The sequence below is a fragment of the Choloepus didactylus genome, chromosome 7 (genome assembly GCF_015220235.1).
Source record: "Choloepus didactylus isolate mChoDid1 chromosome 7, mChoDid1.pri, whole genome shotgun sequence".
Lineage (NCBI taxonomy): Eukaryota > Metazoa > Chordata > Mammalia > Pilosa > Megalonychidae > Choloepus > Choloepus didactylus.
In genome coordinates this window covers 117678099-117820081 of record NC_051313.1, presented here as the reverse complement: position 1 = coordinate 117820081, position 141983 = coordinate 117678099, and the positions used below count along the sequence as shown (strand labels likewise).

Genomic DNA, 141983 nt, shown 5'->3' with positions numbered 1-141983 from the left:
AACACTGTTTCAAGCTGGAACTGCACTCCCTTTTCACAGATGGGAACAGGAAGCTCGGGAGGTTAAATGACTTTGCTGCCGGAAGTTGCCAAGCTCAGAGAGCTCCTCCCACAGGGCAGGCTTTCCTCCTGAGCAGAGCTCAGGGGCAGGGAGCTCTGGGGTCCCGGGGTCCCTCTTCCCACCCTGGACCTCTCTGCCTGTTCCTCTCCCTCCCTCGGGCCTGTTCACTAGGTGCCCCCTGAAAGGTTGCAGCCAGACAGCAAACTCCCTTCCAGGGATGAAAGTGAATTCCCACGAAGTGCCAGAATGAAATGGGGTTTAGAAGAGAAGCAAGGATGCCAGGAGAAATTAAAGAGGACATCCATAAATGGAGAGAGGTCTCATGCTCCTGAACTGGAAGATTCCATATTGCTAAGATGTCAATTCTCCCCAAAATGATCTGTAGAGTCAACATAATCTCAATCAAAATCTCAGCAGGTTTTTGTGAAAATTGACAGAACTATTCTAAAATTTAGATGAAAATGTAAAGGCCCTAAAATAGCCAAGACAATCATGATGAGCAGTGTTGGACAACTTAAACGTCCTAGTTTCTATAAAGTGACAGTAATTAGGACTCTGATATTGGTGTAAAGAAAGACAAATATGTCAAAATAAAAGAATAGAGAGAATCCAATTATAGCCTCACACGTATATGGTCAATTGATTTACAACAAAGACACCACTGCAAGTTAGTAGGGAAAGGATTATCTTTTCAACAAATGGCACTGGATCAGTTGGATCAATTGGATCATATGCGGGGGGTGTTTAAGCTTGACCCCTACCTTACGCTATAAACAGAAATTAATTCTGAATGGATGATAGATCTCAACGTGAAAAGTAAAACAATAAACAATAAACCTTCTAGACAAAAATATGATAGACTATTTTCATGACCTTGAGGTAGGCAAAGATTTCTTAAACAGAACACACAAAAAGAAGTACCTGAAGAAGAAAAAAATAGATAAATTGGATGTCATTAAAATTTAAAGCTTCTGTTTATCAAAAGACACCATAAAGAGAGTGAAAGGCAAGCCCCAGAGTAAAAGATATTTGCCATTCATATATTAGACAAAGAATTCGTAAGCAGAATATAGAAAGAATTCCTACAAATCAAAAAGAAAAAGAAAACCCAATTAAAAATGAGCAAAAGACTTTAATAGGTGCTTCACAAAAGTCATCCAAATAAGTCAGTAAGCTATGAATAAATGCTCAATGTCATTAATCAGGAAAATGCCAATTAAAACCAAAATGAAATACCACAATACACTCACTTGAAGGGCAAAAAATGAAAAAGACTGGCAGTGCCCCTTGTTGGTGAGGATGCGGGCACCTGGGGCTCTCTCTCATACACTGCTAGTGGGAGTGTAAATGGGTCCAACCACTGTGGGAAACTATTTGGCTCTATCTACTAAACCTAAATGTATGTCAAACCTATGACCCAGTAATTCTACTCCTAGACATTTACTAAAGAGAAGTCAAAATATATGTTTACAAAAAGACATATGCAAGAATGTTCATAGCCGCTTTATTCAGAAAAATTCAAAATTGGAAAGAACTTAAATGTGCATCACAGGGAGAAAGAATAAACAAATTGTGTTGTGTATAATCATACAATGAAACACTACTCAGCAATAGAAGGGAACAACCTACCAACATATGCAACACGGATGAATCGCAGGGACATTATGTTGAATGATATAATCCAAACACAAAAGAGTACATACTGTATGATTACGTTTATTTGAAGATCAAGAACAGGCAAGCTAGATTCTGGTGACAGAAGTTAGAATAGTGGTTACGTCTTCGGGGGATTGGTTGATCACTGGGAGGGGGCATGTGGGAACCCTCTGGGGTGCTGGAAAAGCTCTGTACCTTGATTTGAATAATTGTTACATATGTGTATGTACACATATAGGTTATACATATGTAAAAATTCATCAAATGTAGACATAATATTTATGCACTTTACGCTAAGTATGTTATATTTTGATTGTTAAAAATTAATAATTAGGTGTGCTGTAGTCAATTGTGACAGGTGTTCCGCACCAGTGCAAGATGTTGGTGGGTGGGGAGATGGGGGACTGGGAGTCCTGTATTTTATGCATGATTGTTCTGGTAATCCACAGCTTCTCTAATAAAAAAAGGAAAAAACAAAAATTTTAAAAGAAAGAAAATAGAGAAGCTCTGGACGCTAAGACTGCCAGGAACTTGAGCTCTCTCCCCATAAAACCCCAAAGCCCAGGGAGGCTGGGCCAGGCAAACCTGAAGATGCAAACCTGTGCCTTTGATGAGACTTTAGCCCCTGCTCTTTAGTTCCTGCCCCAGTCCACCTCTCATCTCCCATCCATGAAAAATCATGGCAGGCTTTGAGATGGCAGAAAGACTACTGGGAGTCCTGGCTGGTGCACCCCTCTGGGGTGGGTTATCTGATTCTACAGGGGCCTCTTTTTTGCATCCCCCCCTGAGCTATTTTACAACTCTGTAAGTTGTACAAAACTGATGGGAAAGCAAATGACTCTTCTCCATGGAAATGCAGATGAATTTTGTCTGGTAGAGGCACAATTGATTATTGCCCCTAGGAAAGGGGCCAGTTTTGCTTCTATCTGTGAATTCACTTCAACCTTCATGGCAGCCTATCCCTGCAGCTGCTCTTTGGAGTCTCCTTTGAACTTGCTGTAACATTTTACTGGTTCCCTCAGTAAACAATTTAAATAAAGTCTTTAGTATGTATTTAGTTTACCTTTACATGAAAGTCATGATTTCTTTAACATCCTTTCCCCAGTTCCCTCCCTACCACCCTTTCCTCTTGGTAAAATGTCTTGATATCTCTCTATCTCCTACATAAGCTCGGGCCTGGGCTCTCTGGAGCTTCTGGGTCTTCAAATCCACCCACATTTATTGAGCACCTTGGTGTTTGCTGGACCTTGCAGGTGCAGGAGGGAGGGAGACCCAGCTCTGCCCTCTCAGTCCAGGAGGGAAGATCTAACCTGTTTAGAAGAGTTTTCAGGACACAACCTCCTGTGACCGTCACAACCCTTCAAGACAGCAGTCACTCTGATTCTTGCTCTTCCCATCCCCACTTTACTGGTAAGAAAACTGAGGCTCAGAGGAATGAACTAGCTTGCCCAAGAGGGGAACCAGGACTCAAAGCCATTAGAACCACCGGATGGTTAAATGTTCATTTCACACAGGGTCAGCAACTACCCAGCCCCCCACTGGAGACCACTGAGAGGGCCCGAGGCCCCTCTGCACATCCCAACATCTTTGCCCCTCCAAACAGCCACATCTCTTGGGTGGGGGAGCACAGAGGGGAGAAGGGGGAGGCCTGAGACAGAGGCAAAGGGGAAGGGGCACTTTTGCAGCTTTTGAGGGGCTGTGTGTGTGTGTGTGTGTGTGTGTGTGTGCAAGGGCCTGACCCTTCTGTTGAGGCATTGCTTGATCTAGGGGCCTGGAGGAGCTCTGGCCCGCTAGGAGAGCTCCTGAGACTTGAGCACTCCCCCAGCCTTGGAAGGTGTGTGTTTTTTCTGGGAGGGGCCCTGTGAGGGTTGCCTTGCCAGGCTGGGCCATATCAAATCAATGATGCTCCCTGAGGAGGAGGCCACTGCCGCCAGAGGTACTTGGTCTGGCGCCAGGTCCCGCCTGCTTGGTGCCTGCTTCTTCCAAACCCCAGGCCAGGCCCATCCCCAGCCTGCCCATGCCTACCTCCCCCCAGCCCCACCTGCCCTGCTAAGGGTCTCTCTGGAGACCAGAGCAAAAGCAAGAGGCTTCAGGGGCAGCAAGAGGGCTTGAGGGCAGAGCTGGGGGAGCATGGGGGGGGGGGGCTGAGAGGATGACTGGTGGGGAGGCCAGAGAGGGGCTGTGGATGGGCAAGGGGAAGCCACCCTGCCCCACGGGCGTCCTGTTCCCCAGCGCCTGGAACACATTAGGAACCTGTGGTGGGGTTCCCAGCGCTGCCTGCCGCTTTTCCCCGGAACCCACAAATGCAGCCCGTGCTTAGGACCAGGTGTGTCCGCCTTGGGGGATAGAACACAATCCCTCAGTAGATGGCGGCACTGCCGGTACATGCTCTGCCCTGTTGCCCCGAGTACATATAAACCTTCATGCACTGAGAGTCTGCGCTGGTGAGTGTGTTTTAGGACAGGAGCTCACAGCCCCGTGGTTCAGAAGGGTGTATGAGCTCTTTGGAAGGGACTGCATGGTGGACGCGGGGGGCCAACAAGCACGGATGTGGACAAGGGCAGCGCGGGCTGGGGGCGGGGGGCCGTGCTCCCCGGAAGGCTATCGGGGAGTGGAGCCGGAGCGGAGGGGCGTCCGTAGTGCCGACCCCGCCGAGTTCAGCGGCGGCGTCCGCAGTCTCCACGGCGACGTGAGGAGGCTTGGGGTGGGGGGCGTCGAGGGAGGGCGGAGGCGGGGAGAGGGAGGGGAGGCGCGGCCTCGCCTCTGCATTGATCCGGCTCCAGTCAGATTCAATCTCGAGCGAAAATGGATTTTTTAATGCGTCTATTAGCTGCTTTGAAAAAACGCAAATTGAGTTCAGGAGAGAAGGAGGCCGCCATCAGGAAACAACTTGGCGTCTGAGGCCCTGGGGTGAACCACGCCTCTCCCTTCCCCTCTCCCAAGTCCCCAGGGCACTGAATTTAGCCTGAGAAGCGGGCCGTCTATTCTGCAGGAAGGAGCAACCTGAGGCGGCCGCGGGAAGCCAGTTCCTGGGAGAAGGCACAATCCTTAGGGGACTTTGAAGACGCAAACCCAACAAATCCGGGCTCAGGTCAAAAATAACGCCCAGCCAGCTTTTGCCGAAAAGGCTCCCCTACTCCTCCCAGCTTAATCCTCTAGGACGTCAAGGGGCAGGTGTGATGGTGGATGCATTTTACAGCTGCCAGGCTCACAGAAGGGAGGATCATGGCCAAGGTCACTTGGGCAGGTCCTAGGCAGGAATTCCCCAAATCTGCTTCATGAGACCCGTGTCTCTGGGAGGGGAAGGTGGAGCTGCAGGAGTCATTCTGGGCTCCCAGTTTGGGGATCTGGGGTGGCTAGGATGAAGAGCGGGTCTGGTTTCTTAATCACCTCCCAAGTGAGACTGGGTGGGGCTGGGGGAGTGCTGGAGAAGGTACGAGCTGGAAGGGAGAGAGGGAGGGTGGGGATCAGGTACAAGATCACTCCCCTCTATTGTATTCTCTCTGCCTGGAGTCTTCTTTGCATATGCAAATGAGTTCATGCTCCTGCAATTACACAGTAATCAGGAGCAAATTACCTTCTTGCTGTTTACTTTCAGAGTCCTTAATTAATCTGGTTATTAGATGATTAATGAAGCTTGTTTGGTGAAAAATTCATAGCAAGAATGGTGAAGGGGGCTATGTATGTGCGAGGGGTGTGTATGCTTCTGTATAAGGGTGTTTGGCTCCCTGATTTGTGCATCACGTGTGTGCATCACATGTGTGTTTGTGTATGGTGGGGGTAGGGGGATGCTGTCCTTGTCCAGAAACTGAGGCAGTCCCTGGGTTTCCCCTCAGCCTCTTCCTTTCTCAGCCCCTTCCCTTCTCAGCCTCTCTCCTGCCCTCCAAAGTATCCTGCATATATCCCAGCACCTCCCTCCTTCCTTTCCTCCATGCCATCATTCTCAGCTTCCTCTTGCAGTCCATCACCTCCTCCAGCAAGCCTTTGCGGACGGGGAAGTTATCCTCTAGTCTCCTTCAGAGTCCTGTAAGGACAAAGGCCCCAAGCAGGACTGGAGGCTGGGGAGTCAGTCCTCAGGCCTTCTCCATCTCCCCCAGGGCCCATGCTAAGTGCCCCAACTCTTCCACTCCCCCATGTTCATTGCCATTCCAGATTGTGCCACCCTCTCCCCTCTGCAAAAGTAACTTCTGACAGCCCATGGTCCAGGCCCCTGTCCAGCGGTTACCTGGTGTGCCCTCCACTTCCATGCACTGGGCTTTGAAACTACAAGGCCCAGCTGCAGGGAACACTGAGTTCGTATTTCTTCTAATATCTCAGCAGTACCAGTCTGAGCCTCCACCTGCTCATGCTGACAGTTGTCTACCATTTTTCGTGAGGTACCCTTCCCAAGGTAATTTCTGGGGGTCCCAAGTATGTTGTTCATGTCTCATAGATCCATGCTAGGGCCACTTTTCAGCAGATATTTTCTATCCAGCTGCTTTTAAGATCTTCTCTTTGGGTTTCTGCAGTTTTACTACATTGTTTCTAGGTGTGAGTTTCTTATTATTTGCCCTGCTGAGAATTCTTTATGCTTCCTTCCAAGGATTTGTCTTTTTAATCATTTCTGGAAAATTCCTAATCAACATATTATTAAATATTGAATATTGCCTCCCCCCTTTCTTTTAGTTATCTTCTCTGGAATTCCCAGATGGCATGTTCTCATTCTGTATCCTGTGTCTGTGCCTTTTTTCCTCTCTTCCTTATTTTTCTCTCTGGGCTGCATTATGGCTAATGATTTCTTCAAATCTATTTTCCACTTCACTAACTGTTTCTTCAACTATATCTAATCTGCCAATTGACTCTTCTATTGGGTTTTAAATTTCTACATTATTGTTTTCATTTTTGAGTCTATTTGTTCATTTTCATGTTTGTCTGGTTTGTCTAATAGCATCTTTATTTCTTTAAACACTTTTAATGTGCTTTTTCAATATTCTGGATCTGATCATTTCAATATCTGAAGTCTTGAAGGCCTAATTCTGCCATGTGTTGTTTCTACTGATTTACTCAAGATCAGTTGTTTCTTTGTAATTTTGTATTGTAAACTCAAGCTTGGCTGGGCTTTATCTGTGGGACTCCAGTGTGGCCTGAGCTCAGGGTGTGTCCCTTCCAAGAGAAATTGCTTTTGTTTCTGGTAGGTAGCCCAGGTGCCACCAACATAAGGCCACCAAAGATAATTTCACCACCTGGAGTTTCTTAGAACACACGAATAGTACATTTGTTTACCCTAAACTCCTATGGCTCATGGTTACAAATTCAAAGGTGGCTTTTCTTTCTACTTAGAACACAGGCTGAAATAGACAATTTTTCTAGTCATTCCCCTTTGCCACTGGATGATTTTTTTCTCTGCTCCTTCACTTTAAGTATAGCCTTTTGAGAGGCTCAGTTACAGCTCCTGCTTCAGCCTGTCTCTTTCCTTGCAGGCCCTTAAACCCAGGCCTCTAGGCCAATGGTTCTCAACCTGGACAATTCTGCCCCCACCCCTACCCCCCCCACCACCACCCCGGGACATTTGGCAGTTTCTGGAGACATTTTTGATTGTCACAACTCAAGGGGGTGCTGCTACTGGCATTTGCTGGGTAGAGGTGAGGGATGCTGCTAAACATTTTACCCCCCACCACCAGAGAATTATCGGACCAAAATAGTGCTGCTATTTGAGAAACTCTGCCCTGGTTCATGGGGACATGCAAATCACCTGAGGTCTCTCTGCTGTTTCAGAGCCCCCACTCAGAGTTCTTGCACCCTCTTTATTTTTGACACCCTATAGATTTTCCTTGTATTTATTCATGCATTTTTACAAACACAGCCACACATTTAAAAGAATAGCTGTTGTATTTTGTGGACCATTTCTAGGTGTTCTGTGGTGAGAGATTTTTCAGAATATCCACTTGTCACTCTTGCCTGCATCTGCCTCTCTAACATTTGCTGCTCCAGCTCACCTCTCTCTGGGAGGTCTGGTAACCTTTCACCCCCTTTCTCTGCACCAATGTGGGTCCCAAAGCCCAGAGAAAGCTTGGGAGGCAATGGAAAAACAGTTCTGCGAGTGTGTGGTGTGCTCCCCAGCAGGAGTTACTCTTGGGGCTCACAAACCCCAAAATTCCACTCTTCTTGGGGCCCCTGATTGATTTCCATGAGGCCAAGGCCAGCTACAACCCACTGCCCACCTCGGAATCTCCGCATCGCCTCACCTCCGTGTTCTGCAGCCTCAGAGAGCAACAAGTGTCCTCTCCTTCCCCGGCCCAGGGCCCAAGAAGTTCTTGCCACAGTAATACTCACTCCCTCCTCTCGGGGTCCCTTTTGAGGCCTGGCTCCCCAGCTCAGGCAAAGCAGTCACAATAACCAATTGTACATTTCCCAGATTCTGGCTGAGTTAACTTCAAAGTGACACCATGTTGGGACTGCAACAGTTCAACCTAAATGCACATTTAAGGCAGCCAGCTCTCTAATGCTTCAAGGGCACCGCTGGGCTAGAGATGCACTCAATTTGCATGACTAAACAGTGCGCTTAACATTGCGAACTGCAGCATGTGCACTCCAATTTGTGGTGACTTTACAGTTTCCTCCAGAGCAAATGAGTGTGTGTTCTCGCTGACTTGTGTAAGCCTGGGATGATAAAAACGCAAACAGAACCCCATTCCAAAGCTGGAGCCTGCTCCAAAGCAGTTAGTTCTCCACCTCTAGAAACCCCAACTGCCAACAACCCCCAACTGGCCTTTCCCTCACTAAAACAAAGCGAGGTCTCTCTCCTCCCAACAGTTCCTGAATTCCAAGGTCCTTCCTTCCTCCATCTAATAAATATGCACACACCTCTTCTCTGCCACTGTTAGGCATTGGAAGTTCTGCGGAAAACAGAGCAAAGCCCCTGCCCGCCCAGTGCTTATGTTCTCCTTATACAGAAAGACACAAACAGATGTATCATATGATGACACAGAGAGATGAGGTCTAGGAAGAAAAACGAAGCAAGTCAGGGGCTGGGGGGATGGGTGGGGGCTGTTTTGGGGGGAGTGTCAGGAAAGCCCCTCGGTAACGACTTCGTTCAGTGAAGCACACCAAACTTAGGGAGGAGGAATGTTCCACATTGAAGGAACAACCACTAAAGTGTTGGAGAAGAGTGGGGAGGTCCACGTGGCTGGAGGGAGACAGGGAAGAAAGAGGGAAATGGGCCTGGAGAAGCACCGAGGGCCAGGCCCCGTGGAGCCTGAGGGCTTTGGCCAGAGGTTTGAGGTTGACTTTAAGTGGGTTTCAAGCAGGATGTGCACGAATCTGATTTAAACCTTCGCAGAATCCCCCTGGCCCCTGTGTGGGAAACTGAATGAGGCAGGCAGGAGTGAAAGCAGGGGAATGACTCCGAGGGTGCTTTAACAGGCCGGGCTGAGGATGGTGAGAAGCAGCTGGGGTCTAGAGACATCCTAACGGCCTGCCAACAGGATCTGCTGGCAGATTGGGTAGGGGTGTGAGAGAGAGGAGTCCAGGTTGACAACAAACGTCTGTGTTTGCCAGAGCTGCTGTAACCAACACCACAGGCTTCAACAACAGGAAGTTGTTGTCTCACAGTTTTGGAGGCCATAAGTCCAAAAGCACGGCTTTCTCCAGAGTCTGTAGCATTCTGATGGTGGCTTGCAGGCAGTCAATCTCTGCCTCTGTCACATGGTGCAGCCTGTCTTTTTCTGTCTCCTCCTGTGGCTTCTACTGACTGCTGTGTCCAACTTCCTCTGTATAAAGGTCTCCAGTCATTTGGGATGAAGGCCCTCCCTGATTCTATTTGGCCTTAATATCTTCAAAAATCCTATTTATAAGGAAATGAGATATGGTAGGTCTGTATAGGTTAGAGTGAAATAGCAACAGATCCCAAAGTAATTTGGGCGGAGAATAAAAATATATATTCAGGGCCCCCCTGAGGAGCTGGGGGAGAATGCAGAGGTGTTGGCTTTCCTTACCTGGATTGTTGCGGATGTTCTCACAAACATTGGGGACTGATGGCTTGATGTGCTGAGCCCTCTGTCTTGGGGCTTGCCCCTATGAAGCTTTTTACTGCAAAGGAGAGGCTAAGCCTGCTTATAATTGTGCTTAAGAGTCTCCCCGTGAGTACCTCTTTGTTGCTCAGCTGTGGCCCTCTCTCTCTCTCTAGCTAAGCCACCTTGGCAGGTGATCTTGCTGCCCTCCCCCCCAACATGGGATCTGAATCCCAGGGGTGTGAATCTCCCTGGCAGCACAGAATGTGATTCCCAGGGATGAATCTGGACCCAGCATCATGGGATTGAGAACATCTTCTTGACCAAGACGGGGATGCGAAATGAAATGAAGCTTCAGTGGCTGGGAGATTTCAGGTGGAGTCGAGGGGTCACTCTGGTGGACATTCTTATGCACTATACAGATAACACCTTTTAGGTTTTAATGTATTGAAATAGCTAGAAGTAAATACCTGAAACTATCAAACTCCAACCCAGTTGGAGTGGCCTTGACTCTTGAAGATGATTGTCTAACAGTGTAGATTACAGGGGTGACCATGTAATTGTGAAAACCTTGTGGCTCACACTCCCTTTATCCAGTGTATGGATGGATGAGCAGAAAAATGGAGACAAAAACTAAATGAAAAATAGGGTGGGATGGGGGGGTGATTTGGGTGTTCTTTTTTATTTTTATTTTTTATTCTGATTCTGATTCTTTCTGGTATAAGAAAAATGTTCAAAAATAGATTGGGGTGATGAATCCACAACTATATGATGGCACTGTGAACAGTTGATCGTACACCATGGATGATTGTCTGGTATGTGAATATATCTCAATAAAACTGAATTTTAAAAAAATCCTATTTACAATGAGTTCACACCCGCAGGACCAGGGGTTAGGCTTGAACATGTCTTGTGGGGGACACGGCTCAGTCTGCCACACCAAGGTTTCTGAGCCACCAGGAGAATGGAGGGGTCTTTAACCGAGAGGGGGAGAGGAGGAAGAGTAGGTTGAGGCTGAGAGTCTGGATTTATGCATGTTTAGGTGGAGGTGCCCGGTAGAGCTGGGGAACAGGCAGTGGGCCACATGGGTCGAGGTCCAGTGAGAGGCAGGCCTGGAGATGCCCATTTGAGTCAAAGCCACAGAACCTGATGAGACCCCCCCCAGGGAGTGAGCATGATTGGGGAAGACAGTCTGTGGCCTGAGTCGTCAGACCCTTCAGGGCCATTAAAGGCTCATTTCATGCCCTATCCTGCTTAAAGCTTTGCAGTGGCCTCAGGCTACACACTACACTTCCATCAGGTCCTGGGTGATTTCTCCTGCTGATCTCCATACCCTTGATATCCCCGTGCTCTCCTCCAATCCCTCCACTCCAGCCCCACAAACAGCCTTCAGTTTTTTGGACTTGCCAGGCCCCTTCCCACCTCAGGGACTTTGCACACGCTGTTCCCTTTGCCTAAAGTGTTCTCCCTCCTACTCCCACACTTCTCCTGGCGTCTTCCTTTCCCTTCTGGTGGAAATTCAAAGGCTGCCTCCTCAGACAGGACTTTCTTGACTCCCCCCACACACACACACACGCACACATACACACACACACTTATTCTTTCATGAGACCCTGTTCCTTTCTTTTAGAGCACTTAATACAAACTGTAATTACCTGTATGAGTGTGTTGATCTAAGAAATGTCTATCTGTCCCGTCTCCCACCTCTTGACAATAAGCTCCATGCAACAAGGAACATTGACTCTCTTTTCACCATTGCATACAGTGGCTGAATGATGAATGGCTGGGAAATAGAAACAAACATTGGTTGAACATGTACTACACTCTCAATTCTGTGCCAGACCTTTCACATACTCTACTATGGTAGATATCATCACCGCTGGCTAATGTTTCCAGTTCTCCTTGCCTTCTGGGCAAACAGAATTGCACACCCTCACCCCTTGAGGTTAGGTGTGGTCATAGAACTTGCTTTAGCCAATGAAATATGAGCAGAAAGGATGTGTCATTCTTACGTGCAAGCATCTAAGAGCTGGTGTGTTATTCTCCATACTCTCTTCTCTTGCCAAGAAAGCCTTATGTGGAGGAGCTTCCATCATCTGCAGTCCCTGAGTAACTATAATGAGCAGAGCCCCCTCCTCCAACCCATGATAAATAGTTAGTGTGAACAAGGGAAAAAAACCTGTGGTTTTTTGCCATTGAGAATTTGTGACCGTTTGTTACATAGCATAACCTAGCCCACCTGACTAATACAGTGAGCTCATTTAATTTTCCTAACAACCCCAATGGCACCCTCTCTGTGCCCACTTCTCAGAATCATTCAACCAACATATACTAATTGAATATTACCTGTAAGCATGCACGGCCACAAAAAAAAATCAGACATGGTCCAGCCCCTGAGAAGATTGTGGTCTTGGATGTAGAAATAGCCAAGAAAGCACAATAAAGTGTAGTGTGGTGGAGGCACAGTAGAAGAACTAATCCTAGAGGAAGAAATGCTAAAGTAGAATCTTGACCTGATGGTGCCCATTGTCCAAGCAGGTGGGGGTGGAGGTGAGTGCCAGAAGGGATGTCATCCCAGGCATATCCCTAGGTAAAGGCCAAGATGGGAAACAGCATGGTGGGGAATCAAGTGGAACACAGGAGCATTAGTTAGAGGAAGCTGCTGTTCCAGAGATTCCAAAATATATTGGCTTAAACAAGGTGGAAGTTGAGTTTCTCACTCACAACAGTCTAGAGCTAGGTGCTCCTAGGCTGTAAGGTGGCTCTGCCATCCCTTACTCTGGGCTTCATTTCTGAGCTCAAAGTGGCTACTCCAGCTCCTGCCATCACATCTGCAACCCAGTTAGAAGGAAGGGGAAAGCATTAAATGGAATGTTAGGAGTAGCACAAGTCTTTATTCTCCCCTTCTGCCACCTCCTGGATTCTCTAGCTCTGTGTGTGTATGTTGGGGGACAATTTGAGGTGGGGGAGACACCACAATCCACTATCTAATCATCCAAGTCAGAGTTATCCCCAACTTCTCCTCAGTTACCCTCTATATCCAATCAATTATGGAGACCACCTTTGTGGTTTACCTACCTGGCCCCTCCTCTCCATGTCCTCACCTCTCATCAGGACCATGGCAATAGCCTCCTAACAAGTCTCCCACCTCCTCGCCAGGTCCTTCCAATCCATCATCGACAGGCCCTCCTGACTTCAACCTTGCCCACTCTCCAGTTTTATCTTTCACCCCTGGAATGCTTATTTTCATCTTACCAATATCCTACTTGACCCCTCTTTCAAAATATCATGTTGTTTATCTCCTCTGTCCCTTTGATCCTGCCTGGAATACATTTTCCTGTCTCTACCACATAGACCACTTTTCCTTTAGGGATTAGCTCAGGTTACTCCTCCAGGAAGTGGAATTCTCTGAGCTCCCAGGGCATGTCCCTCATGATGGTTTGAAGCTGTTATGTACCCCAGGAAATCATGTTCTTAAAGCTAACCCATTCCTGTGGGTGTGAACCTATTGTAAGTAGGACCCTTTAATTAGGTCACTTCAGTTAAGGTGTGGCCCAGTGGGGTCTTAATACGCTTACTGGAGTCATTTATAAACAGGATGAATATAGAGAGGAAAAAAAGTCACAGAAACAAGAAGCCGAAAGCAACGAAACCCAGAAGAGCAGAGAGAGACCAGCAGATGCCACCATGTGCCTTGCCATGTGACGGAGGAGTCCAGGATCACCGGCAGCCGATCTTTGGGAAGAAAGCATCGCCCTGATGATGCCTTGATTTGGACATTTTTCTCGGTTTCAAAACTGTAAGCTTATAAGTTAATAAATTCCCACTGTAGAAGCCAACCCATTTCATGGTATCGCTTGAACAACTTAGCAGACGAGAATATCCTTGCTCTCTTCTTCCCTATTATTTTATAATTATTTCTTCATGCTATTTGTTCTGTGTCTCTAGCAATTAGCAGTAGATCTGGACACACAATAGTGCTTAAAAAACAATTGAACAGAGAAATGAATGGGGGAAGCAGAAGTCAATCAGAGTGTCTTAGAGCAACAGTGTGGAGTGGTGGCTAAGGGGGAGGACTGGAGCCGGATGCCTGGGAAGCCCCAGCTCTACCACTTGTTGACTGTGTGCATTTGAGCAAGTTATTTAACCTCTCTGAGCTTCACTGTGTCTATCTCTAAAATGGGAACAATAACAGTACTTCTCTCATTCAGTTGTTATGAAGATTAAACTATTCAACACATGTAAAATGCTTAGAACAGTGCCTGGCATAGAGTTAGCCTTTTATAAGCTCTTGTTATTATGCCAAGGGCAGTGAGGGACTTCTGATAAATTTGAGGAGAGGAATGACCTAATCAGAGCTGCATCTTAGAAAGACAGGAGGACAGGAGAATATTTCTACTTCCAGTCAAAATGAAGTAACAGGGACCAGATGTACCTTACCACCTTTCCAACTGAAAAAAAAAAAAGATAAAACACATGAAACCACAGTTCTCTAAACACTGGATATTAAGCAACAAATGACAGTGATGCCTGAGAGACGGGAAACAAATGAGGTGAACCCTACAATAGATGTCACTTACTGCCCAGTGAGAGCTTCCAGGCTGTGGCTCAGAGAGAGGGAATCCAGGCAGAGACCAGGGTTTGCCTTAGTTGAGGAGATAGAGCTGGATTCCAGGGATGCCAGAGGGAAGAGATGCACAGAGAATCCTGGATTTCTGCAGAGAGTGCCTCGAGTAGTCAGCTGAATATTGATCAGAGCCTCAGGCACCTGGAAGGAAACTATCTGAGGCTGGGAAAGAGCCACCCAGATGAATAGAGAAAACAGCACAGGAGATCAAACAGTGTCTTCTCCCACCAGCCAGAGTGGGAAACCTCATAAATCATAGAGTACTTATAAGGGTTTTGCCTCAGTAGTGAGACAAAATAGCCCTGTACTAAATATTGCTCTGATCCCACCTAACAAAGCTTAAAAGCAAGACCTGAAAGGGTAAAACTGTTTCCAAGAAAAAGTTCAAGAATATTCACAGGTGTACAAAAATATCTAGCACCCAAAGAGGTAAATCTAAAATGTATGACCCCTAATAAAAAATTGCCAGGCATACAATGAAGCAGGAATTAATCAATTGAAACCAACCCAGAAATGACACAGATAATAGAATTAGTAGACAGGGTCATTCAAGCAATTATAACTGTATTCCATACATTCAAGAAGCGAGAGGAAAAAGTAAACATGTTAACTAGATACATAGAAGGTATAAAAAAGACCCAAACAAACTGTCTTGGTTTTCCAGGGCTACTATGACAAATACCACTGAATGGGTTGGCGTAAACAACAGGAATTTATTGTCCCATAGTTTTAGAGGCTAGGAGCCAAAATCAAAGTATTGGCAGGCCATGCTCTCCCAGAGTCTGTGGCATTCTAGTACGGGCTTCCCAGAAATCCTTGGGGATCCTTGGCTGGTAGCTGAATCTCTGCCTCCATCACATGGCGATCTTTCTCCTTCTCTCACTTCTACTTTCATGTCCAATTCCTTTGCATATAAGGCCTTCAGCCATATTGGATTAAAGCCCAACCTCATTCAGTTTGGCCACACCTTACTAATAACTTACCAATGGACTCACATCTACACCCTGACTCTCCTTAACTAATAACATATTCCAAGATCCTACTTGCCAATGTGTTCACACCCGTGGGACTGGGGGTTAGGACTTGAAAATGTCTTTTGTGGAGAACACGATCTAATCAATCCCCAACACAAACTTTTAGAGATGAAAGCTACAATTTTTAATCTACAGATTAAAAGTGCACTGGATGCGTTTAACAGCACATTGGACATTCAAGAAGAAAAGGTAAATGAATTTGAACACATAGCAGTAGGAACCATCTAAAATGAAACACAGAAAGTAGGAGGAAAAGACTGAAACAGAAAATAAGACTATCAGTGAATTGTGAGACAACTACAAGAAGTTGCAACAGAAGTTCCCAAAAGAGAGAAGACACAGGGGAGGACAGAAAAAAATTTTAAATACGATGCAAATTATAAATCCATAGATCCAAGAAGCCCAGCAAAACCCAAGTACAAGAAACACGAAGACAATTGTAGCAAGGTACATCATAGTCAAAATGCTTAAAACCAGCGATAAAGAGAAAGCCTTAAAATCTTAAAAGCAGCCAGAGATAAAGAAGGCAAATTATATACAAAGATAAGGAGGATGGTAGATTTCTCCTCAGGAACATCATAAACTAACGAGAAGACCATGGAGCAATGTCACTGATGTACTGAAATTGAGACTGGCAGCTGGTTGAGTTGTTGGGAGGCTGTGATGGTGGTCCAAGGAATGGGAGGGTGAGGGCATGACCAGGAGGTGGAAGTGTGGATGGAGGAGAGGGAGAGAGAATGGGTGGGACTCAGCGACTGAGGAGAAGGGGAGTCCAGGAGAAGGTGCCAGTATCTGGCTTGGGCAGCTGCTGATCACCAAGATGGGGAGCATGGGATTCTGGAAGAGGATAGGAGTTAAGAGAAGACTCTTGGAGGCTGGGAGAGATGTATAAATTTGACACTCATCTGAGGACATAATGGTCGGGATAGGGAAAACTATAATATAGTAATAAAAAGCCTGAAACTTCAGTAATTCGGTATAATAGAAGTTTATTTCTTGTTCACACGCAGTTTAACACCATTGGCCAGGGCTCCCCTCAGCGACCCAGGTGCTCTCCATCTCATGTGGCACCATTTCAACATGTGGCTTCCAAGGTCGCCATGGCAGAAAAGGGGCGTGGAGGAGTCACGCCAGCTCCTCAGCCCAGAGGGACATGTGGTATTTCCACCCACAGCCCACGGGCCAGAACCAGCCACATGCCCCCAACCCAAATGCCAGAGAGACTGGGAAATATGGAGGGAGCACCTGGAATAGTTGGAAAGCACCACCATTATGGGTTTAATGAGACTGGCCATGGGATTTTTGAAGTGGAAGAAGAAAAGAGTTAAAGAACACAGGACTGGAGCTCCAGAGGGTGCCCTATCATTTGAGGGGTCCAAAGCAGGAGAACAAACTGTCCTGGAAGATTAAGGCAGCCAGGACTCAAAGGTAGGGCTCATGTCTCCTCCTGATCTCCTAGGTTCTTACGATGATTTTGATGCAGAAACTGAGATTGAGAGAGCTAAGTGACTCAGGCGCCCAAGTCAGAGATGATGGCAGAGCCATGACCAAAGCCAGGGTCTCTAACCCCAGACCCCTCATCTCCCCCCATCCCATCCTGCCTGTGCCCAGAGAGATGCCAGGCATAGCCATCCATCGCCAGGTTGGATGGACAAGGCAGAACCCTCCCTCGAAGCTCCCCTCCCTGCTTTCCCGAATATCCAACAAGCTTGGAAGGAAGAGTGTTTACAAGGACCTGAAAATTGTGCGCTCCCCTAACTTTTCTGGGTTGAGGGAGGGCAGCTGATCAGGATGGTGGTAGGAAGGATCTTTCCAAGCCTCTAAAGCCTTGATAAGCCTCTTGACCTCCCTGGGACTCAGCTTCCTCATCCATAGTGTGTGTGAGTGTGTGCGAATGCACCTGGCAGCAGACAATCCTTAAGGCCAGTCCAACTTAGTGTTAGCCCCCCATTTTCTTCACCAGCAAGTCCATCCATTGCCCTGTGGTGGAGTGCAGGGCTGGCAGGCCCCCCTTCAACTGGCCCTGCCCCTCACCACCATTTCTCCATCCTCTTTTGCTTTACAACATTAACAAAGCCTCTTCTAATCCCAAGCAGAAAACCAGGACTGGGGAAGCCAAAGGAAGGTCCTGGTTTGCATATTCAATCCCCTCCCCGCCCCTTATTGTGTACACAGTTGCCATAGCAACGGACCCCCAAAGTGTCTTCTTTGCAGTTGTCTCCCCTTTTGGTACTGCTGGAATGCTGACTGCTTACCCAGGCTCTGAGAGCTCAGAATGCAATCTCTCATTGCAGGGATAAAGAAACTGAGGCCCAGAGAGGGAAAGCAATTTGCCCAAGGCACACAGCAAGTTTCTGGCAGAGCCTTACCTAGAATCCAGGTCTTCTGATTTCCACTCCAGGGTGCCCGTCATCCTGGGAGGGAGGGGTAAGTTCCCTACACAATGACCAGCATGCTACATGTGTGCTCTGGTGAGGCCTCTGGGGAAAAGTTTGGCAAGCTGACAGTGGAGACATGACCCATTGGACATTGGGCAGAGACTCAGAGATAGAGCTGAATGCTGGGGATTAGGGGCACAGCTAAATAAGTCCCTCTGTATTGGGGAGTCAAGCCCACTCCCCAATTCATTCATTCAGCAAATATTTATTATATGCCCACTGTATGCCAGGTGCTGTTTTTAGGCACTGGGGATTCAGCTGTGATCAAACAAAAAAATCCTTGCCCTGGTGGAGTTGACATCTGGTCTGAGGACAAAGATAAGGAACAAACTGACATGAATGTAATATGATGTAAGGGACTGAGAAGTGGTGTTCAGAGAGTGATGGTGGGGGAAGCTGCTATCTGAGTTAGGGAAATCAGGGAAGTTATTTCAAAACCAGATCTTCCCTGTCCCCTGTCCCACACCTTTGGGGCAGCTGATATCTTGATGCCTGACTCCAATGTGGTTGCCCACCAGTTGATGTGTTTTGGCCCAGAGGCCTGAGGCTTTAATGGCAAATGTCATGCACTGAAGCAGAGGCTGAGAAGATGTTTTGTGGCAGTGGGGCTCCCTCAGACCCTGTGAGCAGCTGCCCTGCCTGTTCCCAGCACGGCCCAGAGGCTTAGAGGGTCTGGTTTCAGGTGCCCAGCAAGGACCTCCCTCCCCCCACTCACCAGCACCAAAATAATGACTGAAATGCATATCCTGGTGCAGGAGGACAGCCCTTTACCTCGTAGTTAGAGAAAATGACCAGCAAGTCACAAGGGCCTTGAACAACAGATACCAGATGCCGGCCAATGTCAACAGACCTCTCCTGGGAGCAGATTTTTTTTTTAACTTTTTGTTATGGAAAATTTCAAATCTATGCAAAGGAGAATAGTATAAAAACTCCTATGTGCCCGTATGCAGCTCAAGAATCAGCAATTCATGTTTCCTCGGTTTTCAGCTCTACTCCCTGCCCAATGGCTTATTTTGAAGCAAACTGGGACTGGTTTTATGAGGAAAAGTAGACCAGGAGGGCCCCTTCCAAACCAGGAAGAGGAGGATTCCAGAAGTTAGGCAAGGGAAGCCAACAAGGAGGGGGTCTTGGGAAGAAAATACCTAGGGCAGACCCTGGAAATTAAGCAGGACTCAGGAGGTGGCTGCACCCAGAATAGTGGGGAGGGAGATCCTCCTGTACAGCTGATGGGGTAGGCGGAACCTGGCCCAGCCAGCCAAGCCCCATTTCCTGCCCCAACCCCACCTCTCTTTGTTTTTTTCCCCCTTCTTTTTCCCCCCTCACTCGCAATACAAACATAATTATGGGGCTTTATATTAAAAAAAAGGCAAATTATGGTGACATGCTTTAATTATCTGCCAAGCAATGGCGGGCTGAATTACACAGGCAGGGCCTTGGAGGTTACCTAAAAATAAAGCAAGAAGCCTCATTAGATGCTAATTGCCGCTTTTGCCAACTGAAGTGAGATTTTGGTGCCGTGTCCCATTTGGTGTCAGGTTGTCTATGGGGAGGCCCAATCGCAGGCCCTGCGAGGCTCAGAGTGCCAGGGCCACACCCTGCGGGGCGGCACAGGCCAGGCAAGAGGCAGAGAGGAGCCCCTGGTGCCAGGGAGAGTGCCTCAGTCTCCCCTCGATGCTCAGTGGGCAGATGGAAACCCCAGGCTAGGAGGTCAGAGCAACAGGCCCCAGTGAGCGCATCCGGAATAGGCCTACAGCCCATTCTCTGGCTGCAGAGAGGGGCCCCATAGTCTCCAGGAAACTCAGCATCTTGTGGGCTCCCTAGGATCCCTTGCTGGGCCAGGAGGATGAGAAGGTGCCAGAGGCACCTGGCATGGTGTCAGGGGGGCACTCTCAGGACCTGGCTCTATGACCCTCTGCCTGGAAGAACAGAACAGGGGGCACCAGAACTCAGAACCAGCCCATCTGAGCTGGAAGGGACCTGAGACTCCAGCCCGGCCACTGGTTCTGACACTGGGTTCCCTGGAGTCCTAGGAGTTCTGCAAAGGGCTCCTGTGTGTCCAGCCAGCCTGGTAGCTCAGTGGGTTCCTGCTAGGAGCTGGTAGCAGCCTGACTAGCCCTGGACCATCAGTAGTTCTGGGCTCTGTCTTGGGCTTGTGCCCCTGAAAAGCTCTTGAATGGGCATTTATGCTCTCTCTTGGCTTCCTAAACTCCAAGGTCTGGTATCACATCTGTCTTGTTCACCACCGCATACCTGGAGTCTGGCCTGCAGCAGGTACTTAATACCTAAAAAATGAAGAGTAAGGAAAGGGGTCTGATAGAGTGACAATTCATCTCGATTTGTCTGGGACTCTCGTGGTTTTAGCAGAGTGTCCTGCATTCCAGAAACCCCCTTAGTCCCAGGCACGCCTGGGTCTGAACCCCACCTCCATGCACATATCAATCCCACATATTGGCCTTTCAACAGGCAGCTAGTTCTAGCCGTGGTTCTCAAACTTGCGTGGTGCTGCAATGATCTGGAGGGGTGTACACTGACCACTGGGCCCCACCCCCAGAGGTTCCTGGTCAGTTGGTCTGCAGTGGAGCCCGCAGTGTTCATTTCTACCCAGTTCTCAGGGATGTTGGTGATGCCGGTCTGGGGACCACACTTGGAAAAACCGCTGGCTTAAATAAAGGGTTCTGCAGCTGAAAAGGCTCCAAAACCATGGAGTCACCTGGCCTGGGTTTCTCGACCTCCGCTGCACATATGCCCAGCCCTTGCCACAGAGATGCAGAGCCAAGTGGTCTGGGGAGGGGCCCGGGCATCTGAATGGCTTAAAAGTTCTGGTTTGGGTTTGAAAGTGCTTCGTGGAGTAGAACCTCACTAGTCCAAGCTCTTGTTCCTCCTGGAGGTGCTCACCCTGGGCCTTGCTCAAGATGGAGGCCTGGGTGGAGGGAGATGTCTTCCCTCTCCCAGTGTAGGGAAGGAGACTCGGGATGAGCACAGAGCCTTTGGGGCCCCCACAGACCCTCTTGCAGAGCAAAGGGGGAGCCACTAGGGACCGTGCAAAACCCTGATCTTGTTGAAACATAAAATATCTGAAGATACTGAGCATCTCTTCATTTCCCTCGGTGTCCCACAGGGTGTCAATAACTTAGGATGGAGAGAAAAGGCCCAGGAAGGGTCTCAGGCCTTCCCCACTGAGGGCATTGGAGCTGGTCCCAAGTGACCCAGGCCAGAGGGCTTCGGTGGCCTATGCCTTCTGGATGCTGGGCCTAGGACCCCCGAGGCACCCCGCACCCCCTCCCCACACACACATTGCTGGAGCAGAGCTGACTTCCCTAAGTGCTGCTGAGGGCTGACCCTCCTGCGCTCCTCAGGTCCCCAAGGAGCCCACATACCCCTCCTCTGCACCCCAGGCTCAGCTGCTCAGAAGTCATACCCCACCCCATTCCAATAACTATTTTACTTTGGGACCATCAGCATATCTGGGCTCAACTTGATTCCCCAAGGGCTGTGTCTCCCCCAACAGACTGGAAGCTCCCCAAGATAGGGCTGTGTTTCCCTCCTCAAACGGGGCAGTCTATGAAGGTGGGACTATGTCCCCTCCACTGGACTGGTGGCCCCCCAAGGGCATGGCCTGGGTTCCCCACCCCCTACCTTCTCAGAGCCCCAGGCACAGACCAGGCCAAGCCTCAGGGATGCCTGACAGACCTAAGCCCCACCCTGGGCCTGACCTGACTCCAAGGGGCTCCCTCAGCCACCACCTCCCCACCACAGGCCAGGAAGGCTGACCCTCCTTCCCACCCTGGGCAGGGGACACCCTCCCCATAGCCCTCCCCTGAGAACCGAGGGGAGTAGAGGGGACAGCACCTCCCTTGGAGAGGTGAATCTTCCCCTAGAACCTAAGGAGCCCCCAACCTAGAGCATTCACCCTCCCAGGTGGGGGCCCCCTGCAAACAAACGTCAAACCTCCAGGTTCCAGGCCAGAACCTCTAGCCTTGGGCCTCAGGGCCCCAACCACGACAAGAGGGGGATGGGCCAGAGAGGGGCAAGGTGCCCAGTTGGGGTAGGTGAGTGCTGTTGGGGAACCACCCAGCTGTAGAGCTGGCTGTGTTCCCCCTCCACATTGAACCCCCTCCCCTCCAACACACACACACACCCTGCCCGCAAAGCTTCTTGCACATACTCTTGGTCCAACTTACTAGTTTGGCCTGGCTGGGGCTAGGGTGCCTGGGGGGAATGGATTCTGGGTGGCAGTCTCCCACAGCAAGACAAGTGAGAGACGCTCCTTTTCCTCCCTCCTTCCGTTCACAAACATTTATTGAGCACATACGAGGCACCCAGGGCTGCACCCACACGCGCACACAGCCTCAAACAGACTTTCCAGGGAAGAACGGATTTCTTGAGCACAGATGTGCGTGAGCCCACCCTCCCCCAGGAGTCAGGGTGGGCTTCTCAAGGGGGCACTGACACCTGGCACTAGTGCCCCCAGCCTCACCTTTGCACCCAGGCCCCAGCCAGCTGCCTGGCTCCCGTCCAGGGTCTCTCAGCCCCTCGGTGCCCCACACCCTTGTCAGCCAGCAAGGAGGCAGGAGGGGGTGCCGGCCTGGGGGCGGGACAGGGGTGGGGCAGGAGGGGGCGGCTCCAGCAGCTTGGGCTCCAGCTGCTGCCTGCGGCCTCACTGTGTCACGGGCTCTGTCATTTCCCCCAGGCAGAGCCCAGCCCCTAACCGCTTCCTGCTCCCCACCTCCCCACCTGCCAAGGAAGCCAGCTGCAGCCGAACACACATTTGCACACTTGCCAGCCTGGGAGAGAGACCCTCACGACGTGGGCGTGATGTGGACACACACTCGCTTCTGCCTAAACAGCCCGGCACACAGACGATGACATGAGACCAGCAAACACGCACACTGAGGTGCCGAGAGCACACACACACGAATAGCCCAGAGAGACACACACACACACCTGCGCCATGCTTGGGGACCCGGGTACAGTCAAGGACACACAGGAACACACACTCTACAACCTCCAGGACAGACACACGTCATCTCAGCACCTGTGACCTGGAGATAAAGCAAGCAGGACAGGTGGGCTGTGGGTGCTGGCAGGCCAGGAAGCCAATTTCTCAAGAGGAGCACTTCCTGGCTGGAAGGAGAAGAAAGGCTGGGAGTGGGGGTGGGTGTAGGGCCCCAGATGTAAGGGACATGGGACAGAGGAGGGGCAGGGGACAGAGAGTACCCCTCCCTAGGGGCTGCAGGGCAGGGGGCAGAGCATCTTCCTTACTTAAGGACCACCAACGGCTGGTTTTTTGAATCTTTTACAATGTGCCAGCCCCTTACTTGGAAACCTGGCCTCCCCCTGCCCAAGGCCCTGCCACATCTCCCTGGACGTCCAGCCCGGGTAGCAGCCTTCTGCCGACCTCCAGGTCCTCTTCCCTCTAATGCCAGCCCGTCCTGCTGTCGGATGAGCCTGTGGTTCCAAGCCAGACCCTCAGTGGATGTGGAGCCGAGGTGCAAAACCATGTGTTTATTTTTATTAGAAATGTTCCTGGTATAAAAACAATCATGCGCTACACATTGTCATCAATAACCATCACCAAACACCCAGGCACTGAGCTCCGTGTCGTTGGCAGGAGGGGCAGGCAGGCAGAACACGCGGCAGACGGGAGGGGGCAGGCGGGCAGGCTGAGGGCCACAGGGACACACACAGAGGCCACCAGGAGGACTCAGCACTTCGCAACATACTCGAGATTTCTTTTTGTTTTGGCTTTTTTGTGTTTTGATTTTTTTTTTCCTTTTTTTTCCTCTTTTGCAACATGTAAGATTTGATGAATTGGGAAAGGGTGGCAAGGGCAGGGGAGCAAAGGCTGGACATAAATGAAGCAAGGAGGGGAATCAAAAGAGGATAGAAAAGAAAAATGCAAGAGAGGGGAGACATTGATGGAGCACAAGAGAAAAACAAGAGACTGGGGATGGAGTGTGGACAAGGGAGAGGAAGCAGAGGCAAGAGTCAGAAAGAAGATACAGAAAAAGCAAGAGTGCAGACAGACGGAGACAGGGTGAGATAAATAGTGGAGATGCTAAGAGATAAGAGAAAATAAAGACAGGCACGGAGACAGATTAAGTCACCAATTGGACAGAAGGAGGAGGGAGGGAGAGAGAAAACCAGTGCTGGGGCCCACACAACCTAAGCCCCTGTTATTTGGGGCCAGGAGGGGGCAATGGTCCAAGCCCCAGGCCCTTGGGGTGGCCTGAAGCTGCCCCAGCCCCTCATCCTCCTCCTGCCGTCCACCCAGCTGGCCCAGGCTGCCCATCAGTGACCACCGGGGGCTCTGCCATCCTCAGCACCAAGCCTTGTCCATGGGCACCCACGGACAGGCAGGACATCCGCTGGGACCTTGGGAGAGACCCTGGCCCGATGCACCATCCACAAGGGTCTCAGGTCGTCCCTCCTCCACCTCCTGATTGGCTCCAGTGGCCGAGCTAGATTGCATGGTTGGTGTAGGTGACGTAGGTCTGTTTGGTGGCCAGCGCTGGAAAGAAAGAGACCAGGGGTGCCCAGAAGTCAGGGGCTAGCGTTTTCAAACCCTCTCCCCACCAGACTCCAGAACTGAGCTGTCAACATCCCGCCCAACCAAGAGCCAACCTCACGCCACCCCTAGATCACTCCCGCCACTGCTCCTGGCACTCCTCCGGGCTCAGCCCAGCATCCTCACACACAGCAAACCCAGCTCCAGGCCTTTGCTGGGGCTGCCCTGCTGGCCGGGAACATCCATCCCTCTTCTCTGTGTCTCTCTAGAAATGACACGCACACCCCAATGCCACTCCTTGTTGAGAACCTCCCCACCCCTCCTCATTCCACCACACTTTAAAAGAACCGTTTATACTTATGATATAATCAGATCAACTTACATAGAGTACTATCAGAGGGTAGTTTTTTTGGAAGTTTGACATGTTTTAGAACAACACACACAAAGAATATACATTAAACAGATTAGAATGGTGGTCCCAGGGATGGGAAGAGAGTGGAGAATGGGGGCTGAGGAAATAAAAAATTAAAACCAGAGGGGAGGCCTTGCAAGGACCTGTGATGATCCTGGCTATAAACTGAGGCAAATGATTGACTCAACCCTTTACCCCCAATGCTTGAGGAAAATGTAAGTCCTCTTGGACCCCCAGGACCCTCTGAGCATACAGACTTTGTTTTTGGAATCCTGATCTCGCCTCAGCCTTGGGTCTCCCCGACCTGTACCCGTCACTCTGGGCCTTGCTCACCCCACATGGGGTCTGGGGTTGCATGTCCAGGTAGCTCTCATTTCCTGGCCGCAGCCCCCTTGGGACCCTTCCCCTACTGGGCCCAGCACAGTGCCAGCTCCAGGGCCAGAAGGTGACTTCCGCCCCCTGTGGGCAGTGTCAGTGGCCACGCCTCCCCTGCCCCGCCCCGGCTCAGCCATCACAACAGCCTAATGAGGAGGCTGAGTGTCACCCTGATTGGACAGTTGAGAAACTGAGGCCAGAGGGGTGAGGAGCCTGACCAGGTCCTAGGTTCTGTTCTGTCCTGCCTAGGCTTAGGGCCTCTCTTGAGGAGGTGGAGGAGCCTCTCTCTGGGGCTGTGGGCAGCTGAAAGGAGAATCATCAAAGGCAGTAATGCCACCGGGACACGGGTCAGCCTGCTGGTGTGGAGAGAGGAGGCTGGGTGGGAGTGAGTCCTCAAGCTGCTAGACTCCACTGCCAGGGCCCTCAGCCCAGAGGGAGGCTCCACCAGGGGTGTCTGATAGAGAAGAGGGAACTGGGGGGACAACAGCATGGTGAACAGCAAGTCGTCCCCCAGACCTCTCCCCACATTAGTCTTTGCTGGGCACATGACTGTCAAATTAAGGACTACATTTCCCAGCTTCCCTTGCATGCCCCCCCCATGACTACATTCTCATGAACTGTGAGTGTAAGGGCCATGTGCAGTTTCCATGTCACTTGATCAAAATAGGAGATTGTTTCCCCTGAGCTTCATCTCTTTTCCCTTCCACGGGCAGAACAGACATTGAGGTCAACCACCTTCCACCACATGGACAAGGACGACCCTCCAGGAGCGGCTGAAACAATAAGATGGGAGGAAACTGATCGCTGGCTCCTGCACACACTGTGTGCTATTAGGTCAGAGAGAAATAAACATATCTGATTTTAGCTCCTCTATTCTGGGGCCACTTGTCTTAGCAGCGCAGCTTGCTATGTATTGCTATATCCAACCATCGGAAGGTCTGTCCTGCATGGGAAGAAGCAAACTTGTTGTGGGTAGGGTGCACGGAGGGACACGCCATGGAACCAAATGGGAGACCCGAAGGAAGCACTTCCTCCTGGCCAGAGCTCAGTGTGGAACAGCCGCGTTATGTGGTAGTAAGCTCCCTGTCAGCAAGAACATTCAGGCAGGGGCTTAAGAATCACTTGGCTGGGCAATGGCAGGGAAGTTGCAAGTTTTAAGTGCCGCTTGGACAAATGCTGATGGAAAAAAAAGGCACGGTATCCACAAGAATAAGAACACAGAGCAGCACCTCACAGTTACAAAAAATTCCCATGTTCATTTCTAAACTGATGAGTCTCCCTCCAGGGTGCTGGACAACTGAGAGGGAAGGAACGTGGGACAGGCCAGTTTTGATGGGGAAGTACCCTGAAGGTGGCCTGGGCTGGGGCACCCAGGGATGGCAGAAGGCGCTGAAAGGGAGGTGGGAGACATGTGCATATCAGGTGCTTGGGAAATGGGAGCCCTGGATTCCAGCTGCAGGGAGGCCTCAAATTCCCCCTGCGACCTCAGAAAGGTCCTTCCCTTCTCTGATAGGCCTCAGTTTCCCCACCTAGAATACAACACGGGTGGTCCTTTTGGTCTAGACTTCTTTTACTGAGGGGCTCCCCAGCCCCCAACATCTCTATCCCACCCTCTCCCCCACTGACAGAAAAAAAAGATCCTGCAGCAACTCAGCAAATCACTTGCTTGCAGATGAGGTTTTTGAGAATCAATTCCCCAGGGCTCTATCACCCCCTGGATGAAATGATAAAATTGAGTTTCCAAACCTGTAAAACCCGTCAGCAGGTCCTGGCTAAGAGGTGAAGGAAAATGGGTGGTAGCAGTAGCAGCAGCAGCAGCAGCAAAATTGCCGCCGACTGCAGGCAAATGAGAGCTGGAGGCATGGCTGTGGGGGCACCAGGGAGCACTTGGGTGGGCAAGAGAGAGTGGCGGGGAGATAAAGGACTGCTGGGCACCTTTCTTCCCTGAAGACCAGAGCTGTCTCCTCTAGAAAACCCAATTTACGGGTTCCAGAACCTGTGGTGGGGAGGGAGGGGATACTTAGCCCCCATCCCCCAGCCAGGGGCCCCAGAGCCCTTCAGCAGAGCCTCGGTCCCACACAAGGGCACTGAATCTGCTGGGGTCCTCCAGAAGCCAACTGTGAGGCTCACAAGGCCAGGAGGCAGGAGACCTGGGGTCCAGCCCTGCCTTCTCCTCTCTAGGGGGCTTCAGCACCTGCCACGTGGCCCTCCCACCTCACCGATCCTCTCTAAGCCTTAACTCCCTCAGGTGTAAAATCACAGTGACAGTAAGCCCTTGGCTGGCAAAATGCTGGGCAGAGGGGCAGGGCTGAAATACCTACCGCCAGGCCAGGATGGCGGCAGCAACAGTCCAGGGGCAGCCTCAGTGTGGCGAGTGGTGGGGAGAGGACCCCTGACCTCACCTGCTGAGGGCGACGCCCACCCTACTCTCCCACCCACTGCTGAGGTCAGGCCCTGGCTGCTGGTTTTCAGTCACCACCGCCTGGGATAACAATTAGCCAGGCAGCGGCAGGCATGAGCAGACAGCCCCCATTTGTCGCCCCTTATGTCTCTACGTACAATCTGCCTACAATCGAGGTCCTGAATTATTTATTCTGTTGTTTGTTTTAAGATATGTGGCCTGCCAATGACAGAGTGAAAAATGTTCCTGCTCCACTGGAGTGACACCTCCCCACTCCCCCTGCTCACACCCCCTTGGTCCCGCTGTCCCCAGAATTAATTACCCAGCTCCCACCCAGCAGCTCCATGGCTCCTGCTGTTAGGACACCGAGAGGCAGTGGGGGCAAGGAGCGCTGGCCTCTGGCCTTTGGCCTTTGTGGCCTGTGGGGGTGGGGTGAGGAAGCCTCCTCTATCTTTTGCAGAAAGCAAGGGACTGGGAACGCTGGGTCTCTCCTTTCCTCCCTGCCTCCACACCTCTCCCGCTCTGGCAAGGGTGGGTAATTGTCCCTATCCCCAAGAGACCAGCCAGAGCTGAGGCCGAGTGATAAATGTCAATGTGGGGCCATCAGAGCTCTCTACCCTACCCTCACATTCTCCTGCGGCTTTCCCAGCACCATCAGCGGCATGCTTTGGGACAGGACGTTAGCCCCACTTAGCTGCCCACGCTCTCTGGGTGGGGGTCTCAGGAGCACTGGAGCCAAGGTTGACGGTCAGCCTGGCCTGCACCTGGCAGGGGATGGGACCCCAAAGGGGCACAGGAAGGGAACATCTCCATGCAAAGAGAGAAAGTGCAAGTCAGGAGTGTTGGGCAGAGCAGCGGGAGGCGGTTCACTGCCCAGGACAGAGAGGCCTCATGGGAACCTCGAATGAGGTTTCTGGACATCTGGGTGGGCACAAAGGCCTGAGATGGGGGTCCTGTGAGCACACTCTGCCTCTTCTCAGTTCTGAGGGAGCCTGGGGCTGTAGATGGAGAAGCTGGTTGGGGTTCTGGGAGGAGGTCATGCCGCGAGGCCATGGGGCAAGGGGGTGGGGGTGTATACAATCATCAGGGGGTGATTCATCAAAGGGGTGCTGAATGAGAAGCCAGGTATACTGGCATAGAGGATGGGACCCCAGAGATAGGGAGACCATATGATGTCAGGGCCAAGGGACAGACATTGCAGTAGGGTGCACAGAGGCCAGCCACTGTCTTGCTGTGTGACTTCAGGAGAGTCACTCACCCTCTCTGGGTCTCAGCTAGGGATCAAACCCCAGCCTTACCAGGGCCTACATGACTGCTGTGAAGATCACCCAAGAGGGGAGAGGTCTCTGGGAAGTGCAAAGTCCTGCTTGCATATGGGAAGTGACTTCCCTGCTTTTCACAGTTCATATTTTCTCCAAGGGAACAGTGTTGAGAGTAGAAGGGAAAATGCATCCCCCAGAGGCCCAAGGTAGGGATTCCATAAGAGGTGGCCTGCTCACCCTGTTCCTTGTCCCCAGCCCAAACACACTGAGGAGAGAAAGGTTCCAGTTTCTCCTTAAATGGGGGATGACAGCAGGGCCTCCTCCCTGGAGCTTCTGCTCTGGGACTTTCTGTAGTCATCCCTCCTGCTGCCATCAAAAATGTACTGGAGGGGAGATAACAGTGCTGACTCCCAGGCCCCAACAAGATCTGAAAATCTTGGGGGTGGGGGGTAGGTGGGAGGAGGGCTCTTTTCCTTCCTTCCCCTCCAATGGAGGCCCCCAAGATATTTAGACAGAAGAGGAGGCAGGAGGAGCTCCCATTTAAACCATGTGGGCTGCTCATAGGTTGAGGAAGGAGCCAAGGCCAGCACTGGGATGGGGTGACCACCCTGTAGCAGCTGGAAGTGAGGCCCATGGAGGCCGCCCCAGAGGCTGGTGTCCCTGTGGCCTCACCCCAGGCAGAGGCTTCCGTGTGCCTAGGGAGGTGGAGGCGTCAGGGACACCAGAGCTGAGGTCAGGTCCTGGCCCTGCCACCTGCTTGCTGTGTGACTTCGGTGAGACCCCACCTCTCTCACTTTTGTTTTCTCACCAACATTAGGCAAATGATAAAAATATCTGCCTTTCAAAGATGCTGTGAGCATTAAAAAAAACAGCACTCAGTAGGGCTGGCACACAGAAAGGGTTCAAAAAATGGTAACCCCTAGGACTCATCCCTTTGGAGTCTCCAGGGACCAGGGGCCCTCCTGAAACAACCCTTTCTCTCCAGAGGGGTTTAAAGGGCATAAGCGGAAATGTGGGTCCCAGGGCAGAGAACTTCCGGAGTCTCCTGGTCCCCTGCCTGAACCGGGGCCCCCCATAACCCCACCCCAGGTCAGGTATAGATTCCTGGAAGGGAGACACCGGAAGGAGAGGGGCTTGGAGTTCCTCCAAAGCTACAGGAAAGGGCGGGGCAGACCAGGCGCTCACCTGGTGCTTCAAGGTGTTCCCGGAGCTCCCGCCTCCGCGCGGCGCGGGCCACGCACCTGAGGCCTCCGGGTTCTCCCAGTGCCCACCCCAGAGGGCGGGGCCAGGGATGGGGCGTGGTCGGGGGCGGGGCGGGGCTGGTCCGGCGCCCCCTAGATCTTTTCCGCGAGGGGGAGGGGCAGGGGCGGGGCAGGGGCGGGCACCGAGGGCGAGGGGCGGGGCTGGCGCTCACCTGGGACCTCGAGGTTCTCGCAGAGCTCGGACTTGGCCTCGCCGTTGGGCCGGAAGCTGCTTTTCTGCGTGAACTTGTTGGACATGGTGGCGGCGGTGACGACGGCTTTGAGGCTGCGCTTGCGCTTGGGCACGTTCTGCTCCGGGTGGAAGAGGATGATGTAGACCTTGGGCATGTAGAGCATCCCCAGGGACACCGAGGCGCTCAGACTCACCGAGACCGTCAGCGTCGTCGTCTGGATGTACAGCTGGGGGCGGGCGGGGCGGTGTCAGAGCGGCTCGGCCCGGGCCTCGCGGCCCCGACACCATCCATTGCGTACCCCCGGGACAGATACAGCAGAGACAGAGCCTGGGGACGCCGCCCTGCCCCCCTGGCTTTGGGCCGAAGGGAGTGTGGGGTCACAGATACAAGCCGAGACTTTAGACCGGAATTCCCAGATTCAAATCCTGGCTCCACTTCTAAATGTGTGATCTTGGACAAGTCACATCCTTGTGCCTCAGTTTCCTCATATGGGCAAGACGATTATAGTCCTTACTTCATAAGACTTTTGTGAGTATTCAATGACTTAATAACTGTTAAAAGTGTGTCAAACATTGCCTGGAACCTGGTCAGCCCCATATAAATGTTTGAGATATGCCAAGGGGGGAGGGACAGGGATCCCACAGGGGACCACAGCTGACCCTTCTTAGGAACAGTCCCCTGCACGGGGCTGCAAGTGAGATGAACACCTGTTGAATTGCCTTGAAGATTCTCCCAACGGCTGTGCCCCAGACCCTGGGACCAGTCCCACCCCAGCCCCCTCACCTCACGGAGCCAAGCAGGTTGTTGACAAGGGAGCCACACTGCCCAGCCCAATATGGCAGTGGCAGCATGGTCGAAGCTTATTTCACGCTCGCTTGCCAGCACTAACAGTGACAGATGTTTAGCAAGATGAAAGCCCATTAATCTGGGTGTTGGATAATCCACTCCTCAATAGTGGGGCCTTCCAGGCAGGGCCCAGCAATTCCCCTAGCCTCTGTCGGGGATCCCCCTGCAGCCTCCTCCCTGCCTTCCTGTCCTCCCAGGCTTCAGCTGCCCCTCTGTGGCCCCTGGGTCAGGGTGGTAGGGGAGGTAGGGGTGAGGGCATCCAGGCTGTGCCCCCCAAGTGTGGGTATCAGGGGAAGTGCTCTGTACCCTCAACCCCTGTCTGCTGTTCTGGGCCTGAGGCCCCTCCCCTGGGATCTGGCTAATATGCCACCTCTTCCAGGAAGCCTCGCTTGATCCCTGGCTCTCTCTGACCCCCCATGGCACCCTTCAATCCTTGCAGCCAGCCCAGCAGTGGAGGGCATGAGTCTGGATTTGCTCCCTGAGGTTATGGGGCCCTGGCTTATCTGGCAGTCCCCTGAAGGCAGGGGCCAAGTATTCCCATTGCCATATTCCTCTGCATCCCCTGCCCCTCTCTCCATAAAGGTCTTCACTTCCAGCCACCCCTCCCCAGGCCTTTGGGAGAGGGTCTGGAGAAGCTCTAGGTTCTGGGAGGAGATAGGTGGAGGCAGAGCAGAAGCTGTGTGACTTGAGGAGTGTGCTCCCTCTCTGGGCCTGTTTCCTCATCAGTACAATAGGATGATAGCACCTACCTCACCCAAAACACAAGGCTACCACAAGTCCAGGTGAATCCAGACAGAACATGCCCCACTTCCAGGTTGAGGTGGCCCACGTCAAGCAGGGCTCCATGGGGAGGAGGCTGGGAGCATGGAGAAGCTGTTTTATTTGTTACCATTCGGGAAAATGTCATTGGCCCAGAGGAAACGGCAGCCTATTCCCAGTGAGTACACAGCCCTCTGGGCACAGACCGATATACCCTGTCTTCACACCCAACTCACACTCTTGCCCCCAACACAGAGCTGTCCCCAGCACACAGGCAGCAGGTCATGGCAAGCCAGTGGGAGGGTGCTGGCCCTTTCTCCCACCCCCTGAGATGGGGCCAGAGGTCAGGGTGAGGAAGGGGGTCAGGTTCCAGAGCACCAAAACAGACCCTTGGAGGAAATGAGAGAGACCTGGGGTAATCAAGAGCTGGCTTGTACCTGGCCTTCATCATCAGACTGGGAGTTCCATGGGGACAGAGAATGTGTCTTGTTACATTGGGGGTTCCCAGGGCTACAGGCCTGGGTTCCAGACTCCACTCTGCCTTGGCCTGCTATGGGGTGCTGGGGGAGCCCCCTCCCCACCTCTGGGCCCCAGGGGTCCCAGCCATCGACAGGCAGGGTCAGCTCACAGGGATGCCACCTGTGCAGTCACACAGGGCCCTGGGCTTGGAAGGGCCCTGCACTTCGCTTCATGTTTTGCTGCCACCATTTCAAAACACTAAATGAATTTTGAAGAAGGGGCCCCACATTTTCATTTTGCAATGGGCCCTGCAAATTAGGTATTCACAGTCACTGGTATTCCCTTCATATTTTTGCCCCCCAGCTGAGGATCCCTTTCTGCAGACCAAAATCTAACAAGGGGTGTAAATATCAAATCTGAGGAAAGCTTCTCTGGGAACTCCTGTTTGCTGGGGCCTCTCCCTCCCACGCAGCCCTGGGGCTCCTCCAGCCATCCCAGAGTGCTCGGGCAGCATAGCTTCTGAAGATCTGGAATCTTTTCTGTGGAAGGCAAAGGAAAAGCCAAGAAATCCTGGCTGGTGTGTGATGCCCATGTGTTCTTTGGGCCGTGTGTGCCAACTATGTGGAGGCAAAGGCCTCTGGGAGATGGCTGGCTCTGTGCACAGAAGTGGGGCTGCCCACCGCCAATTCCTCTCCTCCAGCATCCGGAATTCCCACCGTGTCACTGGAGCTTCTGGCTAGGGCATCGTTTCCTGGAGCCTGTGTGAAGGTGTACATCGTCACCAGGAGTTGGTGACCTCTTAACCTTTGTGAGGGAAGCAGTGGTCCTGTAGAACCCAGGAGGCACCCCTGAAAGGAGGCGACCCAGGCACGGATGAGGGATGAGGTCTTAAAGGCAGTCAGAGTGAGAGGCGGCCTTCAGGATGTGATTTCACCTTCTCTGCCATTCCACCTGCCTCCCAGCCTGGTGATTCTGGTTCCACCACTCCTGCTTCCCTCTTTGGTCAAGCCCTTGTTACACTCCATCCTCTGCAAAGAGTCCTGTGTTCAGCCTCACTAGTCACCTGTTCCCCAGGGTGAAGGAGGGTATCAGAGCTGGGGTTGATGGTTGAGGACAGAGATCATGTTGGGGTGGGGCAAAGGGCACAGAAAGGAGCAGCCATAGATGATGGACAATGAATTTCCTGTTTTGGAACTAGCTGGTGGGTACAGAGTGTGAGGGGCCCTTAAAGGGGCTGGTAGTGGGGACACTGAGGAGCCTCCACCCAGGCCAACCCTGATAGGTTTTGAGATTCTCCGAGTTGGTACAAACACTGTGGCCGGCCTCCTGGCCACATCCTGCTCAAGCATGGCTGAGCAGTAACCCCACACGGTAGAGAAAGCCCATTCTGGACTCAGAGTAATGCCAAGTGGCAGCGGTGTTAAGCCCTCGAAATCTGGGCTAATGCTGGGAAATCCGTCCACCTGCTCACTAGAGCGGCACAGACAGCTTCACTCTGAGCCAGCACCTGCACCCTGGGGGGACAGGCTCAGCTGAGCACGTGCAAATGCGTACACACATACACCTGTGCACACACACACCTGCACACATATGTGGGTGCACACACATGCCTACTCACACGGACCCCTAAATACACATGCATATCTGCATTCACACACACACACACACACATGAACTTACAGCTGCACTCTCACACCACCTGGCTCAGACACACCTGGGCTCACACACACAACACACCTTCATGCACCTGGGTGCACACACATGCATACACACATATGCATGCATACACATCTGTACACATACCTCAGCACACACACACACTCATGCATACTAACATCTGCGTGCATGTATTTACACACACACCTGTGCACACACTCCTGGGAATATGCACTCAATCTGCACACCGATGCACATACCAGCAGCCACAACCCCCTGAGCACACACACCAGCCCTCCCCTACTCTATCTGCAGGTGTGCACTCATACACACACACTGTCCACCCACTGCTGAACATGCACATGCACAAACAGGCACTTACACATTTGTACATACACACTCCTGTGCTCATTCCAAAATCCTCACAACAGCCCCACATTGTGATCAATCTGCGCAGCACATGTGTGCACATGCACACTCACACACATGCACACCCAGCAGCCAGGCCTGCAGCTTTCATTGGGGCATTTTCTAGCTCTGGCTGGGTAAGGCACAGATACAGGCCCCAGAATAGCCCCAGGGCTGCCCGAGGTCTGACCCAGCAGGGACTTCAGAGCTCATCTCCCCCACCGCCCTCTACATTCAGAGGCAGAGACCTGGTCCAGAGAGGAAGAGGGGCTGTGTCCCCGGCCATATGGTCAGTCAGAAGCAGAGCTGGGTCTTAGAATCACATGCTGGTGTGAGGCTGGCCTGCTGTGTGACCCGGGGCAAGTCCCTCAGCCTCTCTGGGCCTCAAAAGAGATCATCTCAGAGGTTCAGTTTCACAATCAGTGCTGAGGGATCCTTCTAAAAAGGGAGCAATCAGAGGTGGGTAGGGTTGCTTGGAGAGATTGGGGTGGGGGTGGGGCAGAGTGGGGGGTGAGCCTCGGCATCTGGAGGTGGGAGGGTCTAAACCACAGGGGGAGCAGGGTGCTGGCAGGCAGCCAGAGGGAATGATGAGAAGGCGAGTAAGGGAGGCTTAACCACCATGCTGTCCGCCTCCCAGCCGCATGCCTTTACTCCCTGAGGAGGCCAGGGAAGGGCCTCCTGCTATTGTTGAGAGTAATTTCTCCTGCTGCTAGCTTCCTGGGGGGTGGGGCGGCCTTGCCCACTGGCTCTGTGGGCCCCGTGGTGCTGAGGGCTGGAGGATTCCTGCTGTAGCTGTCCTAAGCAGGTTGGCCTTCTGCAGGTGTTGGGGGGAAAAGTGGTGGGAGACATGGCTCCCTGGCGGCTCCTCTGGCCCAAGCATGTGGGGTGGCCATACTCTCCTGGAGCCAGGCCTGGTCTGGGAGTGCAGGCCAGTCACTGCCAACCCCAAAGTCTGCCTCCTGGAGTCCCCAGCCCACAGGGCCCCCATTGGCAGATGTACCACGGCCTCCCTGGGCCAGGCCCAAGGGATTTGGAGTGAAGGACACAGAAGGCGGGCATCTTCCAAGGAAGTCCCAGGGTGGGTGAGAGGGTCCCAGAGCAGCAGGGCGACAGTGGGGACTATGGAGTGGGGGTGGGGTAGAGGGAGGAAGGGGGCTCCTGAGTTAGAGAAAGGGTCAAGTCCAGCTCTTGCCCCCTGTGGCTGTGTGACCTTAGGCAAGTCACTTCACCTCTCTGGGCCTCTGTGTTCTCATCTGTAACAGGGATGGTGACACCTATCCTCGCCAGCTGCTGTGGGGTTTGGTGGTCACTAGGCAAAATGTCTGGCACATAACAGGCATCCCACCCATGGCAGCTTTGGTGGCAGCTTCACTGAATGCCAAGCATCCCTAGGAGCTTGTACTCGGGCTCATGGCTTTAAATCCCACCCATAATTACACTTCCAGCCGGGATCTCATCCCCGAATTCCAGAGTTGTACATTGAACCGTACACGTGACAGCTCCACTTGGATGTCTAATGGGCATCCCAAACTTAGCATGTCCAAAGGGCTTCTGATCTCCCACCCCTACCTGGGCTCCTCATTGTCTTCCCCATCTTAGAACTTAGAAACCCCTTCCTTCCCATCACTCAGACCAAAACCCATCCCTGCCGAGTCATCCTTGCCTCCTCCTCTGCCTCCCACCCCACATGCAATCCATCGGAAATCCTACTGGCGCCTCCTGCATAGATGTCCGGAACCCACACTTCTCACCACCTCCCCAGCCAGCACCCTGCTCCAGGCCGCCATCGCCTCTTGTCTGGATTCTTACCGTAACCTTCTCCCTGGCCTCGCTGCTGCTGCCTCTGGCCTCCTCAGGTCTCCACCCAGCAGCCAGAGGGATTCTTTGAAGCCTAAGTCAGATCACGTCCCTCAGCGGCTCAGAACCTTGCAGTGCTCCCTTCTCCCAGCCTCCTTCCCACAGCCTCCCGGGTCCTCCATCTGCTGCCTCAGCACTTCTCTGGCCTAGTCCCCGCCACCCTCCTCGGCTTCTTCAGCTCCAGCCTCCCCAGCCTGCTAAGCATAAGGCTGCTTTTATAGCCATTGCATCACTTGGTTGTCACAACACCCGTAAGGGCTGCCTGGGGAGGATCAGGGTCCCAATTTACTGATGAAGAAACCAAGGCAGTGGACCAGCTGGTTTACCCTGGATCCTGCAGTTAGACACAGAGCTCAGACCAGGAGCTGGGGTTTTGTTCCATCACGATCCTCCCAGTTTCTGGCCTTTGATTTTCAGGGACTCCCAATTCTTCAAGATAAAGGACACACACTGCCCCCGCCCCGGGCCCCCCAGGCATTGTGGGACTGGGATGTGGGCAAACTCCTCAGGGACCAGATCTTGTCAGAACCAGAGAAGGCTGCCCCTCTGCAGCCCCCACCAAGGGAGGGGGGACCCTCAGATGGCACTGCCAGGCGGCAGGCTCCTCGATTTCCAGGCAGCATGGGGTGCGGCAGAGGGGGAGCGAGTGCCTGGAACAACTCCCACCTCTGGGCCCGTGGGGAGCCTACGAGGGCAGAGAGAGGGATGGACGGAGGAGGGAGAAGAGAGGAGAGGAGAGAAGGAAGATGGAGGCTAGTAGGAAAGAATGAAGCATGCAAGGGGGTGCAGCATCCCAGGCTCATAGAAAGGAAGGAGGGAAGGAGCAGAGGGGGAGGGAAAGACAGGATCAGAGGAAGACAGGAAGAGGGAAGAAAGAGGAGGCAAAGGAGAAAGGAAGAAGAGAAAAAAAGGAGGTGAGAGGGCAAGAGGGAGAGCAAACACAAACTTGTGACTGAAGAGGAGGCAGAATGAGGCAGGAAAGAAGGATGCCCGGGGCAGGGTGTGAGGCCAGCCAGCTTGCCCAGGGGTGGCCAGGAGGCTGCCCCCGCTCACTCCCCTCCACCGCCTTCTCACCCTCGCCCACTATCCACTCACCTCTCGCCCCCGCCGCTCACCTTGTCGGCCGACTGCGAGGTGCCAAAGAAGATCGGGATGAAGGCGAGCCAGACGATGCAGGTGGTGTACATGGTGAAGCCGATGGGCTTGGCCTCGTTGAAGGTCTCGGGCACACCGCGCGTCTTGATGGCGTACACGGTGCACGTGACCATGAGCAGCATGCTGTAGCCCAGCAGGCAGATGAGCGACAGGTCCGAGATGTCGCACTTGAGCACGCCCCTGGCGAAGCGGGGGTCGAGCGTCCGCTGGTCCTGGAAGTCCACCACCGAGTGGGAGGGGTCCACCACGAACCACACGCAGATGCCCAGCAGCTGCAGGGAGATGAGGCTGAAGGTGATGGCCAGCTGCGAGGCGGGGCTGATGAAGCGCGGGGCGCTGACCGACCGCTTGCCCTGCTCGAAGATGCGGTAGATGCGGTTGGTCTTGGTGAGCAGTGCTGCGTAGCTGATGCTCATGCCCAGCCCCAGGAAGACACGGCGCAGTGAGCAGGTGCCCAGGTCGGGCTCGGCAATCATGAGGAAGGTGGTGGCATAGCACAGGAAGATGCCCGCCAGCAGCACGTAGCTGAGCTCGCGCCCGGAGGCCTTGACGATGGGCGTGTCGTTGTAGCGCACGAAGGTGACCACCACGAAGACAGTCGCAGCGATGCCCGCCACGGCCAGGAAGAGGGGCAGCACGGCCCAGGGCGAGTCCCACTCGAGCTTGATGATGGGGATGGGCCGGCAGCCAGTGCGGTTCTCCGTGGGCCGCATGTCGTAGGGACACGTCTTACAGGTATAGCGGTCTACCTGGTACTGGTACCCCGTGCAGGGCTCGCAGTGCCAGCAGCACGGCATGCCCTTCACTGTCTTCTTCCGCTCGCCTGGCTGGCAGGGCAGGCTGCAGATGGAGCGGGGCAGCTGCTGGCTGCTCCCCGGCCAGTGCATCCGCTCTATCTGGCAATGACAGCACCATGGAGCAGGCCTTAGGACACGCCACCCAGTGCCCTGGACCGTCCCGCTGGGCAGTGCCCTACGGCCCTGCACCTGCATCTCCCAGTTAAGTCAGCTGAAAATCCAGCCTCCTGGGCCCCACCAGCACTTGTTGAAGCAGACGGCAGGATTGAAAGAAGCTTCCCAGCATGATTCAGTCACAGCTGATCCACGGGGGACGCTGAGCTAATCCAACACCCTCAAGGGGTGTATGGAGAAACTGAGCCCCAGAGAACAGCAGTGACAACCTGGAGTCCCACAGAGCATCAGGGTCAGAGTAGAGAGAACCCAGGAGCCCTGACTCCCAGCAACCAAGGCCTTGCTACTCACAGTGGTCCCAAAACAAGCAGCATTAGCATCACCCAAGAGCTAATTGGAAATGCAAAATTTCAACCCCACCCCAGATATATTGACTTAAAATCTTCATTTTAACGAGACTCCCCAGGTAATTTGTGCACATGCTGGAGTGGGAGACACACTGCCCTATGACATGGCCCAGCCCGTGGTGCCTCCTCCCAGAAGCACAGGGAGTTGGGCCCAGCAGAAAGCTATGGACAAAGGTTCAGTTCACAGAACACTTAATGAATACCTAGGGGTTAGCATTTCTTTATATCTTGCTCTATATTAGTGCTAGCCACAATTACATCTCTCTGAAAACACAATCACCACGAGCAAAGGAGCCACAGGGGCACTGTAGCGCCCTACCGAATACGTTACAATATTCTGGAAAGTAAGTGAGAGGACCAGAAAAGCTCCAGGCACTGGGCAAAGAGAGCTTGACTGCATTCAGGAGCCTTATTCGAAGCGCCTGCTCTAAATAGGTTGGTTATTAGGAAAAGAGTTTATTCTTAGAAAGCAGCAAGGCTGGCTAGACCGGTGCCGCGTTTGTGTCGGGTGTGAGATGCTCACTCCTGGAGAAAGCATAACCGATTGGTTGGCTTGGGGCTGAGGGGAAGGGTAGGGTGGGGTGGGGCAGGAATCCAAAGATGGCCTCATGGTAGGTTGGGGTGGGAGGAAAGCCTTAAAGAGGAAGGATGTCCTGTGGCTCTGGGCACGACAGGGCTGCCTGTCACCCTAGAAGCCAAAAAGGCAAGACAGTGTCAGTGCAACTGTCCTGCAGGGACCACGAGGCAGGAAAAACCCTGTGGTCGGAGCTGAGACAGGAGGTAGAGGCCCCTTCCCTAGAGGACACAGGGTTGGGGGGGCAGTGGGGGAGATATTTCTCATCTGGAAAAATCTGTGGCCCCAATGCAAATAGGAACAAACTCAGTCAAGTCCTGTGGGCCACAGGGCTCTGTTGCTAACGAGCTGTGTGTCCTTGAGCAAACGCCTTGACCCCTCTGAGCCTTTGTTTCCCTGCTGGTCCAATGAGAGCAGATATGAAGCCTCTTTGTCTTTTGTTACTGAGGGTGACTTCCATTTGGAAGTCTAAACAGAAATACTTTTTTCTATTTCACTAGAATGTCAGCTCCACATGGGCAAGAGCTTTTGTGGTTATTTCCTGCTGAACCTCCGGTCTCTAATACAGGGCTGCTCATCAGAGGGGCCCAATAATCATCTGTGGAATCTATGAATGAATGAATGACTGCCCAGGAAGTGAAGTCCAGAGACTTGGCATTAACATATGTTAGAGTCCTTCCCACTCTTCTGTCTGGGGTGACAGACGTAAAAAGGTACTTCCAATACAGAACGGTAAGCACAAAGAGAGAGGGAAGCAAGGACCCCAGCACCTCCAGTTTCATGCCATCACCTCCCAGTAACTCTGTGACTCAGTGGGGGCTGATTTTATTAGCACCATTTTACAAATGCTGGGAAACTCAGAGAGGCAGAGCGACTTGCTTGAGGTCACACAGCATCTGAGGTGCCGAGTCAGGACCAGGAATCTGTTCTCCTGACCCCATCTAGGGCTCATTTCACACCAGAATGTCTCTCAGTATCTGGTGAATACATTATCCAGAATCTGGCTCTTCCAGAGAGGATCAAATGGAACCTTGAGTTATACACCAAATCCCAGAATGTCAGAATCCCTGGGTGATTGAAAGTGGCAGGTCACTGATAAACCAACAGAGGACCCTTCCACTTCTAGTAGTCCTCCAAGCACCAGGCATTGCTGGCTGCTTGGCACCCTTATTCCTTTAATTACAACAAAAGACTCCAGGTTCTTTCATTTGCTAACCCATGGGTGCAACAGGAGGTCCCAGGGAAAGAAGCAAAGACTCTGGAACCAGACCCTTGCCCCTGCCAATCCTGATGGAACCACTTACCAGCTCCAGTCAAGTTGCTGCAATTCCCTGAGCCTGTTTCCTCAACTGGAAAATGGGGATAATAAAACCTATTTGCATAGCTGTTGCAAGAACTGAAAATAATACCTGCATCATCAAATTGTTCTCAGTCATCACAGCTGCTCTCAGTATGAGGCAGGATTATGGGGACCCTCACACTTTCTACAATGTCTGTAAATGTAAATATTTTGTAATAATCATGTACTTTTTGTACTTAGAAAAATATGTGTAGATGAAGACATCATATATAAAAGCCATGTGCATACAGTAGGCACTCAATTCACTTGTTTGTGTAGGTATTCATGTTTGTGTAGGAGTGCCTACTGTCTACCAGGCCCTGATGACGGGAACTAATATATGGGATCCGAGCCCTGAGAACGTTCCCTGGGTGAGGGTGGGAGGCATCTCTTGGGGAAACTGGGGATGAGAAGCCATCTCAACTTTCAGACCCCAGGCAGTGTGAGGCCTTTTCCCCAGTCCCCGCAGCCCTGCCTGCTCTGTGACCCACACCCCCTACCCCCACCCCAGTGCAGCCCTAGCTGAGCCGCTCAAGGACAAAGAGGGCAAGCTGTAAAGGTCAAGGTCCAGTCCCACCGTACCTCCTCCGTTACCTTGACTCCATCCAGGCTTTATGGGTGAGGGGCTATGAAGGACCCAGGGCACTGTGGGCCAGGAGAGGGCAAGGGTCTCACAACCCAGGAGCTGGTTCTGCTGGGTGGCAAGGCCTTGTATGGCTGGGGAGGGGGCGGGGTGGGGCCTTCAGGGGTGAGGAGGAGAGCTGTCGTCCTCTCAGTAATGTAACACGCTTAGAACAGTGACTGCTCCGCCAAAGCTGCTCAGAATCAGCTACCGTACTAGTGAATTTGGGTCACTGAGCCCCACTGCCTCTATTTGTGGAGTGTTGTTCCCACTTTGCCAAGTGCTCCCACCTGCCCTGTTCTGTCTGTCTGTCTCTCTCCTCTCAGCAATCCCAGGAGCACCGTTACAGGGACGGGAGTCAGCTCTGCCCTTACAGGCTGTGTGACTTTAGGAGAGTTCCTTCGCCTCCCCAGGGCTTGGATTGCCAAGGACTAAATGAGAGCATGGGTGGAAAGTGCTTTCCAGAGCATCAGGGGCTCCCCAGTGGAAGGGATTATTACAAGAGGAGACAGCGGAGACCTGAGGCAAGTCCCCAAGGGTCACTGAACCGGAGCCAACCGAGGCAGCTGGGGACCCGGCCTCCTGAGTCTTCTGGTCCATCAGAGACGTCACATTGTGGCCTCCCCAAGCACAGCTCACCTCATCACCCTGCAAGGCGGGGGCCAGTCCACAAGGCATCTCCTTGGGGAAGGAACCACAGGTCCTTCCTCCTGAAAAGGCTGCCCCATTTCATGGCTGGGACACTGTGAACCAGAGAGGGAATGTCACCACATCCTGGGACATTCCGAGGGCTGGGAAAGAATGGCTAGGATGACCCAGAAGTCCCCCTTGTCAGAACTGTCTTCTGGCGTGGTTTGAGGGGGCTGGAGGACTCGCCCTAAATTAGCTCCCTGCCTACTAGCCAATGTCAGAAACCCCACCGTTTGACCTGTGCCCCTTTGCCTCGGAACTCTGTCCTCTGTCCACATGCGGCTCTCTCCCCCTCACCTTACTTCCCCACACCCACCGACCCTTTTAGCCATTTGACTCCCATGTGATTCATCTATCCAGAGGTTTTTCCCCAAAGACTGGGTAGCAGGCATGAAGGCCCCAGGCTAAGGGAGAGTGGAGGGGCCAGAGAGGCAGCAGAAGCCCCTCTTGCTCTGCTCTTCCATTTTGGGGCAGGGGTCTCTGGGCCCTCCGAGACCTGGGCGGGGGCACTGGGAAGGAGGCCCCAACTTGGCAGCAGCAAGCCCGGGGTCAGGGCTGGTCAGTGGCTGGAATGGCGGGAGTGACTCTGAGCCCCACGGGGTCCCCTGCCAGGCTCTTACTCTGAGGTGCAGGTGGTCGGTCCAGGAGCCAATGACCTTGTACTCGGCCGAGCCGTTGCGCAACTGGTACTGGTAGATGTCATAGCGCCCGGGCGCGTCTCCATTCTCATTGAAGGTCACCGGGTTCCCCGCGATGCCTGTGTGGGCGTCACATACTCAGTCTCTCTGCTGAGCCTTTACCCAGAGGCAGGGAGGATCGGGAGCACAGGGCAGGGGCGCCTCCGGGGAGGCCCCTCCGTGGGACATCTTGGGAGGTTTCTCCCTTTGGGAACATCTGGAGAGACCCCCCCACACACACCTGCTGCACCCCACCCACCCCCACCCGGAGCCCAGGAGACCTCCTGGCTGCAAGGCCCAGCACTCTCGGGGGTGGGCAGAGCCCGCTGAGCCGCCTCCGCTGCCGCTGCCCTGCGCCCCCACCTGAGAAGTTGACGCTTCGGATGTACTTGAGCAGCTGGGTGCCATCCACAGGGTCCATGCGCGGGCAGAGCCCCACGCGACCCGGGCACAGGTCACGGTGCATGGCATGCAGCGCGTGGCCCATGGCGTATACCGCGTCAATCACAAACTGCACCTTCCCCTCCTGCTCGTACGCGGAGTCCTGCCCAATGCGCTCGCGGTCTGCAAAGGAACATGCACAATAGATGAGCCCATGAGGCCCACCCTCCTCACAGAGGAGACACCCCTGGTGCCCGGAGAGGTCAGCCCAACCTTGGACACCCGGGTCCTGTGCTGTCTCCATCGCTCCAGGTGCTGGGCTGTGTGGGGGCACCTGGGGAATGCCTCAAGGGGGTGAAGGGGACAGTCCCCTGCCTCGCCACCACACCATTGGACCCTGTGCCCCCAAAGCTGCCTTCTCAAGCCAGAGTATGCCCCCTTCCCACCAGCCGCCCTCAGAAGGCAGTGACCTGGGACTGTCCCTGAGGCTGTGCTGTCTCCCTGCTCTCCTCCCAGCCCGGCCTGGGTACTCACGGGAGCAGCTGCCCCCCTCACTGGCTGGGAAATAGCCAGCACAGGCGCCATGGCTGCGAAGGAGGGTAGTGGTGCCCCAATGCACCCACGGGCAGCCTGAGCAGCCACTCCAGCCTCACAGGATGCTGCCCCCACCTCAAGATACAGGTGGGGAAACTGAGGCCCAGAGAGGGTGAGAGATCGGCCACAGATCCCGCAGGGCTCAGGACCCAGGCCTCCTGATGCCCCTGGTGCCTTCCATTGACCCCAGACATCATCCTCACCGCTTCTCTCCCGCCTCAGGGATCACCACCACCAGTAGCCAGGGAAGTGAGCTTTGCAAAATGGGGAACCCACCCCACCCCCTCCCCCCACATCCCCCACAGTGGCTGCCTCAGGTACTGTGGCCCTGAGGCTCTGACTCCTCTCCTCATTCCCCCTTTGGTCACCCCCCAGCCCCGGGGCTCTGGGCACACCCAATTCTCTGCTCTGGGACCCTGTGCAAGCTCTTTGGCCTCCTAAGGCCTCAGTGTCCTCATCAGGAGAAGGGGGTCATACTCCAGCCTCACAGAGGTGCTGTGAGGCTTAAATGAGATAATGTATGGAAACTACTTGGCACAGAGTAGGCAACTGGTCCACAATATTATACGTGCTGAGTGGTCAGAGCAGGCCCTGGGGTTTCTGGGGTGGGTGACAGAGGCACCTGGGCTGGAGCAAGCCAGGAAGGCTTTCTGAAGGAGGAGATGGTTCCTGGTCTGGACCCTTGGTAACAAGGAATAACAATAGCAGCTAACTTCTATTGTGTACCCAATATATGCCAGGCATTGTTCTAAGCTTCTTACATAAAAATGACCCCAATTATACAGAGGAAGGAACTGAGGCACAGAAAAGCTCAGTGACTTTCTAGAACCAGGCACAGCTAGACCTGAACCCAGGCAGTCCAGCTCCACACCTGGGTACTACACTGCACCTGAAGGATGATGAGAGCTGAAAGGAGAGAGGGGAGGGGTAGGAAAGTGGTTCAGGGAGGAGAAGGGGAGGGGCAGGGGGTCTGAGGGGTGGACACGGGGGCAGGAGGACGGCAGGGTGGATGCTCCAGGCCAGACCCTGGGACCCCCAACTTGAGGTTCCTCTGCCCCTCTGGTGGAGGAGGGGAGAGGATGGGCAGAGCAGCAGGGAAGACTTGCTTCGCCTCCCCTCTGAGTAAGGGGCCATCTTAGGGCCAAAGAGTAATTGTCACCAGTATTCAGATGGAACAGTTCGGGGCAGACAGCCAATTTGCTGTGGGGGCACTGCCGGTTCCAGACAGAGCCCCTGCTGCTTCCACGGCTGGAAAGAGGGTCGGCTCAGAGCTGTCGACTTGGCTCTCTGGTGTGCATCTAAGACCTTCACTGTCTGCCGCCACTGCGGTCATTTGTAGGAGCCCAGACTCCAGGCCCAAACTGTCTGGCTTGGAATCCCAGCTACGCCAGCTACTCCAGCCATGTGACCTTGGACCTGTCACTTCACTTCTCCTCGGCTTCCACTTCCTCATCTGCAAAACCAGTAAATGATGGTCCCTCCCTCAGATGGCTTTGTTAGGGTTATTAGGATTAATGGATTAATATTCACAACTGGTCTTAAAACAGCCCTGGTGCTTGCTAAGTGCTGCAGAAGTGTTGGTTAAACAGGTCAGCAAAAACCTGAAAACCCAAGGTTCAAAGAGGTGTAAACTCTGTCCCTGCCGGGAGCTCAGGGGCCAGCAGAGCTTTCCACAGAGACTAGGCTGAACATGAAAGACAGTTTCTCTAGCTTCACCATTGGGACTTCTTGCCTAGGTCCCTGATCAAAAGGTTCTAGAGGAGGGAAAGCAATAGAATGGACAATCCCGTCCACCAGAGAGGGGTGGGGCAGGGTCACCTGGAAGGCCCCTTCCAAAAAGCCAGCCTGGGCCTGTCCTTGCTCCCCCAGCCCCCAGGCCCCAGGCCCTGTCCTCTCCAGCCTGAAGAACCGTAAAATCGCAGCGCCCATTGCACCCTCATTCCATATGGATGAGAGACTAAATTATTAAGCAGGATGGAGGGGAGGCAGCAATTACTGCAGAGGAGGCAGCTTTCTCCCAAGAATGGGGCTGACGGACCCGCACTGCTGGTGGAAACACACCTCCCCACTAAGCCAGCCCTCAGCCTCTGCTCCGTCTCCCCCGATGCCAAGACTTAGAGGGTCCGGGCAGCAGCAGCCATTACTGGGTCCCTCTGGTCCAGGACCAAGTGGTCACACTGCAGCCATCTGTGTAGATGCAGGAGTGTGGACAACTCCCCACCCCACCCACAAGTGTCCTTGGGGAAGCCACCCAGCCTGCGACAGCTCCCATGGGGAGGGCAGCAGCCCGGACTCGGCGACTCTGTGGGCCCTCGGCAGCCTCAAGCGCTGCCCCTCCAGAATCTCCACCCCAGAGACATTACGGTGCCAGCCAAGGACTTCTAGAAACTTCTAGAGATGCCTGTTCACGTCCTTGACTTTTGTCTCATCTTGCTCCATTAACGGATGGGAAAGCTGGGGCTCAGAATCGGGACCTGTGAAGGACCTCTGTTAACAAAGGAGCTACTAGGCCTGGAGCGTGCCTGCCACACACACACAGACACCTCTCAAACCCAGGCCTTCAGACTGGGGCCCAGCACCTGCCCACGATGGTGACAGGGCCAGAGTGCACTGACCAGGGGCCTGGGGAGGCAGAATCACACATGCAAGTTAAACAAGGACACACATTTTGTCCTGAATGTCTGAAGAACAGGCAGCTGTGCCCATAGCAGGGGCAGCTCTCCCCACGCGCCAACCCCAGAGCCGTGGCTCACACCCAACTGAGAGCCTTTGGGTGCCTGGCGTTTCGTCCTCCCCACACTTCTGGAAAGTAGGCTTGACTGTGCCCCTCTTACAGAGGTTTAGCCTTGCAGGAATCCAGATGCCCAGTAAGTGTTCAGTACACACCTGATGGATGACCCGTCTGGCAAGTGGAGGAGCTGGGTTTGAACCCGGGTCTCTCTTTCACCATCCTGAACCGCCCCTCCCCTCTTTCTGAGTCCATCCAGCACCTGACCAGCCCCGTCTGTGTTCTCTGGCCCCGGGCCCTGCCCCCAGTTGCCCGGCCCACCCACACCAAGAGTTAGGGACTCCCTGTCTGGAGGTCCAGAGAGAGAAGGGCAGTGCAGTGGGGAACAGCGGGGTCAGAATATCCCCTCTCAAGGGTGGGCCAGACCCCCAGGCCTGGAGAGGCGGGAGGCACCATACTTTGTGGAGGAAGCAAGACATACATTTCTGAGGGCTATTAGAAAAGATAAATTCCAGACCCACGGCTGCGGTGACAGCAGCAACAGTTAGAAGATGTCCTAATTGTGTCCCGGGGCACAGAGAGGCAAAAGATGCATTTGGCTCTGCCACGGGTGACAGCCAGCCAGGGAACCATCCAGGAGAGGATTTTCTCCGTCAAAACCCCCGCAGCTGTGGTTACTACGGCGACTGCAGCCTTTGTCTGCAGGTTGTAAATTGTAATTGAAATGAGTTTTCAAGGTTGAAATAATCAGAGTTCTTCCTTGTCTCCCCACTTACCTCTCCACAACTCACCCCGCCTGCCGCAGCCCTCCTGAGTTCTAACACTCAAATACACGTACACACGGCACAGCTCCCTCACACCAGGGTGTACAGAATCAAACACATTTACAAGCACGTATTTTCACATGCGCTCACGCATAGTAGCAGAGACACAAACCTGCATGCATTTATACACATGCCTATACACATACACACGCTCAAACATGCATACAAGCACGGTGTACAGATAAACACACACACATGTGATATATACACAGCTACACATTTCACAAGACATGTACCAGCATGTGGTCACTCAAGTTCACTGTCTTAGGCTGGGAAGCCCCACAAGCGGATCCTGGCGAGGATTTGCATGCGAGTCGTTTATCTGGGAGGTGATGCTGGGAAGCATCAATAGGGGGGTAGGGAGGTGAGATGGAAAAGGTGTGTGCCTGAGCAGGTAGACCACTGAGGGCAACGGGGGCACAATCCCACTGGGGACCTCTAGGAGAGAAGGTGGGACATGACACAGTGCTGTCCCATCTCGGAGGATAAGTACCCCAGCCGGGGAAGGCTGCTCCTACAGGTGTCAACTCTATTATAGAGCCAGGCACGGTGAGAACTCTGGGGACACATATAATCAAACATATAACCATACGTACACTCGACACAGATTTACACATGTATCAACTTGCATTTACATACAAATATACAAACACGACAGTTTTCATCCCTTGGACAAACTTCCAGGGAGTATGACAAGAGGGTCCCAGAACCGCCCGCAGCGAGAGTTGTCTGGGGTAGTGGTCAGGAGAAACGCTTCTGGCCCACACTGCTGGCTCCACCGTGGACGAGCTATAGGATCCGGGTTGTCACTGAGTCTCCTGGTACTCAGGTTCCTCAGATGTGAATGTGAATAATGCTTACCTCGAGGGCCGTTGGGAGGATTCGAGGAGAAGGCAAGGGTAAACAGCCAGCACCAAGCCTTGTGCATGGAATTCTCTAGATGCCTCAGCTGTCGTTTTCCTCCCTAGCGCCCCTCTGCTGGATAACTCCCCCACCCCCAGAGGCCTCCACACCAGCCTGTGGCCTCCCCAGGCCTCCCACCTCCATCCTGTCCAGTGTGGCACGTGCAGGCTCCGGTGCTCCTCTTCTCCCTCCCACATGAGATGAGGACAGGACACACGCCACACGGGACAGGGCCTCCACATTCACAGCCAGGCCCCGGACCGCTCGGGCCAGCCGTATACGCAGAAGGGAGGAGAGAGCTACCACTCTGTGCCCCTCTGGCCACATCTCCTCCTTTCCTCACCCTCCACCTATGTTTGGACCATTCTCCCCATCACCTCGCTGAGACACGAGGCCTTTCGGATGGGGCCTTGAGTTCTGCTCCGAAGGCCAGGCTCGACCACCCCCCCGGCCCTGTCCTGCATTATCAGAAGCCACACCACGGTTTTGCTGGTCCCTCTCTTTGAATTTTCAACCTCCGTCAAGTCATCTGCTGTCCAGTCTTGGGTATCTCCAAACAACTCATCCCCCATCCCTAGGTTTGTTCTCCCAAAACCCAGCCTCAGTTTAAACCAATGCGTGGCCCAGGGAACGCTGTACCCAGATGTTCTGGGGAGGGGGTCATGGTTGGGCAGATGGGACCATCATCTCCAAGACAGGGAAACTGAGGCTGGGGGAGGTGAAGTAGGGCCGGAACTCCTGACTCTCTCGAGTGTACTTTCTCCCACTTCAAGAGCTCCATGATGGGAGCCCAGGCTCCTCAGCTTTGATTCAGCCACAGCCCCTCCTGAAGGAAAGCAATTCTTGCAGATTTCCAAGAATTTGACCCCAGGGCGAAAACACTGACAAAAGAGACTGAAGTCTTGGCTATGACAGTGACTTCCAATTACAAATGATCACAGCAGCAGAGAACTTGTGTCTTTGAAACTGGTAAAGATCACTTCCGGAGGGCCAAGAAAATGAAGATGCAAAGTTTAAAAATCCTCTGGGAACTCCTGGGTCCCTGAGGGTCTGACCTTAAGAATACGTCTCCAGGTGTCCACAGACCCCAGTTTGAGAAACACTGGCCCAGTGACGGGGCATGAGCATCAGGCCCAGATGGAACCGGGTTGAAACCCCTCACTCGGCCTCTTGCTCGCTGGGTGGACGTGGGCACCTTGGCCTTCCAGTTCCCCCACTTGTGAAGGAGCCAGAATGTGGGTCCTGGGACATTGGGCCCATTAAAGAATAATACCTGCAGCAGAGGGCCAGGCCTGCTCCTGGCACAGGTTGGCTCCCAGGAGAGGCCAGTTCTCTCCCCTCAGGTCTCGGAACCAGGGAGGTGGGAGGAGACCCACACTCCTCAGCCCTGGAGCCTGGGGGTGGCTTTCCCAGGCTGGGGGCGAGGGCGAGGAGGCAGCAGCTCTGGGGCCTGAATCATGGCAAACCTGGGTGAGCCACCTGTGGCCCCACTAACAACCCCTCCCCTGTCCCCCTACAGCCCAGCAACTTGTCGTCCCTTTCCAGTGTCTTCTACTGGATCTTGCCCATCAACTAGAAACATACTGTAATTTCTCCCATTTAAAAAAACGAAAAGAAATTCCTCTCTTGACCCCCACTTCTCCCCCAAATAACTAAGGAACTTTTTTTCTGTTCCTACTGATAATGAAGTTCCCCAAGAGTTGTCTCTACTCACTACCATCAATTTCTCTCCTCTGCTTTTCTCCTGACCAACTCCAGCTGGGGTTTTGCACCCTCTTCTCCAAGGAGACTGCCCTTTCGGAGATCACCGTGGCTCCTTGTTACTTTAGCCAGTGGTCAGTTCTCAGTCCCCAGCTCACTGGGCCCACGGCAGCAGGTGACGGGGCCACTCCTCCTCCCTGGCCCCGTCCCTCCACACGCCACACTCCAGTTCTCCTCCCACCTCCCTGGCCACCCCGGCTGGTTCCTCTTCCCCCTCCCAAGGCTCCATCTTCCAGGGCTCGGACCTCGTCTCTCCTCACCCCCAACTCCACTAGCTGCACCCACACGTTGACAACTCCCCAGACCCCCAAGGCCAACCCCTCCCTTCTCCAGCTCCTGCTCCACATGGCCACCTGGACGGCCAGCGGGACTCTCACCCTTCAGGGGTCTTGACCTGAACTCCTGGTTTCCTTCCCCACCCTGCACTTCCTCCCCATGGCACCCCATCAGCTCATGGCAAGTCCATCCATCTCCTTGTTCAGACACCCTTGACTTTCTGTCGTCTTTCTCTCACCTCAAATCCATTAGCAAATTCTGCAGCCCCACTGCAAAATGTATAAAGGATTGATCCCTTCTTCCCACCTCCATGCCTGGTCCAGGCCCCCGTCACCTCCCACCTGGGTTACAGCAACAGCCTACTACCCTCGGCCCCCTGTCTCCTGTCTGGGCAGCAGCCAGAGTGATCTTGTTAGAACAGAATTGGATCAGGTCAATCCTCTTTGAAAGCCCTGCAATGGCTTCCTGTCTCATTCTGCATACAAGACTAAATCCTTACAAACTGACTACAAGGCCCCTGCAATCTGCAACTCCTCCCAATTCTCGGACCTCACCTCTTACCTGTTGCTCCCTCTGCTTCAGCCACACCTGCCACCCCGCTGTTCCCCAGCCTGCCAGGTGTGGGCCCACCTCAGGGCCTCTGCACATGCTGTGCCCTCTGCCTGGCGTGCTCTTCCCCAGCTCTCCCCATGGCTCGCTCCCTCACTGCTTTCAGGTCTTTGCTCAAGTATCACCTTTTCAGTGAGGCCTTTCTGCTCCCCCTATTTCACAATGCAGCATCCCTAGCCAACCAGCACTCCCGATTTTCTCCAAGAAGCCTCCTGGATCTGCCCTCTCAGGCCCTCTCTGGAAGCCCATGGTACCCACCACCTTGTCTGCAAGGTCTGTGTTGTCCCCGGCTGCGGGGGGAGCTCCCGAGGGCAGGCCTGTCCCCCTCACAGAGCCCAGCATGGGGCTGGGCACACAGTCAGCCTCCTGGTAAATGCTGGTTGGTTTCCTGGTTGAACAAGTAAGAAGCAGCATAGAGAGAAACAGCCCCGGATCCCTCTGGCTGATGGTTTGAGCAAATGTGAGTTCCCCTAACGTGTGGCACATAGCAGGTGCTCCCAAATGTTGGTTTTCCTTCCTTGCCCTGGGAGGGAGTCTTCTTGAAGTTCTTTTGAGAATGTGGAAGTGGGAACATTTTTCAAAGCCTGAGCTGGAGCTGCCAGAAGGGCCCTGTGGCTGTAACATCAGCTGCTCTGAGGCAGGACATCTCTGGAAGCCCTGCTACTTACTACCTGTGGGACCTTGGGCAAGTCCTTAACCTGTCTGAGCCTCAGTTTACTCATCTGTAAAGTGGGTTGCTGACATGATTAAACATAAAACACTAGAACAGAGCTCAATATATAATAAGTGCTATAGAAATGTTAGCTGTTGTTATTATTTTGTTATTGCTGTTAGCACAGCCAGGGTCAACGGCGTCTCCCCACACCCCCCAGCTGCCAGGCGGCTGCCCTCCCTCTCAGAGCTCCTGGCCCCTGGGAGCAGCAGGCGGTAAATTTCTCCTATCTGCTCATAAACTGGGCCTTCGTCTGCTCAGCCGTCACCTGGCTGGCAGTGCTGTCAGAAAGATGGATGCCACATCTGCCTTGTTTATGGCTTTAATTCCCAAGCTCTGCTCCGCTGGCTCCCGGGGAGGGCTGGAGGAGGAGCAGGGAGCAGGTGCCACTTCCCACAGGCCTCTGCAGCCTCAGAGTCACCCTGCTCAGGGACCCCAATCTTGCTGGTTCGTGTGGGGCCATCCATGAGCCATCTGCAAGGGCTTCCCACAGATCAGCTCCCAGACCCTCTCCAAGAAACCGGGAGGGAGGCGGGACTCTGTTGGAGACGGGGCTCTGGGGAAGGGTGGGTGGTGGTGATAGGACCCCCATTTTATAAATGAGAAAACCAAGGGCCCAAGAAGTGAGGTTACGGGACCAGGATTTACACCTAGATCTGCAAGACTCTAACATCTGTATTTTTGAGAAAGAATGAGTGCCCCCCCACATCCTGTTGCCCCTACCACGTCAGCACACCCAATTTCCAACTGCCAGCCTCTGCCACTCTCCTGAGCTCTCTCTGGCCACAGCAGGCCACTCTGCCCACCCAGCTGGCAGGCCAAAAGTGCTGGGAAATTAACAATGCCCAGGAGCTCCTTCACACCTCTGGAGGGTTAATGAAGAGGCTGGTTCCTCAGGGTTCCCAGTGTCCCCCAGGGGGATTAAGCTCCACTTGCTCACAGTACACCCTTTGTCAGCTGCCTTCTCACATACCCCCCTGCTGGTTTTCCTGGGTCCCTTTCCAAATAAACTGCTTGCTCTCAAATTCCTGTCTCAGGGAACCCACAGCCTTGAAGGATGGATCGAACTATCCCAAGTGTAAGATACCAGGATGAGATGGTCCTTCCCACCCTCCTAGAAGATCACTAGATCCATCCATCGACCTGGGGTTGGAAGGAATGGATGGGGCAAAGGGCAGGGCAGGGAGAGGGGACGGCAGGGCACTTGTACTGTGAGAGCTTGGCCAGGCCAGGGCCTGCGGGGCGGAACCAGGCCGAGGCCACCTGTGGAACCTGTCAGCGTGGAGAGGACCAGGGTGGGCTGATCCCAGGCCGCTGGTGTGGATCAGGCAGGCATCCTGGAAGAGGTGGGGGCGGGGGGAATACAAGCTGTTGGAGGCTCCAGAGTGCATCTGGACTGGCCGAGGGTGAGAGAGAAGGGCCCACCCTCTCTCTCTAAGCCCACCAGGCAGGTGAACCCACTGCCCTCCCCTCCATGAGGGACGGGACTCCCAGTGGTGTGAATCCCCCTGGCAATGTGGGAAATGACTCCAGGAGATGAGCCCGGACCCAGCACCGTTTGATTGAGAGGAACTTCTTGAACCAAAAGGGAAAAGAGAGATGAAACAAAATAAGATTCCAGTGGCTGAGAGATCTCAAATGGAGTCAAGAGGTCACTCTGGAGGGTATTCCTATGCGCTATATAGATATCACTTATTAGTATTTAGTGTGTTGGAATGGCTAGAGGGAAATACCTGAAGCTGTCAAACTGCAACCCAGTGACCTTGATTCCTGAAGACGATTGTATAACTATGTAGCTTGCACAGTGTGACTGTGAGACTGTGAAAACCTTGGGGCTCACACTCCATTTATCCAGTGCATGGACAGATGAGTGGAAAAATGCAGATAAAAAATTAGATGAAGAATAGGATGGGATGGAGGGAATGGAACGTTTTGGGTATTCTTTTTGGCTTTTATTTTTATTTTGGAGTAAGGAAAAAGTTCAAAAATTGATTCTGGTGATAAATGCACAACTGTATGATGGTGCTTGAATAACTGTACTCTGTGAATGACTGTAGGGTGTGTGAGGATATCTCAATAAAACTGTATTTTTTAAAAAAAGTAAATGAACAATGGGGGGAATGGGATGTTTTGGATATTCTTTTTTATTTTAATTTTCATTTTATTTTTTGGAGTAATGAAAATGTTCAAAGATTGTAGTGATGAATGCATAACTATATGGTGATACTGAACAACTGATTGCATACTTTGGATGATTGTATGTTATGTGATCATATCTCAATAAAATTGCATTAAAAACAAAAAAAAAGGAGAGAGAGAGAAGGGCCCGGAGGAGGGGGAGGGAAGGAAGCAAGCTACCTGGGCGTGAATCCACTCTGACATTCTCCAGTCTGTGATGGTCCCAAATTGCTTTAGTCTCCTCTTCTGCAAAATGGGTGCTATACCTGTGACCTATACCCCCCACCTTCCCTCCTCGGGGACCCCACAGCTGACTGACAAAGTCTATACCAAGTACCAACACACTTGAGCTAAGTTATCCATTCGCCTGCCTAAATCCCATCTCTCCCACTCCTTTCTACATCAGTACCTATCACACACAGCATTTGTGAGCCAGCCTCTTCATACACTTCACTGCTAATTCTCACAACAACCCACTGAAGTGGGTGCTGCCTTCCCAGATGAGGCAGAGACTCAGAGAAGTTAAGTGATTTGTCTAAGGTCACACAGGAGGGAGGAGGCAGAGTCAGAATCACACCCAGGGATGAGTCCTTCCCCTGACCGCCCTGCCCCCTAGGTGCCCAGTCCACAGTGTTCATCCGGCTCTCCCTGGCCTGAGGCCCTCTCCCCAGGGGCTGGCTCAGTTCAGGCCTTGACAGGACATTGAGGAAGCCAGAGATCCTCTCCCCTCACCCAGGGCCTCTGGTCTCACAAACATTCCTAGCAGGTCCCCTGTCCCCCCACTTCACCCTGAGATGGTCGGGCTCACCACACCTGACTTGAGGCCACACAGAGACTTATAAGTCTCAGCTGGGACTTCAAATGCAGCAAGAAGGATTCAGGTTAGCTGTGAGGTACTGTTCTTCCACTCCTCCCTGAGGTGTACTCCATGCTCATTCCAGCCTCCGCTGTTCCCCTTGCCTGGGGCTCCTGCTGCCCTCTGTACCCTACTCAGCTCTCCCTCTGAGTCAGAGGTTCCCAAACTTTGTTGTACAGTAGAACCACCCAGGATGCTTTCAAAAAATCCTAATGCCCAGGTTGCACCCAGTGCCAATTAAATCAGAATGTCTGGGGGCGGGAATCAAGCATCCAGAGTTTTAAAAGATCCCCAGGTGATCCAGTGTGAGCAAAGCTTAGGAACCACTGCTCCAGCCCAAGACACCCAAAAAACTCCACAGCCCAGGATCCACCCTGAGATTTTGATTTAGTTGGTCTGGGGGTGGGACCCTGCTATATTTCCCTTGCAAAGCCAGGGTTGAGAACCACTATTTGACAGTTCACAAAGAGCCTCCATGAACACTGCCTGGCTTCCACCTGGATACACTTCTGGCATGGCTTGCCATCAACCCCATTTCTCAGGTGAGAAAGGAAAGGCCCGGTAAGGTCACAGGCCTTGTCTTAGGCCCACAAGGCTGCCACCACATTCTCTGCTCCAATACTCCCTCCCCTACTTGCTCTACAGTCAGGCCACACACCTCCCTTTGGGTTGTCCCAGTTATGCATCTCACTCTCCCTCCCAGCCCTACCCACCCCAAGCCAGGTCTAAGTGGCCTATAATCAGGGTGACCGTACAATTTTTCATCCCCACATGGGCACTCTTGAGAATAATTATGCCAGGTGAACAGGAGTAAATAGGATGCAGTTACCCTAGCCATGAGGGCCCAGCCTCCCATGCAGAGGCAGTTTGTACTTCTTATACCTCTCTTGCAAATACTGCTTCATAAAGGCATTTGCTGTGCAGCACTGGGCTAGTTGCTTGCCCTCTCTGACTCCATATGCTCATCTATAATATGAGGCTTATTACCGTTCCTAGTTCCTGTGTTGTGAAGGTGAAAGGAGATGAAGTCTTTAAAGTGTCTGAAACATAGGAGATGCATAAGAAACAGTGATGTTCCTGGTTATTAGCTCACCCAGTAATAAGATAAGTACCTCCATGGAACACATACATGCATGTAGACACGCACCCTCAGACATACTGACTCATGCATAAATACACAGGCATGTGCACACAATGCCACCCAGTCACACACCCACACTCGCCCTGCTGACCAGGCACCTGGGTTTGGCTGTGAGTCTGCCCAAGCCCCCAGGGGATACCCACAGCCTCAGCAGCTGTGCCTCCCGGTAGGCAATAGCCACCGGGGCACTGCAGGGTGCCCGCCCACCCACCTCTAGGCTTTACAATCCTGCCTCTCCTGCCCCTGGTGGGCTGCCCAGCTGTCAATCATTCCAAGCTACACCTGTCAGTCTGGGAGGATATGGGAGGGAGTTCATCATTCTGAGTTGGGCACCTCTTGAGTTGAGGGTCACCCCAAGCCTTCCCCCACGAATCCCAATGTCACAGAGGCCATGTTCTGCCACAGTGCTGCCCAGACCTCCCCAGACTCAGAGTGCTAGAGTCCTCATGCCCAAATGTGTCAAGTGTGGATGCACAACCCTTAGGGGGCTGCAGGGACACGGTTCTGTCCTGCTCCGCCACAGTCATCTGTGGGAACTCAGCTCCTTACTGACCTCCTCTGAGACTCTGTCTCCCCAGCGGCAGGAGGCACAGGCCATACCCCCCTTAAGTGGCTCACTCACTCTCCTGAGGGGGCTCTGCTACCTTTGCAGCAAGCCCTCCCTGGCCCCTCTAAAGTGGTAGTCCCCACTCTCCCCCAACACACACACTTTCTATCCTTGTTCTTTGTTTTATTTTTCTCTACTGCACAGTTCCCTTTGGACATATTCTATAGTTTAGTTATTTATCTCATTTATTGTCTGTCTCCACATTAGAATACAAACTCAACGAGGCTGCTGTACTCTTTCATTCACTATATCTGCAGCACTTAGAGAAGGGCAAGGCACATCCTGGGAGCCCGACTGGTGCTAGTGGAGGGACCGAGGTGTTTGGTGTTTGTTCAGTGATGCTCAGGGTGCCTCAGGGCACAGGGTGGCTGGGGTGAGTTCAGTCCTGTGGGCTCACCCACCCTAGGGATGTCCAGATGAACCCCAAGGTGGCCAGAGGCTGGACGGCACCTCTGCCCGGGCCCCAGGAACCCTTGCCCCAAATCAGCAGTGTCACTGAGGGTGTGCCATCCTAGAGGGACCGCAGAGGTTCCCACGACCCTCAGCCCTCCCCAGCCCCAAGGCCTCACGGTGTCAGTATCAGACCCCGGCCTCCCATCTCCGCCTACAGGCTCTGACCCATCGGGTCCCACCCCTGAGGTTTGCGTGCCCTCATGCTCCACCAGCTCAGGCCCCTTGAGAAGCCTGCCCCTCAGGTATCAACTCTGACCCCCCTCACTCCGCCTCCTCAGGCCCCATCCCTCTGCCCACCCCACCCCACCAAGGCTGGTCCCTTGGGCCCCACCCGACCACCCCACGTGCTCACTGGTGCACTTCTTGACGTGGCTCCCCTTCTTGAGCGCGTGGCGGCTCAGCTTGCAGTGGAAGTTGTCCTCCCAGAACTCGGCAAACCAGATGTTGCGCCGGTTGTTGTCCAGTGTGCGGCTGGAGAAGTAGCGGTCGAAGCCTGGCAAAGGAGGGTGACGTCAGGCCCTGGGGCTCCTACACTTCCCCGCCCACTCCCTTCCTGCCTCCCCCAGGCAGGCCAGGGAAAAAACTCAAAATGTGGATTATTTCATTTTGTGCCAAATGAAAAGAGTGTATTGAGTAGCTGGGGGAGCCTGGGTAATCTTGCAACTGCTGCTTCAGTGGAAGAGAAGTACTCCAGCGAGGTGGTTCCCACGGCCTTTATCCACCTGCATGCTAATATCTGGCTTCTGTGAGTGGGAGCCATCAGGGGGTCTGATAATAGAGCTTCATGGCAGAGAGGCTGGTGGGAGCTGCCCGACCCCGGGGACAACAGCTCTCTCTCGTTCTGAGGAGACCAGGCCAGAGAGGGTAAGGGATCACCTGGATCACACCATGATGCTAAGGCCTAGGTCTCCCTTCAAGTCCAGAACTTTCCCGTCACTGGACCAGCACAGGACTCACAGACTCTGTCCTCGGCCCAGGGCAAGCAGGCCGGCAGGTGGATGGGGTCCCTCCCTCCCAAACGCCTCTTCTGTCATCCATACAGTTGAGGCCTCAAAGCTCAATGGGGCCCCCTGCAAGTGGTGAGCATCCTGCCCAAGGAAGGATCCAAGTGGAAGCTAAATGACTATCTGCCCAGGGAGTGCAGCAGAAATGCCAGAGCAGGGTTTCTCAACCTCAGCACTAATGACACTTGGGGTGAGATAAGGCTTTACTGTCCTGTGCCCTGTAGGCTGTTCAGCAGCACCCCCAGCCTCTACCCACTGGAGTAGCACCACCCCCCAACTGTGACAACCAAAAATGTCTCCAGACATTGCCACATGTCCCCCGAGGGGGAGGGGGTTGCAAAATCACCCCCCAGTTAAGAAACACTGACCTAAAGATTCTTCTAACATCCCAGGGAGAAAGGGGATTTGTTCAGGTAAACCTGGGTTCAAATGCCAGCTCTGCCACTTACTAGCCACCATACGTCACTCAACCTCCCTGAGCCTCAGTGCTTTTAATATGCAGATAAGGGTATATCACAGGGCTTCTGGGTAGACTACATGAGATGCTGGTGAGGGGCTGGCATTTGTGGGGACTATAAGCCCTATGATGGCTTGGGGCTGAGAGGGCCGAGTGGAAGCTTCCAGGGCCTGGGCTCCCTCCCCTCGCGGTGACTATAGAGGACACTGCCGTGTGACCTCAAGCAAGTCCCTCCCCTTCTCTCTTTGGAAGTTCCCAGAAGGGGCAGGTGTTTGCAGTTGCACGCAGCTCCAGCCACACTGATGGATGGAGGAAGGGCAGTGGAGAAGGACTGGAAGCCCACGTCCCCCTGCCAAATCAGGCCATTCTCGGGAACTTCATGCCTCCCTCCCTGTCAGAACAGCCTGTTTCTGTCCAGGTCCCGCCCCGAGGAGGGGATGCGAGGCTGGATGGCCCCCCACTCCCTACCCCAGGCCCCACAGGCCTGCAGGGAGGCCCCTGCCCCGTGCATCTGCGTCTTGTGGCCTGCTGGCGGTCCCCTTCCACAGAGGAGGATCCCCGGGCACGGTGAGGGCCTGGGGCTCTTCTGTCCCAGGTGGGAGAAGGAGTGGGGTCAAGGAGGCGAAGGAGAACCCCTGATAAATGATGCCGCACATCTTCCACACCCAAAAATATCTGAGAAGGGAAGAAGAAAGGTCCTGAATCTGGATTCAAATCCTGCTGGGCTGAGTGTGGCCTGAAAGGCCTCCCAGCCCAAACCTCAGAGCACAAGAGGCTGTGGGCCAAGGAGGAGGAAGGAAAAGATGTAGGGAGGCAAGAGGCAGGAGAGGTGAGCTGGGACATTGAGAAGGGACAGTCCTGGATGCTGTTGACAGTGATGGGGGTGACGGGGGGGGGCCCTACCTCGCACAGACATCCTCTTGGGGAGGATGGTGACAGCACCCTCGGCCACCTCCTCCAGGTACAGCACAGGCGCAATCTTGGAGCCCCAGCTGTCCGAGCCCATCCAGAAGAAGTGGCCCGTCTGGTTGGCTCTCCGTGCCGCCTCCAGCACACGCCTGTGGGAACACACCAGCCTCGTGTCTGCCTCGCCCCTGCCCATGGCTGCCCATGGGCTCATGGCTGCCCCCAGACCTGCCTCTGGCCCCGTCACAGCCCATACCTGTCCCTGAGATCCTGCCTGCTCTACCCGCCTAGGCCCAATGTGCCCAGCAGCCCAGAGCTGCCCCAGCACCATGCCCGTACCCTGGGGCCCACTGTTCCCCCTCACCTCTGGTCCACATCTGACCATTAGCCCACAGCTACCCTCCCACCCCTGACTGACTCTCTGGGCCCACACCTGCCTACAGGCCCAACATGCCCCCTCCCCAGGACCCCTCCCATTCCATAGGGCCACACCTGACCCCACAAAGACCACACCAGTCTCACCAGGCCCACACATGCCCCATGTCTGACTCAGGCCCCAGAACCAAATCTGCCCTGCTCCTGTCCACTCAGGCTCACACCATCCTGGCCTTGAGCCCAAATCCACAGTCATCGGCCAGTCCTCATGCTTACGTCCATTTGCATGCACACACGCACACACACACCCCTCTACACCCTCAGCCCTCTGCTCACGCTGCTCTCCTGCCAGCAGTGCCCTCTCCATCCCACCCCCTTCTGTGCCAAAGGCCTGGATCCTTCAAAGAGCTGTTCCCCACATCCTTGGTGATGGATGGGAAAGGGAAGGGATCCCAGGGGCAGCCCGGGTGCTCACAGCTCCCAGCCCTGCTGTGCCAGTGGCCTTAATCCAATCTGGCACCCAAGAACCCAGCACAGGGCCAAGCCCACAGGAGATGCTCAATCAATGCTTAATGAGTGCACTAATTAGCTGCCCCCTCAACAGCCATCTCCCTGGAGGGAAAATAGGAGGAATGGGCAGAATCTCTGCCAGTCCAACTCCTTCCATGGGGAGAAACCAGAGCACAGAGGAGGCAACCTATATAAGGGGAGGCAGCAGGACTAGAAACTGGCCAGACCCTTCCTGTCGTTGAGGATCAGGGCTTGGAGGTGGCTGCTGGGGCTGCACAGGAGGCAGCCAGCTGGGGCAAGAGGGCCTGGGGCTTCCAGAGAGAATTAATGTGTCCAGGCCTCAGAGCCTGCACCTGAGGCTGGGGCTGGGGCCAGGGCTGGCCTGAGCCAGCTTGGCTGTCACTCACTGCCCACCCCTTCCCTCCTCCTCCATCTTCCAGCTCCAGGTACTTCCCGGCCTCCTTGCTTGCTGTGGCCTCCTCAGCTCAGGTCATCACTGAGGCCAGAGGGGGCTGCTCTCAGAACACACACCCCAGGCCTGTTAACACCCGCCGGTATTAGGCCAGCCCAGAGGACCGGCCCTCCATCCCTCCATCTCTGCAAAGTCACCTGGGTTTATTTTTACTTCTGTTTGCTTCTAAAAATGCACACAAATTTCCAGAAATGATCCCCGTCTCCCACCACACTTCCTGCAGGCCATTCAGGGAGTGGATCTAAGGCCCTTCTGCACCCTCCCCAAGGGCCTCTTCTCGGGCCAATGACCCAGCGCCTTCAGCCTCCCTTCCCGGCAGTCGGCAATGGGGTCTCGTTTCTCACAGCCCTTTTCCTATTGAGCCCGAGCCTCTTTATGTTTCTCTCTGAAGGGGGTGCGTTAGAGTGTTGTCAACCCCACTGGGCAGATGTAAAAACCAATGGCTCAGAGAAGGACAGTGACTTGCCCAGAGCTAATAAGAGACCAGCAGGTACCAGGTCTCCTGACCCCCAACTCCACCCCCTCTCTGCCTTGGTCAGTGAGCAGTGGTCCCCATGTTTGGAGAGTTACAGGACACAGAGAAATTACAGAGGAGGTGAGGGGACCCCTGACCTAATAAAAACCACGTCCACACATCAGACTCAACATGCCCCAAACACACTGGGCATTCCTTTCCCTGCTCCTCTGCCACCTTCCTCACCTCAGGGAGGGGCACCCACACTGCTAGTTGCCCTAACCGGAAATCAGGGGGTCATCCAAGACTTTCACCCTCCTAAACGGTACCACTTGGCGGTAATAACCACCTGGGGTCCCGCCATCTCTTGCTGGACTATCACAGTCCTGCTCCCCATCTCCCTGCTCCCCCCACACCCCCACAGCAGAAGAGGTGGGTGAGGTCACGCAGGGCCTGGGAGTGCCCCGAGGAGCTGGGCCTGCAGCCAGGGAAGCCAAGAAGGACGAGGGCACAGGTGGGGAAAGCTGAGGGCCTTGCTGTGAGCCCTGGATTAAAAATGAGAGTGTCCATCAGAGCTGAAGTTGTGCCCCAAAAGCAGAAGGCCTGGGGTGGGGCATATGTGGGTGGAGTGGGATAATTAAGTGGTGCCAGACTGTGAAGTGGGGGCAGAAGTCAGGAAGCAGGGAATGGTGTCCAGAGTGAGGAAACTGAGCTCAGAAGAGGTCTCTCCTGCCTCCAAGATCTGGCTGATCTGTGGGAACACCCAAAGCAAAATTTAGAGGACCCCGTAAGCCTTAAGGGGGTCGGGAGCTGCCTCTGTGACTTTTGCTGCCTGTGACACTATCGTTAGGGTTGGTCGCCTTGGCTTTTGAAAGCTTAGTGATCTTCCAGAACTATCCCCTCCATCCCACCAGGGTCAGGGCAATTTCTGGAGTTCAGGATGGATCTTTACCAACTGGAAATGGAAGTTGAGGAAAACAGATTTGAAAGATTGAGCCCTAGGTTGGGCGCTTGTTAGCAAAGGGGAGGGAGCTGCCTGGGGAGGTGGGAGGGCAGACAGGGCAACCCTGGTGGGTGGGGGAGGCCTGGGGGCCCAGCAGGCTCTGCAGGTGGTGGAGAGCAGCTCTGAGAGGAGGCAGAGAAAGACCACACCTGCTGTCTCACCTTCCTCTGCAAGGGCACGGGAATGCCTCCTCCACCAGACTCAGAGCAGGGGCTGTGTCTCCCTTCTCAGTCTGGGGCTCCCTGCAGGCAGGGCTATGTCCCCTGCCTTGGTCTGCACAATCTCCGAGGCCTGACCCATCTTCACCCTGGCACCTGGTCACAGGGAGGCAGTAGCAAGAAAAAAGGCTGGAGGAAGGCAAGTGGTCATCCCTCAAAGGCACGCAGAGTTGGGCTGGCCCAGTGTCTCTGCGCTACATGGTCCTAGTGCCTGGATTCCACCTGCTCCCATTCTGCAGATGTGGAGACTGAGGCCTAGGGAAGGGACGAGGCTGTCCACAGTGAGTGTGTGCCCAAGCCAGGACTAGAACCCAAGGCTCAGTCCCCTTCTCTCTGCTCTTGGATCTCCAAAGAAAGGAAGGAGGGACTGACAGGTGGCCAACTTTTTAAAGGTGCCTACAGCATGCCAGACCCTGCTCTAAACACTTCATGCATATTCCCGCATTCAGTTCTCACAACAATCAGACAGGCATTATTAGCTCACTTTTTTTAAGCAGAAAAGAGGCCCAGAGATCTTAAGACACTTGCCTGAGGTCACACAGCTAGTAAGAGGTAGAACAGGATTTGAACTCAGGAGGTCTGGCCCCAAGCCCACAGCCTTAGCCCCTTTGCTAAAGCACACTGCTTATTCCTGGTGCGTGGAATGGATGTAGGAAACAGGAAGGGGAAGGAAGAGGATGCCCCATTAGTAGGAGCCTGTGCCTCAGCCTGGGAGGTCTCCCAGCTCACATGCTCAGTCACCCACCCACCCCTCTGGATCCCAGGGTAGGCTCAGACTTGTCTAGGAGGGTCTCCAGCAGGACCCGTGGCTCTCCCCACACTGCCTCCCAGCCCTGCCCCACAGCTGCCTGCCCTCACCTGATGTCATCCTCATTGGCGAAGATGATGACTGCCCTGGCATTCGAGGTCTCCAGGAGGCGCCGGATGATCTTGTCGAATTCTCCCATTTTGGGCTCCCGTGGGATCTTCACCGACTGGGCGATACACACGCCCCCTGCAGGATGGGCACCCATCAGCGGAGGCAGCAGGGGAGTCTGCGTCTCCCACCTCTCCCCGACACACACACTCCAGGAGACCAGGGCCGAGCACTGCCACGGTCGCCCTGGCTGACCCCAGTCCCCAGATCCCCATCTCTGGGCACAGGCTGTGCCGTGAGAACAGCCACACTGGGAATCTCGGCTCTGCCCCTTACCAGCTGGGTGACCCTGGACATGTCACTTGAGCTTACCAGGCCTCAGTTTCCCCGAATATAAAATAGGCTGCTAGAGAGAGGCAGCACAGCCTAGTGTTTAGGAACCAGGCTATCTGGGCTCACAGCTCGGCTCTGCCACTTACTGCTGTGTGACCTCAGGCCAGTTATTGAACCTCTCTGTGCCTCAATTACATCATCTGTAAAGTGGAGACAATAGTACTACCGTCTTCATAAGATTGTTACAAAGATAAAGTGAGTTCTTGTATATAAATACAATGTCTGCACATAGTAAGTGTTCCGTAAAAGTTGGTTATTTTTATTGTAACCACTCCATAAGGTTTTCTGGAGGATTAAATCTGAGAATGAGAGTAAATCACCCACCCTGGGCCATTAGTGCCCCATCCACATCCCCACACTTGTCCTGGAGATCCTGTCCCCAAGGCCCAGTGCCCATCGCCAGGCCTTCTGGTGAGGGCAGCGTGAAGGCTGCTGACTGGTGCTGAAAATCCAGGGCAGCGGTTCTGCAAACCTGGGTACTTAACATCCAGGTTCCTTCCCCGGCGCTCGCAGGCCCCTCGGCGTGTGAGCTGCCCAAGGTCCCACCAGGCCGCCGGCTCAGCAAGAGTGCAGACACTTCAGCCTCTTCCCCACCCACCTTATTTGTGATCAGATTCTCAGCGGGTAGCACAGAAGCCCAGGGAAGGCAACGCTAACAGGAGCACTTCCAGCGGCATGACCGGAGAGGCTCTCTTGGGATCCTCCGGGGGTCCTTGCTGTCACCCTTCCTTCTTAGGGGGTTTCGACACTGCCTACCCAGCTGGGTCCCAGGACAGGACAGAGGCTAGGGCCTGCCTGTTTCTGGAGCTCATTCCCCTGCAAGACCCCTGCCCATCCAACCTGCGGGAACTATCCAGGTACCACGGAAACACAGGCAAGACACGGTGGGGTGGGGCTCAAACCCAGGCTGTGCGACTGAAGCACCTTGGCTGCACTTTTCACACAGCCAGCTCACAGCACACCCAGGGGCAGGTGCAAAAGCATTTGCTGTTTCTGTCACCCACCACATGTGATGCAGAAACTGAGGCTCACAGAAGAGAAATGACTTGCCCAAAAGCAGGCAGTTGCTTGCCCTACTGGGCTCCAGGAGCTGGGGGACCCCAGAGAATGAGACCCACAGCGCCCCTGGTGACACTCAGGGCTCAGTCTAGGGGAAAGCATGAGGCAGTATTCTAAATGGACCCTAACCCTTTACCTAACCCCTCTGGACCCTGCTTGGGACCTTAGCCCAGCCCCACCCCAAACAGGATCCCCTCAGGGCCCAGCCAGCACCTCAAACCAGCCACCTTGCCTGGGCACCCAGCTGCCACCTTCTGAACAGACTTGATGTCTCCATACACTGAAACGTGGGGGTGGGGGTTTGAGGGGCTCACAGTGCAGGGGAAGATGTCCCACCCACCCGTCCCATGAGGGAAATGCCAACTCTCCCGTCTGGGTGTCAGGAATGGCAGCTCTGAGGACCAGGGAGGTTGCAACCAGGGAAGGCTGCCCAGAGGCAGTGACCCTGAGCTGAGCCTCAGAGGGCAGCAGGCGGAAGCAGCCAGGGGAGGAGAGGGCACACGAACTACAGGGAGTAGCTGCTCTGTGCTGGGCACCCGGCTGGGCCCAGGGCCAGGGACACACACACCCCGCTCATCCCCACATTAGCACATCCTCACGCACACACACACACCCCTCCCCAGGAAGCGGAGCCCCTGCCTCCAGCCTGGTCAGCACCCACCTCCCTTTGTCTTCTGCCTCATCCAAGCAGGCCAAGCCCTCAGGTCTCTCCCAAGGCACCAAAGAAGTCCCAAGTACCATAGGACCGCGTGGGTACCCAGAGGCTCCCGGGGAAGAGAGAGGAGAGAAGAAGCGAGGGTCCCAGGAGAGAGAACCAGGGGGGCCCGCCTGCTGCCCACAGCCCGGGCGGGATGCTGATGTTGCTAGGCGGGCGCGCGGCGTCCAGCTAAGCCCCTCCATATGGTTCCGTTCCGGCTGGGAAACGGGCCAACTGCGACGTTTCTCCCCCCAGCTGGGGAGGCAGATGGACAGGAGGGGGAGGCTGGACGGGGTGGAGGGGCGAGGACGAGCCACCTGGCTCCAGGAGGGAGGTGGAGAGCCAGGGCCAGGGGGCAGGCAGAAGGGAAGGAGGCAGGGGACGGAAGTTAATTGCTCCCACACAGGGAGGAACTGTTAGGTTAAGTAATAGTTACGGACGAAGCTCCCTCTGAAAGATTGCATGTGATGGTCCTGCCTGGCCCCTCAGGGGATATGTTGTAGCTTCGTTTTGCCAGTAAAGGAAGAATTAGCTGACAGGGCTTGGGCAGGGAGAGTGTGACTGGGTCACAGGGTACTGCAGGTGCAGGTGTGGTCCACGAGGGGAGGGGCATGGAAGAGTCAGGGGACACCATGGCCCCCAGCCCTTCTGAATGCCCTTGGCGAGCCCCTCACACCACACCCCAGCCCCTGGCCAGCCCTTGGACTGACACCCAGCTGCAGGTGCTGGCTGAAGCTCTGCCATCCTGGCCAAGCCAGTGCCTCCGCTCTCCAGGCTGGGGGCGGGAAGCCACGGACACTCGCCAAGAGCATGTGAACCCTTCAGGGCTGGAGGGGCCTTGGGGACCTCTGGCCCCTGACTGGACTGAGAGCAAGGAGACTGAGACCAGAGAGGGGCAGTGCCTTGCCCAGGGTCACACAGCAGCTGGGACAGAGCCCACCTCCAGATGTGTTCTCAAGACCGCACCATGAGGTTTTAGGATCCAGCCAGCCCCTCGCACTGCTTCCCACCTGCTTGGCCAAGGCATAGGCGGATGCAGGGGTGGTGCTGCCCCAGGCTACCTCACGGTGAGTGTGAGGCTTCTCTGTACCTCCTGCTCCTGGCCCCCATCACCCCTCCTCTCCCAGCACCCACCCTCCACCCCAGCCTCCATCCCAGCCCTGGAGCCAGTGCCCAGACCCAGCTGTGGTGCTCACCTGAGCCTGGCGCAGCTCCAGGCCTTCCCCTTCTCTCCGCACTGTCCTGCCCATCAAAACCTACTTCCCCCTGGCCCCATCCCTCAGGGGTACAGTCTGACCAAGGAGTGTTGATTAGAAGTTTGCAGAACAGGGGGGCTGCATGGAATAAAGCTGAGTACCCTGGTCCCCTACAAGTCAGTAGTCTCCCTCCCCCATAGTCCTCGCCATGGGCCACCAAGACAGGACAGAAGCAGTCAGTGCAGCACTACTGAAACAGCAAAACAGGGAAACAACCTGAATTTTACATCCAAAGAATGGACAGACTGTGGTGTGTTCCTACAATGGAATACTATGTCATTAAGATCAATTAAACAGCTCTCAGGTCTCAACACGACAGAATCTTGAAAACTGAAAAAAGCAAGTTGAAACACGATCTGTCCTATTTATGTAGAATTTAAAGACCCACATACAATAATATTTATACAGACACATACACATACATGTGGAAAAGCGCATGAAGGCAGGAGATTTTGTCTGTCATATTCACTGTGATCTCCCAGGGCCAAAAACTGTACCTGATGCACAGAATGTGCTCAATAAATGTTTGTTGAATGACTAAACGAGGACAGGAAGGGAACCCACCACCTCCAGAATCCTGGTTGCCTTGAGTAGGGTCAGTGGAAGCAAGAAATGGGATTAGGGAGGACTCTACCAGGAGCTTCTACTCAATTCACAATGTTTTATTTCTTTTAAAAATAGAAGAATACACCAAGGTTTACAGCATCATTGTTTATAACGGCTATAAGGTGGAAGCAACTCATGTCCATCAACAGATGAATGTATGCACACAATGGAATATTATTCAGCCATAAAAAGGGAACGAAGTTCTGATGCATGCAACAACATGGATGAACCTTGAAGATAATCATGTTGAGTGAAATAAGCAAGATACAAAAAAGACAAATATTGTATGATCTAGCTTATATGAAACCCTAGAAGAAGCAAATTTCATAGAGACGGATAGTAGATTATGAGTTACCAGAGCTGGGGGGCAGGGGGTAGAGGGAGTTATTGCCTAATGGGTGCAGCTTCTATTCGAGGTAAAGAAAAAGTTGGGGTGATGGATACTGGCAATGATAGAACAATATTGTGCATGTAATTGAGACTACGAAATTGTACACTCATCAGTGATTAAAGTGGGAAATTTTGAGTTGTATATGTACTACAATAAAAAGTTTTTTTTTTAAAAAAAGAAGAAAATATGGCAAAATGTCAATGCTTGGTAAATCCGGATCCCAGAACCCAGCCCAGAAAAAACTTTGAGACACGGTGACAGCAAGGGTGTTCCAGTCCCCGGGCACACCCAGCCTTCCTTTGTTCCTCTGTGAAACAGAACCAGGCAGCCCAGTGTCATCTACAGCACCAGGAGTGGGTCTGGACCCAGAACCGGCTGCCTGCTCCCTCCAATGCCCGCCTGGGGCCACCGCTCTCCTCCCAGCCTTCTGGCTCCTGAAACCTCATCTCCCCTGGGGACAGCTCCCATCTAGCCACTCTCCCCTGGTGTGAGCCAGAACCCTCCAGCCTCCCCCAGGCTCCAAGCAGGGACCCTGACACCACCGTGATCTAGAGACCACTGGGGAAACCTGATTGCAGTGTCCTGTTGTAGCTTGCCATCACTGTGCCCTTTCCATTTGCGGTCTCGTGACCTCTCCCGGTGTGCCCTGGGTCCAGTGTCCGACTCTAACTGCATTCCCCAAGGGCAGGGCAAGTTCGTGCATTCATTCATTCATTCATTCATTCACGTGGAAAGTGCTTGGTTCCCGGCACGGTTGACACTTCTTTGGGAGCCTGTGGTCCAGTAGGGGAAGCAAGGTCAGAAGGGGGGGTGGACAGCCCAAGGGGAAGCACAAGGTGACTGCTCCTGGCCAGCAGGAGCACACAGGTGGCAGAGGAAGGGCCCCAGGGCACCAGGCCCCGCCCTGCACCCTTCCTAGCATTTATTGAGCACCTACAGGCCAGTTTTCAGCACAAGCGAAGCCTTGCCCCTGACCCACATACTATCACCACTTTTCCTTCATGGAGACAACAAATAATGGCTGAGCCCCCATCACAAGCCTGGTGCAGTTTAAAACCCGGGATGCAGCCGTGAGGAGGACACAGCCCCTACTCCCGTACAGCTTATGTCCCAGGTGGGAGCACACGGTCAGCTGTACAAGAAGCAGCTTCTTGGAATCAGTGCAGCGAAGGAAATAAGTAGGGAGGCGTGAAGGAGGGGCTGGGGGCTGCATTACCTCATCTCGTCCAGCTTCGTCCTAGAGGATGGGAGCTCAGGCCGTCAATGGGCCGCGCGGCTTCTACGGCAGGAGGCCAGGTCTGAGCTCTGGTCTGACTTTTCTCTTGGAGCCACTGCCTTGCCTGAGACCCAAGGGACTGAAAGCACTTTGCAACTTGGAAATCCCACCCGCCAGTAAAGGATCACACTAAAATGAACGGCTTTTCCACCCCTCGCTCGTGGCTGTGCCCGCCTGAGCACTGGTGGGCCGGGCAGGCAGGAGAAGGGCCCCCGCAGGAGGATCTGCTTTTGCCCCGGCCCCCGGGCTGCCTTGCTCCTCCTCAGAGCTCCCAGCCACGCCCGGGCTTGAGCAGCCTTCTCGTCCCCTGCCCCACAGTGTCTTCTGCAAACTCACTCTCCCTCCCTCAATCTTCCGCTGAGGCCTTCCTCTGCCAGGCCCAAGGATCAACCTCGGCAAGGAGCGGGGGACGCCCAGGAAGTGGATCAACTGCCAGCAGGTAGCGGGGAGCAGGCAGTGGGGAGCAGGAAGAGACCGGCCCGGGCCCCCCTGAGGACAGGGTGAGTGGGAGGAGCGCCACGTCCACGGCTCCCAGCAGCAGGATTCCTCACCCACTCCCTGTGGCCACAGCACCCATGCGGCTCGCTCCTCCCCAGACCGTCCCCCACACTGGGCTCAGGACCACAGAAGAGAAAAATTCTCCTCCAGAGTCGGGAGCAGCGCAGCAAGGCCTGTTCTCCCGGCCAAAAAGTTGCAGGTGCCAGGTGCCAGAAGAGATGGGCTCCTCTCCTCTCTTTCTCTTTTTCCCCCCTTTTAAACTAAAAAAAGGAGGAAAACAATGAAAAGATGTACCCTAGGAAATCAAGTTGCAAAATCTTTATTACGGCAAAATGTGAAGGTAGCAAATTGCAATGTGGAGACAAAGGGGATTTGGTGACAAAACCCATGGTGGTGGGGGGACAGGTTCCCAGCAGGGGGAAAAAGCATGGAGGGGGCACGACGGAGGCTGGGAGTTACCCCTGGACCTCCATGCCCCACCCCCCTCTCTCAACCACACACACACACAAACACACACACACCAACATGGGGTTCTTTCTCTTCCCCCCGGCCCACTCCCTCTTTTTCTCCCACCCAACAGCCAGGCCCTCAGCAGCCCCCACCAAACCTGCTCTCAGGAAAGGGACCATAAAGAGTCACTCGAGGAGCCAGGGACTACGAAGCTGGTCCTTTACCTAAAGAAACGGAGCTGTAAGGATGGGATTCCAGGCAGCAGAGCTGAACCAGAGGGGTGTTTTGAGGCAGGGATGACATCTAGGCACTGAGTGAATGCCCCCTGGCCCTGCGGCTGCTCCAGCATGAGCAGGGCCTGGGGACCAGTGAGGGTGGGCTCAGAAGGGCCCTATCCTCCGCTGCCCCAACTCCCACCACTCCAGCTGGGCCAGGGCCCCACAGAAGGCCTCTGCTCAGGCTGCTGCTCAGGCCCAGTTCACAGCCACAGCCCTTTCCCCGCAGTGGCGCCTGCTCCTGGCCCCTATTCCCCACCCGCCCACCTCCCCTCCAGTCTCTTTCTAAAGCATCATCCATCGGACACTTGTTCCCTGCCTACAACCCTCGCTGTCTCCCTACTGCCTCGGGACAAAACCCAACTCCTTGGTGTGACACTTGCAGCCTTGTCTCCGCCCCGTGTTTGTAACATCCCACCTGGCCCCAGCCCACTAGGGTCCACCCATTCTGACCACACCTGTTCCTCCAACAGGCCCCCAGGCCTTTGCACAGGCTGCTCCATCAGCAGTGCCCCACCTCGGGCTGGTCAGGTGACCCCTGGCTCCCCCACCCCAGCCCTTCCCTGGCTGGGCTGCCATCATCTCTTCGGTGTCTGTTTCCTCTCCCACGGCCTCCTAGGGCCCAGCACAAATGCTGGATAAACGAGCAACTGAGTGCCCAACTGACGGGGATGGGAGGGGACAGTTTGGGGGGTGGGGAGGCTCTGCAGGAATTTAAGGTGGGCACCTGTGTCTGCTCAAGCTCTCCCAGCTCTGCAGGAAGCCTCCCCGAGCCCACAGCCCACCAGGACCCCCCACTGAGCCACCCCTTGCCCCACTGTGTGCTCAGACATCTGTGTGCACAGGCGTGGAGCACCTGCTCAGTGCCTGGTGCCCACCTCGTGCCAGTCTCTGGTCTGTGATGCTATTCGGTACCTGGCATCTACCCTCGAGGGGCTCACCTGTCTGCCCTGGCCCTACACACACCAACATCTCTCTCAGTCCTGCTTTCTGCTGGAATCTCCACCCAGATGCAAACTCCTTGCCACGAGGATGCAGGAAAATACAGTGCGAAAGAACACACACACAAGAAAGCATAAAACAGCAGGGAAAAAATTGGCTGACCAAGGGCCCAGAGCCTGAAGATAACTGGGACACAGTAGAGGAGGACATGCTGTGGCCCCCAGTCCAGGGAGATAGTGGCTTGGCTGGAGCCAGGAAGGCTGACTGGATGCCAGCTCCACGGCTTCTGGCTGTGTGATGTTGGACCAGTTGCTTAGCCTCTCTGAGCCTCAGGCTTCCCATCTGTAAAATGGGGACAGTCTTAAAGAAAGTCCACCTGGTAGGGTGGTAGGGTCTAATGTGGTGGTATTTGTAAAAGCCTGGGTCAGCCTCCTGGAGGCCAATACCTCTGGGAAGTGGGTGAGCTCTGATGGGTGGGGAACTGCTTGGGCAGGAGCTGGGAGGGACAGGGACCTCATCGCCCAGCCCCAGTCAGGACCCAGGGCTGGCGAGGTCCGTACACCCTGGGACCAAGGAGACCAGGCTCTCCACACCCTCACCACCCTGGTCTCCCCACCCCCCACCCCACATGCACACATGGAAGATACACACCCTCACACCAATCACATACCACACACCACCCAACCTCACACGGAGACACAAAGCCCCACTCACCACCCACAGCCACCACCCGTCCCCATCAGGTATGAACCCAGCCACCATCTCACAGCCTCACAGCCACAAGGATGTGCGCCCGGCCACACACAACCAGTCACTGACACACACATCCACCACCCCACACACTCCCACGGTCACAGCCCATACAGATCCACACAGTCTCATACACCACAGCACCACAACATCCACACACACAGCCTCACGTGACAGCCCTGCTCACCATTTCCACTCCCGCTCAGTCAAGCACAACCATGGGGTGCCAACAAGGAGGCACCCCACTGACCCAGCATACAGCTCACAGGGGCTCTCATCAACCCACACACCTGCACAGAGCACTCCCGGGCCTGTCCCCTTCTTAGCTGAGAAAGGCCTCCTTGCTGAGGAATGCTCCAATTTGCATGAAAGCCTTTCTCACTAAGGCCTCAAGAGGCCCCCTGCCCACCCCACCCCCTTCCAACACCCCCTCATCCCACCTGGGTCTTGCAGAACCTCACAGGCCGTTCCGCCTCCTGGGAGGCACCGGCCAGGGCCACACATAGCACCCTTGTCACCTTCCCTTGGCTAGGGGCTCTACGCTGAGAGGCAGGCAGCCTGGCTGGGGGTGTTGGCAGGCAAGGGTGCAGGGGGTGCAGAGTCTTGGGACTGGAAGGTGGGGGTGTAGCACCTTCCCTCATCCAACCACTATTTATTGAGCAGCCTCAGTGGCCCCACACGTCAAAGCAAAAGTCCTCATCTTTCCTCTGAGCCCCCTCACTTGCTGACTCTCCATTCACGCCCAGCCTTGCCTCTCCAGGACAGGACGGGACGGAGGGGGACGCAGGCAACAGGGAGCTGGCCTGGTGTGACCCAAACAGGCCAAGTCTGGGGCCAAGATCAGGCCCACGTGCCATGTCAATCACCTACTTGCTCCATGATATAAGCCAAATTGCTCAGCCTCTCTGAACCTCCATTTCTGCATCTGTAAAATGGGGTGGCTGTGAGGATTCAGTGAATCACCAGTGGACAGGCCTGGCCCCTGGGAACATATTTTAGGGAGGGGATCGGGCAGGGCAGTGGCAGGGAGAATCAGCACCTGAGCTGAGAACTGCTGTCCCCTCCCCAGGAGGCCAGTGGGCAGTGGTAGCGGCAGCAGATGCGGTGTTCTTTGCTGTATTATTCATGGTGCCCGGCTCAGAGCAGAGGGAAATATGCTGAGTGATCGACCTAATATCTTAACACAAACCCATTTAGGCAAAACACCTTTGAAGCAAGAAAGGCAGGTGAAAAAAAAGGCAAGAAGGAAGCGAGGTGTTTAGAGGCAGATGGTGGCAGTTGGGGACTGGGGAGGGCAGGGCTCTTAGATTAGGTCCAGAAAAGGCAAGGGGGTCTACCCAAGGCTTGCCCAGCAAGTCATGTCTTCCAGCCACCTGTGACTCCGTCTTCAGCCAAGCCTCCAGCCCTGAGGTGGCCTGCAGCGGAGCTCCAGTGACTGGGGCCTTAGCCCTGCCTGCCTGGCTCTGTCCCCCACACACGCTAAGGTCCAGGCCGGGCACCATGGAACGTGCCACTTATGGAACAAGACCCTCAACTCTTCCCCATCTGCCCCCAGCTCTAGTAACACATCTGGGGGCTCTGCTACCCCCTCCCTCAGCCTCACGACTCCCCATTCTACTACAGCCCCAATTCATGAGCCCCCTTGAGGGGGGGCTGTGTCTAGCTCCCCAGTTTCCAGCACAGTGCCAGGTGCACAGTAGAGACTCAGTTAACGAAGGTTGAACTGAGCCTAATTTACAGCCACATTGTCTGCCCAGCCCCTCACCCCAGACATACGCTGGGAAGAAAAGCTGGGTCTGGTGGTGGAGCCCCCCTGTGCAGAGGCAGGGGAATGGGGAAAATGACCTGTGGCCAGCTCCACCCAGGGCAGGGGCCCAGGCTGAGTGGGGCAGGGAGAGGCCAAGGTGTGGGGTCGGAAGCTGGACCTGCAGTTTGGCTGGAGAGGAGCAGGCAGCTGCAGGCCGGGATGAAATATTTAGGAGCCCACATCCCCAGGAAGTGGAAGCTGACAAGCAAAATGAAATGTTGAGATGTAATTACCCAGGGAGTCCAAGCATGCCTCCCCGCTCGCTGCGCACTCAGGCCGCCCCCTCCCCCCTGCCACGAGCAGGCATTGGGTAATGAAGTCCTCCCGGACCCCCTCCCGCACCTGTCCTTGCCTCCCACCTTCAGGCAGGGCAGGGGGAAGGGGTGGCAAAGAGCCCCCGGCTCCGGCTCCTCCAAGCCTACTGCTGTGACGACAGAGCAGCGGGAGAGGCAGAGAGCCGGGGCCAGGGTCAAGCCCTGGCTGCGGAGGGGACCGGGGCAGTCCCTTTCCCCTGCCAGGCCTCAGCTTCCTCAACTGGACAACGGGGCTGCTGAGCCACCCCTAGAGCGTGGCTGGGTCAATGGTGTGAGCAAGCTCCGTAAGCTGGCCCTGAAGGACGGTGGTGGGAAGACAGCAGCCGAGCCAGCGCACCACACCAGGCATTCTTGAGGTGCTGGGACCCGGGTTAGGAGGAGCTGATGGACAAAGGTCAGGGTGGAGGCCCAGACGTGAGTCCAGGGCTGGAGAAACGCTCACTCATCACCCCCCTTCCCCCCCCAAAAAATGGCCCCAAGCTCTCCCAACACCAAATCTCCAAAACCTGGGGACTTGGCCAGGTCTGGGGGTGAGGAGATGGGAACCAGGTTGGGAGGGAAAGGGGTCTGCCTACCTCGATCCTGGGGGCAGCCCTGAGCAGCACCGGGAGGGCATCTGGGGGGGGGGGGAAGGAGCCGGCAAGCTGGGTGCTGCTTAGCAGACCTGTGTCCTTCCTGCATGCTGGAGCGGGCAGAGGGGTTGGTGCCATCTGCTAGTTTTTCTCAACAGGCATTTGGGATGGGACAATTTTTCAGAGGGGGGCTGTCCAGTGTTGCAGTACAAGGGACATGCTGGGAATCTGGGCACCCCACGGGCAGGGTGGGACAGCCCAGAGTTGAGAACCCCTTTCTGATCTAAACCAGAGCCCAGAGAGGAGGTGTAGGCTGCCCGAGGCTGCCACGCACATGCCACTCACAGGCTCTGCCCAGCCCCTCCCCAGGCCAGCCCAGCGGCCAGCTGACCCCTCAGGCCCTAACGCACTGTGTACCCCCACCCCTGCCAACACCATCTTACCAGACCAGAGCCCCATGCCTGCCCACCTAACTGGAACTGGCCCACCCCAGGCCCTCCAACTCCCCCACAAAACTCCAGTCCAACCCGGTCATATTCCCCTCCCTCACACCTTCAATGGCTCTCACCTCCCTCGGGGCAGAGTCCAAACTCCTGAGCCCAGTCCTGAGGCCGTGCAGGACTGACCCTGACACCCCTACGGTCTTATCTCCTGTCACTCCCTACCCCCAAGCCCCCATGATTCCAGCAAACACCAGGGTGTTCCTCCCCTTGGGCCTTTACTCAGATTGTGCCCTCTGCCTCAGATGTCCAGTTCCCTTTTATAGACTCCTCTCTTCTTCAAGTCAGCTCTTGCCTGTTCCTAAGGATTCAACTCAGGGCCTCCTCCTCCAGGAAGCCCTCCTGCATGTCTCCAGGCTTAGTACATCATATGGAAATTACTGGGCAAGATGCCTCCATGCCCATCAGCCCCTGGACTCCAGGGAGAGATGCAGCAACAATCTCCTGAGTACCCCCAGTGCCCGGGGCTGTCCAAAGAATCCTGCCTTTGTGGAAATGACCTCTTTCTGGGAATAGACGATAGCTGCTAAGGAATGAAAGAATGAACAAATGAATGAACAAATGAAGAGCTGGCCTAATGCTTCACATACCCACTAACTGCCCCCCATTATTCCATAGCCCCTCGTGTTTGGGTAGCACTCCACAGTCAAATAATTTTTACACATGTTGTCTCACTAGCTTTTCTCAATCAATGCACGTCATAGATGTGATGACCATTTAATACATAGGGAAATCGAGCCCCACAAGCTGGAACCTAGTCGCAGATGCCTCCACCTTCCCTTTCTCCCCCCAACTTCTCCCTGTCCTCTGCCTTTCTAGCTCCCTCTCCCCTCAGTTTCCTGCCTCCTGGGATGAGCTGGCAAGGTGCCTCGTCCGCCCGCTCCTGTTCCCCTATCTGTAAAATGGGGTAGGCAGGGAGGCTCTGGGAGATGGCAAACAGCAGCCCCCACTGTGGCCCCCTCTGTTTTCACTCTCCTCCCTCCCTCCTTTCTCCTCCTGCTTGTCCTGCCCTCCCCCATCCCAAGGCCTCCCTCGGGCCCTGAGACGTCTGCAAGATGGTCGTTAGCTTTCCTTCTGGCTCATTAAAAATGAGAATTTGCATAGAATATCCATATGATCATTCCGTCTACAATAAAACGGGGCATGGGTATAATGTACCCTGTAAGTTGGGGAGACAGGGAGGACAGTCACGAAGAATGTGGGGGGGGGGGCAGGGAACAACCAGGGGCTGGAAGACGCAAGTGCTGATTCTCAAGGTCTCTGGACTCCGAGGCAGCTCCCCAGCCTCTCCAGCCCTTTTCCAGCCTTCCTGACAGTCAACTCACCTCCTTTTTTCGTTCTTACAATAACCAGCAACGTCGGGACTACAATTACCCCCATTTTACAGCTGGAGAAACTGAGAGCAAGAGAGGAACAGTGACTTGTCCAAGGACACACAGCAAGTCCGTGGCCGACAGGGATGGGGGCAGCACTCTGCCACGGGCCAGCCGCCCCCTCACACTGCCCCGCTGCTCTCTCGGGAACTCTGCCCCCTCCTCATCCTCAGCAGGAAGGCGCTGTGGTGAGGAGCTGAATTCAGTCACACCACTCCAGTAGCCACAGCACCTCCCTCTCCCCTGGCCGGGCCCACCTGTTCTGCAAAGCTCCCCTCCCAGTGTCCCCTCCTTGAGGACGCTCAGCATCCCGTCACTCCCGCCAGCCAACCCTGGCCTCCCCCTCCCTGCAACAACCATTAAGCCAGAGATGAAGAGATTTTTGGAGACAACAACCTTCAATCCTCTCATCCCAGCTTTATAAATGCATTCAAACCTGCCTCATCCCAAAAAGGATTCTCAAATAAAAACATTTGGCTAAAAAAGAAATTGATAACAAAACTGAGGGGAAAGGACCTGCTCTTTGCAGATGAGGGGTCCCCAAGCGTTTGGGGTCTGGCCTGAGGACAGGCTGTTTGTCGGGAAACCAGAGCCAACCGGGGCTTCTCCAGTGGCTGCCTTGGGGGGGAGGTCACCTGGGCCACCCCCTGCCCTCTGCCTTCTGCCCTCTGCTCACACTCAACCCAGGGGCAAGTCCTGAAGGCTCGAGCTTCAACACACACCCCAAATATGTCCCCTCTCCCCACCAACACTCCTGGTCCAAGCCTTCACCGTCTCTTGCCTGGACAAAGGCAGTATTCTCCTCACTCATCTCTCTGCCTCAACTCCAGCCAACAGTGGCCAGAGGGATCCTATTAAATCTAAGTCTGTTTATGTCCTTCCCCGGCTCACGACACTGCAGGGGCTCCCATCTCACACAGAGCAAAATCAAAGCTCTCACAAGGACACACAGGGCCCCATGTGATCTGCCCATCCTCTTCCCCTACTTCCCACCCCCATCTCTTGTTCTGCTCCTGCCTCTCGGCCATACCCCAAATGCCAGGCAGGCACCCACTTCAGGGCCTTTGCACCCGCTAGCTGCTCTGCCTGCAGGACTCTGCCCACAGATCTCCGGGCACTCACCCCTCACTGCACTCGGGGCTCCACTCTAACATCCCTGCTGCAGAAAGGCCTCCCCTGACCACCTTGCATGAGCACCTCCTCTGTCTGCCCCCACGATCCACCTACACTGCTTTACTCTTCTTCATGGCCGCCCCATTGCCCTGTCCATAAGCTCCTAACTGAAATTATTTATATATTGCTGTGTTTACTTGTTTATTGTAAACTGCCTCATCCCCCCTCCCCAAATGTGAGCTCCCCGAGGCCAGAGACCTTCGTCTGTTTTGCCCACTGCTCTATCTGCAATGCCCTGATTCAACACCTAGCCCACAGTGGGGGACGAATAAATATTTATTCCGAGAATCAATGAATGTGTGCAGAGTCGGGGATGAAAGGGCTGAAGGGCAGAAGAGAGAGATGTGCTCACCCCCCTCCTTGGCGGCCGCACTCCCACAGCACAGGCTCGGTGTGAGCTGGGGGCTCTGAATCAGCCGCCTGAGTCCCTGAAATTCTAAAAACATTCCAGTAGCATGAGCGGAGCCGGCACTGAAGGGGTAACTGCAGGGAGGCATTTCTCCCCACCCCCAGCCTGTCATGCCCACCTTTAGACAGGGACCCTCACGGGATCATTCCCCATCACCCAGGGGTCTCCAGGTGAGCTGGTGACTTCTGACCCCCTCCCCCCTCCTTCCCCACTCTTTCCAGATCTCCCTTTTTCCTCTCCTTCTCCTCCTCCTTCTCTCTCTTCCTCTTTCCCTTTCTCTCAAAACACACACACCCTCCCCTGCAAATGTCACAGACTTAGAACCACAGCCCCCACCCCATTGCCCTGTTACATCACGGAGCCCTCTGCCTCTTCCTTCCCAGGCCCCCACAGAACCTCTGGCCCCCGTGGGGGGAGGATCCCCCCGGGTCCATCCATCTGACCAACCCACCAGCACTTCCCTGGGGAAGGCCTGGTGCTGGGAACCAAATTTTCATTTAAAGGAGGGCTCAACATCCTTTCCCTCAAACTCCAGAGTGAGCGAGTGTTGGAGTGGCACAGACCTGGGTTCAAACCCCAGCTCGGCCTCTGACAAGCCCCTTCTATAAAACAAGGACAATCCCCAGGGGTGTTCAGGGGCCAAGGCTGGGGCAGGGCCCGGAAGCTTCTGTTATAACACTTAATGGCACGTTGCCTAGAAAAATGTGTATTAAAGTCAAAGGAGGCTTGGTGGGGGTGGGGGTGGGGGGCGCGGCTTGGACTTCACAGGCCAGGCCCGGCCAGCCAAGGGACCAGGGCAGCAGGCAGAGTCTGCTTGGGCTCAAAGGCCCTGGGAAGGGGGACGGGGTAGGTGGTGAGACTAACAAGGCCCAATGGCTGGAGGCATCTGTCAGTGAGTCTGTACGCAAGAGCCCACTAAGAAGGCACACAGCCCCCCTCCCAATTTCACAGATGAGGAACTAGAAGATCAGAGGGGGCAAGTGACTTGCCTAAGGTCACATGGGGAGTAGGGGATGGAGCTGAGACAGGGACCCCCACCCAGGGCCCTCAGCAGCCCCCAGACTGGCCCAAAGCAGGAAGCCCCCGGGTGGAGGTGAGACAAGGAGGGAAACGGTGAGTGCACAGGGCCCTTCCAGAGCTGGAGAGAATAAGGGGGGTAAGGGTGGTCTGAGCCAAGTCTCCAAGGAGCTCAGAGTAGGAACTCGGATGCTGGGGACCCCAGACAGGAGAGTAGGCTGAAGTCCTGCAGTCAGCAAACAGGGAAGAGGGCTGTCTGGAGGTCAAGGCCCAAACCTTAGTGGAGGACAGAGGGCACAGGTCAACAGCCTTCCCCACTTGCTCTTTAACACTGGGGAAGGAATTGGAAGGGATCCCCAGTCCACAGAGCCTGGGAGGGCAAAACCCAATGTGCTCTGAGAGGCTCAGATAATGAGGAGAACAAAGAAGAAAGGGCAAGAAAATGAGCTTAAGAAAATGGGGTTCAAACCAGGTTTAGAGACTTGTCAAAAGGATTCAGAGTAAAGAAACCAAAGAGGCTCGTGTAGAAGTAGCTACTGTGCAGGCTCAGGTCAGGGTCCAAAAACAAAAGTCACCCAGGTGGCTGGAGCCAGTGCAGTGAAGACAGACAGAAAAGCCAAAGTGGGTAAGGGCTCCAAGGCCCCGATGCAACACCTTCACATCAGAGAGGGAACGTGGCCAGCCCAAGGTCACACAGCCACGCAGAGATAGAGCCAGGCCTGGAACTTGGGCTCCCAGCTCCCAGCCCCACTGTCCCACTCTGGTTATAATGATAGTCACTGACACCTAAGTGCTGTATGTGCATTAACTCATTTCTCCCTCACGTCAGGCCATAGAGGACGTGTTATAATTGTCCCCATCTCACAAAGGTGGAAACTGAGTTTAAGTGACTGCCAAGATGGCAGAGCTGGTAGTGGCAGAGCCAGGATTTGAACCCAGGCCATCCGTCCCAGCTCCTGGGCTCTCAACTACCTCATCTACTGCACCATCAGGAAAAGGAGGGGACTCAGAAGGCCAAAGCCACCAAGGGGCTGCCACCAGTAAAGGGAATTTTTTTAAAACTGTCATGAAATCTTGAAACATTTTCCACAAAGGAGGCCGGTGAAAGAAAATGTTTCTCCCTGTCCAAGCAGGGGAGAGATGCAAATGCAGAACCAAAATACCTAAGCATTTAACATCTTCCTCCTGTCATTCCCATCAAGCTTAGACACAACATAGATGGGGGGGTGTCCCCACTGTGATAGGCCTGGGCGAAACATCAGAGGCGAGTCGGAGAGGGCCGCAGGGCCCGGTGACACCCAACCCAGAGGACTCGCACAATTGAGAGGCATCCCTGCCCTGCCTCAGCCCAGAGCGGCAGAGAAATGAGAGCAGACAGGAGCAGTCCCTGAGGCGGGCCAGGCAAGCAAGGGTTCATCTTTATAAAGGGACCCAGCAATCACTGAACACTCACATTAAGGCCAACACCTTGCCAATCTCCAAGCCCTGGCAAAGAAACCCAACCGGTGCGTGGTCGGCCTCGTGGCTCAGTGGAAACGGCCATGTCTACCTAACTCCCACCCATGAAAAAACAATGGGCGGCAGACAAGGGGAGCAGAAGAAACGACAGGGCTCAAGTTCAGGATGACCTGGTTGCTAAGCTAGAATGGTGGGGAACTGTCCACTTGGCAGAGCCCACTCCCCACCCACCCACCCACCCACATCCTTGGAGAGGTCAAGGGCAGAGCATGCTGGGCCTCAAGCCGCCAGGTCTCTGGGCTGAGGCTCCAGGAGGCAGCTGGGGGGACAGTCAAGTCTCCCCGCAAGAAGATGCTAAAAGCACCCAACACTCGTCTACACAAAGCTAAAGCCAGTGGCAAGATCCCTCCCTGCTCCCACCTCCCCACCCCCTCAGCCACGTTTCATCTGAACCACATTTCACCTGATCGGGGGAGGGAGGGTTGCATGCTCCAGACCCTGCCCCCCATTGCAATTGGCCCCAGTCATTCCTGAAGCAAACCACCAAGCCCACTGCCTGAAGCACCTCTATGTGACATTCACTCCTTTCGGCCTTGCTGGGCTTTTTGTTTTCCAGCACTCCTTCAAGAGAAGACTCCTAAAGAAGTACAGTATTCCACTAATGTCTTAGGGTGCCTTGGGAATGGGACGTAGGCCTGGCTGGTCAGAGAACAAGCTGTGATGAGCCTTCGCTTGTGTAAAGGATCCTTGGAGGCAGGGGCCATGGACTGTGAGGACACAACTGTGGGATGCCCGGGTTGGACCCTGGCGTTGGCCTGATCCACCCACAGCTGCTACAGAGGAGAAGGAGGCCCCCAGGAGGGCAAGGATGTGCCCAAGGGAGCAGGGCTGGCCATGTGCTCATTGAGTCGTTCATTTTACAAACATCAGTTGAGGACCTGCTATGTTCAAGGAAGCAAGGGAGGATGAGATCACAGAGCTGAGTCGGATCCTGTCTCTCCTATCCCCATGGAGCCGAAAGTCAGTGAAGAGGCAGAGGGAAGGCTTTGCAGGCTCTTGGGGTGGGATGGGATTGGAGCTTTCCAGGTGGCAAGCCCTGGAATATCACTCCCTCCACCAAGGGTGAGCAGCTGTGCTCGGAGAGGGGGATGAGGGAAGCCTGCAGTGGGGAGGGTCCTAGGCATGAACTTTGACGGGCAGAGAGGACCCCTGGGGGCCCTGAGCAAATTGGATCCGGCAGGTGGAGAAGACAGGCACTGATGCCCTGCCCCAGTCAAGCAGGTATGACCCCAAGGGCTAAAAGAAATGTTTTTAATACAAGGTTGGCCCCAAAACACTCCTTTTAGTCCCAACTCACTCTCCTCTCGGACCCACGGTCACCAGGAGCAGGTCTCTCATGGGGTCCCATCTGGTCCTCCCTCCAGACTCACCCCACACTGCTCCTCCATCTGCCATGCCCTCTCCTTCCTCTCCCCTTGTCCAAGCCCTGCCGGACACCCAGTCTCACTGGGCTGGAGCCCCCAGAAGCCCTGGAATGTGTCTCTTCAACAGACACAGCATCATGCCTTTCACTCACTTATTCAGCAACCCCTGCTGAGCACCTACTGTGCGCAGGACAGGGGGCGAGGTCTGGCTGGGCCCTGCTCCCCCACCCCTGCTGAGAGGACAGGGCCCATGGTCGGCCATCCCTCCTCCCTCGGGGCTGGGGACCCCGCAGGTGCAAAACAAGCCTGCGCAGCCCAGGCCAGCTGGGAGACTCAGCAGACCTGCAGGGCTGAGCCACTGCCCAGTCCCACCCCTGGGCAGGTGGCACCTCAGGGTGAAGCCAAGGCAGGAGCCGCAGAGGAAAATGAGAGGGACCCAAGCCCCACATTGTGCCCTGACACAGCTGCTGACAGCCCTGAGTTCTCAGACCCCTTCCTCTGGCCTCCAGGAAAGGATTTCTGTCCTCAGTGAGTCAGTGGGGGAGGGCGAGTAGCCAGGGAGCTCAGTGGGGGGGGGAGATGGATCCCAGAGTGGCCTGGCTTACCCCCAGGCATCCGTGCTTTCTAAGCCTCAGTTTCCCCTTCTGCAGGCTGAGTACATGGCCCCTCAGGCCTGGGGGGGAAGGCACACTAAAGAAGAGTAAGTAACTGAGGCCTGGATTTTGTGATCAATCATCCATTAACGAACATTTATTGAGTAACTGCTATATGCCAGGGACACAGCAGAGACAGACAAAACCTCTGCCTTTTTGGACAATAAACTAAGAAAACAAACATTCACTAGTCAGGTGCTATAAAGAGAAACAGATCAGGGTGCAGGGGAATGGGAGAGTGAGGGGCTAAGGAAGGGGATATTTTAGGTAGGGTGGTCAGAGAGGCCTCTCTGAAGAGGCCACATTTGGGAACAGACCAGGAAGCACGAGGAGGTGGGCCAGACGGATCCCAGGGAAAGAGCTTTCCAGGTGGAGGGAACAGCAGTGCAAGGGCCCTGTGGTGGGCTCACACCTGGAGTGCTTGAGGAGCAGCGAGGAGGCTGGTGCAGCTGGAGCAGGGGAGCGAGGGGGTGCCTGGGAGGAGATGAGGTTGGAGAGGTGAGGGGGAGGCAGCAGAAAGGGGAGTGGGCGCCCTACGTATCTACCCTTAGGGGCTACTGGATCCTGGGGTGCGCTGGGGCACATCTCCCCCTCTGGGTGGCACCACTCCTTCCAGCTAGCTAAGCTCCTCCCCACATCTCCTCTGAACCTCCAGGAGGTGGGTGTTCCGGTCACAGCCTGGGAAGCTGAGCCCAGAGAGGGGGCACAGCCCAGCTGGACGCAGAGCCGCCCAGGCCTTGGGCCTCCTCCACTGGCCCTGCCTTCGCCGCCCGGGCAGCTGTGCCGACGGGGAGCAGCCATCTGAATGCAAATCAGATGCTCAGCCCTGGGAGTCAGTGCCGGAGGTCAGACCAGCAACGGATCAACTCACCCGCATCTCCAGAATATTAATGGGGGACACAGGATGCAGAAGGGAAGAAGGGAGGAAGAGGCTTTCAGGACTGCCCACTGTGCATGGAACAGGGCATCCTCCAAGGAGCCGGCCTGAGGGATGCCACGGCCTGAGCCCCCCACACCCCTTCCTGCCACGCCCAAAGAGCCATCTTGTTCCTACCTGTGGGTGCTGGATTCACTCACCCAGGAAGACCAGAGTCAAATTCCCAGGGTGGTCCCATGGAGAGGCCCTTGCCAGGGCTGACCTGCGCTCTTCCTGCCACACTCACCACAGGTGGTAAAGCTCAGCAGCTGGGGAGCCCATCTGCCGGATTCAAATCCTGCCTCTGCTACTGTGCCAGTTTGAATGTATTGTGTCCCCCAAATGCCATTATCTTTGTGGTCTTGTGTGGGGCAGACGTTTTTGGTGCTGGTTGGATTTGCTTGGAATGTGCCCCACCCAGCTGTGGGAGATGATTCTGATGAGATGTTCCCATGGAGGCGTGGCCCCACCCATTCAGGGTGGGCCTTGATCGGTGGAGCTATATAAATGAGCTAACTTGGGGGGAGAAAAGAGAGCGCAGCTGGGAGTGATGTTTTGAAGAGAAGCAAGCTTGCTAGAAAGGAACGTCCTGGGAGAAAGCTGTTTTGAGGCCAGAGCTTTGGAGCAGATGCCAGCTGCCTTCCTAGCTAGCAGAGGTTTTCCGGACTCCATTGGCCATCCTCCAGTGAAAGTACCCGATTGCTGAGGTGTTACCTTGGATGCTTTGTGGCCTTAAGACTGTAACTGTGTAGTGAAATAAACCCCCGTTTTATAAAAGCCTGTCCATCTCTGGTGTTTTGCATTCTGCAGCATTAGCAAACTAGGACAGCTACTTTCCAGCTTTGTGACCTCAGGGAAGTTACTTAACCTCTCTGAGCCACAGTTTCACCATCTGTATAATGGAGCTGACAGTAATGATACCTAATTCACAGGACTGTCCCGAGAGCTAAATGAGTTGACACATATGAAGCACATAAGCAAGGCAACATAGAAGTTACCTACTAACATCACCCATGGGCCCATCTTACATGGGAGCCCTGGGCCCTGACACTTGACACTTGCCTGTGACCTAAGGCAGGCCCCTTATAGCCCTGAGTCTTGGTTTTTCTCATCTGTGGAATGGGGACACTAATGCAGGTAAACAGGCTCCTGCAGGGCCCCATGGTTATGGAATTGCTGTGGGGATGTAAAAGTTTATGCTCCAGACCCCAACCCCTGAGAGGGTCCAAGAAGGTGGGCAGAAGACCCTGGAGGAAGATGCCGAGGCCACTGCCAAGCCTGTGCCACCCCCTCGCCATCGGCCCCTCCCTCCTTGGTGACTCACACACGTTATCTCTGGCGCCCAGGCAGGGCTCTGCGTGTCTAATCCCAGCCTCTGCAGGCCGCTGTGGATCCCGCACGGGAAGGGCAGACCCCTTGCCTTTGCCTTTCCCTCGGGCAGCCTCAGCAGAGACAGGAGGAGGGAGTCCTGGCTGTAGCCAGAAGGTAGGCACACACACGCGTGGGCATGCACACACACACACAACCACACAGGCACAGATGCACTCAAGCACACATGCAGACATCCCTGCTGAGGCACACATCCGACCTGCCAAGGCCACCTTTGGAAATTGCCTCCTTAAGAGCCGGAAGCCAACCCCTTCCAACTACAGCCCGCCCTTGACTCCCATGGCTTTGTCCCAGCAGTGTCCCTGGAAATGGCTTGCAGCCTTCATCAAGGCACAGCACAGCCCCTGGGGCCCCCCAGCACTCCACAGGCCTCCCCAGTGAGCATCAGTGAGCTCCCATCACTGTGTGCAAGGAGCGTGTTTCACTCTGACAACAATCCTATAGAGCTGGGGCTCTTTTACCCCCATTTCACAGATGAGGACACTGAAGCCCAGAGAAGCTGAGTGACTTTCCCAGGATCACACAGCTAGTAAGTGGCAGAGCAGGAGCCCAGGCATGATGGAGCCTGATTCTTAACCACTTGCTGCCACCTCTGTGATGGCCAAGCTGGGGGAGACGGAGAACATGAAGTGGAGGGGCTCTGGCTCTGACACCTTGCTGTGCGACCCTAGCCAAGTCACTTCACCTCTCTGGGCGTCAGTTTCCCCATCTGTAAAATGAGGACAAAAACCCCTCGCCTACAGGGTTGTCACCAGGATTAGTGATAGAGCCTGGGGTACTTGGCACAGGACAGGACTCAGCGGAGGGCCACACAACTGGATGAAAGGGGGTGGGGGAGCATGGAACTGGCAGGAGCTAGGGGACACAGGTGCCGGAATTCCTTTAGACCCAACACTAATGGCCCAGTCTGTATTGGGCCATCCCAGATGCTAGGCAGGGGCTCCTCACCCAGGGTACAGAGCTGGCTTCCAGGCCTAGCTCCCCTACCTTCTGACTGTATGGCCTTGGAAAAGCAATCTACCCTCTCTGGCCTCAGTTTTCCCATCTATAAAATGGGCATAATTATGCTCCTTTGCAGAACCCAGTGCCAGGGACCCATAGGTACCCAGGACTTGCTGGCTGAGGCTCCCCCCATGGCCCTGATGTGCATCCCCAGCTTAGCAAGCACACTCTCCCTCCACCCGCTCCACAGTGCTCCTCTGAGCAACTCACGGACAATTTATACTTCCAAGGATGAAGCAATACAATACACGGCCAAAGACATCTTTAATCTTTTGCAGGGATTAGGCTACAAGGTACAGCAGCCTCTTTCTGCTGTCCACTCAATTCTGATTTCAATTTGGCCAGCTGGAGCACGGCTTTCTCTCTCCTTTTCTTTCCACTCGCCTAAAGATGTTCTCCAAATCAAATTTCATTTAGCCATGGCAGGGGGCGGGGGGTGAGGAGACTTAGATGCCATACATAGGGGGAGGCCCAGCCAGGCCTCAGGAGCTGCCATGTCCTGGCACGGAATGGCGAGCCAGATCCTCAGTGATGTGGGGATGGAGCATGGTGGGGGGGACACAGGGAGGGGACACCTCTCCCAGGGCAGGAGTGGCCTTGAGGCTGCAGGCTCTGGAAGATGAGCTAATTCTCTCCTTCCTCCAGACTGTGAACTCTGAATAGATGCTTGTGAAAAAGTCAAACAATAGAGCCATCCCTTCTGCCCAAAAACTAAATACTCAGACCCCACCCCTATCCCATGCCCCTTCTGCTCTCAACACATTAGCCTGTGTCCCTCCAGGCTATGTGTGTGTGTGAATGTGTGCATGCATGCATGTGTGTGTGTGCTTGTGTGTGTGTATGTGACTGTCATACCCCCAGTACTTGCACAGGGGTTGGCCAGTGAGGTCCTCAGTTAACATAGGGAGACGTGGGGTTGGAAGATGAGCAGTCAAGAACACAAAAGCAGTTAAGACCTCTAGCCCTGGAGCCAGATTACTTGGGTTCAAATCCTTTCTATAACTCTAATTTGCTGTGTGACCTAGTGCCAGTTAATTGGTGTCTCTGTGCCTTGGCTTCCTCTCCTGTAAAATGGGAGTAATGCAGTGCCTACCTCACAGAGCAGGGAAGATTACAGGGAACAGGGGTGTAAAAGGCTTGGCATGTGCTGGGCACACAGTGAGAGCTACAGAGGTCCTGGGGCAGGGGCTGAACAGTTGAATTCTAAGATTCTAGAACCTCTGTCCATTCCCCTAACCAGTACCTCTGTCCCCAAATCCTGCAGGAGTCACACCTTAAACAGAAAAGGCAATGGGCTTGCTGGGGAAGGAGTCAAGCGACTGAGGCAGGGAGAAGCCAGAGGAGCAGAGCGGGTGGTGCCAGTTGAGAAATAGTCCCTGCGTCGCAGATCTGAGCAAAGGGGAAAGACAGAGAGAGTGGGGCTGTGGCACTGGGGGTCTGGCCCTGTCACCTGGGGTCCTAGGGTGCTGACCCCCTGCTTCCCTCTGCCTGGGCCTCGGTCACTGGGGTGGGCCGTGGCCTGCAGTCGGCCCCACCAGCTAGTGCTTCCCCACTTCCCGCCACCCCACCATCCCCCTCCACCCGGTTGCAGGAACCCAAGCAGTTTTGGCTGTACAATTAAAGGGGCTTATCTGAGATTTATAGCAGGATTATGCCCGCAGGATGTTACCAACGCCAGCCTCTGGGCACTATGTGGTCCTTAGGAAAAGCAATTAGAATCCTGGGCCTGTGCGGGTATAAATATACGGACGCCATCCACCCAAGGTCGAGGGCACCACGGTGAGCTATTTAAAGACAGGGCCTTGGGAGAGACCAGGAGAGCGGGCAGAGGAGCCCTCTCCACCGGGAGATGGGCCTGCCAGGAGGGGGAAGGGCTCCTGCTTCCCCCCATACTCCATGACAGGGTCCCCAAAGAAACCACTGGCCCCTTCCCTCTGCCCCACAGTCCCAGCCTTCCACGAGCTCTCTCCCCTCGGCAAGGCTTGCTTCTCCCCAGGAAAGACCCCCAGCCCAGGGCCTGCCTGCTGGATGCCCCCTGCCCTCCCTGCCTGCCCTGGTCATCACCATCAGAACTGACCCACTGGTGGCCCAGTCTTTAGGGCCCTGCTCAGCAACTCATCTTTGCCTGCTAGTGTGAACCCTTGTTATCTAATTCCTAAATGCTTTATCACTATATCTTCTGAGGACAGCAATTTAAGGTAATGCAGTGAGCTTCACAGGGGGCTGTTCGACATTGTGTTAAGTGGGAGAAACCTCAGGTAGCAAATCATTTCCCCAGAGCTCCTCAAATCCCACCCCACGGGGCACCTCCTGCACAGAAGGCCAAATCAGCACAGCCCCAACCCGGTCATTTGAGACATGACTGCCGAAGGCCCCCTACCCCCACCCCACACACAGACAGCTCAATTTTAGGGAAATTCTCAAACTCTCAACAATCTTTCCCCACAAGCCTGGCTCCAAGGAGCTGCCTGGCTGGCTGCCCATCTCCTGGGTCCCTGGGACCCCCTTAAATAAGGCCACCTCCCTCCCCACCCTCCCCTTCCTATCTGCCTATGAGAACAGCAGCTGTTTCACCAGCTCCCATGCCAGAAATAGTGACGGTCTCGACGTTTCCATGGCCATGGCCAGTCTGCAAGTGTTATTCACAGCCACCCCCTGCAGGAGTGCCCAGCCGCCCTACGAGGACACGGCAACTCCCCATTGTGCAGAGGAAGAGGCTGATGCCCAAAAGGGGAAATGGCCTGGGGCAGGCAGAGGCCACGTCAGGACCCGGTGGGTGGGTGGGTGCTCGGGCCGCTGTGCCATGACACAAACCCTGCTGGGGTCACCCCGCTACCCCCCGACACACGACCATGCAGGCCGGGCCTGACTCACCGTCCTCGCGGGACTTCTGGATGAAGGCCTCCACGCCGCTCTCGCCGTAGCTGCCCTCCGAGGCCAGCGTGGACACGTAGTTCCACTTGAGGGCACGGACAATGTCCACCATGGCCTGGGCCTGGTACGTGTCCGAGGGCACCACGCGGGAGAAGAAGTCGTAGCGGCTGTTGTCACTCAGGTCGGGGGCTGTGGAGGCGTAGCTGATCTGGGGGATCTGGGGGGAGAGGGGCCACTCATGGGGAGCGGGCTGGCACCCCATCCTGCACAGCACTGCGCCCACTACTCACAACCTCCTCCTGGCCCACGGCCTTGGGGCCACCCTGCCATACCCACAGGCCTCCTCTCACTCTGTGACATGGACAGGCCCCAACCCCACCTAACAGAGGAGGAAACTGAAGCCCAGAGAGGCTGAGCAAGTGGCCTGCAGCTGCCCAGCCCTGCCTCTGGCTCCAGTCCATGGTCCTGCACTGTCCCGATGCCTCCCACCTCCCACTCCACTCTCCCTCAGGGTCTGTCCATCCCCACGGCCCCAACCCCACAGGAACAAGATTGGTCTCAGGTTGAGAAGTGACGGGCACCCAGCCTTAAGCACTCCTCCTCCAGGAAGTCTCCCAGCTGGCCTTACCTGCGTCCTGTGGCTGATGGTCCCTGGAAGACATGCCCCAAGAACACACACACACACACACACGAGTCATACGGGGTCTCACCCATGCACACACGCACACACACACTCATACCAGGAGCCTCTGGGTGCCTCCGTTTACAGAAACAGCTAGAAGATCCCAGCCCAGGGAAAATCCCCAGAAAGGAGGGATGGTTCAGCCTGGGGAAAGGATTGGGGATGGGGGTGTCAGGACAGGCCCTGAGGGGTCATTTGGACCATCCCTTGTCCTCAGAAAGCCCCTCTTGACAGCCCAAAGATTCTGTCCTCAAAGCTGCCCCTCAGCTCAGCTCAGCTCAGGGGAGACAGTGCAGGTTCCAGCTTCCCACTCCCACCCCCGCCCTGCCCTGGGAAGTCCAGAAACAGGGAGAGGGCTCAGAGATGCAGGGATTCCCCAGATACCACAGCCATGCAAGACAGAGCAGACCCCAAGACTCCTGCCCCAGCCCAGCTCTCCTGGCCGCAGAGCGTCTTCCTGCCTCCACAGCCCCACCTGGACCCAGCCCAGATGTAGGTAAGACTGAAGGTCTTAAGCTGCCACTGCCTCCTGTGGCTGAGACCCAGCCACCCCCAAGAGCACGGAAGGGACAGTGTGGCCCCTGAGCCTTCCCCCCTCTCCTGGGCCCAAGCTCCCCCTCCCCAGGGTTTCCCACCCCCTTCACCTCCACCATCTCCAAGGTTGCTTCGCCCTGGGCTCCTTAGAGGACCCACCCCCTTCCCCCGAGGGCTGGCCAGTGCCCTGTGCTCCCCATTCCCTTCCTTGGCCCACATCAAAACTTGCCCTTTCTGTGTGCCCATCCCTCTGCCCTGCTCTCAGTGGTCCAGGATGACAGAGTTGGGCCTATGGATCTGGGCTGGTGTCGAATCGAGGATTTTATCCCCACAAGGAATACTTAAGATTCAATTCTGACCAAGAAACCTGTGCCAGAACTTCAGACCCTATGGCAACTAAGGGTAGGGAGATGTTTCCGTGGGAAAGCAGATTGGGGGTGTCCCCTAAACAAGCGGATGCTGACTTGGCTGATGCCTAAGGCGTCCCCATCCCCAGGGACCCCCTCCCCAGACCAGACAGCTCGCCTTCCTCCGGAGGGGGGCAGAGACTGTACCAACCCAGCAGCCCCACCTAGTATCCAGCCATCCAAGTCTATTCACCCTCAACAAAGACTTTTCTGTGTACCTGAGATGTTCTAACTGCTGGAGACCGGACAGTGAACCAAACACACAGACACGAAGCCCCTGTCCTCCCAGAGCGTCCATTCCAGTGGTAGGAGAGGGGCACATGCCAGTCGACAGAAAAACACCAGGGCCATTTCTGACGGCGATGAGACCTCATCAGGGGATGGGGGCAGCTGTGCGGGTAGGCGGAAAAGTCCGGAAAGGCCTCTCTGGGAGACGACTTCTGAGCAGAACCAGCGGGAGCAAAGCTGGGGAACAGGCATTCTGGGCCCAGAGAACGGTAGGTCCCAGGATGGAAGAGCTTGGCATGTCCCTGGTAGAGCAAGGAGGCCGGCGTGTTGGGAGCAGAGCCAGAGGGGGAGTGTTGGCACACAGTAGGTCTAATTCCATTTACTAAGGGGATGGATGGATCGGGGGAAGACTGGGAGCAGGAAACTGCCCTCCTCCCTGCAGCCCACCAGACTCGCCGGCTCGCGGCAAAGGCACCGGTCCCCAGGACTTTTTGGGGGTGGAGGTGGCATGAGGATGAGAGGAAACAGAGGATGAGGTGTGGGGATTCCCTGGGCAACTGGGGGTTCACTCCCAAGCCCTCCCTGGGTTGTCTCTATAGAACGGTCTGAACTACTGCATTAGGTATGCGCTACATTATCCACTGTGGCACCATCTGTGGTGCAAACATTCAGAAGCAACCTACGTATCCATAAGGAGGGGGCTGCGTAACGAAGTTATGGCCACACAGGAAACCAACCCCACACAGCTGCGGAAAAGAACGGGGCAGCCTTCCGTGGACGGCTGTGGATGGTCTCGGGGTCGCTGTAAGGGAAAGACGACAGCAGCCAAGCCAGCAGGCTGCCGGCAGTGTGAGAAAGGGGGTGTGCTCGTGCTGCTGCACACACACAGACTGGCTCAGGGAGTCACGCCTGATACCAAACGGGGTAAGCTGCCTCCGGGGAGGGAACCAGGGCGCAGGGGACAGGGATGGGTGACTTTTCACCACACACCCTTTGTACGTTTTGAATTTAGAATGATGTGAATGTATATCACCTGTTTAGAAACCACACCACACTTGAGTATACCTGAGTGTTTTGGAGTGCTTTCCTGCCTCTGTCAGCAGTGTTGAAAAAGCAGCCCAAGCCTCTCTGCCCTGGAGGGCACGCAGCATTAAAATACTGTCCTCTAAAACGTGAACTCTGACTGGATGTTTGACAATTAATTTTAATGTCTTCATTATTTTTAAGGTACAATGATAATACCATAGTTGTGGTTGGTTGGTTTCTAAGAGTCCTTGTCTTTTAAACAAGGCTGTCCCAGCCTCGGCACTATGGATAATTCTTTGCTGGGGGGCACTGTAAGGGGGTTCAGCAGCAGCACCCCCTCCCTAAGTTGTGACAACCAAAAATGTCTCCAGATATTGCCAAACGTCCCCTGCAGGGGCCAAAGGTGCCCCCACCCCCACCCCTGTTGAGAAGCACTGTCTTAGAGATAGCGTAGTGAAATATTTAGAGATGAAATGTTATGATTCCTGGGATTTATTTCAAAAGGATGGGGGAGACCCTGAGTGCCTCTTTGTTGCTCAGATGTGGCCCTCTCTCTCTAGCTAAGCCACCTTGGCGGGTGAACTCACAGCCCTCCCCCCTACATGGGACCTAACTCCCAGGGGTGTAAATCTCTCTGGCAACATGGTTTATGACTCCCGGGGTTGAATCTGGACCCAACATCATGGGATTGAGAACATCTTCTTGACCAAAAGGGAGAAGCGAAATGAAATGAAATAAAGTTTCAGTGGCTGAGAGATTTCAAATGGAGTCAAGAAGTCACTCTGGTGGACATTCTTACGCACTACATAGAAAACCCTTTTTAAATTTTAATGCATTGGAATAGCTAGAACTAAATACCTGAAACTATCAAACTCCAACCCAGTAGCCTTGACTCTTGAAGATGATTGTATGACACTGTAGCTTACAAGGAGTGACAGCGTGATTGTGAAAACTTTGTGGATCACACCCCCTTTATCCAGTGTTTGGACTGATGAGTAGTACAATAGAGACCAAAACTAAACGAAAAATAGGGTGGGGGGGATGGTGTGTGTGTTTTTTTTACTTTTATTTTTTATTCTTATTTTTACTTTTTCTGGTATAAGGAAAATGTTCAAAAATAGATTGGGATATAAAAATGTAGCTTATGAGGGGTGACAATGGGATTGGGAAAGCCATAAGGACCACACTCCACTTTGTCTAGTTTATGGATGGAGGAGTAGAAAAATAGGGGAAGGAAACAAACAGACAAAGGTACCCAGTGTTCTTTTTTACTTCAATTGCTCTTTTTCACTCTAATTATTATTCTTGTTATTTTTGTGTGTGTGCTAATGAAGGTGTCAGGGATTGATTTGGGTGATGAATGTACAACTATGTAATGGTACTGTAAACAATCGAAAGTACGATTTGTTTTGTATGACTGCGTGGTATGTGAATATATCTCAAAAACATGAAGATTAAAAAAAAAAGAAAAAAATAGATTGGGGTGATAACTGCACAAGTGTACGATGGTACTGTGAACAGTTGATGGTACACCACAGCTGACTGTATGATATGTGAATATATCTCAATAAAACTGAGTTTAAAAATTAATAAATTAAAAAAATTTTTTTAATTTAAAAAAATAAAGGATGGGGGAGAGGGGTGTTGTGTGGAGGTAGGAGGAACAGAACCGGCTGGGAGCTGACATGGTGGGGGCCCAGTGACGGGGATGTGGGCTTGCTGCCCTATCTGCTGTGCTTTTGTTTGGGTCTGAAGTGCCCATGTGTTTTAAAAGTTTTCAATAAAACAAAACAAAGCAAAATAAATGCCACCCCCCGGGTCATCCCTCTGAGCTGGAGAGGAAGAAGGTAGCGGAGGCTGAGGGCAGAGGCCACGCCCACCCGCAGCCTTATTTCACAGGAAGTCCCCAGGAGGGCCTGCCCTGCTGGCTTGCTCACCTCTCTGCCTGTCTCCTCTCTCCTGCTAATCCGAAGCTTGTCTCCTGCTTCCGGTGCTCCGTCCACAGCACAGGGCCTGGAGCCAAAGGGGCCCGAGCACCGCGGAGTGGGCAGGAGGCCCAGGAGGTTTTTGGACCTCCGGAGACCTCACAGCTTCATCTCACTCATCCTCACTCCTTCTCCCCCGCACTGCCCTCCTGTGTCCCCACCTGCTCAGGCACTCAGCATGGGTGATGAGCAGCAGATGGACAAATGCTTGTCCAGGTATCAGGATGCACTGCCCCCGCCCCACGCCAAGCATCCCCATTCCTGAGGAGGGTGGGAGGGCTGAGCTCGGATTCCTGCAGGTATGCATGTCAGCCTGATTTCAAGAGCCCAAGAAGGGCAGAGCCCCCAGCAAGTCCTGAGAGCCTGGAGGAGGGACCCAGCCCTGAGATGGGACAGGGGCTGTAGCAGGCTCCTGAGCAGGGGCCGGGGGACAAGCCAGCACCCTCTGCTCCTCGCACCTGGCACTCCTCCCACCTTGCCGCCTCACTGCCCCCTTCTCATTCCCAAGCCCTCCAAGTTTCCTAGGGTGGGTGGTCTCAAGCAGAGGTCCAGGAGCTAGGCTGCTCGTGTTCAAATCCCAGCTCCGCACCTGGCTGGGAAAACCTGGGCAAGTTACTTCACCTCTCCAGGCCTCGGTTCCCTCAGCTGCAGAGTGGGAATGACAGTAATACCTTCTCACGGGGCTGCAGAGATCGCGTAAGGGGACCCATGGAAAGTGCTCAGGTCAGTGCCTGGCAGGTAGTGAGCACTCAGAGAGCTCAGCTCACATGCATCCTCATTCCTCCCCATGAATTTGCCCTAGCAGCTCTCCCCTCCTCTTGCCTCTCCCTCTGCCTCCCGCCTCCTTCCCGAGCTCCCTCCTGTCACATGCTGTCGCTGCGTTTCACTGGGAGGCCTCCCCAGAATGCTAACAGGCCCTCCCGGGCTCTCCTCCCTCCTCCTCCCCACCCCCAGCCATGGGGTGCCACGGCAGGGCAGGGGGCTGAGTCCCAAGCATCTAGGCAGGTGACTGTGACAACCTGCCCCAAGGGGGCTCCAATGGCTCCTTAACTCTCACCATTTCTGCAGCCCACCCGGAGCCGAGCCGGAGCCGGAGGGGAACACTCAATTAGCATTCTTCTCAGCAGAGCTTCCTTTCCTCTCAATGGAGGCAAGAGGGGAGGGAGACAGCAGCGCCCACCCCAATGTCAGGGCCTCCATCTCTCTCCCTCCCTCCAGCACCCAACAAACTGCCCACCTCCTGGGTGCCAGGCACCGTTCTAGGTGTGGGGACACTGCAGTAAACAGAGCCATGTCCTGGGGAACACAGATCCCAGCTGCATCTGGTCAACCACAGGTGCCTTACTCCAGGTCCATCGGTCGTCTTCTCTCTGCCACAGAGCCCTTGACCACACCTCCTCATATCCAAATCCTCCCCATGAGCCAAGGTCCAGCTCAAATGTCGCCTCCTCCAGGCAGCCCTCCATGAACCCTCAACCTCCAGAGAGCCCCAAGTCAGCTGCTCCAGGGACGCCAGGCACATGCTCCAGAAATTACAATTCTGGGTATACTCATCAACACGATGGGCATTCTGAGACCCTCCACTGTGCTGGGCAGAGCCGTGTAGGCGGTGTGGTGTGAGCTGAACTCCTCCCACTCCTGAACCCTAGTCAACACCCACAGCCTCTCGGGAGACACCAAGAGACAATGTAGAAAGTACTCTCCTAAAAAGTTGGGTTGGGCCCCCCGGGGAGGGGACAGGTTGTGTGCCCCTGAGTAACAGTGTGTCTGCACCTGGCACCCAGTAGGACCTCACAATTACAGAAGGGGTGAGTAGCTGAAGGGTGAGGGAGTGCACAGATAAACCTCTCTCTCTCTCTCTCTCAACCACCCCATCCCCACCCTTGTAGTGACAAGGAGGTTGATACCATGTGGGAAAGACAAAAGCTGCTTCTGGGCTTGAGCAACAATGAAGATGGATGCCAAGTGCGTCTGTGTGTGTGTGTGTGTGTGTGCGCGCGTGTGCGTGCATGGGGGAGCACGTGCTGGAGCATGTGCCCTGAGCACACGTGTGCTCAACATATTCATTCAGTTATTCTTCCTACAAATAGTTGTTGAACGCCGACAGCCTGCCAGGTGCAGATCTGAGAGCTGGGGGCAGCCCTATAGGTGCCCCACCCTCCTGAGTCACCCCGGCTGGACAGAGACAGGCAGGGAGAGGCAGATTAATAAAATAAGGACCAGGATGTGTTAGTGAAAAGGGTGCAGAAGAAAAAGGGGGGGTGCAGAAGTGTTAGAGAGAGGGGCCAGGGGAGGCCTCTTTGACAAAGCGACTTTTGGATCAACACCCCAAGGAAGGGAGCAAGGGAGCCATGTGGGTATTTGGGGGAGGGCATTTGGGGGAGAGGAAATAGTCAAGGCATAAGCCCACGTGCACGTGTGTACACATGTGTATGCCCATGTTCATGTGTGTGCTCACCTGCATGTGTAGCTTCTGTGAGCGTGTGAGAGTGTCTGTGTATTCACACGTGTTTGGAGTCTGACTCTGTCTGGTCAGCAGCCCTCCCCAACCTGGTGCGGACGCATAGGCGCTGCCCCGGGTGCAGACAGCTCAGGCCCTGACTCCCAAACCAGCAGAATTCAAGGACCACCAGAGAGTGGTCAATCCACACCCCACACCACCTGGAGGGGGGACGACCATGGTGGGGGCTGGGGGGTGACCTGTCCAGCATCTTGGTGCCCCTCCCCAGGACACAGCCCCCACGGCCTCTGAAGGCTGGAGCTTTGTGCAAGACTAGTCAGAGCAGTTGGGGGTCAAGCCACCACCCTGACCTCCACAAGGGGGGCATGGGGGTCCCAACCCAGTGGGCACATGTCCAGGGCCATCTCTGTGGACACCCCAGAGGCCACCTGACAGAAGCCACAGTCCTCTTCCTGCAAGCATCAGTGTTGAAGACATCCTCCCCTCTGTGCACTCCCCGAATGCTTGGCACAGCACGTGAGTGTCCAACACAGAACCCAGAGCCAGCCCACCCCGGCTCGGGACCCAGCTCAGGACCCAGCTCCGCCATCAGCAGCTGTGGGACCTGGGGCAAGCAAGCAACCTCTTTGGGCCTCATCAGTGAATCCATGCCAAGTTCTTAGAAGGGAACTCTCGGCAAATGCTAGAAATTATTAGAACAGCAGGCAGGCTGGGACCTAGTGCCCATTTTGCAGCTGAGGAAACTGAAGCTCAGAGAGCTGAAAATGCCCTCTGAGTATCACAGAACCAGGAGCTATCAGAAACAAGACTCAGGTTGAGCTCCTCTGCCTCCCTGTCCACCCGTCAGACCCCACATGGTTTCAGGCCTGCCCCCACTCCCTGCTAACTCGGCCCTTCCTCCCCCACCCACAGACGACAACAGCCTCAGACGGAGGCCAGGCCCCAGCTGGCCTCTGAGCCCCCACCTGCCAGGTGGCAGGTCTTCTCACCTTGGGACCTGGGGAGCCAGGGACCCTGCACAGGGCCGGCAAGGGCCCCGGGTTGGCTGCCTGCTCCTTGCCCTTCTGGTCCTGGCTGCTCCAGGCCACTGACCTTTCCCAGTGACCTCTTCTCAGCATCTGCTGTTTTCTACACAGATAAAAGGCAGCGATGCTTTCAGGTACATGAAAGCTGTGCAGGCAGGAACGTGTGGTTCAGAGAAAGCAGGCAAGAAGGGGAGGGACCAGCTGTCCGGAGGCCCTGACTGCAGAGCCAGGAAAGGGGGCTGAGGGACACGGCCCCCCATCCTGGACACCCCTCACTTGCCCGAGCCCTGTCCCCCTCCCAAGGAGAGTTTGCTGCAGAGAACCAGTGCCCAGCAGAAGCAGGACATGCCACAATGGGTGACCTGCCTGGGGGCCTCGCGAGGGAGTTGGGGGGCAGTTGGACTGCAGGGCTGAGGGGAGAATGGAAGGCAGGCAGTGAGAACAACGGTGTAGACAGGCTTCTCCAAAAGTCAGAGTGTGGAGGCTTGAAAAGGAGACCTGGGGTCAAGGGGGATTCAAGGCAGAGGGGAAGGTGCCAGGCACAGAGAAAGACTGGAGATGCAACAGGGGGACACGGGGGACATGGGGGAGTATGGGGTGGAACCCAGCACACGGTGGGGGAGGGGCACTGGCAGCCCCCAGCCCTCAGCCCTGACCCCTACAGCTCAGTCAGCCCAAAGGGGCCTCATGCACACTCCTACATTACCAAAGCCCAGAGAAGTTGGGGAGTTCCAGGCCTTGGGCTGGCTCACCTTTGGAAGGGCCTCATCCAATAGACACAGGTGAGGAGAGGAGCTGCGATGGGCCCCAGATGGGGGTACTGTCTGTGCCTGTGCCTGCCCCCAGGGCCTCCTCCAGGGCCACAAGCTAGGAGCCCCCCCACCCCACCCCACCCCACAAACCCCTTACCCCATACCCACTGGGCCATTTGCAGGGTTCTGAGAATTCAAATCAGGTCAGCCTGGATGGCTCACTTCAGCCCTACTCGACTATCTTCCGCAATCAGATGTCATTACTCTGCTCTGCGGACACAGACCAGTCGGCCGACTCCCAGCCCCAGCATCTATCACTCTGGGCCTGACCATGTTTTCCTGTCTGGCCCTGGGGGTACCAGCCTATCCCCCCAGTGCAACTGATCAGTCTTTCCCAGGCTCCACACCGTGCAAGCCCAGGCCTCCTTCCTGGGTGCTGAGCCTGCCGGTCCCACTGCCCCAGGGCACTTGGCCTCCCCAGCCCTGTCCCTTCCCCAGGCCTGGGGGCACAGCCTTCCCTCAGCCTGGCCCCTGGGGCAGCCCCAGCCATCCTCTGCACCTGTAACCTGTGCCCCTCCTCGTGCAGGGCCCTTCCTCTCACTCTATGGTCTGCGGGCTTTCCCCACCGTGACCAAGTACTGGACATCAGAGAGGAGTTCCCAAGGCCACAGATGCTAACTTAAAAGGCCTGCACTCCTCACAAACACATTCAATCAACAATTTACCCTGGCCATTCATTCATTCATTCACTTCCTCAATCATTTATTGAATACCTACTACTACTGGCATGATTTTAGGCCCTTGGGTGAACCCAACAGAGGCCTTCAGGGAGCTGACATTCGAGTGGGAGAGACTGATGATAATAAATGAATATACACATAACGTTATTGGGTGGCGGTCATTACAGCCATAGGCCAAACATTTCCAGCCCTCTGCCTTCCGGGTATCTGGTAAAATTGCAACTCCCTGCCCCCTGGTGGTTGGCCATGGCCGTTCCATAAGTTCTGGCCAAAGAGTAGTGAGCAGAAAATGCACAGCACTTCTGAGCCAGAGCAGTTAAATGCAGTTGTGAGACCTTACAGGGCATGCATCCCCTCTGCCCAGTGACCGGCAACGTTCCAGACAGCGGCAGCTCCACCAACCTGGGTCCCCAAGGAGATATGGAACACTCAGCCAACCCATGTGGGCAGGTAATATAAGCAAGTATTATGTTTATGTTGTTTTAACCACAGAGATTTGGGAGTTATTTGTTACTGCAGCAAAACCTTGCCTATGCTGACAGGTATAGATGGCAATAAACTTTATGCTCTAGCTCCAGGAAAGCCAGGAATGAATCTTAACTATCTCTACTTCAAGACTCTTGATGTATCAGGGGCACATCTGTCATACTGGTATGGACTGAACTGAATTAAATTAAATTCACATACACACATGTGCGTGCGATAACGATCCTCATAGAGCTAACATTTATTGAGTGCTTCTTAATGTCTTTAATTTTACAAAAACCCTATGAAGTAGACCCTCTTATCCTCCCCATTTTCCCTGAAGTACAGAGAGGTTAAGTAACTTGCCCAAAGTCACACAGCTAATGAGTGGCTGAGCCACGATGTGAACCCGGGGAACTAGCTCCGGAGCCCATGCTACTGTCATGAGAAAACTTTCTCCCCCTTACACAGATGAGCGTGCACATACATGTGGCAAATGCACCGCACATGTGTGACATATACATGACAGATACACACATGCAGAATCTGAGTGTAAAGCCTCCAAGGACAAGGAGGGGCCACTCACCTCTCCTGAGGGGCAGGGTCCTCAGGACAGCAGTGGGAGAACTAGCCACTCCTTCCTCCCATGCCTAGCCCCCATCTCCACTCCAAGCTGCCACACTATGGCCTGAAATGGCCCATTTGTCTCAAATACAAAGGATCGGTCAGGCATGGGGGCCAGGAGACCCAAAGGGTTGTGTAATGGCTCTGCTTTGAGCAACAGCTAACTTCTAAGCAAAATTATTAATTGCATGCTAATCATATGCAAACCTCTGTCTCCCAGACGAGATGAAATTGATTTAATTAGAGATTCCATCATCAAGCCTTTTGAATCTGAGCTTTTAATTTAGGATCACCAACCCCACCAGAGGCTGCCAGAGAGCAGGGCTCCCCGGCCCTGACTTCTGTCCCTGAGGCCACCGGTGCCCACTGGCCAGCCCAGAGCCCCTTGCCAGGACCCTCACCTCTCCCCTGCCCCCACAGCATGGTGCTGTCACAAGCAGCCTCTTTTATCTCAGAGCACCATGAGGGGGACACAGGTGGGTGAAGTTCACACTATTTTGCAGCCCAAAGGACTGGGCATTTAAGAGAAGCAGGAGAAAGGAGGTGATAATAGGCCTCCCTCTTCCTGCAAAATTCACCTAAGTCTTCCTTTGGGAGCCCCCACCATCAAAGGGCTAATAAAATGCCCTTTACAGCTCAGCTCTGGGCAGTCTATAAAAGTCACCAACACTTGGCATTTTTGCACACATTACCTCTGACCTCATTCCCCACCACTCCCACCTTGCCCCCTGGGCTCCATCTCCCCCTCCCTGAGGCCCACCCAGTGGCCTCCTTGTTGTACCCTGAGCAAGCCAGGCCCAATCCCGCCTCAGGGCCTTTGCACCTGCTGTTCCCTCTGCCCAAGTGCTCTTCCCCCAGGTGTGCATGTGGCCCAATCCCTCATCTCCTTCAAATCTTTGCTCAAACGTCACCCTCCAAGGGAGGCCTTCCTTGACATCCTGTTTAAGCAACCCCACCTCCCTCCCTGCACCCCATCTACACCTTCCCTGCTTCAATTTTCCCCATAATAATGACCACTTTCTAACACCCTATATTTACTTATTTATTTCATTCTTTCTCTCCATCTCTCCTAAAACGTTGGCTCCCGAGCGTGGGGACTTTGTTTTATTCCCCTCTGTGTCCAGGCTCCTGGCACAGCCCTTGGCCCCGAGCAGGTGCTCGGGGAATGGAGGGAGCACCTCGTTCCTTCTGCAAAACCAGCCTGTGGCACAAGCTCCCAGGGCCACGGGCCTTCCCGACAGGTGAGGAGAGCAAGGCTGAGAGCCGTTCACGGCCCCTTGCCAAGGTCACAGAGCCGCCACAGCCGAGTTCTGACCCTCGAGTGGTCTGACGCCTCACCTGGGCCAGCCAATGGCACCACGTGGCAGGTAAGTGGGCCACCTCACCAGCACACAGATGCTCGGCGGTCTCCTTCCTCCTTCCCCAGGGTTCGGCAGGACCCTCCCCACAGAGTCCCTCCCCTCCTGGGACCTGCTGCACCCAGTCCCCTATTTGACACGAACACCTGAGAAGTCGGTCCCTGGGGGCCGCGCTACCCCTCCCGGGGCCGCCCAGCTGCTTATCAGGACAGCCAGCGGACACTTGGATTACTTTCCCGGCCAGTTCTAAATTATGATTTTGGGGAGAGAACCAGACAGATGCAGGCAACGGGCCTTTGAACAATTATTTCCCCAGAAAGCACTTTATTCAGTCCCTTGTCTCACCCTTTTAAACATTATATGTTTTCTTAGGAACCCAGGAAAAAAAGGGGGAGGGAGATAAGGCACGGAGGCTGGAGAAGAATAGAGGGCGCGGAGTGGAGAGCCTGTGCGGGGCTGACAAAGGCGCCCAGCGCTGATGCAGCCTCAGAGGAATTACCGCAGATAAGAGCGCCCGGGGAGGGGGGGTGCGGGTGGAGGCGCAGGGCGAGCGCAAACAAGATCCTCAAATCAGCACTTGTCCTATTTCGTACGCGAAATGTAGATCAATAAATTACGCTCACTTTTGCAGGTTTTACATGCTGACTCTGTAACCTTCTCAAGAGTATTACACTGGGGGGGAGGATGCGGGGGGGGGGTGGTGCATGGGGGCCGGGGAGGCAGGAGGAGCCCAGAGGCTTGGGCAGGAAGGGCTGGGGCATCAGGGAGCCCGGGTCCCCTTTTCCGAGGAGCACTCAAAGCCCAAGTTCCCAGAGGCGAGAAGCAGCCTGCAGTGACCTCTGCCCACCACCTCACTGTGACCTTGGGTAAGTCACACCCCCGGGGGCTTCTGCCTCCTCCTGGGTCAAGTGGGCACTGTGGTGACAATCTGGGATTTGTCAGCCTCCCCATGAGGGTCCCACGGGAGAACCGATATTAAGGGAGCTTGGAAAGAGGATGTTAGGAGCCATCGTTATACCAAGTGAGGCAGATGTTAATCATTCCGTGACCGGTCACTGCAGTGCTATGAGATAGGAAACGTTAGCCCGCTTTGCAGACCGGGGGCTGGGAAACCTGCCTCCGGTCGCCAGTGTCGGGCTGGGAGTCATGCCAGGTCCATCTGACAGCAGACCTGGGCTTTCTCTGTGCCATGTGCTGCCTTCCTCCAGAGAGCAGGACAGACTGGGCCCTGTGACCCCAGGTAGGGAGAGCTGGAGCCAGCCCAGGTGGCTGCAGTGCCCAGGAGCCGAGCTGAGGGGAGGGCAGGGCTGGGGGCCCAGGACGGCTAGAGGCTGCTAGATTGTCAGTGTACTAACAGGACTAGCAGCTACAGTTTATTGAGGGCCCACTCTGTGCCGAGAACTTCATGTGGATCATGTCATTCAACCCTCGCACAATAACCCTTGGAAGTGAACACTTCCATTACAGAGGAGAAAACGGAGTGCCGAGAAACGAAGGAAACCCAAGCTCACACAGCAAGTAGCCAGCAGTGAGGCCACCCTGCTCACACCCCTCCCTCCCCACCCCGGCACCTGGAAAGCAGCTGAGAGGCCTTCCCCATACACACACACACACCTTGGGCAAGACGCTTCACAACTCTGAGCCTCAGTTTCCCCATCAGCTCAATGAAGGCTTCAGGATCCCTGCCCTGCTGGTTCACAAGGTAATAAGAGCAGAGGGAAAGGGCTCGGTGAGGTGGGGGTGACCCAAAAGCCCCCTCCCCAAATGCCCACTGATGGGCCACAGGCCGCAAGAGGCAGGGCAGGAACCAGCAGACCTGGGTGTCTGTACTTAAATCCCGAGTCCTGACAACCAGCTCCGGCACACCCAGTGCCAGCGATGGGGGGTGGTCAAGCTGAGAGCAAATTAACCACGGCGTCTGCCCAGGGCTCTCCCAAGCCAAGTTAATGCGCTGTGCTGTGTGTAATATATTGCACTGTACTAATATAATATGATATAATGGGATATATTAACATTATTGAACACACGAGCCGATAAAAGTCACATCACCATCACTCCGCATAATTTATATCACAGCCAGCCAGAGCCAGGCCGGCAGCCCCAGGCTGGCGGGGAAGAGGCACCTTGGGAGCAAGGGGTCTGAGGTGCCCTAGCCCCTCAAGGGGCTTCTTCTAGGAAAAAGGGGGCCTGGACCCCTGGGTGTTGAGGTCTGGGTGAGGAGCCAAAAACTAGCTCAGAAGGAAGGTCCAGCCAAGCAGGAAGGGCTAGGTGCTCCCCTGGTTCAGGGGTGCCAAGCTGTGGTTTGGGGGTTTCTCAGCTCCCAAGCCTCCCCAACCAGTCCTCGTTGCACTTGACCTTGCAGTGGCATTTGACCCATCATCCTCTTCCTTACTTGGCTCTCGGGTCTCCTCCTACCCCCCAGGCAGCTCCCCCTCAGCCTCCTTTGCTGGTTCCACCTCCACCCTGACTGCACACCAGCAGCCCCGGGGTTCTGTCCTCCATCCCCTCCCCTTACCCCACAGGGCCTCACGTGACATCTGGCAGCTTTACAAGCCAACTACAGCCTGATGACAATCCCTGAACTCCAGGCCCACTGCCACCCAACTGCCTTGCTCCCCTTGGCCGTCTAAAGGACATCTCAAGCTCAGCAGGTACAAACCCGAGCCCTGGACCCCCAGATCCTCCCAAAGTCCTTCCCAGTTACATAGCTGCAACTCCAGCCAGCCAGCTGCTCAGGCCAAAGAGGGGGACGCATCCTTTCCTCCTTTCTCTCATGCCCGAAGCCTGATTTACCAACAAATACTGTTGGCTCTACCTTGAAAACAGACCCAGAATCCAACTATGACTCACCTTCTCCACTGCTATTATCCTGGTCCGAGGCTCCCTCATCTCCTGCCTGGATTATAGAAACAGCCGGTCTCTCCACCTCCCTCCTTACCACTGCACTCCTACATACACACACACGGAGTCTATTCCCCACCCAAAGTCAGAGAGATCCTATTAAAACCCAAGTCAGATCATGTTCCTCCTCTCTTCATGCCCCTCCAAGGGCTCCCATCTCATTCAGAGCAAAAGCCAAAGTCTTTCAACGAATCACAAGGTCCTTCATAATCTGTCCCCTTAACTCCTGACCTCACCTCCTACTCTCCCCTTTGCTCCCCCCTGCTCCAGCCTTTCTGGCCCCTCTACTGTTCCTCCCAAAACCCAGGCACGAGCCTGCCCCAGGGCCTTTGCACCAGCTATTCCCACCTAGCACCACCTGATACACTGCACATTTATTTCACTCATGTGTCCTGTTTATTTTCTGCCTCCCCACTGGAAATAAATGCCTCCCAACAAAGACAGGCATTTTGTCTGCCTCTTCACAGTTCTAAGACTTAGAATAGTGCTTGGCATCAGAGTCTTTATTTTGCAAGCACTTAATCAACACAAATAATAAATGAATGAATGAGTGAATGAGTGAATGAATGAATGAATGAATGAACCAGAACAGCAGTCTGCTTTTATCAGATTCTCATAAATGGGTTTCTCTATAAGATTTTGTTGAGGAAAAGATTTGGCTTCCAAACAGTTTGAAAACCCCTGACCTGGTTCTGATGAGGAAACTGAGGAATGGATGGGCCGAGTGGCAGCAGCTTAACCCAGACCACAGGGCAGGCTGGGGGTTGGCTACCCCCGGAGGTCATCTCTCCCCTGTCTCCCCCACACCTGACCCCAGAACTGCTTCCTGCAGGGCCCTGGGGCACTCCCAGCTGCTGAGCACCCCCAATCCGCAGGGGGCAACTCCACAGTCCAGACCCAGAGGAAAGGAGGAAACCAAGGCAGCTTCTCCAGATTCCTGACTGCCCCACCACTGCCCTTGGGGACTGGTGACCTCATGCTCCACAGATTTAATTTGAGCATGGATCTCTCCCCAGACCCGAATACTTCTCTCCACCTTCTGCAGAACCCTCCAATGCTTGATTCAGTTAAGCAGCCACAACTCATCTGTCCACGATGTGCCAGATATTGGGCGCCCGTGGAGGAACACGACAGTCCCTGCCCGGTCCTGAGGATCTACTCTACACCATCTCCTGCAGGTCCCCAGGAGGTCTGGGCTGCAGCTGCCCCCTGAGGTAACCCGCTCATGAATGCACCTAGCCTGGCTCCTTCCCTTCTCTGTCTCACTTCCCCTGCCACACTGGCACACCCTGAAGTCATCTCCCAGGTAAACTGCACGCAAGTCCTCAGCTCAAAGACGCTCCTGGGGCACCCAACCTGCAACAGTGCTTGCCGCCCTGATCTCACGTAATTTAATCTTAATCCCTCAAAGTAGACACTATTATCCTCATTTTGTAGGCGAGGATGTTGAGACTCAGAGAGAAGTCATGCTCCTTCAATCGCTCAGCCAGTGATTGAAACCCAGCCTTGCCAAAGCTGAAGCTCAAAATCCTTAGCCCCTACTGCCTGGCCTCCCTCTGAGCACAAGGCAAGAGCCACCGGCACATCCGGGTCCTGTCTAGATAAGGAGGGGACCAGCAGGAGATGCCCACAGGTTTTTCCTGTCCCAGGCCTGACACATCCAATTATCTGCAACTGGTGATACAAGCTGATACCTCTTTCTGAGAGAGATGCCCTAGGAGGTTCTTGGCCCCCTTCCACCCAACCCCATCCACACAGGCCCTGCCCTAGAATCTCCATAAAAGCCAGAGGGTTGACAAAGTTCTGCTCTAGTTAACCCAAGCCCCAGCGGTCCCTTCCTGGGAGCGGCCCCTTTGTGCAGAGGTCGGAGAGGTTTCCTGGCACCTCGCGCAGCGAGCAATCCCGAGGTGCCCACCAAAGGGTCTGAGATCCCCATCTTGGAATCAAAAGTGAGTTTCAGCTCAAACCACCCATGTTACCTGGAAGGGGGAGCCCTTAACTATTAACTCTTCATCATAGAGCAGGATTGCCTTCTACCACGTCCCCGGCCTCTGGCCTCTACTTGCCTGCTTCCTACAACGGGAAGCTCACCATTTCACATGGTAGCCCATTCCAGCTCTGGTGGTTGTCAGGCTCTTCAGGACTCTCAGGCAAAATCTGCCTTCCTGTCACTTCCACACTGTCGTAAGTCTGTTCTCTGGAACCCCAGAGACCCAGCCTGTGCTCTCAGCTGAAAGGAACCCAAAGACCCTCCTTGCCTCTAGGCTAAGCACCTGTATCTCCAACCATGCTTGGGCGACAGCCTGCTCTCCTGGTTGACTAGGTACGTATGTGTGCACAGGAGCACACACAGAGGGACACAGTGGGTCACATGCCCATGCACCCAGGCAGCATGGCCTGAGCCATCAGGCAGCCCTCACTTGAAACATGAGTCAGGACACAGAACTCCCTGCTCCAAATCTTCCACATTTTGAAGTGTGATCTGGCCCCCACAGCCTCCCCAACCTCAGCTCTCCTCACTGCCCCACTCCCTTCCCTCCAGCCACCCCAGCCTCCTTGCACAGCCCTCAGCACCCTACGCCCACCCAGCCTCACTGCTGAGCCCTCTGCCCAGCTGACTTCCCCACAGATCCGCAGAACTTACTCTTTTATGCCATTCACATCTCTGATCAAATATCACCTCCTCAGAGAGGCTGTCACTGAACACCTCATCTAAAGCAGCCCCCCTTCACCCTCTGTCCCCTTACCCTTCTCTCCCCCTGACTTTCTATGTTTCTCTTTGGGTACAAGTCTAGCTCAGTCTCTCACCTCTGTCTTGCAGAACTGGCAGCCCCCAGAGCCCCTCAGGGCTTTGGGAATCAAAACGATGCCCCCTAGCCAGTCTGCAGGGCCATCTGTCTTGCCTGGCAGCTCTCCATCACCCAGCTCCTTCACTCAGCTCAGGCCAAAGGTGAGAGAGGCCGCCCCTAGAGTGGACCAGGGGTCATGGACTGTCAGGAGCCCCCTGAGGGAATGGCCTCTCTCCAAGGGAACTCAATGCCCCACCAGGCTACAAGTTACCAAGAGGAAATATATCTCCCCAAGGTCCCCCTTGGGGCTGCCAAGGCCAGGTGGGCAGCCCCAGATAATCCAATCTCATGCCTCAGAGCATCAACTGATGGTGGCAGGGCTCGCAGAAGAGAAAAACACACAGAGAGAAGCACATGTCACGACCCAACTTGCCAAGACCCAACAGACTCGAGGTTAGGCCTCACCCCAAATCAAAGGACCTGCACACACACATATACCACAGGGATGTCTTCTGAAAGGCTAGCACACATGCCATCACATGCAAGAACACTCAAGTATGCACACACACCTACATATGCCAAGTATAACCAGGTACCCAGGCATGCTCTCTCTGGTGCACATACACAGAGAAGTACTTTCTGAATCACACACACACAGACATGCTTAGAGACACCCACAGCATGCACTGAGAAACAAGTACACTCAGGTACACAATGCCCAGAGGTCTGTCCAGTACACACATACAACAGGCTCTCACTGAGGCCCACACATATATTCCTGGATATACAAGCACACTCCTCACAGTGGCTCATGGAATAAACATACCCAAATGCACATACACATACAAACACTGGCAGAGACAGCATTAACAGTGCATTTTGGGGAGCACAAAAGAGTGTTCCTAACCTCCCAGATCTCACTGCCCTGCCCAGCTGCCCATCAAGCAGCCTGGAATTCATAACTGCCCACCTGTGAGCAGGGAGAATAGGCTGGCCTGCTGTCCTCCATTAACACCTCAGCAGGGGCAATTTTTCTGCAGGGTTGAATCCAGCCAATAGGAGAACCGGTTCGGCAGGGGCAGAGCCCAAGGTGGGCAAGAGCTGGTGAGATGGGAAAAGGTCATGATGGGCAGTGGCCAGGTGGCAGAGGGAGTGTGGGGGACTGAGGGCACCAGGCCCCAACTTCCTGCAGTGGTTTTACCAAGGGCCATTCTGGGCACTAACTTCATTCATTCCTTCCCTCATTCAGTCATGTAGCAAACATTTACTAATGCCTGCAACGTGTCCTCACCATGTTTCCAGGGTAGACAGACTGCAAGCAGGCACCTACCATACTGGGTGAGAGAGGGAGATGCAGGGGCCTGTGGGGTCCCTGAGGAGGGACTTCTACCTCCTCAGGCCAGCATGGTGGGTGAGGGGCCTTCCAGATGGATTTCACGGCCCCCACTTTGAGAGACCTTCACAAACACTCTAGAGGAGACCTTACCATGTGTCCTGGCCTGCCAAGCTCACTGGTCTATCCTGCTCCCTTGGGATACCAGTGGAGGGGTAGAGGGTTGGAGAGGCCTAGAGTTGGTAACTGGTGCTGCTGGGGTGGGCATAGGACACCTGACCAGCCCCCACTTGCCCCATTCCCTGGTTGTCCAGATCTTCCGTGAGGCTGCAGGACCTGTGGAACCTCAACAAGAGCAGGCGGCCTTGTCTAGAGACACTGAGGTGGGGAGACCTCCCTTGCCCCTGGCTGCACCTAAATCACTGTATTGAAAATGGGGGCAGGATCATCCCTGAGAACCAACATGCTGGCCTGGGGAGGAGAGAGCAGTGTCTGTAATTTGTTTTAATAATCCTGCTGAACCGGGAGAAATTAACAAATGAGAAAACAGTTCGAAATTAATCAAACTTCTCTCTGTCCGTCCCCTCCAACTTCCATCTTAATGAAGGTTATTTATCCAATGAGTGATAAAACACAGAATTAAATTAAACAGGCCCTTTCTTTTCCTCCTCTCCCCCGCCCCAGGGAGACCAGTGTCTCCCTGCTCACAGCTCAATAACCTGGGCCAGGCAGACCATGGCAGATCGACGATTCCCAGAAGACAATCAGAGGGCTTTCTCCAGAAGGAGCCCCTCAATTAGTACACTCCCTGTTTGGGTCTCACTGAATTCTCTGCCAAAAATATGAATGGTAGCCAGGGCAGAGGAAGAGTCCCTGTTATTGGGCTTTGTCTGATTGGGGGGTGGGGGGCTCACCAGTCTCTTTGGTGAGGAGAGAAGGGCCTGGAAGATGGAGAATATGAGTATACCCTCAATGAGGACACTTTGGTGCTCATGGTGGGTTCCAGCAGGAAATTCTGTCCTAGCCCCAAATGCTTGTTGGGAAGGGGCTGGGGGAGGGTCCAGTGAATACTTCAACCCCCCAAATCAGATCAGAGCATCATCCCGCAGGATCAGGTCCACACTCTTGGCCCAGCCCTTGCAATCTGCCCTAGCCCCCTCTCCACTTATCCACCAAGCCACGAGCTCTGTTCCAACCATGCCAGTCCACCTGCCTTTCTCAAAACGCACCTCCGATATTCGCTTGCTCTGCTCTCTCCACTTTGAACACAGCCTCGCCCAAGCTCCCAGAGCTAAGTCCAGTTTCAGGACCACGGACAGCAGTGTACAGGCCCCATAGACTCCATCTCTACCTACAGAACACCTACCACCACTTCCAGGAGCCCACCCCATGAACACCCTGTCAGAATTGACCTCTCCCTCCCCTGAGGCCCCAAAGACCCTCACCTGCACCTCCACCACAGCCCTCCCACACCCCAACTTGAGCTGTGACATGCATATCCCGCTTCCTTGTCCAGGAAGAACCCAAATTTATTCTCTCTGGCAAACTTTCCCATCCCCACCACCTGCTCCAGCATCTTGCACAAACTTAAAGCCCCATAAATATTTGCTGAATTAAATGGAACCAGTTCAAACACAGCCCAGGGAGAGTGTCCATTAAGAGGGCCTTTCCCCTAGGTTACAGGCATTCTAGGCTGATCTGAGGACAAATGGACCTTTAAGTGCCACTTAAATCACAGGACACAGGAGCAGCTGGCCCCACATTCCACTAAACTCTCCTAGGGGGTTGCCTGAGAAGAAATCCATTCACCAGGGTTGAGCGGTGGCCCTGGTCCTGTCAAATGGCAACGCTCTGCCTCTGCTCCAGCCATCAGCCTGTAATAGCAGCTCCTGGTCCACCCAGCAGCTTGCTTGCATGTGTGTGAGCACGTGTGTAGCCGCCCCCATGGGTGAGGACAGCAGGCACAACACAGCCACTGCTGAATTATTTATTCCGTACATTGTTAGCGCAAGGAGAGAGCAACCGTGTCTCCAGGCTTCAATTAAAACATCAAGACACCCGCACCGTCTGCCCAGCCACATGCCCAGCTCCCACCAAAACTGGCAGGAGAGCACCTCGTGGGAGGCCGTAAGCGTCTGCCCCTGCCCCCAACAGGAAGGCATGTTTCAGAACCACAGACAGCGGTCTCCTGGGCCCCAGCCCCTCTGGGCGTGTGCCGTGAACTTCAACCTGGGAGGCTGCCCAGAGGCACCCAGCGAAACTTTCAGAGCTCTAAAAGACCATTTAGCAAATCGACGGCCTGCCTTTCCAGCTCCCCAAAGGGGCCCTGGGACAAGACCTCCTGGGTTTTGGGCCTAACTCCAATCCTCAGCCCTGCTCCCAGCCCGCTTTAAAAGGCTTCAGGCTAGAAGGTAGGAGTTTGAGGTTTTCACCCCAGCTCTTCCATGAGCTCCAAGAGCAACTCTGGACCTCTTGTCACCTCCCTGCACTCCCTTTTTCTCAATCAGAAAATACAAATGATGGTGTCCAGGCTGTGACCTCCAGGGGCTGTCACAATCAATGAAAAATGACTTTGCAACGTTAACAATGAAGTATGAATATGGGCCCTGCCAGAAGAGGGTTTTAATTACTTACGAGTGGGTCTCAATGCCCTCTACCCCAACCCGGAAGTCCCCAATTCTGGGGCACAGTTTCAAGATGAAAAAAGAGCCAACGGATCCTTCAGGATCTGGCTGGGTCACACGCTAACTGGGTCACCCACGAGATTCAATTCAACAACCCTCAGACTAGAATATGAGGCCAAGTGAAATCAAAGTGGGCGAGCTGTAAAAAGAGCAAGAAATTCTAAACATGTGCTGCCTAGAAGGGTGGGATGAGCACAGGCTTTAGGAGCAGGCAGCACTGCTGGCCTCCGCCCCTTTCTGGACAGCCTGTTTCCTCACCCGTAAAGGAGCCAGTGATGCTGACCTCCTAGACGGTTACTTATGTTAGATAACAAGGTGCCAGGCACATAAATGCAACCATTCATTTTCCTGAGCACTTACTATGTGCTGGACAATGAGATAGAGCAGTGGAGACAGACACAACCTGCCTTGCAAAGCTGACTCTTTGGTGATCAGTATTGTTATCCCCTAGAATGATGGGAGAGGTGGCATTAGAGATGGGCCTTGAGACACAGGTAGAATTTCCAAAGCAAAAAAGGTGGCGAGAGTGTACAATCCTTTGGGTAGTACTTCTGAAGGCTACTCACACATTGATTAGCCTATGAGCCAGCAATTCCATATATGTGGGTGTATATATATGTGTGTGTGGGTATCTAAGAGAAATGAGCACTTACGTCCACTAAAAGACATGTACACAATGTTCATAGCAGCTTCATTCATAATAACCAAATACTGCATTCAGCAGCAGAATGGACAAATACATTATGAAATATTCAAATGATGCTACAATGGAATAGCACAGAGCAACGAAAAAGAGCAAACTACCAATATACCCAACCACATGGATGAATCTCACAGACAATGTGAGCAAAAGAAGCCAGGCACAAGAGACTTACTATATGATTCCATTCATATGAGGCTCAAAAATAGGCAAAACCAATCTATACTGTTAGAAGGAAGGCTACTGGGAAGGGGGGGGCAAGGGAAGTTTCTGGGGTGCTAGAAATGTTCTATGTCTTGACGGTCATCCATCAAGATGGCACATGCAATTATAGAAGCTCATCAAGCTGTACTTTTGGAATTCGTGCAACTTAACCGTATGTAAGTTAATCTCAGATTTTGTTTTTAATTTAAAGGAAAGAAAAGGTAAACTGAGCATTCTTCAGGAGTAGAGGAAACAGCAGAAGCAGAGGCTGGCAGATTGTAAGATGGGGAGTTTTGGAGAGTGGCCCAGGGGACCTGGAACAGAAAATGGCAGGGTTGGAAAGAGGAAATGGAGACTAGTCTAGCAAGGTGGGGCTCCCAGACCCCACTTGTCCATGCTGAATGGTAGAGTGGGGGTATCTCTCCTCTCCACTGGCCCAGCCCCCTGCCTACCCCCTCTCATAGCCACCACATTTGATTTAAATCCCTGAGCTTAATATCCAGGGGCTCTGGGGGCTTTCATCCCAAGCAGGAATAGAGTGATGTCCTGAGCCCCCAGCCCCCATGTCTGCAATTAAGCTTGAGCACATCACTCCAGGCCCAGGCCCCCATGTCTCACGCCCGCAGCATTGCCAAGGACACGTGGCTCTGCCTCCTACACTCCACCTGCCATGTCCATCTCTCCCTTAGCCATACTGGAAGTTCACCTGAGCACCTGTCTTTCGCAGGAAAGCCATTCCAATTAGGTAGGGCCCTCCCACCTCCTGCTTCCCACCACCCAGCAACCGAGGCGTCACCATCACATCTCCTCAGGGAGAGAGAGGCCATTCGAAATGCATAGACTCTGCCAAGAAAGCAGCCCAAAAACCTCATACCTGTCCTGCCACCAGTGAGATACGGTAAATAAAAGATGATGAGACCCCCTGATGGGTGATTACGTAGCCATCAAACACCACATTTCAAAGACTATTTAAGAATATTGGAAAATGCTCAGAACTGTAGTCTGGTGGACAAAAGCTAGCTACAGAACCATATGGATGTCATGATCTCTCCTTCGTAAATTGCACAGGAGAAAGGCTGGAAGAAAATACACAAACATATCAAAGTTGTCACTCTAGATGGTGGGAAGAATGGGCAAATCTGATTTGCTTCTTTATCTTTTTCTGTTTTCTTCCAAATCCCCAGCAAACATGTTGGCTTTTATAAGCACACCAATAGGTCCTCACTCACACACCAGGTACTGTGAGGCTGACTGTCCCAAGCTGAGTGGGACGCGGAGGCGCCCACGTGATTCCAGCCTGCAAACACCTTCCACAACCACCTGCACAAAGATCTCCTGGACCGGAAGGACCTACTCATGCCTTTCATGAGGATGGGGGGAGCACGTGGCCAGGAGTCTGGGACCCTGGTTCTAACCCCAGCTCTGATTCTAACTAGCTGAGTGGTCTCCCAAACATTCTTTAACATCTCTGGGCCTCAGTTTCCTCATCTGTGAAATAGGGGACCCATCCTGACCACTTTGTAGGACTGTTGGATGGAATGAACAAGAAGTGACTGGGAAAAATTATAAATTGTGAATTATTGTGATTGATCCCTGATTTCCCTTTTCCAGTTTTCCACCAGGCCCTATGGCCCTATCGTGGTTTCTACGAAACGATCAGAAGCTGCCTACAGCAGGTACCTGGAAGTTCTGAAAATCATGGACCACCCTCATTAGCAGATCTCCAAGGAGCACATAAAATGTACATATTTTTAATTGAACTGTGAATCAAACAAAAGCTAAGGAAAAACTCACCTCCTCGTTTAATAGCAAAATTTGGGTCCTGTAGTAGATCCTCAATAAACTTTTGTCAAATGAATACAACTCTACAAACTGGATCAAAACCCACTAATTTGATCCTTCATGAAAAAGGGAAATGTTCTTTGCTGAATCAGGTACCACTGCCTAATTTCCATTAGTCTCTGTGCCTGGTTTCTTTTCAGAGCTGAGATTTCTTTTTCACATTGACACCTCTCTATTAATTTCTTTTTTTTTTTTTTTTTACTCATTCCTCTTGATTCTGTAGGGGCCCGCAGAAAAAAGTAGATGACACAGCCCCTGACCTCAGGAACTCTCTCTTGATGGGAAAACAAGAGAAGGTGAGAGCTCTGGCACTGGGAAGTCGTAGTGCAAAGGTGAAGGGTTCCTAGAGGAAAAGGTTTGAGGCAGACATAAAGAATGGGTAGGGTTTCAATAAGAGAGCCATGTCCCTTTCAAAGGGAGTTTGATGCAGTATACAAAATTATTATAATAAATACATACAGTGTGCTCCAGTTGGCAAGGCTTCTTTCTCTCATCTCACTGTATACCTTGGGGTGGAGAAATGTGGCAGTGGATTCCTTTATACTTCAGATCATGCTTACACAGAAAACGAAAAGAATAGTTTCAAACCCCTCAAAAGAAGAGTTTCAAGCCCCTCCAGGAAGAAGTCGGAAAGCTTCCTTCTCACTACCCTCAAAAAGTATGCAGTAAAATCAGCACTGGTTGCATTTCTACAGTCGAGAAAACTGAGGACCAGAGAGTTAAAATGACTTTGCTAAGGTCTCCAGGCTGATTAAAAAAGAAGGAAGGAGAAGTCTGCTGGAGCAGAGGCCTGAGGGCAGAATGAGCAAGGCAGAATGAGCAGGGCATGCAGTCTGCAGCAGAGGAGCTCCTTGAGGAGCAGGAGGCAAAGGACCAGCCAACTCCGGCCCTGAGCAGATGTAGGACCTGAGGGACACCCCACCTCTCAGAGCCCCACAAGGGCCATGGGCTCAAAAGGCAGCACATGGTGGGCCTGAAAGTGTTTTTACTAGGATGGGGGGGTGCCGGTTTGAATGTATTATGTCCCCCAGAAAAAGCCATATTCTTTGATGCAATCTTGTGGGGCAAACGTTTTAGTGCTGATTAGATTGGAATCCTTTGAGTGTTTCCATGGAGATGTGACCCACCCAACTGTAGGTGATAACTCTGATGAGGTAATTTCCATGGAAGTGTGGCCCCACCCACTCAGCATGGGCCTTGATTAGTTTACTGGAGCACTATATAAGCTCAGACAGAAGGAACGAGATTGCCACAGCCAAGAAGGACACTTTGAAGAATTCACAGAAGCTGAGAGAGTAGCTGTAGATGAGACAGTTTGAAGACAGCCGTTGAAAGCAGGCTCTTGCTCCGGAGAAGCTAAGAGAGGAAAAACACCCCAAGAGCAACTAAGAGTGACATTTTTAAGGAACTGCAGCCTAGAGAGGAACGTTCTGGGAGAAAGCCATTTTGAAACCAGAACTTTGGAGCAGACACCAGCCATGTGCCTTCCCAGCTAACAGAGGTTTTCCAGACACCATTGGCCATCCTCCAGTGAAGGTACCCAATTGCTGATGTATTACCTTGGACACTTTATGGCCTTAAGACTGTGACTGTAACCAAATAAACCTCCTTTTATAAAAGCCAACCCATCTCTGGTGTTTTGCACTCCAGCAGCATTAGCAAACTAGAACAGGGGGTGACAGCTGAGCCGGGCCAGTGATTGTCACCCGCCCACCGGCTCTGGGCACCTTCCCTGGGGCATGTGTGGGAAGAGGCCCAGCTCACCAGAGCCCCCTAGATGCTGGGAAGGCCCCCTGCTCCTGCCTACCCTGTACAGAGATCTGGGGCTGCCCCTGCCCCCACCCCACCAGACTCACAGCGAAAGGAAGCCCACTCGCTCCTTTGGGGTAGCTCCTGAGGGGAACTGGTCAAACTCTGCCCGCCCCATCGTGTTCCACTCAGAGAAGCTACACAGAGGTTGGGTGGGGATATGCCTCAGGGGGGACCCCGGGCCATGCCCCGGCTGGCAGCAGAGGTGGAGGCCCAGCTGCAGGGCACCACCCCCTCACCCCTAGCGGGCAGGAGGGCAGGGTGGCCACAGCTACCAAAACTACAAACACAGCGGCCCTTTGGACCAGCACTCTGTAGGAATTTCCCCTACAGAAAGGTGCAAAATGGCCAGGCACAGAGTCATCCACTGGCAGCTCTGTTTGTAAAAGCACAAGAGTGGAAATGGCCTAAATGTCAGTCACGAGACCGGAAGCAGGAAGTACCACGCAGCCACACAAAGGGAATGGATACACTGCACACCGGATGGAGAACAACCTCCAAGACTGCTGTGAGGTTGACAAGCAAGTGCTGCCGGGTGTGCAGAAAAGGACTGAGGGGCATGCAGACATTCCCTCATGGGTGGGCCTCTGCAGCAAAGACCACCAGGCGAAGGGCACCCCCTGGAGCTGTGCAACTTGGCATCCCTGTGGATAAGCCTAAGATCCCTCTGGAAGGACAGGGAACAGTGGCTGCCTCCTCAGGCTGGGGCTGTATATATGCTTTTGCTCCTTTTAAATACAGACCCACAGGGATGTATTATGCATTTAAAAGGTAATAATTTAAAAGAATGCCATGCCTAAGGGGCTCCAGGCTTGCCAGGGCCACTGGGTAAGGCTCATTCAGGAGAGAGAGCTATCTTTAAATGAGACCTTTTCAGGCTGCCCACCCCCCCGCCCCATGCACACTCCAGCCCCAGTGGCCTGAAGAATGGGAGAGAAACCAGGACTCAAGGCCAGGATAGCCCAGGGCTGGGGCCTCCCTGACCTGGAGCTGAGAGGATAGAGAAGGGGGTCATTGTCCCCGAGCCCCTCACCCCAGCATCCAGGTGGATGGGCCAGGCCCAGGCAGGGCATGGAAGGTGGGGAGGCAGGTGAGGGTTCTGCTTTCCTCTTCTTGGGTTTGTTGTACTTTCCTAATTGATTTTGTGTCTGTGTCACCAGGATACGTTAGGACCATCTTAGAAAAACCACTTAAGCAATTTAAAATAATCAAAGTACTTATGAGGCACTTAACATTTCCTCACATTTCAGGCTTCCCATAAACCCCCTCTCAGCTGCAAGCCCAGACGCACTGTAAGGATCGACCTCGGCAGGGGTGGTGGACAGCTCTGTCAGGCCAGCCAGCTCTCACACACACACACAAGCACCACATGCTCCTTCCCCCTCCAGGCCTTGGAACTTGCTGCTCCCACCACCTGTCACACCCTCCCATGCCAGCCAGGACTCCCCTCAACCCAGCCGTTGAGTCTCAGCGTTAGCTATCCCCTCCTACAGGAAGCCCTCCCTGAATCCCCCATCCCAGGCTGGGTGAAGGCCCCTCTTCTGTGCTCCCAGGGCATTTGGAGGCCCCTATTGTAGCAGCACCCATTTGACTTCTGGAAGGCAGGGTCCTTGGCCTAGTCTCTGTGTTTCTAAAGTATAACATCTGCACAAAGCAGGGTTCTTGATGCCTGCTGGATAAAATAATGAACCCAAGCCGGACTTCCCAATGGAACCAAGGGAACACATTCCTCCTCTGGGTAGTGCCCAAGTCCAGAGTGACAAACTCGGACACATCACAGGCCTCAAAAACACCACGCTCCATCCCCAGGAGAGGTGAGGGCTGAACCTGACCGAGTCCTCACTGCTCTTATCATCCATTGTACAGATGAGGATACCCCAGCTCAGAGAGGTTCAGCAACCTGCCTAAAATCACACAGCTTGAGAGTGGCAGAAGACTGTGGTGCCCCCAAGTGCAGGTCCGAGAAGCCCCTGGGGAGCTTGAGAAAACTCAGACTCCACACCCTGTAGGTCTCAACCTGTGAAAAGCTGGGTTTAACAAGCCCCCAGGGGTCCCAATGGGGAGGCAGATGTAGAAACCAGAGCACCTGCGCAGGAAGGGAGCCATCCGGGAAGGTTCAGGATGCTTATTCCCTCTGAGCCCGCAATGCCACTCCTCAGCAGGACCACGGAGAAACTCTCCCAGGAGCACAAGGAGGCGCTGGCAAGAGTGTCCATGCAGCACCATGTCTAAAACTGGAAAACTAACCCGGGAATGACTGAGGTGACACCAACAGGAAGACGAATAAATAAATGCACAGGGGCATAGTCACCCAGTGGGGTACTATACAGCAAAGGAAACAAACAGGCCATGTAGCAATGCAATATGGGGCCAAAAGGGAAGTTGTAGAAGAACACACACAATATGATCCCATTCTCATCAAGTTTGAAACATGCAAAACATCTAAATATTAGTTATGGATATATATACATATGTACATATACATATATATTATTTTTAAGTGCATAGGAATTAAAAACAACACATAAGGAAAAGGATAATGGTTGTCTGAGGAGGAAGACAAGAGAGTGGGACAAGTTGATGCACACAGGGACCTTTGATTATATTTGCAATGTTTTATTTCTTAAAATGAAAACAAGATTTGACACTATTACAGCAAAATACCAATATTTGGACAAGCCAGGTGGTGTAATGAACCAAGCCAGTTCACTGTGCTATTCTCTCTCATTTTCCATAGGTTTGAAATAGCACATTACAAAAAAAATATCTATACCTTGTGAGAAAGAGATCCCTCATGTCAGGCCCACGTTGGAGACGCCACTCAGCCAGCTTCCAGAAGATTCAAGGCTCATTTGTGAAGGCTGTGTGCACCCCACTTCCTGCTGGGGTTTCCTCTCAGAAGGATCCTGAGCCTGGAAGCCACTTCCCCTCACACACACACACACACACACACACACACACACGCCCTGGGCCTGAACCTCAAAGTATCTCCCCTGGCCGCTGTCTGCTGCCTGGAATTCATCCCTCAGGGACTAGCATTGCCCTCTCCAGCCGCTCTGGGAAGGGGCCAAGGCTGCCTTCCCTGGCCGCGGGGAGGACCTGAGCTTGGAAGGAGGGAGGCGGCTCTGGGGACCGGGGAGGAGGCTGCCTCGAACATAAACACCCCACTCTGCGGCCCTGACAGAGGTTAAAGCTGCCCTGTCCTCTCCCCAACACCGCAGCCCCAGGAGATGGGAAAGAGGTAAGTGCTGCGTCTCTTTACTCTGCTGCTCTGACAGGAGACCCATTAGGGTCCCTCCCCGCTCTTCTCTGGGCAGGAGTGGTGCTCAGCGGGCTCCCTCCCTCCAGGATATTGCAGCCATAAAGAGCTTTAAATTCCCCATAGGCCCTTGGGGACGGCGGGAGGGCAGGCAGCAGCCTCTGCCAGGCCCATCTCCCCCCTGCTGCACCTGCACTGGGCCCTCTCCACAGACCCAGGGAGAAAGGGAGGCCTGGAGAGGATGGGTCCAGGAAAGCAGAACTGAAAGAAGGGGGCAGGGAGATGAATCTAGCTGCCCCTCACGCGGGAGCACACTTCACAACAGCTCCCATGACTTGAGCCCCTACTGGGTGCCAGGCCGCGGGCAAGGCACCTTGCACTGTCCCATTACACTGCCCATTTTACAGATCTGGAAACTAGGCTCAGAGAGGTGGAGTGACCTGCCTAAGGTCACACAGCCAGTGCACAGCAGAGCTAGGATTGGAATCCATGCTGCCATTTTCCCTTTTCAAAGAGGGTGCCCACCCCTGTGCCTGGCCTGTCTTAGCACAGCACTGAGAAGGAAGGTGGCAGAGCCAGCCTTCCTCATCCCCCAGGGGGTGAAAGCAGAGCCTCGTCCAAGGCCAGGCCACACTTTCAAGGGGAAATGCCTGGGTGTATCTGCCAGGAGGGAAGCCTGGGAGGATTGGGTGCCCACCGGGAAGTGAGGTGGTCATGCCATAAACAGGGGGTGAGGCAGGTGGGCTGGCAGGTGGGCAGCCAGAGTGGGAATGTGGCTGGGTGTGCCTGGCAAGGAGCAGCGTCCACCTCCTGCTATTAACTACGGGCACAGGGCATCCAAACAGAGAGAGGCCCAAAGACAGCCAGAGAAAGTCTGAAAGGGGCCTGGAGGAAGCGAGAGATGGGAGGAGCACGGGAGAGGGAAACTTGGAAAGCCAGAGCCAGGCAGAAAGAGGCAGGGAGTGGGGAGAGACACACAGAGAAAGAGGGAGAAGACCAAGTGGGCCACCGCCCCCCACCCCACCCCCCAATGCTCCGTGGTAGCCAGGGGACCAGGAAGCAAGGCCCACACCTCGTCTCATCACCTCATCCCAGCCCGGCCCCGCTCGAGTGAGCAGCAAGCTTAAAGGTCAATTGGAATATAAAGTAGCATTTGCCTTCTTTTCATTTCTAACATGTCTGGGTCATAAAATGCTCGTTTAATAAATTGGGAGGAAAATGAAAAGTCCACAGCTGGGGGTGTGAACCCATCGGGCCGTGTGAGTCCCGCTCCCCAGCCCCCCCCCAGCACAGCTTCCTGTCACTCAGTTCCACACCCAATCCCAAGGCTGGCAGCTCCTCTGACTTGTCTGGGCCAGGCCCTGCAGGGCGGGGGATGACCAAAAGGGGTCCAGCCCCAGTCCTGCCAGCGACATGCTCAGGGATGGCCGGGGAGATCCACAAGTGCCACGTGAGAGACGTGTCGTGTCCCAGTGCCACCTCTGCCTCTGAAGTCTGGAAAGGCTTGAGGGATTTTGAGCAGGGCCTTGAAGAAGGACTAAGCCTCTGCCCACCACCCTCCCTGCTCCCACAGGTGCTCTCAAGCTCTGGGTCAAATCAGCGTCACATACAGCCCTGCCTCAGGGCCTCCACACCTGCTGTTCCCTCTACCGGGAATACTCTTCTCCAGGTGTCCACAGGCAACCCCCTTCGCTCCATCCGGATTTCTGTACACATGTCCCCTCCTCAAAAATGCCACCCTGACCAGCCCACCTAATCGGCATCCCCTCTCCTCTCGGCTCTCCAGTCCCTCCCCCACTTTGTTCTTCTGCTAAGCACTGCTTCCGTCTGACATCATAGCTTATGTGTTTTATCTATTCACTGCCTGCTTCCCCTTCCAGCACAGAAGCTCCACCGGGGCAAGGCCTTTGTCTGGTTTGTTTTTGGGTTTATGAAGGTCCCTTAAAGGGGAGGTTCTCCACCACAGCTGCACAGTTTCACCTGGAGAGCCCAGGCCCCACCCCAGGTCAGTTCAATCTGAATTTCTGGGATGAGGCCCAGGTACCTGCATGTTTTTTCAATGTGCAGCTGAGGTGGAGAACTGCTGCTCCAGCGCAGCACTGGGATCAGAGTAGATGTTCAGTGCAGACATGCTGAATGAATGAATGAATGAATGAATTGTACAGATGGGCAAACTGAGGTCCAGATGGGAGAGAGGGAGCCAGAAGCCAGCAGTCAGGCTCAGCCCCACCTGAGCCCCTCCAAAGTGCCCACACCTCGCTCTGGGGCCCCATCAGCCCCCACCTGGGCTCCCCGAGCCCACCAAGCCTCCTCTAGGACATCACCCTGGAGGGCTCCTCAGAGGCCCCCAGAGGCCCCCAGGGGCCTCCATTCCTTCTTTTATCTCCTCTATAATGAGCCTGTTTGCCAGTCCAGTCCCAGCACTCCAGGACTGAAATCCTGCCTGCTTCCACCCCAAACCTCCTGTCACCAGTTTTCCATCTCCAGAGACATTCTGCACCTCTGGTGTACCTCAGAGGAAGTGGGCTGAGAGGGCAGCAGGTGGGCAGGCGCTGCCTGGAGAAGTCAGGTCACACCAGGGCCCCAGAGCACCAAGGAGGCCTCCAAGCATCCGATCCAGCAGGGCTCAGCAGCACCCAAGCCTCCCAGCAGGCGTGGTCCGAAGGCAGATCCAGAACCCCTTGGTCTCAGCAGCCAGACCCAGGGCCCAGGAATTTAATGTGTCCAGTAAACTCCCCAGGTGATGTGCTGCGAGGCTGGAGAACCACTGGAGCAATTCAACTTCTACCTCATGGCCCAATCGCTGGGATGGATGGGTCCCAGGGCACAGGAAACATAGGGAGGGAAGAGTCAGGTGGTGCTCTGAGCCTCCCCTGGGGGCTGCCACGCTTCCCCTCCCCCCACCCCATCTCCTGTTTATTCAGGCTCCAGCCTGATGCCCATCTGGAGTTCTCCCTTCCTAGAGTCTCACCCTCCGAGGGACCTGAGGAGCTTGGAGAAGAGAGAGAGACACTGCAAAAGCAGAGGGCTGTGTGGTCCTCCCCTCAGGAGAAGGACAGCCACCTTCAGCTCTTCCTCTGCTTACGACACCTCTTCCTCTCCTTCCCCAGCCCTTCAGGCGTCCACCAAAACCTGCTCTGGTAACACCGGCATCCCCTGAGCACCTTCTAAGGGCTTTGCACACCTTTTCGCTCCTGCCAGGTGAATATCATCATGCCCATTTTACAGATGAGTAAACTAAGGCACGGAGAGGTCATGCAATGAGTAAGCATTAGGCAAGTTCTCAAGCCAAAGCCTGTCTGACTGACAGCTAAGAGAGGACAGGAGATGTGGATTTGGGGCCAAACAGTCTGGGTTCAAATCCCAGCTCCATCATTTTCTAGCTGTGTGATCTTGGGCAAGTTGCTTCTCTGTGCCTCGGTTTTCCCATCTATAAAATGGGGATAACAATTGTACGCCTACCCCTGGGGGGGCACTGTGAGGATTAAGCACTTAGTGCAGGGCCTGGCTCAGGGTAAGTGCTTTGTAAGTGTCTTGATTACTCGTCTCAGCCACCTCCTAGGGGGTTCCTCATTCCCCCGTAAGCATTTATTAAGCAAACCTTTTATAAACAGCCTTAAGTGGGACTGGGGATACCCTTTAACAGGGAATAAAGCTTTAAGTCAAAGGAATTTCATAAGCCAGTGAGGTGCTAGAGAAGGTGTTTGGGGCAAGAAAACACATCCAGGTGACTTTGGGGTCCCCAAAGTGGTGGAGCTGTGGGCACTGGCCTCCCCAACGTAAGGTGGGCTCAGCGACGCTCACACCCACAGGCCTGGGAGGCCCCAGACCCATGGCTGCCCTGCTGTTGCGCAGAGTTTCTGGGGACATGGGGGGCTGTAGATGTCTCACTCCCGTGCCCCATCCCTCCATGAATGCATTCTGCTGTGGTTTCCTATGGGCTTACCAGGGCCTGGCTGGGAGGAACTCAGGCAGAGCTTGCAGCCAAGCCGCCCAGTCTCTCTCCCACCTGCCCAGCTCTGTGGCTGGAGTGTGGAAACAGCCACAGACAATACGTAAATGCCTGAGTGTGGATGGGTTCCCTACAACTTCATTTATGGACTCTGAAATTTGAATCTCATATAATTTTCACATTGTGAAATTTTTTTTTTTTTTTTTTTTTTTTTTAGCCCTTTAAAAACATAAAGGCCCTTCTTAGCTCATGAGCTGGATAAAAACAGACTGTAGGCCAGATTTGGCTGAGGGGCTATAGTTTTACTGACCCCTGGTTTAGAAGAGGACGCAAACAGGAAAACACACACACACACACACACACACACACACATATGAATGCAAATCAGGATGTGTGCCATGAAGGAAAAGGACAGGGAGATGAGAAAGAATAACTAGGCCAAGGATCTGGCCTCATGAAGAGTTGAGGGAGAACTTTCCAGAGAGAGAGGACAGTATGTGCAAAGGCCCTGTGTTGGGAAGACAGCAGGGAATCTTCAAGGAACATAAAGAAAACAGTACAGCTGCTGATGGGTAAGCCTGGGAGAAACAAGGGGATGTGTGTGGGGGCTCCAGGCTGCAGGGCCTCTCAGGCAGGCCAGGGGCTTGAACTTTAATCAGAGAGCAATGGGAAACCAATGAAAGGTTTGAGCAGGGGGTGAGCTGACCAGATTGAGATTTTAGGAAGGCCACTGCAGCTGCCAAGCGAAGGTTTGGCTGTGGACAGGCCCGACAGGAAGCACGTGGGGCTGGGAGGGGAGAGGGGTGGTCCTATCCAGAATGTGTTTTGAAAGGAGAGCTGGCGGGAGTGGCAGCACATGAGAGAAGAAGCGTGGTCAAAGATGCCGAGTTTTCTGGCTTGGGTGCTGGAAGGACGGAGTGCCTTCAAGGGTGGACTCTCTCTAATATCCTTCCCTGTTGTGCAGGGAAAACACTCTGAAGACACAAAACCACATCCTCAACAGAAAACATCTTTATGTTATCTAAGCCACAGATTTTCCCCAGGAGCCCTGGGCTGGGCGCTGAGGAGCAGACAAGCAAAGAGTTGCAGCAAAGAGAAGCAGCCACACGTGGGGAAAGGGAACTCGCAGGGCTAGCCCGATGGACAGAGCCTCCCTGGCATGGCCTTTCGGGGGAGCTGGGGCACCTGCCCACCCTCCCGTCCATCCTCCCCCCGACTGTTCCTTCCTGCCCTCCCCCCACTCCACTCCAGCCCTCCTTCCCACGCCCCACCATTGCAACAGTGAGAAAACTCCCTTTATCCAAAAGTGCCACTGGCTGCACAGTCCCAACACTCTGAGCCCGGAGCTCATGGCAGGAAGACACAAGAGCCCCAGCAGATGGTGGGGGCTCACTGGGATCAGTCACAAAGGTCACCGTCTGTCACCGCCCGCCCACTCCAGCCTCTTCCGCATCGCGGAGTCTCCGAGGCTGACTTACGGCCCAGATACAAGCTGTGCAGTGATGTTTCCTGTGGGCTGACTGTGTGCCAGGCACCATGCTACGCCTTTTCTGGGCATTAACTCAACCCCCGCACCTACCCTAGGAGGTTGGCAGCATTTTTATACCCCTTTACAAATGAGGAAACTGAGGGTCAGAGAGGTTAAGCAACTTGCCCAGGGGATCAGACCCCAGGCTCTCTGGCTCCAAAGCCCAGCCTCTTCCCAACCAGGGGGCTGCTGTATCCTCTTCTCTGAACCTGTTTCCACCACTACAAAATGAATGCAGGACTCAATGAAATGGTTTGGATTTAGAAACTGCTTCCTTCCAGGACCCGACTAGGTGTGCTCTTTCTCCCTCCAACAGTTCCTCTCAGGAAAAGATATTGTTGGCTCATTCACACTATGGTGTGAATGACTGATATGGAGAATGGGAGTGAGGTAACTCTGGTGCAGCAGAGATTCAAACCCAGACCCGACTGGCTCCCAGAATCTGGGCTTTCCCCATAATGTTAGTGCACTGTACAGATTGTCAGGGTTTGGGATCCCCTCCAGAAAGTATTTTTCACACTTACCAATATTCCCTGTCCTGGGAGAACTGGAACCAAAGTGAGAATGAAGGAGGTAGGTGGGAGCAGGGAAGTCAAAGATATGTCAGACCCATGACTTCCAAAAGTCAGGGTTTCTGGTCCCCAGAGAAGGCCTGGGTTTCAGTCCCATGTCTGACCCAGTTTAAATGGACAGGCAGTCTGGAAGGAGCTGGGCCTGGCATTTGGGGACCTGACTCCCAGCCTTGTCCTGTCACTAATCGGGGTTCAATAAAATGGGGAGTAGGCCCCTTCCAGTTCTGACAGTTATGAATTTTGCTCACACCCTGTCTCAGACTGCACCCCATTAACATTCTCCAGGCAGGGAATCACTCCTGGGTGCCCCCAAACCCAGAGCTCCTCTCTGAGCTGTGCACCAGAAATCCACCTCTTGGAGGAAGGAAAGCTATAATCACAGACTCTGGTGCCAAGTTCCCAGCAGTCTCCATTAATCGCCTCATCAGGGAGTAAGGAGAGGGGTTGGGGCCGCATGGTGCCCTTTGAAATAGACACCTGCCACTGCGGCCCCCTCAGGCCTGTGGGCCAGGCCTCCTTCCCATCCCACCCCCAGATGCTCTCCTTCACACTCTCCTTCCCGAGGCTCCCTCTCCTGACCTCCCTCCCCAAAGTTCAATCCTTTTGCCTGTGTAAATGGCTTTTAAGTTTCTCACACAGCCTCTCATTGCTATCAGTTTAATTATTGAGGAGCCCTCTTGTCGCCAGCCTGGAACATTAGTTGCTAAAAGGGACCCAGGGAAGGCAGACCACAGTCGTCTGTCTCACTCTGGCTCTCTCCTCAACCCCTACCTCCCACCCTCTCTTTGCTTTCCCAGCCTGCCCACTTCTGTCCCATCCCTTCTCCATAGCTCCCACACTTCTCTCCTCTCACTCTCTGCAGCCCGGGAGACTTCTGACCCCCTGCCCCAATCCAACTCCACCTCTCTGCGGTCTGAAAAGACTGAGGCCACGGGGCAGATGGGCAGAGGATAAGGCACACCTGAGAGCCCCCAGGCTGATAAGGCACCTCAGCCCCAAAAGCCCCAACCTTCCTGACACCCCCACCCCACCCCCGACCTTCCCAATCCTCATAGAAATCACAGTCCCCTGTCTGGAGCACCTGGTGCATCTCCCCCCAAAATACCCATGTTTCCAAGAACAGGCTTTAAGGCCTAACACTGTCAGTGAGCATTCTTTGCACTTTGCCGTGTGCCAAATGCAGGCCCTTCTCAGTGCCTCTGAGCCTCTCCTCCTCCCTATGAAGTGGGCTCCATGAGACTGGGGAAGGGGGGTGTGCAGGGACCCTCACTGACATCAAAGCCCCAAGGACCAGGCCAGGCTGTTTCACCCTCTTTTTAAAACACCCAGAGTCACAAAAGGTTTTTAATAAGATGCTCAGGTAAAGAGATGCAGCAGCCCCCCTGTGGTCTGGCCTTCTAGTGTCCTGGGGTCCTGTGCCCTTCCGTGACAGGCCGACAAGGAGTCCTGAGCTCGTCCCCTCTGCTGGCTGACCCAGGCCGCCTCACCTCCCAAGCCTGGGCCAGGCAGGCTCACGCGATGACTCAGCTGGCTCCAGGTTCTCCCAGCTCCTCCTCCCCTCTGGCTCTCCACTCCTCACTGCACAAGGGTGGGAGAATGGACTAGGGCACCCTTCTTAAAACATCATACAAGGAACCCTGGAAGTTGACCAGAAGTCAGCACAGTCCCCTGGGGCTTGTTCAAACTGTACAGAAAGGGCAAAATTTCCTTCAAGTCTCCTGCTTCATCTTAAAACTATGCAAACATTCGGCATCATTCATAATGCATCCATTTGTTTTAAAATTAAAATAGTGTTTTCAGCCCAATTATCAAGAAAAAACCCACTGCTCCAGGAAGAAGCCCCATATGTGAGGACCAGATGGACATGAGCCAGTGGACACTGGGGCCACGCATGGCCACCATGACCACGGGGCACAAACGCTCAGCAGTATGGGAAGCCCAAGGCCAGCACTCGCTAAGCTCCACCCCACCCAGGCGTGACAGGACAACTCTAGCCTCCTTCCCTTCCTGCCCCCCACCCATCTTCCTCTCCTTCCACTCCACCTTCCCACAATCCCTGCAGCCAACACACAGACCTTCCTCTTCATTCACCCCCTCTTCTACCCCAACCCCCAGTCGCCCCCAAGTACTGATGCTTGGTAGGAGTTGGGCTAATGAGTTCCAGAAAGGGCTCAGGAGAAGGCGTCCCAGTCTCAGTTCTTACCACCCTGCAGCCTCACCTAGTCCCACTCCCTAACTCTGCAGGCCAACAATCGGACACCAGGGCAAGGGAGGGACTTAACGGCTTCCTCTGGGCATCACTTCCTCTTCCCTCTCCCCATTCTCCATTCTCCCTCTCCCCCACTACACACACACACACACACACACACACACACACACACGCATACACACACACACACAAAGAGCAGGCTGGGGAGAGGAGTGGGCACATAATTATTGGTAAAATGCTTGTAATGTTTTTCTCCCTACCCAGTAGCTTTCAGTTGTTTTAGCAGCTTAGTGAAGCACTTGGCTCCAATTGAATTGCAAATCAGCAGCTCTTGCCCCAGGAAGAGAGGAAGGGAGGCAGCAAGGAGGGGGCAGGGAGGGATTCCAGGAAAAAAGGGAGAAAGGTGTTTGAGGAAGAAGAGCAGAAGGAAGGGAAGGAAATAAGAGGGAGAAGCTTGGTTGGGGGTGAAGGGCACCAGAAACAGGGACCACCTCCTCCCTCCAGCCCATTTTCCCATCCTTCTCTCTATTCTCTGCAGGTTCGGTAGCCCTGCACCCTATGCAAAAACTCAGGTCACATTTTCTAACTATAATCTTCGGGTGGTGTTTTCCTCAACTACCCAGAAGTAAAACACATCTTTCTTAGGAATTGCAACTATTTGAAAATAATGTCAAAAGAAAAGTTTTGCTGCTTCTCCCTGGCAATCTCCAATGTTCACATTCCCATTCCATCTATCTGTCTGCCTTTTTACCTGCCTGTCTACCTTTCTTTCTATATACTGATCTCTCTATCTTTTCATCTGTCAGTTTATTAATCTCCTCCCTCTGTTCTTCTCCAGCACTTCGTTTTCCCTTCTTGGTTCAGAATTCCCCGGAGAGGAAAGGAGGTGGTCGCAGAGCTCCCTGCAGCAGGTGCTCCTTCAGCACCACGGCCAGCACCACTCAGCTGGGTCCCTCCCCAACACCTTTGCTCTGCTGTGCTCCAGGCTCTGACCACAGGACAACAAACAGCAACCGAAGGACTGCCCCTAACTCACCCCCTGCCCTGGAGTCAGGAAGGAAAGGGGAAGAAGGAGCTGGTCAGGCCGAGAGCCCTGGGGTGGGAGGGCTGGGGCCACTGGTGGAAGAAACACCCCTGGGGCCAACCAGCTGGGCACTAACCTTGAAGAGGCGAAGGATGTTGGCCACCATAATGGAGACCGAGCTCCCTGAAGCACCGATGACACCCACCACGCGCTCAGGTTTGGTGATGATGGGCGGGCCACCGCTGCCACAACGGACCTCCGTGCCGTCCTTCTCGATGAGCGCCTGCACAAAGGTCAGCGACTGCTCGAGGGCATGGGTGTCCCTGGAGCAGGTGTCCAGGATGCGGGCGCCCAGCGTGATGTTGGGCAGCAGGTCCGGGTCATTGTTGATGCGGTCCAGAGCAAAGAGCATGGCCTCCAGCCGGTGGATGCCCTTCTCCTTCTTGAGCTCGCCGCAGGCCTTGCCCTCGGAGCCCCGGCCGTGCACGGGGAACAGGCCTCCTAGCGTGATATCCCCATCTATGCGGATGGAGTTCATGTGGGGGTGGCCTTTGGGTTTCCCCAGGGAGGAAGGCACCCAGGGGCCGTAGAGGCTGAGGAGCAGGCAAAGGGGCAGCTGGGCCCGCCACCAGCCACAGCCTCTCTTCCCGAGCATCATGGAAATCCCTAGAGACCCATGAACAGCAGGCCCCACTCCTAGCCCTGGCAGGCCCCTGGCTGCACGGCCGGGGCGAGCATGGGCAGAGCAGCCCCCACGTGTCTCTCCAGGGTGGCGCTAGCAGCAGGATGGCTGGGGATGGCCAACAGGGGAAACCATGCTCTCTCCCACCTCCTGCTCGTCTCTGGGGCAGTGCTCAGTTGCCTGCACGGTCTACGCCCACAGACCGTGGGGAGTGGCTGGAGTGGCAGCAAAGCTCTTGTCTCCGTCTTCACGTCCTGGAGGCCAGTTCTCGGTGGAGGACTGTGGCAAGAGAAGAGTATTCCTTGCTTGGCGTATCTTGGCATCAAGGAGAAAACAGCTCCAACCCTCTCCTCCTACCAACCTTAGAAGGGAGAGAAGGAGAGAAAAAGAGAATATCAAACAGGAGCCCAAAGAGGACATTAGCTATTCTGATCTCTCATCAGGAGCCTGAGAGAGGGAAATGCTGGAGGTTATCGCCAAAGACCACAAATCTCCTGAACTTGCCTTCCTCCCGGCCGCTGCTCAACTCCGATTTAAACGGGAGAGCTTAGGCAGAAATTAGGTCATGTTTGAAGACTTCTTACAGTCTATACCCACTCCATCAGAAGCCCAGGAATCTTCCTAGGGAACAGCCTTGAGCTGGCAGGGGAGAAAAAGGGGCCTTCCTCCCTGCCCACCCCCACAAAGGAGTAGCAAGAAACTAGTTCCACTGAGCCCTTCCCTGAGGCACAGTGTTACAAACCCATTTCAGAGATGATAAAAACTGAGGCCCAGAGCAAGAAAGCATTTTGCCCAAGCCACACACAGAGCGAGCAGCAGAATTCCAACTAGAACCCAGGTTTCACAGCTCCCAGCCCTGGGTCACAGACACGTCTTCGGGGATTCAGAGAAGGCAAACCAGGCCCTCTTGATAAGAAATCAGCTGGGCCTGTGGCGCCCCCACATAAGCCCGGGCTGGGGTCTGCTCACTCGAAAAGCCCACAGAGTAGAAGTTTCACATTTCCACCCCAGCTGCCAACCAACCCAGGCAGAGGGAGTAGATCTAGCATCTTCTAATCAAGAAGAAAGTCTCCTGCTCTCTTGCTGGTCCTCCCTCCCTCTCCCTCTTTCTGACTTTCTTTATGTCTCAATTTCTCTCTTGCTTTTTCTCTCTCCCTCCACTTCCTCTCTCTGAGACTGGGGCTCAGGTTACGGCTTTGAGCTCCTGCACATTATAATGATCATCATCATTATTATTGTTATTGTGATTAAATATTTATTTGCAATGGTAGAGGAGAGAACACCAGCTCTTCCTCATTGTCACTGCTAATTTGGGCTAATTTCCCCTGAGGGCTCCTTCCCTCACCCCAGCCTCCCTGTTCCAAGCCAGCAGTCTCTTTCCCCTCAATTTAGGAGGCCACAGGAAGAAGGGCTGGAAGTTGAGTCAGGGCTTGGCTGGGGAGGCTGACCCCAAAGCCCCCTTCCCATGGGTCTATCAAATAAAGGCCAGCAAGTCATTAGCCCCTTCTGTGCCTCAGTTTCCCCAGCCAGTTGGAAAGTGGACTTGTGTTAGGATTAAGAGGTCTCCCTGGAGGCCAAGCGGTAGTCTCAGAGCCCCTCCTCCCCACATGTAATTCCCACCCCGCAGAGGCCCTGACTGTCCCTGGACACCAGTCCTGGGGGAGGAGAGGGAAGGAGAGGGTGCAGCACCGCAGAGTCCAGCCTGGGCTCCTGGGCTTCTCTGGCATGCATCTTCTGGACCTATACCTCACATCTCACCCACCGCATCAAAATGCTCCCTTCCCCCTTAGCTCCTCAGAGGCCAAAAATATGGCTACTAATTCTGCAGGTAGCCCCATTCTGCAGGTGAACAGTAGCTCAGAGACATCACATAACTCTCCCAAAGTCACACAGCAAGTCACAGTGGGTCTAGGACTTGAAGCTGGCACCAGTCATACTCACCAAGGACAATAAGGAACATTTATGGAGCCTGTGGTGGCCCCAAGGGAGCTGTCGAGGAAAGTTTTTTGCCAGGGGAGGTCACTGGATCACCTCTGAAATCAGAATCCAGTGATTCAGGGGGACAGTGCCAGGGCCAGTGCTTTGGGGAAAGCTTTAAGGGGATGGGTGGTGTTCACCGGTTTGGAACTCACACCTTCATGTAAATGAGTTTATCAGCTCTCTCTCCCGGATGGCTGAGGGGAATGAGGGGATGCGGGGTTCCAGTTGTGGATGCCAGTACCAGGCAATGTAGGAAAAAAACAGGGAAGCCACAGGCAGGGCCCAGCAGAGTCACAGCCCTGCCTTATCCCCTCCCTAGTCCTCAGTTTCAGAATCTGTAAAATGGATGTGTTGGAGTTGGAGTAAAATCAAGTCTAGGGCCATACTGTCCCTGCAGGGGCATTTGGAAATGCTTGGGGGCATTTTCAGTTGTTGCAGTGATGGAGAGGGAGCCACCTACTAGCCTGTGTCCAGGCTGGGCTCAAGGATGCTGACCGGTGGGTGGGACACATGCACATTGGAGCACTTCCTTCTCCAAATGCCCCCACGTGTCCACTGAGAAACAGCAGCAAACAACAGCATATTACCATGTGCCGGGCACAATTCTGAGTGCTTTGCTTACACCTTCTCCTGTCATCTATCCCCATCTCACAGATTTGGAAGCTGAGGCTCAGAGCGCAGAAGTGGTGATAACCCAGGGACATGCAGCCTGTCCACCGTGCCCCCAGCCATGCCACTGTGTGGGACCAGCGGAGCCCTCAGGCCCTGCCCAGTTCTAGTGTCCTGTGAGTTCATGATTGCTTTCCATGAATTTCAAATGGTTTCATTTTTGGCATTGTGACAGGCTGTGCACCAAAGCTACGGCAGGGCAGATTCGGGCTGGGAGACCAAGGTGCAGCAGCTTCTGATAGTCTGGCCCTGCTCAGACTTCCACAACCATCCTGGGGACTCAACACTGGCTTTTCCTTGAGGCCCCAGGACGTTTGAGCTGAGCATGAGAACAGACGCCACATGGAGAAGGAGGCCTCAGCAAGGAGATAGGCCAAAACCCGCAGGATTGGAAGAGAGCCCCAAGGACCCCGGCCCTGCCCCAGCTGCTCAGAATCCCTACAAGGCCTCCCCCTGTCCGTCGCCCACCCAGACTGAGTCCCAGCCCCAGCCACAGCGGGTCCTCCACCACCCCTCAGTGCTGCCGGGCCTGCCTTTTCAGAGCTTCTCTAAAGAGCTGGCAAACCGCCGCCTCTTTTAGCTCCTCTCTTGCCTTTGATCGTATAATGGGAACAAGGAAAAGTAAAAATACCCAGTGAGTGAAAGGAGCCACCGGGAGCAGGGGCTGGGGGTGGGGTGGAAGGGGAAGCGCCACAGATCTCCCCTGCCCCCACGGCCTGCCTCCATCTGCAGGGGCAGGAAGGGTTGCTGGGGTAGAGGGGACACGGCAAATTCCACAACAGCCCGGAAAGCTCAAACCTGGGAGAGCTGGGGGGGGAGCCAGGTGCAATCACCAGGATTGCTGCAGTTTCAGCCCGTGTGCCCACCCAGCCTTCCCTTCCCTACCCCCTCTCCTCTGACTGCTCTATCCCCTCCACTCCTGTCTCTGCCTTTCTCCTCTCCTCTGGCCCCTGCTGGAATCTGTGGCTCAAGGAGAGGACAGAGCTAGAGCTAGGCAGGGAGGGATGAGGAGTTGAGGGGAGGGGGCTCCATCATCTCACACAGCAAAAGTTCATCGGCCAACACCGTTTTCCAGAACATTCTCTTCAGAGAACAGGGGTCCAGCAAGTTGGCAGGTTACCCCTCTCCCCCCAGCCCAGCCACTCCTGTCAACCCGGAGATGGGGCCTGCATCTGTGGGAGGTGGGGGATCCCCACCCAGCCCAGCTGGGGTCTCTGCAATATCTGAGGACCGACATGGACAGACTCCCCGAACCTGCCTCTCTGACCCAGTCAGAGCCTGAACAAACAGGAGTCTCCTTGCTCTTCAAGTCTTGAACTTAAACTCCTCCCCTCGGCAACCAGGGTCTGTGCCAGAAAGAGCCACAAGCCACAGAACAACAACCAAATCTGAAGAGAGCCACCATGATTTATGAAACCACAATTACTTTTTACTGAGCTTCTTTTCATTCCTCCCCCAAAACTGAGGAAATAGGACAAAAGCTAAACACCAAAATAGAGGGCAGAGTCAGATGGGAGGACCCAGTACTTGGCTCCCAAGGGGTCGTGGCGGTGAGAGCGGACCGTGCTGGCTTTCGGCCCTGTGGGTTAGTCCCTGCAGGGGAGAGGCTTGGGAACTTTCCCAGCCCCTCAGGGCTCTGCAAGGAGAGCCAGGCCCAGAGAGTGAGGTGCCTGCCCGGGACCCCGCAGCAGCCTGGACACAGCCCCCGCCCAGGGCTGCCTCCAGCCCCCCTCTGCCTTCCTTGAGTCGTGCCTCCCCCATCCCCTCCCCGGAAGCCGCCCCTCTCTTTTCCATATTCCCCTCCAACAGTTATTTCCTTGTTATTCACCTATTCACCTTTGCCTCCGCTGGGCCCAACCCATCCCAGGTGCTCAAAACTGCTCAGGGGAATTGTGAATGGATGGGCAGAGTCTGTTGTGACTCCCCTGAGCTGTTTAGTTGCCTCATTGCCTCCATCTCCCACCTCCACAGAAGGGAGGAAAAAGCAGCTCCCCTCCCCAAAGTGGAATGTGAGGGAGAAACTGAGGCCTCTTTCCACCCTTCCTACAGGACCCCCATGCCCAAGGGAGCAGACGGGACTTACCTGAGCCAGGGTGGGTCTGGGGTGCTGGGCTGTAGGCCCACCCCTGTGCACCCTCCCTCCCATGCCCACTGGCTGGGCAGACAGAAGTGGGGATTGTTGGAGAGGCCCAGTCTCCCTGCAATGGCCAAGGCCCAGCCCAGGTAGCCGGTCACCAGAAGCTTCACTCCATCACAGCTGCACCAGTGACAAAGCCCAGATTCACCTCCACCTGGATGACTCCTGGTCCAGGGGGAAAGGGGGATGACTGGTGCCCTCAAATCCTAGCAACACAACCATCTCTCCACCTGGACAACAACATGAGGGGATGGTCTTGATATCTCTGTATCCTGGCCAAGCGCAGCACCCAGCTCACTCCATCAGCAATTTGTTGAATGAGCACGTGATGTGCAAGTGAATGAGGGAAGAGAATGATTACTAGGCTCTTCTCCCCCAGGTAACCTATTTCTGTATGAATAGGACCCTTCTGCAGACAACTCTTTAACCCTCAGGGATGATTCTAGAGGTGGAATTTGGGGTACAGTTTCAGGCAGGTAAAATAAGGATTGGAGTATGAGGTGCATCCTGGAACCTTCAACTCACCCAGGCTGGCAGGGGCTCATTCCATCTACAGATGCCTGCAGGCATCACCCTACTTGGGCCACGTTCTAGGAGCAAGGTGGAGAGCATGGTGGGGATCTCGCCCCCATCTTCCCCTCCCCTCTCCTTCCTACTGAGCTGCTCTAACTCACCAGCCTGGATCCAGACCCCACTTCACAGGCCATCCCCTCCCTGTTCCACCAAAATGAGGCCCTGATTCAGAGATGGTTGGTTCTATACTGGGCAAGTGGTGGGCACTACAGAAGTATGTGTGGAAGGAAAAGAAGAGAAGGAAGGAGGAAGAGAGGGAGGGAGGAAGTATTTCCTTAGATTAATCACAATGGAAATTCAGTGAATGAAAACTTTAAATCGATTGCCCCTGTCTCTCCCCACCCTGTGATTCCCTCCAGGCTCCTTCCTGGGAAGCTCACAGTACAAGAGGCAGCTCAGCTCCTCCTCCTCCAAGAAGCCTCTCTGGGTTGTTCCAATCCCCCAGTATCTCCTTCCTCTGCAGCTAATCCCACAAATCCTCCGGAAGTCTTGTGTATTGTTATTTGACACCACTGTGCTTGTACAGAATTCTTAAGACAGTCCTGCTGTGCAGCCAACCATGGAGTTCAACCCCTTCTGAACGAACATTCAGTCACTCAACAAACATGTGCTGACCACCCACTGTGTGCCAGGTCCTGCTCTGGGCACTGGGGACACTGCTGGGAATGAGACAGACACAAATGCCTGCGCTGTGGGGCCAACATTCCAGGGGAGTGCGTAAGGGAGACAATAAATACATGAACACACAGACACGTGGTCCTTGAGGGAGCTGAGGGGCTATGAAGAAAAATAAGTCAGGGTAAGAGGATAGGGAGGGCCTGAAGGGACTTTTTTAGGCAGGGCAGGCTTCCCTGTGGAGGCCTCATTTGAGTGGAGATTAGACAAAGTGCAGACATGAGCCATGGAGATATCTAGGAGAAGAATATCCCAGGCAGGGAGAACAGCAAGTGCAAAGGCCCTGAGGCGGGCATGTGCTTAGCATTCATCGTTCAAGGAACAGCAAGAGGCCAGAATGACCGGAGAGCCGGAGGGAGGGGGCGCGGCCAGAGATGAGGTCAGAGAGCACACCACACCGGGGGGTACAAGATCAGCATGACCTTGTGGACCACAGTGTGGATGGTGGAATTTACTGCGAGAGAAATGGGGGGCCCTTGAAGGGCTTTGAGCACAGACACAGGCAGAGACGCACAGCTTGAGAGACCTGAGGCCCAGAGGAGCAGCCACCTGCAGAGGCCACAGCAGCAGCTCACACCAATTGGGGTGTGGTGGGGGGGTGGGGGGGAGGCAAGCGCATCTCATCCACCTCCAGTGCCAGGAAATGCCCAGCCCTGACCTTCCTCCTCTCCCAGAGCCAGGGGCCAGCACCAAGCTCTATGCCTGCCCCAGGCCTCTCCTTCCCACCCCTCTCCCTTCTCCCAGCTGACCCCATCCCCACCTGCTACCACCATCCCTAGTTTTCCGGCACAAGACCCAAGTGGGCAGTATCTCTTTTGCAGATGTTGCTATTGTGGGCATCGTCACTAATGCGGCTTCATCCTCTCTCCTCCTTCTTCCTGTCTCCCCTGCCTTAAATCTGAGCTCCCCCAAACCCAGCACTACCCTTGAAAGCTGGGACTCACTGGCCTAGCCTGATCAATGTCCACTCTTGCGTGGCCGTGAACGTAACCATAAAATCTTGCGTGGCTGCGAACGTAACCACGGTTGTCTATGAGGCTCCAGGCTTAGGCCACGCTGAGGTCAGGTCCAGAGAAGGGGCAGTGACAGCTGAGAAGCAATCTCCCACCAAGGCCTAAGAATCCAGGCAGGGTCCCCAGTTTTTATTTCTATATTTAAACCTAAAAACAAGCCTACAGCAATGACAGTGTTTTTACGAGAAGTCACAACGCCAACAAGAAAACAGGTCCAGGGCCTGGTTTTGGTCACACCAAGGAGGGAGGGTTGGCCGGGAGGGCTGAGTGTGGGGCGGGACCCAGGCTGCCTGGTCCCGATGTGGCCCAGCCTGGGACGGGCCGGCTGAGCTCTCCTGGGATGATGGGTGGTCTGTGCCTTCTCCAGGAGAACCCAGAGGCTCCACCAGACACCATCGCCTGTTCATCGGTGTGGCTCGGTCCCGAAATGGCACAGGCTGTCCCTCCGGGCTGGCATTTCCAATGACGGCAGATAATATCCACCTTAACTGAATGGGGGCCAGATAATGTCATTATTCACAGTGTTCCCCAATTTATTTAATATACATGTGTACACATACATTTATGCCTCACTGCTGCCGCGAGATTGCTAAACTGTGAGGTTAATAATAAAACATTTCAACAGGAATCATCAGCTTTAATTTAAAGGGTGATTTTTACTATCCTTGTGGTGCTCATTTTCCCAGGAGCCGAGAGAAGCAGTGACAGGCTGGAGCAGCCTCTCTTGGACCTGTGGGCTAGGACAGCCGTGGGCTGGCTACTTGCTGGGAAACTTCATCTCTTTCTAAGCAAGTTCTGTTTATACCTCCCTTTTGGTAGCAGGCTCAGGCAGGGACAGAGAAGCAGAGGGCACAGAGGAACCGAGGCAGAAGTCCCCAAGGCTTGTGACCTGGGGACGGGCAGGGAGAAGGAAGCTGGTTGGGAAAGCAGAGCTACAAGCCTCAGGCTGGCTGGGAGGCAGCAGGGAGAGGGTGGGAGAGAGGACAGAGGGAGGCCGAGAGGCAGAGCACAGAGCAGAGAGAGAGGAGAGAAACAGCTCGCGAGAGCACAAGAAAAGGCGGCCTGCACTCTGCAAGGGCCAAAGGCAGCGAAATCTCTAAATTAATTTTTGATAGTCCCCTGCAAACTAGGGCAGAGTTGACATGCACAAAAACAAGCCCTCCCCACTACTTCCAGGAGCCAAAACCAGGCTGGGTGGGAGCCAGGGGAAACTGGAGTCCACTGCTCCAGGCCTGGCTGCCCACCAGGGAAGCCTCTCGGCCTCCTGGACAGTTGGCAGCTCTTCTGCCAGCCCCAGTGAGCAGAGCCGGGGCCCAGATGCCAGCCTCCCCCATGTCTTCTCCGGGCGGCAAAGGCAGCTGCCACTCTGCAGAAGCGAGATAACCTCCGAGCCAGCAGCCAGCGAGCCCAGCTGCCCAGGCTGCCAGCAGGGCCTGCCCACTGGAAAGTTGGGTTCTAGGCTGCGCAGAGGAGGACAACAGGGGTGGGTACATGTCTTGGGGTGGGTGGTAATTAGGGGCTGCCGGCTCCAGGCTTGTCTAGGAGGAGAGGACACGTCTATTAGCTGTAATTATAAAGCTCAGAAGCCAGTGGGTCCTGGTCCCGTCTTTTCCAGCCAGCTGCCTCCTGCAGCAGGGTGGGCACGAATGGGGTCGAGCAGCCAGCAGGCTGCTCTGGGGACCCCGCAGGAAGGGGGTGGGGGCTGCAGAGCCCTCCCAGGCCAGGGTCCAGCCCCCTTGGCCCTTTCGGTTAGCAAACTGCTCACTCAGACTCTCGCCTCCTCACCGGCTCACCTACCTTGGGCTGCCTGCCGCTGTGCGAGGCGCTCCCTCCCGGAAACGTCACGCCTCCAACAGAACGAAGCCCCAGACGCAGGTCGGGAGGGGAGGGACGGGGGAGGGAGGGAGGGAGGAGCGGCCTACGCGAGGCCACTGAGGCCCAGAAAGCAGCTCAACTCCTGACGTGCTCCCGCCTGCCCTCAACCTGCTCAGGACCTATTCTATGTGACTGTGCTGCGTGTCCCCTGCTCCAGTCGCCTCTCCTGAAAATTCACCATCACTAATGCCATCTTCCTCTCTGGGTCTCACTTAAATACAAGTGCCCCCGGGAAGGGGGGGGGGGCATGAAGTGACTAAGACCTCAGTGGGAGATAACTTTTCAGATATTTTTGTACCAGAAAGGTGTAAGGTGTTGATAGACAGGGGGAGGCTTATAGCTAAAAGGACAAAAGTTGGGGGGGTGGGAGGGGAACAGCGGTTCCACCCAGGCCTAATCAGAGGCTCGGGGCACTGTTCTCTAAGGCCCCCCGCCCCCGCCCCACCCCAAGGATAAGACTCTGGCGGAAGGCTGGGAAACTTTCCGGGAAACAGGCTATGGCTCCCACCCTCCGCCCTAGCCAGGCCCTCTTCACCGGCCCTCTTCACTAGCTCCCAGGGTCTGCCCAGGAAAAATGACAAGCCCCCTAACCCGTGGTGACCACACCCAAGAGTTGCCAGCTCCTCTGCGGGAACTCTCCCTGCCACGTCAGGAAAGGCTCTTGCAAAGTCCTCACCTCTTCTTAGAAGCTCTCCAGCCACCTAGGTCCTGAGGTTTCTGACGGTCCTGCTCGCAGCCCCCAAGCCCGAGCCCCCCTCACCCCCATGTGATGGAGCAAGCCGAGGACCCATGGGGGTGGGGGAAAGGGTTAGAACATTATTCATTCTTTGCTTCCACCATGGGCTGGCCACTGTGGGGGTCTGAAGCTGAGCCCTGCAGAGTGGCAGGCTGTGGGACTAGGGTGCCCAGCATGGAGAATGTTAGAGCATTGCCTGCCCGGCCTGCTGGAGCCCCCACTCCCACCCCAGAAATGGGGGACAGTAAGGGCTATGCTGGGGCCACACAAACATTGCATCCCCCTGCTTTCCCCTCAAACACCGCCCCCAGCCCTGTATCAGCTCAGACCACGCTGATAGAGGGACAGACAGACTAACCCGTTCCGACGGACACGTGGCTTCAGTGACCCAGCTAGTCAAGCCCGGCTCGGTCGGTGTCCCGCAAAGCCAGCTTTCTCCGGCGCCAGAGGTAGGAATGGTGACGAGGGGGGCGAAAGAAGCTAGGCACCTCCTCCAAAAAGGACCGAAAGTCTGAGAGCGGGGTGGGGTGGGGGTGGGTAGGGGGAGTTGTTACTTGTGGCCTGGGGGCAGGGGGCGCTCGTACGTCCGGGCCTCAGGACTCCCTGCCGCCGCCAGTGCCGCCCGATCTCTGCACAAACAGCTTCAGTCCGCCCCGGTGCGGGGGCGCTTCCAGCAATCGCGGCCTCCACCTCCCTGCCCCGCCTCTACGCGGGGAGGGGGAGCCTCCAGCCCGCCGGTGCCGGGGAAGCCCGACCCCGGAGTGGGGACCACCCCCCAATACACATACACACACACATGCATCTCTCTCTCTCTCTCTCTCTCTCTCTCTACACACACACACACACACACACACACACACGGCCCGTCCGCCCTCCCGGCGGCCTCGCGGGGACGCGGGATCATCAGAGTCCCAGGGAGAGTCGGTTCCGAGTGTCCGGAGAGAACATGACCCTGAGGTCCCGGAGCCGCGGGGAGACCTCAGACCCCGCGGCGCCGCCCCAACCCACCGCGGCAAGCGGACGCTCGGCTCCGGCCGGTGGCAAAGCTCCGGGGAAAGGAGCCGAGGCGCGCGAGGCTGGCGCTGCCCCCCGGTCGAGAGAGAGCGAATAATGCCCCGGCGCCCCCGCCTGCCCTGCCTCTCCGCAGAGGGGGCGCGCTAATGCTTCCGCCCCCACCTGAGAGCTGGCACGAACCCCCCATCTGACATAACCCCCATAAACCCAGAGACACCATCCCACAGGCCCGCAAAAAAATACCGCTCCCCAATTCCCTCTCTCCGGGATATCCGGAAAGTCGGCCCTAGCCCCGAGGAGAGACCCTCTCGCTCTGGTCCCGCGCCCCCGGGCCTCAAGGGCTCCAGTCCACCGGCCCTCTTCAGAGCAGCCTGGAGCGCGGGAGCTCTCCAGAAGCCACCTCCCTGACACCCGGTGTCCCCGCCGCAGCCCGCGCCCCAAAGGCCGGAGGGCACACGGTCCTCTCTACCCGCCCGCGGGCCACAACTCACCGCGCGCCGGCGAGGTCTGAACCGCGGCGAGGGGTCCACTGTGCGCCCTCCAGCCCTGCGGGCGCAGGGAGGCGGCGGCCGGTGGCCCGGACGCTCGGTTCTCGCGGTGCCCAGAGCCGGGGCCGTGGCGAGCCGCGCCGACGCTGAGGACCTAGCCGCGCGCGGAACCGCCGCGAGTCGGGGACGCAGCGCGGATAAGCTGGCGGCCGCCCGGCCCGAGCCGCCACCAAGCGCGCAGCATTCGGCACCTGCTCCCTGCTGCTTTTTAGAGAGCGAGCAAGCGAGCTGGGGAACGGCGGCAAGTCCTGCTCCGGCCGCCGCGGAGCCGGGCGTCCGAGCCGGAGGAAGCGGGCGAGGCGGCTCGGGGGAGCAGGGTCCGGCCGAGGGTTCTGGGCTGGGAAGGGAGCGGAGCGGGAGCCGACGAGCGAGCGCAGCCGGTTGAGGTGAGGGCGCCCAGCGGCGCCGCAGCAGCGGCAGCAGCAGCAGGAACGAAAAAAAATGAGAGCGAGCGAGAGAGCGCGCAGGAGAGCGAGCTAGAGAGGGAGCAAGAGACGGGGAGAGCTAGGAAGACGCGGAGAGGGGAGGCTGAGGGAGGGGCGGGAACGCCGGGGAGCACGAGGGCGCGAGGGGGCAGCAGCAGCTAGGCCCGGGCGCCCACCGCCGCTGCAGCACCCGAGGAGGCGCGAGCCTAGCTCGGCAACTTTGCGCTGCAAGTGCCAACCGAGAGCGTGGCGCTTCCGCCGGCCTTTTAAAGCGAGAGCCCCTGGGAGCCCATCCCCACCCCCACCTAAGAAAGGCCGGGGCTCCGGAAGCTTCCCGTCGCCCCTCCACACACCCACAGTGGTCTGCGACCCTCCCACCGCGCTCCACCTGGGCCCTCTCCCGGAAGCCCCCTTTGCCCGTCTGTGCTCGTGCCAGCTCACCAACACAGACGAGGTAACAGGGACCCCTCCTGACTCCAGAAGTCGGGGGTCAGGGAACACAGCCTCCATACACACACCCTGAGAAGTACAGCCAAGCAAAGGGGCGTGCTACTCCCCATCTCTGTGTGTCCCTAAAACCCTCACCCGGCAGAGCCGCTTCTCATACATCCACGCACACATGGCAGATGCCCCTATGTGGCACATTCATTGTACACCCCACTGCTCCTGGTTCAAGCTTAGATCCAGGGGGGAAACTGAGGCCCAGTGAAGTAATTCCACTTGCCCCAGGACAGACACCCTAAGGCATTTCCCCTGAGCCCAACTACCACCACAGAACCCCACCAGGTTAGGGATACAGGTTAGGGAGCTCTCTGGTCTCCCTCCAGTACCCATTTGCAAAATGTAACAGGTGGCCTGGCCTGCAGACTGGGGTGAGCCTCGGGAAGAATCCCTCAGCCAGGGAGAAGCTGGAGCCTCGACTCTCCTTCCCAAGGGGCGCCAGAAATCCCAGGGGAGGGTTGGCGTTTAGAGGCAGGGAGGGGAAGAAGAGAGGGAGGGAGCCATACAGCCCTCTTAGGATTGCAAGAGCATCTCGTCCCAGACTGTAGAAGTTGCTTCAATTAGGGCTGTGACGCGCAACTGTCCTTGTCCCAGGGAGGGTGCACAGTGCAGTGCCAAGGAGTTGGGGGGGGAGAGGGTAGCTGGCAGCAGAGCTGGAGAGCTGGCCAGAGGCCTCCCTCCACATGGGTGTCTTGGTCCTCCTGACTGAACCTCAGAGTGCCACTGTTCTCAACTGTGCCCAGGACTGGGGGGACTTAGTCCCCTTCCCCACAACCTGACCCCCCAGGGATATCTATAGAGTCTGGGGTCTGACACACCCCCTCCACTGGTCTGCTCTCCCAACCTCCATGCCATTCATCAAATGCCCCTGCCCCTTCCTGCAAGAACTGCTCCGGCTCCACCTCCTCCAGAACCCCAGACCATGGCCAGGCCAGAATGACATCTTGTTTACCATCATTCATCCAGTGCCAGCCTATTGTGGGAGCCCAGGGAATGTTTGCTGAATAAAGAAATGTTGGCAAAGCATTTACTCTCTTTGCTGTCACCTGTAATGGTCCCAAATACATGTCTCATTTACCCAGTCAGACTGAGTATCTGATGGAAGGGCCTACATCCTTCATTCATTCATTCATTCATGTTGGTTGGTTTTATTCAACCTGCACTGACCAAGATCCTGCTCCGTGCTCAGTCCTGGGAATATACAAATGACTGCACACATTCATGGCCTGCCCTTGAGGAGGGCACCCTGTGGTCATGGCGGACCTCAGCACAACGCGTTTTAGAGACGTAAGCTAAGGCCATGAAAGCTCCCGCTGCCCAGCGGCTCTGCCCAGCCAAGTGTGCACTGCTCTGGCCTTGCAGGGAACTAAGGTTACTCCTGGAGAGGCTGTGTCCTTGGGAGCAGCCTGCCTGGGTTCAAACTGGACTCTGCGCTCATGTCTGGGTCGCCCTGGCTGAGGTCCTCAGTTTTCTGCCTGTAAAGCAGAAATCATGGTGCTGATCTCAAAGCAAGGCCTATGGGTATGGGAGGCAGGTCATTCAATGGCAAGAGGGCACCCACAGAGGGGTGCAGGGAGACTCAAATTCAGCCTGCCCTGGGCTGGACAAGCCTGTCTTAAGGTTGCGTCAGCCCAAAAGATGGGGCTCCCTTTTTTGATGCACTCAAAGGTACCATATGGGCTGGCAGTGGCCCTACTTACAAGGTAGTCATGAAAAGGCAACGAAATAACGTATGCACGTGCACAACATCCAGG

The 141983-nt window shown here is 54.7% G+C and overlaps 1 protein-coding gene across 7 annotated transcripts; it reads right to left on the bottom strand.

Moving 5' to 3' along the window:
* Positions 1–23716: 23716 nt before the first annotated feature.
* On the bottom strand, positions 23717–139491 carry GRM4 (glutamate metabotropic receptor 4). Of its 7 annotated transcripts, XM_037844503.1 has the most exons (12): positions 138100–138230; positions 127538–128444; positions 88309–88525; positions 62837–62972; positions 58944–59098; positions 56932–57072; positions 42920–43120; positions 42500–42636; positions 37297–38232; positions 30390–30422; positions 30176–30311; positions 23717–24314 (listed from the first exon to the last, which is right to left on the bottom strand). In XM_037844503.1, exons 2-12 carry the CDS (start codon positions 128057–128059, stop codon positions 24265–24267), a joined length of 2664 nt encoding a protein of 887 aa, XP_037700431.1. In that variant the 5' UTR covers positions 128060–128444; positions 138100–138230; the 3' UTR covers positions 23717–24264. The 7 variants fall into 7 exon arrangements, with proteins under 7 accessions (XP_037700431.1, XP_037700430.1, XP_037700429.1 ...); XM_037844502.1 differs by lacking the exon at positions 138100–138230 and adding an exon at positions 139247–139491 and having other exon boundaries at positions 30176–30422; XM_037844501.1 differs by having other exon boundaries at positions 30176–30422.
* Between the last annotated feature and the right edge of the window lie 2492 nt (positions 139492–141983).

Excerpts from the sequence above, each read along its gene's own strand:
- GRM4 (XM_037844502.1), bottom strand. The coding sequence starts at position 128,059 with ATGATGCTCGGGAAGAGAGGCTGTGGCTGGTGGCGGGCCCAGCTGCCC. Across the intron at positions 43,121-56,931 it reads CCACGTCAAGAAGTGCACCA|ACCGCGAGCGCATTGGGCAG; the intron begins GTGAGCACGTGG and ends GTTCCTTTGCAG. Across the intron at positions 30,423-37,296 it reads CCTCGCAGTCGGCCGACAAG|CTGTACATCCAGACGACGAC; the intron begins GTGAGCGGCGGG and ends GCCCGCCCCCAG.